The 108,745-nt window shown below is 40.6% G+C and overlaps 3 protein-coding genes across 7 annotated transcripts; 1 reads left to right on the top strand and 2 right to left on the bottom strand.

Moving 5' to 3' along the window:
- Nucleotides 1-3,582: 3,582 nt before the first annotated feature.
- Nucleotides 3,583-57,327, bottom strand: LOC149318468 (arsenite methyltransferase-like). 4 transcript variants are annotated; one of them, XR_016280041.1, is made up of 12 exons: nucleotides 56,959-57,325; nucleotides 55,939-55,970; nucleotides 53,862-53,989; nucleotides 52,221-52,371; nucleotides 50,335-50,471; nucleotides 48,875-48,944; nucleotides 48,186-48,267; nucleotides 45,379-45,510; nucleotides 42,814-42,956; nucleotides 40,411-40,545; nucleotides 12,362-12,592; nucleotides 3,583-5,605 (listed from the first exon to the last, which is right to left on the bottom strand). XR_016280041.1 is itself a non-coding variant. In XM_089509776.1 (11 exons), exons 1-11 carry the CDS (start codon nucleotides 56,999-57,001, stop codon nucleotides 12,494-12,496), a joined length of 1,149 nt encoding a protein of 382 aa, XP_089365902.1. In that variant the 5' UTR covers nucleotides 57,002-57,327; the 3' UTR covers nucleotides 10,852-12,493. The 4 variants fall into 4 exon arrangements, 3 of the variants coding, with proteins under 3 accessions (XP_089365902.1, XP_089365901.1, XP_089365903.1); XM_089509776.1 differs by lacking the exon at nucleotides 3,583-5,605 and having other exon boundaries at nucleotides 10,852-12,589; nucleotides 56,959-57,327; XM_089509775.1 differs by lacking the exon at nucleotides 3,583-5,605 and having other exon boundaries at nucleotides 10,852-12,592.
- Nucleotides 57,328-59,453: 2,126 nt separating this feature from the next.
- LOC149318467 (BLOC-1-related complex subunit 7-like) lies at nucleotides 59,454-74,333 on the bottom strand. The gene is made up of 5 exons (XM_089509774.1): nucleotides 74,151-74,333; nucleotides 71,572-71,634; nucleotides 69,167-69,210; nucleotides 68,617-68,637; nucleotides 59,454-62,861 (listed from the first exon to the last, which is right to left on the bottom strand). The coding sequence occupies exons 1-5, from the start codon at nucleotides 74,298-74,300 to the stop codon at nucleotides 62,810-62,812; spliced, it is 330 nt and encodes a 109-aa protein (XP_089365900.1). The 5' UTR covers nucleotides 74,301-74,333; the 3' UTR covers nucleotides 59,454-62,809.
- A 1,673-nt stretch (nucleotides 74,334-76,006) lies between these two features.
- Nucleotides 76,007-90,967, top strand: LOC149318466 (steroid 17-alpha-hydroxylase/17,20 lyase-like). Of its 2 annotated transcripts, XM_089509773.1 has the most exons (9): nucleotides 76,007-76,500; nucleotides 78,956-79,208; nucleotides 82,357-82,495; nucleotides 83,680-83,909; nucleotides 84,822-84,908; nucleotides 86,382-86,594; nucleotides 87,221-87,390; nucleotides 87,495-87,598; nucleotides 89,525-90,965. In XM_089509773.1, exons 2-9 carry the CDS (start codon nucleotides 78,957-78,959, stop codon nucleotides 89,788-89,790), a joined length of 1,461 nt encoding a protein of 486 aa, XP_089365899.1. In that variant the 5' UTR covers nucleotides 76,007-76,500; nucleotide 78,956; the 3' UTR covers nucleotides 89,791-90,965. The 2 variants fall into 2 exon arrangements, with proteins under 2 accessions (XP_089365899.1, XP_089365898.1); XM_089509772.1 differs by lacking the exon at nucleotides 76,007-76,500 and having other exon boundaries at nucleotides 78,858-79,208; nucleotides 89,525-90,967.
- The last annotated feature ends 17,778 nt before the right edge of the window (nucleotides 90,968-108,745 follow it).

Here is a 108,745-nt window from a genome sequence, read left to right as displayed (position 1 = left end):
AATATGACATCTTTTCAAGCATTTAAACAGGGCTATCATATCACCTCTTAACCTTCTCTTCTCCAGGCTAAACATCCCCAGCTCCCTAAGTCGTTCCTTGTAGGGCATGGTTTCCAGACCTTTCACCATTTTAGTCGCCCTCCTTTGGACACGCTCCAGTTTCTCCACATCCTTCTTAAATTGTGGTGCCCAGAACTGGACACAGTATAGGTGGGGCCTGACCAAAGCAGAACAGAGTGGGACTATTACCTTCCCTTGATCTACACACTATACTTATATTGATGCAGCCTAGAATCACATTGGCCTTTTTAGCACCACATCACACTGTTGACTCATGTTCAACTTGTGGTCTACTAGGACTCCTAGATCTCTAGAGATTCAACAGTCTAGGGCAGTGATGGCAAACCTTTTAGAGACTGCGTGCCCAAACTCAAAGGCGTTCCCACACCAAATGGCACCTGGGGACAAGACTTCCAGGGCACAGACTTCTACCTTCTAGGGCTGGGACTTCCCCAGAGACAGCTGGTGTGTGCCTGTTCCTCCTCCTTCCCACCCTCCTGTGCCTTTAGCTGTCCCCAGGGAGGCAGCTGAAGGCCCAGAGGGCAGGGGGAGAGGAGGAACAGGTGCACATCTGTTCCTACTCCCCCCCCCCCGGTCTCTGCATGTGCCTCAGAAATGGCTTCATGTGCCAGGGACAGCACGGATGGCATAGGTTCACCCCAATGGGTCTAGGGGCAGCTGAAGAAAATGTCTTCTGGCTGACAGTTGCCAACCTATTTGATCTCCTCATGTTTTAAAAATATGTGTGCCCCTCCAAGTCCATGGACTTGAAAATCCGCGGAGGGGCAATCGCTATTAACATTAATCAGATGTGTGCCTGCAGCATCTTTAAAATCAGGTTCATATAGGAAGAAATAATCATTCATGTAGCCTGGACCTAAGTTATATCGAGCTTTATAAGGCACAATTAGTGCTTTGAATTTTGCCCACAAACAGACTGCTAGCCAGTGAAGTTTTTGCAATATGCAACATGCATGCATCTGTCTAACATCTCCAATTGTTTTTTTCTCCTGTTTGGTTTGTAACATCTTGCCTGATGAAGAAGCCCCTAGAGCTTTGAAAGCTTGCAACAAGTATATAGAGAAATTTGGTTGGCCAATAAAGGTATCACTGATGCATTTTTGTTTGGATTTATTAAATGGCCAATACAGCTACCCCAACATGTCCACTGTAGGGTGCATTATGGCAATCCAAGCAGGATGTAAGCAAGGCATGTACCACCAGGTCTGAAATCTCCAGGAAGAGGTGTAACTGCCCCACTTGCTGTAACTATGACTCTGGAGAACAGGGTTTGAGTCCACACTGGGCCATGAAAACCCACTGGGTGACCATGGGGAAGACACAATCTCTCAGCCTCAGAGGATGGCAATGGCAAATCCACTCTGAAGAAACTTGCCAAGAAATTCCTGTGATAGCTTCGCCTTACGACCACCATAAATCAAAATCTACAGTGCTATATAAATAATAATAATAATAATAATAACAATAAAAACTTGAAGACAAACAACACATACAGTGTATAAAAACTGTGTAAACCTGGTAATCCAGGCTCAGGGCTGAGTTTCCCAATACAACAAAGCAAAGAACTTCAAGTTTCAGGGGAAATGTAATCCCATTCAGTACAGGCTGAATCCCATTTCTCTGATCCATGTCTTAAATGACCAGGAGCACCTCTATCTTGTCAGTATTGAGCGTGTCAGTATTAAGGAAGAGAAGATAAATGATTTATTTGACATATATGTATCAAAACATTTTGATAGAAAGTATTTCTAAATGTCTGTATCAAAACAGGACACAAGGTGAGCTACTCCAACAAGTAGAAATTTGGTACATGCATAGTTCAGGACACCTTGTTTATTAGAAAAGTCTAAAAGTGCAACTTTTTTTTGCATGTACACTTGGAGCATAACATATATCCCATGAGAATAGTAAATATAAAGCAAGCAAAACTGTACAAGAACAGTTTACTCTGGGAAATATGTCACCTTTAAATTCTCGAATCGTCTTTGCACGGATTTCCAATAGTAGCCACAGATGTGTATCTCATCTATGCTTACAAAATGCAAAAATGCAATGACATATACTATTCAACTGCAATTTTAGATCTGTCTGATTGCAATTGTGTTGTTTGTTTCAGAGGAATGTGGACTGTCTCATTCCTATTCCAGTTAGGGAGCTGGGGATGTTTAGCCTGGAGAAGAGAAGGTTAAGAGGTGATACGATAGCCCTGTTTAAATATTTGAAAGGATGTCATGTTGAGGAGGGAGCAAGCTTGTTTTCTGCTGCTCCAGAGAACAGGACCCGGAACAATGGATGCAAGCTCCAGGAAAAGAGATTCCACCTGAACATTAGGAGGAACTTCCTGACAGTAAGGGCTGTTGGACAGTGGAATGCACTCCCTCGGAGGGTGATAGAGTCTCCTTCCTTGGAGGTCTTTAAACAGAGGCTAGATGGCCATCTGGCAGGGATGCTTTGATTTGGATTTCCTGCATGGCAGGGGGTTGGACTGGATGGCCCTTGCGGTCTCTTCCAACTCTTATTCTATGATTCTATATATAATTACAAGTCAGCTCTAAATATTTTGGGTAAAATCCAATATTACAGTTATACCTCAGTTAACAAAACAGATGTGTTCCTGGACATTACAGAGATAGAAAGCCAGCCCTCCTTATCTACTGATTTTTTTATCCACTGATTCAAGCATCCACAGCTTGGAAATGCTTTTAAAATATATAAATTTCAGAAAGCAAACTTTGATTTTTCTATTTTATATATTTTCTATGTTATGCTATTGAATGGGACGTGAGCATCCACAGATTTTGTTATCCACTGGGGGTCCTGGAACCAAACCCCCATGGATAACAAGGGCCCACTGTAAAATGGAAACGGTAGAAATCGTTTCCTACTCCATGAGAAAAAAGAGCAGTACAACATATTTCAGTAAACTATTTATTCAGAACTATCAGTATGTGCCTCTCAGATGATACAACTGGATCAAATAAACCTTGCCTTCTTAAAAAATGCATCCAGTTATTACAGTACTTTTTCTTCCACTAGCTGTCACTTTCTTATGATTTCCACTCTGGTGATCAAACATATGGTTGTTGGAAGTAGTTGGTGGAGGAAGCTTGTTTGCATTGTCACTTTTTTGCTGTTCACACATGCTCAGTAAGAGGTTCTGGAAGTAGCTGATGTTTACCTTGCCTGTTGCATGAAGACACATACAGCTACAGTAGAACTCAGGTTTTATTGCACCATTTACTGCGGGCATGCCACTGCAACTTGGCACTGAAAGTCTGTTTCTCAAGCTCTCCTTCACCATACTCCCAGTGCCAGTGCTGATGAAAACAAAAACAAACCTTCCACCTACAGAGTGAAGAAGAAAAGCAACACTGGGCATTTGTAAAAAGGCTTTGTAAAAAGGATCTTTTTTTCTAGAGACTTCCTTAGCTGAGGTATGCCTGCAGTCCTAAACAGATTAGTAGACATATTGAAATAAAAGGCTTAAGTATCACTTAAGTTCCACTGATTTCTGTGAATCTGCTCTAAGAATTACTTAATGTTGGATTAACCCTCAGAAATATCTGTTTTATGGGAAATATCCATAGGATATAGTAGATCACTTTGTTTCCTGCATGTTGTCAAGTATTTTTATTGTCACAATTTTATCTTATAATTTGATTATTTTGACAGCATTGTGTTCCATAAACATTTGAGGACAGAACTGTATTTGTTTAGAGTTGAAAGTTGTTTTCGCCTGCTGCTGTTTTCGCTGGGTATTTTTTCTCCCCAGTTGTCCTCTTGCAGCAGTACAGCTCCCCCTGCTGCTAATATTAGACACCAATAACAGCAATATACATCTAATCAGAGGTCCCACTGAGGGCAAAGGTTCACTCCCACAGAAGCAGATAGTGGATTGCAGTCTAAGCAAAGTACAAACATTTGCAGTCTCTCTCAATCCTTTTCTTTTGACAGCCATGTAAAAATATTCTCCAGTGGTTCATGTGACTTCGGTTTGCCACACATTTCTACTATTTGCATTTCTACCTTGGATTTATGGTATTTATGTTCGATGTTTAGATATTTAAACCCAAGCAGCATCAGGAAGACTTCATTTTTTTCCATCTGATAACATTAAATGGGCAGCATATTTAAAACTTGCATGCCAGCTGTGCCTGTTCCTTGAGAAGCCAGATTTGGCCACGGTGGTACATGCCTTGGTTACATCTTGTTTGGACTACTGTAATGGGCTCTACATGGGGCTGCCTTTGAAAAGTATTCAGAAAAGTCAGCTGGTTCAAAGAGCTGTTGCCAGGCTGTTAACGGGAGCAGATTACAGAGATCATACAATGCCTCTGTTGAAACAGCTTCATTGGCTGCCAGTTTGTTTCTGGGCACAATTCAAGGTGCTGGTAATTACCTACAAAGCCCTACATGGCTCAAGTCCACACTATTTGGCAAACTGTTTCTCCTGGTATGAACCAGCCCAGACTCTGAGATCCTCTGGAGAGGCCCTTCTCTCTGTCCCAACACCATCATGGTTGGTGGCGACGCGAGAGAGGGCCTTCTCAGTGGCTGCCTCTGGACTCTGGAACTCCCTGCCCAGGGAGATAAGAACGGCTCCCTCCTTGATGGCCTTCCGCCGGCAGGTGAAGACCTAACTGTTCACACAAGCATTTAGGGAATTACTATAAGGACAAGCTGGGATGTTGGACCAGTTTAAAAATCCTTTTCAATGTACTTTAAAAAAATATTATTATTATTGTACTGTTTTTTAATGCTGTGAAGCTGCTCTGAGTCCCAGTCCTGTGAAAAGAGAGGGATACAAACAAACAAACATATGAGGTTTAATTTCTTTAGTATGTGTTGAGCACTGGACAGATAGCACTTTCGTAATATGTGCTTTATTTAAAATATACAAGTAGAACATAAGTAGAGGCAAACAGCAGGTACTTCTACAAGGCAATCAGCCTATTCATAGCTCATTCTGAATTTTGGGTGAAGGGGTCCACACAATACATACATACCCACAACTACATCAGTCAACCTGACAAAAGACTGGTCAGGCAAAAGCCACAACTTCTGTTTACAACATGCTCCATACTACATTGTATTCCATAAATTGGACTATCTAGATCCATTTCAATCTGGCTTCAGACCCGACTATGTGACAGAGACAGTTTTGGTCATCTTGGTGGATGACCTAGGTAGGGAACTGGACAGGAGTGTGTCTCTGTTGGTTCTGCTGGACCGCTTGCCAGCTTTCAATACCAGCAACCATCCATCTGGACTCTGTGATGGGACTTGGGGACACTGTTGTGCAGTGGTTCTGGTCTTTCTTGGAGGGGCTAACACAGAAGGTAGTGTTGGGGACTCCTGTTCAACTCCCTGGTTGTTGGTCTGTTGCGTTCCACAGGGTTCAGTTTTGTCCCCCATGTTATTTAACATCTATCTTAAACCGCTGGCAGAGATCATCCAGAACTTTGCAGGTGACACCCAACTCTGTATCTCCTTTCCATCTGATTCCAAGGAAGCTTTCTCTGTACTGAACAAAATGTCTGCTGTCAGTAATGGACTGGATGAGGGCAAACAAATTGAAACTTAATCCAGGCAAGACAGAACTGCTCCTGGTCAGTTGTAAGGCAGATCAGACAATAGAGACTGTGCTGGATGGGGTTACACTCCCCCTGAAATCTCAGGCTTGCAGCTTGGGTATCCCCTCTGAACATGGACACTCAGGTTTCAATAGTGGCTAGGAATGCTAAACTAGTGCGCCAGAAACGTCCATTCCTTGAGACATGAGATCTGGCTACGGTGAGATATATCTTGATTGCATCCCATTTAGACTACTATTATGCACTCTATGTGGGGTGCCTTTGGAAAGAGTTTGGGAATTTCAGTAGGTTCAAAATGGCATAGCTAGAATGCTGAGTTATATGGATCCTATAACTCCCTTGTTAAAACAGCTCCACTGGCTATTGGTTAATTTCTGGGCTTAATTCAAAGTGCTGGTCATGACCTATAAAGCCATATATGACTTAGGTCCAGACTATCGGAGAGACCGTATCTCTCCATATGAACCTGCCAGTCCTAAGATCTTCAGGGGAAGGCTTTTTCTCCATCCTGCCACCATTGCAGGCTCACTTGTTGAGGACACAAGAGAGACCTTCTCGGTGTCTGCTCCCAACCTCTGGAACTCCCTTCCACAGGAGGTTAGGCTGGCCCCCTCCCTGCTTTCCTTTTCCCAGCAAGCAAAAATGTTTTTATTCAGACAGGTTTTTAATACATAATCATAGGGTAGCTTTTAAATGGAGTGTGTGTTGTAGTTATGGTTTGTTTTTGTTTTTTAACATATGTAATTTTATATTATTTTTATTTTGATGTTTTTAATTGTTTAACTTTTATTGTAATGTTTTTAAACATGTTTTTGTGAGCCATCCTGGGTCCCTTTCTGGGAGAAAGACAGCATAAAAATGAAATGAAATAAGTTTACACATTATGACAGGCACTGAAAACTCCTGTAAAAGTGTGGGTATCAAAAGCCACAGACAAATAGTATTAATGATGAAACCCTGTAATATATGGTACCTGTTGCTAAGAAAGAAGAAAAGAAGGTTAAGAGGTGATATGATAGCCCTGTTTAAATATTTGAAGGGATGTCATATTCAGGAGGGATCAAGCTTGTTTTCTGCTGCTCCAGAGAACAGGACCAGGAACAATGGATGCAAGCTTCAGGAAAAGAGATTCCACCTCAACATTAGCAAGAATTTCCTGACAGTAAGGGCTGTTCAACAGTGGAACACGCTCCCTTGGAGTGTGGTGGAATCTCCTTCTTTGGAGGTCTTTAAGCAGAGGCTGGATGACCTGACCATCTGTCGGGTATGCTTTGATTGAGATTTCCTGCATGGCAGGGGGTTGGACTGGATGGACCTTGTGGTCTCGTCCAACTCTACGATTCTATGAAAGTTTACCGGAAATGATTGTATGATAGATGCTGTACAGAATTTTTGTTTTTTAAAGACCAGATCTATACCCAACAATCAGGTTGCTTCATAAAGTCATAGGAGTTCTTAACACAGAGCCATGGTGGGCAGCAGAGTGTAGTTACAGGGTGGGGGCAAAACTGAGGACTCTGCCCTCCAAATTCTGCCCCACCAAATAAAATTTTCCTTTTTAGTTTCCCAAATTTCAGCATCACAGACAGTGAGACACTGACAACCATTCATATCTGAAATTCTGTTTACTGTATTTACACTCCCTTAATAACATTGCCTGCGCCTTTTCTTTCAGTGCCTAGATTGCACTCTTCACCTCAGTTGAAGAAAGATGCTGTGTTGCTAGAAATCTGAGGACTGTGGGAAAATCTCATTGGAGCGCAATGTTATCATTTTGCGCATGCCCTCCATAGCTACAACAGGCGGGTGAGACAGACAGACAGGAAAAAGCAACGTCAAGCTGCCTTTTCCAGCTTGAAGCAGGTTTTTCCAAAACTGAATTGAATCCCCACCAGCCACACCAGCTGCTTACAAGCCAACCCAGATGCACATGGCCTGAACAGGGCAGCATCAAGCTACACAACTGGGTAATTTTTTTTTTTTTTTTTTTGGTTGTCTCCTGACCATCCCTTCACACAAACACACCACCACCGGGCACTGCCTCCTCCCTGGATGCTATTCCATTGGATGGCAGCCTTCTTTTGATTGGGCACACAGTGGCACCTGCAATGCTCCACCAGTACAGGGCATCGGAGCATCCAATCATGCCCCCCCTTCACTCCATGCCACCTCTTGGACTGTCTGGTTTGTGTATGTTGTACTTATATCCACTGGAGGTGTCACACTGTCACTTTGGGCATTGCTGCCCCCATCGCTTGGGTACAGTAGCTCTGTCCTTTTTTAATACACTCTTACATTGTGGCTTTTATATGCACAATTAAGATTAGGGTTAGGACAGATCGCTTCTTTAGAATCGGTCTGACATTGAAGCAGTTATATGTATGGGTGAAGGTGCACATTTTCTGGGAAAAGTTGGAAAAATTCAGATTATTTTTTGCTCCAGTTTTTAGCCCTGGAGCACAGCTTGGGCATGGTTTCTGCCCAATTTTGAGGCGTGCGTCATCTAAACACCCTGCCTTGAAACCAGGCGGAAACTGGTTTATGTGACATATCTGTTTCAGGCCCCTGCGAGGCAGACATTTTGCAGTTTGCTGGACTAGGGCAAGCATGGTAGAGTGAACAGGGCAGAGTTCTTGCCAAAACCTACTCAGCTTCAAAATATTCCAGTCCTGGCTCTACGTAAGAACAAGGTCCATTTTTCTGAGGCACAGAGAGCACAAGAAGCAAAATAGTTTTTACATTTATATGTGGTTTTAAATGCTGCATACATAAATCAAGATCTGAGTGATGAACATTGCAATAGGCTGTAATACGATTACCAGCTTTATTCACCTATCGCTAATAAGCCAATTTAAATTATCATAAAAATGAACCCAGTTTATCCTTGGGCTCATCTGTTTCTTTCTAGTTCAACTCAATTTCCCCCTCCATTGCTTAAACAAATCCCAAACCAAAGAGAGTTCAGCTATGCTGAGCTATAGGAGTTGAACAAGATAAACAAGACCTTTGTTGCACAATGCAACCAGACTGGTTTACTGACTAGTACTTTTTAAGAACTAAACATGTGGCTTGACTAAAATATGCAGCACCTTTGCTGCTTTCTTATCAGAGTTTTTATGAGGCTCTGCAATAAAGCAATTAAAAATTAACCTTGCAGGCTTCAGTTCCAATGGCTTCCTGCTGCATATAAGGCCCCCTGCTCCCAAATTGACATTTCTTTATATTTCTGTCTTCCTAGGGATTTGACATTTAATATTGATAAGGTGGAATCATATAATAGCTTCTAAGCAATATGCCAACCCAGCGGTTTCCACTAGATCAAAACAGTATTTTAAAATTATATGCTAAAAATTACCATAGAAAAGATATGCTGTTTTATTTCCATTACAGAAAAGACTATTAAAGCCTTCATTTGCTTTCTAAAAGCAACAGTTTATATATAGATAAAGATAAAAATTTAGAGCCTAATCTAAAAGACATTTAAAGCATGCTTGTAATTAACCATGTTTGCTATATTTTAAAGAGAAGAAATTGTATCTTCTGTATTCCAGAGCATGGAAGAATATGCCACAAGCAGGGTTTTTTTCAATTTCAGTCAGGCACCATACCTAAGTTAAGAGATCCCTTGCTTGACCAGACTCAAAATCTATCTATTCTAGTTTGTCTGCTGAAGTGCCCAGCCATTTACTGTAGGGGAGTTTGTAAGCATCACTTGATATAGATAGGTGTCCAGAACTTGTCCCAGCACCTCATATTAAGAGATCCTGGGGGGAAATTCTGGTTGTTCCTGGTGTACAACCTCCAGAATCTCCTAATAATCATAGTCACTGGCAATATTGACTGGGGGCTTCTGGAAACTATAGTCCAAAAGAAAAATATAGCATTGATTAATAAACTTATACTTTCTGACTTTGACTAATCTTATTCTAAAGCTAATGGTCACTGTGTTCAGTCCTATCATTAGAATAAAACAGCTGCCTTAGGTGGCTGATTTAGGGTATCATAAAAGGGGTACAAAGTGTAGTTTCATTCTGATTTTGACTACAATCTTCATTTTGATTAATGTCTGGGACAAGGTATAGAAAAACTTTTAACTATTTTAATATTTTCATCACCCACTTTAAAATTATAAATGAAAATCCTCTAACCCCAGAGGATTTTTATTTATAATTTTAAAGTGGGTGATTGTTTTTTGTTTTCTAAGTATGCAACTGTACCCTTCAACTTACTATTTTCTACTAGCAATATGGTGTCATCTACGTATCTTAAATTATACATCACTTGAATTCTTTACACTAAATTCTTTACTCTTTATGACAATAATGTATTACTCAATGAGACATTAATTGACTTCACTGAAGAGCACTGTATATGAAGTTGTATTATGACATTCAATGTTCTGCTTGTAATATTACATTTGTGATGGCACATATATGTTTGCAATCAATCACTAGATAGTACAGTGACAGCGATAAACCTGTATAAGTGAACAACCCTCTGATTTCACAAACCTGAAAGTTATGTTTATATAATAAAGATGTACAGTACCTTCAATGCCAGAAAGGATATAAAAGTTTTCAAACTTCTTGGCCATGCCAACACAACATGCTCTAATAAGAAGAGGAAGTAAAGCAAACACACTGGCATTTAAAAATGGCCTTTTTACACATGCATGCTTTGAAAAGGAAGTCATACCGATGAAACTCTCTGGAAGCCACAACAGGGGTTTTGAAGAACTATAGTAAGATGCCATGTCTTTTTAATGAAAACTGTTTTCACAGGCATCAGGACTTTCATTCTTACTCTAAAGTTCATCTTTGATACCAAAATTAATTAGAGAAAATGCCTCAGCAGGAATGTTTTCAAAGAGATTTTTTCAAAAATAGCAAAGAGAGAAGAATAGACGAAAAGGTCTACTGAGACATCTGCCTTCATCTGTAATCAGTTCTGGCACAATACAGACTCTTTTTGCAATATTTTCCTGTATTCCCTTAAGTGCTGAAGTGAGACCCTAAGCTGTTTGTGAAAAGCAAACAAAACTTGTACTAAAACTTAACATTTGAAAAAATGTACACAAATTGCTTTAATCTGCCACTCAGTTTGACCATATGCCACATGTGCCCTTTCAAATCAGTTCAGGTTAGAAATTAAACGTTTAAAGTATAGTGAAACTGCATTTTATTAGCCTATATACCATGAAGAGTATTTTATTATATTGTGATCAATAATCACTTTTACAGGATTACTAAATAGTCTCAGAGTACACAGTACAACACTGAAATGCAATAGTTTCTTCTAGTAAAATTATTTCTGTTTTCTCCTTTTTAAATCTCAGTTACCGTTACTAACATTTTAACCAAAAGAAACAATCACACAGCTGACATAATCAAAATAATTGCACTTATTTCTAGACAGTACTAGGAGACTGTATGACTGCAGGAAGACTCAATTTCCAAGTGTCTTTAGAACTGTGGAATTCCAAAGGAATGAAGATGAAAATATTGGTCCAAAACACACTGCAAAAATAATTAAATTTGAGACCACTTTAGCTACCCTGGCTCAGTGCTAGGGAATCCTGGGAACTGTAGTTTATTGTGGTACCAGAGCTCTCTGATAGAGAAAGCTAAATGTCTCACAAAACTACAGTTACCAGAATTCCATAGCACTGAGCCAGGGCAGTTAAAACAGTCTCAAACTGGATTATTTCTGCAGTGTGTTTTGGACCAATGACTTCAGGAAGCAAATTCCCTGTATGAGCATAATGATCATTGCCTGGCACATTTGGATGCTTTTGTGCCTACCAGCACTAGCTGCTCTCCCTACCACAATCTGGTTGTTCTTTGTTAGTTATCAGAAGGCATTTAACGTAGAATAACTGTTCTAGGCTCCCTGCATGCAATACCATGCATACCACTATCCTGAGCAAAATTCCACAAGGATGTCTATAAATACCTTGGCTGCACTTCTGGTTCCACAATTTAATGGTGAATTTAAAATATATTATTAACAGTATATTCTTTTCTCTTACACACAGATATATCTGATAAAAGCTCTCACCACTGAATATACCACTCAGAGCTAATGGGGCTACACTCCAACAACATTGGCCTGGTCACAGAATCTTCACCCCTACCCTACAGTTTTTCCTAGCTTGCAACTGCTTTCCTCTTCTAGTATTTAGTTCATACATTTCCCCAAATGCATTATTTTTGTTTGCAGTGCCAGCCATAGTAATTTCACATCATATACAGTAGGTTGAGTGTGAAACAGTCCAAAGTCCTAAGGCTGAAGCTTGCAATGAACTACTGCTACCTGGAGTTGTTTACTAAGCAGTTCCCTAGTTGGCAGTAATAGTGAATAGGGATGTCTTTTTTTATATAATCCCTTCTAAGAAGGATAGGTCTATAGGTGTCATTCACCTAGCCCCAATCAAGAGTACTGCAAGAATCTTGAACAGAGAACAGAACACCCATTTACAGGTTATCTCAGTCAGTGCACCCAGCAACAAAATCATGACATCTCAGAACACTGCAGCCTATCTTTCTGTTGGAAATCTGGCAATTATTTTAAGCAAAAGATTTTAGGCAGAATATGGAATCATGTACCCTTGTTGAACTACAGCTCCCACCAGCTCTACCCAGAAGTTGGGTGTTCCCGTCCAACACATCAACAGCCATGATTCTCACCTTATTCTAAGGCAATAAGCATCACAAAGCATTAATTCCAGTATATTCATTGCTCCTCAGAAACCATAATTCCTCTTTTTGTTTGCTATTGTATCTTTTTCAAATCTGCTTTTCAATATTAAACTGCAAAGATTAGCAGCATCCTTTGGATCCACAGCATCCTGAAGGAGTCTTTGTAGTGACTTTTGTCTCCATCTGCTCCACAAATTTAAATGGGTCCCCAAGCTTCTGCTGTTAAAAAAAGAAAACTGTGTTAATGAGAGAATATGAAAGTGAGATTTATTATACAGCATTACATTAGCCAGAAAGGATATGGAACTAGGAAGAAAAATATGTCTCCAATTATTAGGAAGTTACTTGCAGCTAAAAATCATATAATCATAGAATTATAGAGTTGGAAGAGACCACAAGGCCCATCCAGTCCTACCCCTTGCCATGCAGGAATTCTCGATCAAAGCACACCCAACAGATGGCCATCCAGCCTCTGTTCAAAGACCTCAAAAGAAGGAGACTCCACCACACTCTGAGGGAGTGTGTTCCACTGTCAAACAGCCCTTACTGTCAGGACATTCCTCCTAATGTTGAGGTGGAATATCTTTTGCTGTAGGTTGCATCCATTGTTCCGGGTCCTGTTCTCTGGAACAGCAGAAAAAATGTTTGCTCCCTCCTCAATATGACATCCCTTCAAATATTTAAACAGGGCTATCATATCACATCTCAATCTTCTTTTCTCCAGGCTGAACATACCCAGCTTCCTAAGTCGTTCCTCATAGGGCATGGTTTCCAGACCCTTCACTATTTTAGTCACCCTCCTTTGGACACACTCCAGTTTCTCAACATCCTTTTTGAATTGTGGTGCCTAGAACTGGACACAGATTCCAGGTGGGGCTGACTAAAACAGAATGGAGTGGAACTATTACTTCCCTTGATCTAGACACTAAACTTCTTTTGATGCAGCCTAAAATTGCATTGGCCTTGCTAGCTGCTGCATCGCACTGTTGACTCATGTTCAATTTGTAGGGACTCCTAGATCCCTTTCACACATAGTCTTGTTCAGCCAGGTGTCCCCCATCCTATATCTGTGTATTTCATTTTTCCGCCCTAAGTGCAGTACCTTACATTTCTCCGTGTTGCATTTCATTTTGTTAGCTTTGGCCTAGCTTTCTAGCTTATTCAGGTCATTTTGAATTTTGATTCTGTCCTCTGGGGTATTAGCTACTCCTCCTAATTTGGTGTCATCTGCAAATTTGATAACTATGCCCCCAATACCTTCGTCTAAGTCGTTAATAAAGATGTTGAATAGCACTGGGCCCAGACACAACCCTGTGGGACCCCACTGGTCACTTCTCTCCAGGATATAAAGGAACTATTGTTGAGCACCCTTTGGGTTCAGCTGGCAATTAATTACAACTCCATGTAACAGTTACCTTGTTTAGTCCACATTTTACAAGCTTGTTTGCAAGAATGTCATGGGGAACCTTGTCAAAGGCCTTATACTGAAATTAAGTTATACTGTATGTACAGCATTCCCTTCATCTATCAAGCTGGTAATTTTATCAAAAAAGGAAGCTAAAGGAAGATTCACAGCTCCGGGAATCTACTATTCCGGGGAAACTTGCATGATTTGTAACATCTATATGCCCATTGTTCCTCAGAGAGAGTTTATATTCACATGAAGCCTGCAAAGTAGATTAAACAGAGTCCAGTAAGATTTATAGCCGAGAATAATGTCAGAAGATGAAAGTCCCAGGTCAGATGGCACAGAAGAGAACAACTATGAGTAACATCGTTGTCAATGATGCAACAGGGCTCAAACTGAAAAGAAGACAGGGACACTGTCAAAGAGAAATGCAAAAAGAGTATATCAGTAGCCAAAAAGAAAGAGAAGTCTCAATGGATGACAGATGAAACTCATCAAGCTGGTAATGACAGACAAGAAGCAAAAATAAAAGGTGACAGAAAGAGTCAAAATCTTGAATGCAAATGTTCAACAACTTGTGTGCAGGGATCATCAGTATGTCATCAGTATGATTTCCTTTTCAAAGCATGCATACATACAAAGTTCATTTTTAAATGCCAGTGCATTTGCTTTACTTCCTCTCCTATTAGAGCATGTTGCCTTGGCAAGGCCAAGGAGGTGAATGACACCTATAGACCTATCCTCTAGAAGCCAGAACACTAAAATCATTAGGGGAAGGCTTTATCTCGGTCTCACCACCATCCCAGGCTTCCTTGGTGAGGACATGAGAGAAAGCCTTCTCAGTGGCAGCTCCCATCCTGTGGAACTCCCTTCCAATGGAGGCTAGACTGGTCCCCTCCCTGCTTGCCTTTCGACGGCAGTCTAAAAAGGTTTTATTTAAGCAAGCGTTTAAAACATAAGCATGCCACTGTGATTTTTATATCAAACATGTGTATCTGTCATGCCTTTTAATTTTTGCTATATTTTAAATGTAATTTTATATATATTTAGATAATTTTAACTGTTTTAAATGTTATTGTAATGTTTTTTAAATCTGTGAGCCACCTTGGGTCCCTCTTGGGAGAAAGGCAGCATATAAAATAAATAAATAAATAAATAAATAAGAAGCCAAGATGACTAAACTGAGACCACTGTATTCTGGACATATTATGAGAAGACATCTCATTAGAAAATATAATGATGCTTGATAAAGTAGAAGGCATCAGCAAAAGAAGACTGCATTACATTAAAAGGGTTGTCATAAGTCTCTCATTCATAGGGCCGGCATTAATCAAAGCCAACTTGATAGCAGTTAACAAGAGTTTCTAATCTGGGGATTAATCCATAATAGTCCATAATATAAAATATAATATTAGTCCATAATATTCAGTACTACAGCATATTTATATCCCATACAATCAGTGTAATACTGTTTTGTCTCTTCAAACTTTACTCACTTACTGCATGATTTATTTATTTATTTTATTTTGATAGCCACCATGTATGTAAATGAAATATATTCAAGTAAGAATCTGGACCTGCATCTTCTTTCACTTCCATCCATCCATCACTTTATTTGTATCCCCCCTTTCTGCCAGGCTGGGACTCAAGGTAGCTTACAAAAAGACAGAATAATATTAAGCACATATACAGTGGACCCTTCGTATCCGCTTGTGTTTGGTTCCGCTATGGATACCAAAATCTGTGGATGCTCATTATATACAAGGCTTTGATTTTTGAATATTTTTTAAACATTTTCAAGCCATGGATGGTTGGACTGGATGACCCTCGAGGTCTCTTCCAATTCTATGATTCTGATACTCCATGGATAAGGAATCTGGGGATAAGGAGGGCCGACTGTAACTAAAAAACATACAAAATCAAGAATAAAACAGTATGAAATAACAGAATTAAACCCATTAAAATCTTATTTTAAAAGAGATTAAAAACAATCCATCATCATAAAAGCCATTTTTATTAAAATCAGTTTTGAAAACTTGCTGGAAAAGAAATATCTTAGCCGGTTACTGAAAAGAAGACAATGAATTAACCATCCTGACTTACCTAGGGAGAGAATTCAAAAGTGTGGGAGCAGCCACAGAGAAGGCATTCTCCTGTGTTCCCACCAATTGTGCCTCTGAGGGTGGTGGTACAGAGAAAAGTACCTCCACTGCAGATCTTCATGCTCAAGCAGGCTCATATGGGAATACAGTATATGGTCCTTCAAACAGCATGGACCTGCACTGTATAGTGCTTTATAGATCAAATCTAGCACTTTAAATTGGGCCCAGAAATAAACCAGCAGCCAGTGGAGCTGTTGCAGTAAGGGAACTGTATGCTCCCTGTAACCATCACCTGTCAGTAATCTGGCTACAGATCTTTAGACCAGCTGAAGTTTCCAAACTCTCTTCAAAGGTGGCCTCACACAGAATGTATTACAGTAATCCAATCGGAATGTAACTAAGACATGTGTCACTGTGGCCAAGTCCCAAGAAATGGGTGCAGCTGACACACTACCTTTAACTGTGAAAATGCATTCCTGGCCAATAAAGAAACCTGAGCATCCAGGTCAAGGCTGAATACATATTGCCTGATCTGTGTTACAACTAACCAAGAGCACTTCTCTCTTAAGTGAATTAAGTTTCAACTTGCTTGCCCTCATCCAGTCCATTACAGCTGCCAGGCACTGATTTAGCACAGAAACAGCTTCCCTGGAATTAAGTAAAAAAAGTAATACAGCTGGGTGTCATCAGAATACTGGTGACACCAGATCCCATAAACCTGGACAACCTCTCCCAGTGGCTTCATGTATATGTTAAATACCATGAGGGACAAAACAGAGCCCTGTGAGATCCCACATGTCAATGTCCAAGGAATCAAATAAGAGTCCCCCAGCACCACATTCTGTGTTTTCCCCTTCAGAAAGGAACAGAGCACTATAAAATAGTGTCTCGGGGTCCCATCCCAATAAGGTAACCCAGAAGGATACCATGGTCAATCGTCTAAAATGCCACTGAGAGGTTCAGTAGAACCAACAGGGATACACTCCCCACATCTGATTCATGACATAGGTTACCAACCAAGGCAACTAAGCTGTTTCTATTCCATAACAGGCCTGAAGCCAGATTGAAATGGCTGCATATATAGTGGAACCTTATTATACGCGAGGGATCCGTTCCGGATCCCTCCACGTATAAAAAAATCCGCCTATGCTCGAGCCCCATTGTTTCCAATGGGGCTCGTGCGTGGCGGTGCGGCGGCGCGCGAGGCGCAATGGGTGCGCACGCCCATTCAATTGAATGGGACGCGCCGCCCCTTCCGCCCCGCGCGCGCCGGCGGCTTTGAGCGCCTATGCTCAAAGCCGCCTATAAAAAGGCAGCGTATGCGAAGGCTCCACTGTAATTAGTCTCATCCAGTCTCCTGGAGCTGAGAGGCCACCACACGCTCCAGAACCTTGCCCAAAAATGGGGCATTGGAGACCAGCTGATAATTATCTCATAGAGTGGGGTCCAGAGAGGCATTTTTAAACAAGGGCCTTGTAACTGTCTCCTTTAGGCAGGTTGAGGCCAAATAATATTTTGCTGGACAAAGGCCCATTGCCCATCTAGCCAGTTCTCCTCAGGGCTTTCTGATAAGCCAGGAATAAAAAGATACTTGCATACATGTAAGGCAGCGGTTCTCAGCCTGTGGGTCGTGACCCCAACCCTTTCACAGGGGTCACCTAAGACCATCGGAAAACACATATTTCCGATGGTTACTTAGGATCCAAGATGAAAATTATTTTATGGTTGGGGGTCGCCACAACATGAGGAACTGTGTTAAAGGGTCGTGGCATTAGGAAGGTTGAGAACCACTGATTTAGAACAATGTTCTTCGAATAGATGGCCATTTAATTTAAATGTAGATTCTGTTGAGGGTTTAGTGCTAATAGGTACAATTTTAAGTCTTTGGCACATCATAGGAATATCTATCAATGCAAAAAAAAAAAAAAAATTGCAACCATATTTGACTCCTGGGAGAATTTCAGGATGCTCCTTTGACTGTGGTGAAGACAGCATGGATGATGCTCCATGATGTCTACTGTGATGCGCTTACTGTTCTATGGCACTTAAGGTTGGTATCCAGGATGGAACAGTTAACTGATGATACATGTCAAGAAAAGGCAACTAATGGCTGGTTATTTCAAGTCATTGTTATTTTAGCCTTCCTTCTAGGAAGGGAAGCACGGTTTGTGGGATTTTCGGCCTCGAGTAGCAACTTGTCTTCAGTGGCAGGGTTATTTTGCTCAAGGGAATGAAAATTAGAGATGAGATTTTATTTAACAATTATCAGGACATTCTGACCATCGAAGGAAAAGAAATAAAAAATTTTAAGGACATCCCAAAAAGGATTTTGAAGAAAAGAGAAGAATACAAATTCATTACAACAAAATTGAGCAGGAATAGAATTCTTTACAAATGGAAAAAACTAGAAGGCATTTCAGTAAAATGGAATCAAAAATGGTATAAACTAAATACAGTTTCTAAGGCTAAAGACTTTTGGGGGGAAAATGGACAAGACATAGAAAACCCAAAGAGAAAAAAAGAACAAAACAATAAAAAGGATAATCAACCAAGAAAAGATAGCGAGAAAGGAAACTTGAGAGAAGCAAACAGCCAGGACAAGGAACTCCCCGATGAGACACCGCTTAGTGAAGAAGAGCACTCACTAGACGAATCCCAGGGAAGCAAATTAGAAGAAGAGGGAATCTTAACCGAAGAAGATTTAAAAGACACAGAGGAGAAGGTAATCTAAAGGTAAGAGATGTATTAAGGGAAATGGCAAGAAATATGAACTTAAAGAGTAAAAATCATTGATAGCTGAAATATGAACATTAATATCTTATCTTGGAATGTAAAAGGGTTAAACTCTCCCCAAAAAAGGGGAAAAAATTATCATTATTAAGCTAAATTTAAAAATGATGTAGTATGTCTACAGGAAACCCATATTAGACAAAAACAGATAAGATTACTTAAGAATAAAAAATTTGGAAAAGAATTTATATCAGCTTCTGTTACAAAGAAAAAGGGTATAGTTATCTATACCAAAGATACACTTCAAGCTAAAGAAATTTTCAATGACAGAAATGGGCATTTCCTGGGAATCTAAGTGACAATTCAGAATCAGAAAACCCTCTTGGTAGGGATATATGCACCTCAAGAAAACAAAGGAATTTTTTTTCCAAAAGCTAGAAAGCATATTGCAGGAATATGATTATACAACAACAATAATGATGGGGGATTGGAATGGGGTTATAAACCCAGATTTAGACAGGAAAATCACATCAAAAAAGAAATAAATCAAGGAAAACTTCCACAAACTTTTAAAAATTTAATGAACAACTTTTCAATGATAGAAGTCTGAATATTCTTATATGGCAACGCTAAAGATTATACCTTCTACTCGGAAGTGCATAGATCTTTCTCAAGAATAGATTTCTTTCTAGTGACTAAAAGTATTTGCACTGAGATTGTAAAAATTGACATTTTACCTAAAACCTTATTCGATCACAATCCAGTGGTACTGAAATTAAAGACAAACAGTAAAAGGGAATGGAATTGGTGTTTGGATGATAAACTCCTACAGAACCTGAAATTGTTGGAAAAATCAAAACAGAAGTTAAAACTATATTTTGAAGAAAACTTAAACAAGGGCACAGATAATATAATGGTTTGGGAAGCATGAGAGGCTTTTTCATCCAACAAAATGTAGAGTTAAAAAGAAAATGGAAAGAGAAAACGCAAAAAATTACAAAGGAGATAAGAAAGGAGGAAGAACCGCAAATAAAGACATCTAACTCTAAACTTCAGAAGGAAATTAAATTTCTACAAAAACAACTATCTAATATCCTGAATGAAGAAGTAGAAAGAAAACTGAATATATATAAAAGCATATTCCTTTCAGCATGCAAATAAGATAGGTAAATGGCTGGCACATAAGCTAAAGGAAAAAAAGAGAAAGAAGACTTATAACTAAAATTCAAAATGCGGGACAACCCTTACAGAGCAAGGAAAAATTATGAGATCTTTTCAAAACTTCTATAAGAAACTATACAAGAAAAAAACACCCAACCTAAAGAAATACGAAAGTATATCGATCAAACAAACATTACAAAGATAACTCAAGCACAGAAAGAGATTTTGAACCAACCAATATCTCCTTCAGAAATTATGAAAGCCATTCAAAAAGCAAACTTGGTAAAGCTCCTGGCCCAGACGGCTTTGCCGCAATTTATTATAAAAAAATACAGGAGGAGCTAATACAACCTTTGAAAGATGTCATGAACACTATAAAACAAGGGAGATTCCCTGAGACTTGGAAAGAAGCAATAATAACATTACTACCCAGAGAAGAAAGAGATCCAGAGCAGATGAAAAACTATAGGCCAATATCGTTACTTAACAACGATTTCAAATTGTTTGCCATCATTTTAGCGGAAAGACTAAAAAATATACTAATCTCCATTATCCATAAAGACCAAAAGGGGTTCATCCCAAAAAGACAACTGAAAGACAACATCAGACACATTTTGAATCTAATTGATTACCACGAACAGCATAATGAAAAGTAACTAGCTTTGTTGTTGTTGTTTTTTATATCGAAAAAGCTTTCGATACTGTAAACTGGAATTTAATATTTAAAATCTTAGTTAAAATGGAGATGGGGGAAAAATCTGTAGAATGGGTCAAAACAATTTACACAAATCAAACCTCTCAGATACTTATAAATTATTTAAAGTAAAAAAAATAGATATTCATAAAGGAACGAGACAAGGGTGACCACTGCCACCATTACTTTTCATAATAGCATTTGAAATATTACTACAAAATATAAGAGCGAATACTAAGATCAAAGGTATAAAAATTAAGGGCACTGAATACAAAACCAAAGCTTTTGCAGATGACCTAATGGTGTCTTTATCCAACCCCACCCAGAACAGTTTAGAATTGATGAAAGAGTTAATGGAATTTGGAAGATTATCAGGACTGAAAATAAATAAGGAAAAAACTTCAATACTGGCTAAAAATTTGAGAACAAATGAGATACAAATATTAGAAAGAGTGACAGAAATAAAAGTAAAAAAGAAAGTTAAATATCTGGGCATTATAATTTCCAACAAAAATACTGAATTGTATAATAATAACTATAAACCAACATGGAGCAACATAAAAAAAGACTACAGAACTGGAAGAAGCTAGACCTCTCATTCCTGGGTAAAACTGAAACAGTGAAAATGAATATACTACCAAAGATTTTATTTTTGTTTAATATCATCCCTATAATTAGAAATGATTTGCCATTCAAAAAATGGCAAAAAGACATCACAAATTTTATATGGAACGGGAAAAACCCCAGAATAAAGATGAAGTATTTACAAGATTCCAAAGCCAAAGGAGGTCTGGCTCTTACGGATCTTAAGACATATTACGAAGCATCTTACCTTGTTTGGTTAAAAGAATGGATTTTTCTTTCAGAAATAGATTTGTTGAAGTTAGAGGGTGTGGACTTGCGATTTGGATGCCATGCTTATTTGTTTTATAACAAGCAAAAAGCAAATCAAGATTTTAAGAATTCTTTTGTACGCCATTCATTAATCAGAATTTGGTTTAAACACACAAAAAGCAGTGAGACTCTTCATGGATGGTTCTCTCTGGATCTTCTTGGAACATGAATCTTCCAACATGAATCCATCCTCTCCCACCAGCATTTCCTACTCCTTTCCACCATTTGGCCTACTCTCTTGAATGGATCACATACTATTCTCCTTGCCAAGGCCGACCAAAGAGATTTGCTGAACAACAAATGCCCTCCTCCATTCCCTGGAGTAAATATTTTTTAAAAAATATTTTTATTAAAACATTTTTTAAAAAAACACAATAAAAATCACATTCAAACTTACATATATTGTAGTACAGCGCGCCCGCGCCATACGCAGGCACGCCATACGCGGCTTGAGCATACGTGCTCAAGCCACGGGGCATGCACGGGGCAGAAGGAGTGGCGCGTCCCATTCAATCGAATGGGCGTGCGCGCCCGTTGCGCGGAGCCCCATTGTTTCCAATGGGGCTTGAGCATAGGCGGAATTCACCTTACGCGGAGGGATCCGGAACGGATCCCCGTGTAAGGCGAGGGCCCACTGTACATATAGGAGCATAAAAGAGAAAATAGAAACCATAAAAAAGGGTATAGAAGTGGGGGGGGGGGAGAAAAGAAAGAGAAAGGAAGAGGAAGAGAATAGAAAAAGGGGGGAAAAGAGAGAGGAAGTTAGGTTTGAGAGGAGAAGAGAATTGAAGAACAAACCAAGACATTTAACAACTACATCCACTCGTTACTTCCTATTGTTGACTTTTCTAAATGCAGAACACTGAAGAATGATGGACAACGTCTCAATCGAAGCTGACTTCAAGGAAACTGTCACAAGGTAAGTGTTGTGCAGAACATTTAAGAACCATTGAGGACATCTCAGCAAAAGTGATCTTCAAAGAAGCTACAGTAACACAAGGATTGAAGCTCCAGAATGCAAGAAAACTGGGAATATCTGAGCCCAGCATCTCATCACTCACTACAAGGTGAAGCAAAAGTTTTGGTTCTAAAAATTCTGGAAGCCATTTGCAACCTCACCCTTTTCTTTTCAGGTTCTTAACACATAGCATAATAAATTGTTTTCTTTCCAGCATATCAGGCTCCTGCAAGTGAATGAGGAGAGATCATTGTGAAAGCCCATGAATTCATGTAAACATCTCGATAGAAGTCAATTTCAGAAGAAACTATCACAAGGTAAGTAAAGTGTAGCATGAAATGTGCTGAAATTCAGAACATTTGAGAATGACAGACAACATCTTAACAGAAGTTAACTTCAAGGAAACTCTCACAAAATGAGTGATTTCCAGAAATGAACCCTGTGGATGCAGAATATTTAAAAATGAATGAAAACATCTCAGAGGAAAGCCACAAACTCATGGGCCTACACCTAGAGGAATATGACGACAGCTTGTTTTCATGTATGACATGCATCAGCAAGATGTCTAGAAGAAGAGAGGAGCATCCAAGCTTCAAAAGCATAATAGTGCCTTTTAATAACTCCCTGAGGTATTCTTATTTCTTGATTGTTTTTCTTTCCCTTTCCCTTGTAGTCACTTTTGCTTGAAAGACAGAGGTGAACTCCATCAGCTATCTGTTTTTGCTTTGCAGCATCCATCCAGATCTTCAGAATAATGCAAAGTATAGGATGAAGACATTTCTAAGCAAAGTTGGAGCTGAGGAAGAAAGACTCGGAGAAAATAGCCAGCCAGAAAAAGCAACCACATCATCCCCAACTCAGGCCTCTTAAGTTTCCATCTCGAACAAAGACCACATCTATAACCCACGTCTCATGCTGCTGGGGGAAGGAAGGAAGTCTGTGTCATCTCTGATTACCAGGGCCAGGAAGGAAACCTCAGTAGGATCTCTTCCTCTGGGCTCTTCTCCATGCAATTGCCTACTAACAGTTAACATTCAAGAGCTATGCTCCATCCAATGAGACAAAGTAGCAAATGGGAAAGTTCGTTAACACACAGGTGGGAATTCCTCCCCCAGCCCCTTTTGTTGGATCAATCCCATGTAACAGCAGTGCATGATTTATGAATATGCCACATCTAGCAAACAGGGAAGATGGCAACATGGCAAGGTCAAGTAGACAACAACATCGCATTTACCAAAACACTGCAAGATGTGACTTGGTACGACCTCAAACCATTTGGCGGTGGTGGCTGTTCAGTTTTGGGGAGTTCTCTTTTTTCCTGTGTTAACAGGACTTGGGAAGATATTCAAAGAAACAAAACGTTTCATAGTTGTGGGTATGTTGAAGATGGTAACCACAAACCTATGAAAAAATGACTGGAAAATATTTGCAAGTTCTATGAAAATTTCACACACAAAAATGCATTAGAATGGTTAAGAACAATAACCATCAGCCTAGGTTTGACTGGACTCCATGCCAGTAAAAACGCATTTCCATGTTTCTTCAAAACTGTCTTCCTTCTTATTACTCTGGTGATCTCTTCCATCACAACTCCTTTCCTTTCAATTTACTTCTTCCAAACCAGCTACGAAGCCTAGTTTGTTTGGTGGTTGGCATACCTAAGGAGTTTATCACACGAAGGAGATGGGAGTTTATCCTGTGAATATCCTGGAAAAACCACATAATTACATGTAACGATTTCACACAACGTCACACAAAACCCGCCATTAAAGTGGTCACAAAAAAGCATTAATATGCATCTTTTTTACTTTCAAGATTTCAGTGACAATGCATTTCCGAAATCACTTTATTCACGCAATTGTGTGTGATAATCATTTGTGCAATTACTCGCAATTTCTGCTTCATTTGCAGGATGCTTTAAATGTGCTTTAATCTCTTTCATGTTGAAATCAGCCCCAGTGTGATAAACCTATAAGAGAGGACTCCAATCAAGTGAAGCTTCATGAAACCCTCCTCATGGCTGGTAGATATGAACGGCTGAAGCTATGCACCTATTACAGCCATCAGTTTGGCTGGCTTCATTACAGGAAGGGAACCTTGCTTCCAGAAATATGAGTATTCCTTAATCCCAAAGGCTGTCCAGGTAGTCCTCCAGGTGAGTATTCTCCACTTCACTTCTAGTCCCAGATACTTTCCTTCAATTTTTCTACAAACCAACACCTGTGTATTGATGTTTCTTCACCTCCATCTTGCAGACTTGGGTGACAACAGAAGGACTGAAGCTTAGTATCCAAGAAAGTGATGTACAAGAAGGAATCGTCTGAATGCAGAACATTGAAGAATGACGAACAATGTCTCAACAGAAGCTGACTTCAAGAAAACTGTCACAAGATAAGTGTTGTGCAGAACATTTAAGAATGATTGAGAACATTTCAGCAGGTGTGATCTTCAAAAAAAGTATCACAAGGACTGAAGCTCCAGAATGCAAGAAGGCTGGGAATATCTGAGTACAGCATCCCATCCCTCAGTACAAGGTGAAGCAAAAGTTTCAGTTCTAATATTTTTAGAAGCCATTTCCAACCTCACCCTTTTCTTTTCAGGCACTATAAACATTGTATAATAAATTTTCTTCCAAAATATCAGGCTCCTGCAAGTGAATGAGGAGAGGTCATTGTGAAAGCCCATCAATTCATAGAAGTCAATTTCAGTTTCAAAGGAAGCTATCATAAGGTAAGTGATGTACAAGAATGAAACCTGTGAATGCATAACATTTAAGAATGATGGACAACATCCCAACAGAAGTTAACTTCAAGGAAACTGTCACAAGGTGAGTGGTTTCCAGAAATGAACCCTGTGGATGCAGAACATTTAAAAACATCTCAGAGGAAAGCCACAAACCCACAGACCTACATCTAGAGAAATATGATGACAGCTTGTTTTCATGGATGAAATGCATCAGCAAAATGTCTAGAAGAAAGGACCAACTAAGCCTCAAAAGCACAATAGTGCCTTTGAAGAACTCACTGAGGTATTCTTATACCATTTCCTTCTTGACTGTTTTTCCATCCCTCTCCCTTGCAGTCACTTTTGCTTGAAAGACAGAGGTGAACTCCATCATCTATCCTTTCTTTGCTTTGCAGCATCCAGTCTGATCTTCAGAAGAATGTAGAGGATGAAGACATTCCTAAGTAAACTTGCAACTGAGGAAGAAAGACTCAGAGGAAATAGCCAGTCACATCCTCCTCCTCAACCCAAGCCTCCTAAGTTTCGATCTGAAATGAGGATCACATCTGTAGCCCATTTTTTGTGCTGCTCAAGGAATGAAGGAAGGAGCTCTGGTCAAATCTGAGTCATCTGTGAGCACCAGGGCCAGGAAGAGAAGCTGTGGCAGGATCTCTTCCTCTCGGCCCTTCTCCATGCAATCACCTACAAACAGGTAAGGTTCCAAAGCTCTGCTCCATCCAATGAGACAAAGTATCTGAAGATAAAATCCATTAAAACCCAGGCGAGTATTCTTTCTCCTGACCTGAAGCTCCTTTGGTTGGATCGATCTCTTGCAATAGTCATGCATGATCTATGCCACATCTAGCAAACAGGAAAGATGGCAAGAAGATGGCAAGGTCAAGCAGACAACATTGTGTTTTCCAAAACACCACAAGACGTGACTTTGTATGAGCTCAAGCCATTTGGTGGTGATGGTGGTTCAGTTTTTAGGAATTCGCTTCTTTCCTGTATTGGCAGGACATGGAAAGATATTCTAGGGCACAAAATACTTTCATAGTTGCTGATTTGTTGAAGATGGAACTTCACAAACCTAGGGGAAAATGACTGGGAAATTTTTGCTAGATTTGTGACCATTTCGTAAGAGAAAATGCATCAGAATGACTTAAGAAGAGAACCTATCAGCCTAGTCTTGACTGGTTTGAGTGCCAGTAAAAACACATTTCCAAATTTCCTCTTCCTTCTTACTTAATGCCATTGTAACCTCCACAGCACATCTCCTTTCATTGGAATCACTTCTTCCAAACCAGCTCTGAAGCCTGGTTTGCTTGCGGGTCTTCATAACTTAAGAGTGAATCAAGTGAAGCTTCGTGAAACCGTCCTTATGGCTGATAGATATAAATGGCTGAAGCTATGTTCCTTCAGATGCAGCAGTTGGGTTGACTTTATTAACGGGGGAATCTTAACTCCCAGAAACGTGAGTTTTCTTTAATCCCAAAGGCCATGGCTGTCCATGTAGATTTAGTCCTCTGGGTGAGTATTCTTCATTTCACTTCTGGTCCCAGAGCCCTTCCTCCATTTTTTGTGCAAACCGACAGCTCTGCATTGATGCTTCTTTTCCTCCATCATGCATACTTGGATGACAACAGAAGGACTGAAGCTCCAGTATACAAGAAAGCTGAGAATATGTGGGTGCAGCACCCCATCATGCACAACAAGGTGAAGCAAAAGTTTTAATCCTAAAATTTCTGGAAACCATTTGCAATCTCACCCTTTTCTTTTCAGGTACTATAAACATTGTATAATAAATTGTTTTCATTGCTGTATATCAGTTTCCTGCAGATAGATGAGGAGAGGTCATAGAGAAATCCCATTCATTTATACAAACATCTCAACAGATGTTAACTTCAAAAAACTATGAGACGACAAGTGATGTATAAGAATGAAACCTGTGAATGCAGAACGTTTAAGAATGATGGAGAATATCTCAACACAATTTAGCTTCAAGGAAACTGTCACAAGGTAAGTGATGTCCAGAAATGAACCTTGTAGATGCAGAAAAGGGCTTATTCTTTGAGCCTTAAGGTAAGAAGGAATGCATTTGGCCTGAGCAAGAGTTGACAGGTTGGTGGTCTGTGGTCCTTGCTGAAATGCCCAAGGTAGCATTGACCACCACTTTTGGAGTCGGGAAGGAATTTTCCTCCAGGGCAGATTGGCTGGAGATCCTGGAGGTTTTTCGCCTTCCTCTAGGCATCCAGCAGCATCCACTTGTTAGGATGTTTGAAAAATTAATGTATTTTGTTACTGTCATTATTAACTGCCTTCAAGTCGACATTGATTCAGGGTAACCCCATAGATAAAACAACTCCAAGCCCCTCTATTCTCAACCACTCTGCATACTTTTTCAGCCTTTGAGCTAGCCTCCTTAACTGAGTCTATCCATCTGGTATGTGGTCCACCTCTTTTTCTCTTATCTTCTACCATTCAAAGCATTATTACTTCTTTAGTGAGTCATGCCTTTCCATAATGTGACCAAAATACAACAGCCTTAGTTTTCCCATCCTGGCCTCTAGGGAAAGTTGAGACTTGCTATGTTTCCGTATCCATGCCTTCCTGACCATCTATAGTATCCTCAGCACTCCTATCCACAACAACATCTCAAATGAGCTGATTTTCTTTCTATCAGCTCTCTTCACTGTCCATCTCTCACATCCATAGATGGTGACAGGAAATACAACGGTATGGATGATTCTTACTTTAGTGTTCAGAGTTATAGCTTTGTATTTTATGATCTTGTCTAGTTCTTTAATAGCTGCCATTTCCAGTTCTAGTCTTCTTCCGATTCCTTGACTGCAATCTACGTTCTGATTGTTGATGGATCCAGGCTATGAGAAGTCTTTGCCTTTTTCAATGTCATCATTTTCTAGACTGAATTTATGTAAGACCTCTGTGATCATTACTGTTGTAAAAACTTGCCAAGCTGAACTCAGCAGAGAAAGACAAGCCTCTGAAATAAAATTAATAAAAGATACAGTATACACAAAGAATTTGGGGAATATGAAGCTTACTTTCAAAAGAAAAAATGCTACAAGGTCTTCAGAAATCCAAATAAGAAAACTCTTACCATTTCAAAATGGGGTATAGCAAGATATTGAATATTACTCACTGCAAAATGATACTCCAGTAAGAATTTGCTGATTCCTTTTTATAAAAATCTTGCTTCCTAAAATATCATTAGATAGCAGCACTGTTCACTAAATTTAAAATAAAATTTAGAAGAAACATCAAGCTGTCAAGACAGGATGACTTTTCCTGTATAATGAGGGTGGAGCCAAGAGGATGCCAGCATGTCTTCTATATGGAGAGATGGAATCAGAATCATAGAGTTGGACGAGACCACAAGGGCCATCCAGTCCAACCCCCTGCCATGCAGGAACTCTCAATCAAAGCATCCCTGACAGATGGCCATCCAGCCTCTGCTTAAAGACCTCCAAAGAAGGAGACTCCACCACACTCCAAGGGAGTGTGTTCCACTGTCAGACAGCCCTTACTGTCAGGACATTCCTCCTAATGTTGAGGTGGAATCTCTTTTCCTGCAGCTTGCATCCATTGCTCCGGGTCCTGTTCTCTGGAGCAGCAGAAAACAAGCTTGCTCCCTCCTCAATATGACATCCCTTCAAATATTTAAACAGGACTATCATATCACCTCTTAACCTTCTCTTCTCCAGGCTAAACATCCCCAGCTCCCTAAGTCGTTCCTCATAGGGCATAGTTTCTTGACCCTTTACCATTTTAGTCGCCCTCCTTTGGACACGCTCCAGTTTCTCAATGTCCTTTTTGAATTGTGGTGCCCAGAACTGGACACAATATTCCAGGTGGGGCTTGACCAAAGCAGAATATAGTGGCACTATTACTTCTCTTGATCTAGACACTATACTTTTATTGATGCAGCCTAAAATTGCATTGGCCTTTTTAGCTGCTGCATCACACTGTTGACTCATGTTCAGTTTGTGGTCTACTTGGACGCCCAGATCCCTTTCACACGTAGTCTCGTTCAGCCAGGTGTCCCCCATCCTATATCTGTGTATTTCATTTTTCCACCCTAAGTGCAGTACCTGGAAGGAGGGAGACTCACCATTTTCTTGCAAGGAAGGCCCTTGTCGACATGCCCAGGGTAGCACTGGCTGCCACTTTTGGGGTCGGGAAGGAATTTTCCTCCAGGGCAGATTGGCCAGAGTTCCTGGAGGTTTTTCACCTTCCTCTGGGCATCTGACAGGGGCCACCTGTTCGGCTGTTTGAGAGATTCATAAGAATTAAATGAAACTTACAACTTTTAAAACTTGCCAGACTGAACCTAGCAAATAGACATAATACAAAATTAATAAAAATCAGAACCTTCTCTTTTGTTTCCTCAGTTTTTGTGTTTAAAAATACAGTTGTGGTATTGCTCTTGAGTTTAGTTCAGAGAGAACAACATTGCTCTCCCCTTAGGTGGAACTTCGTGTCACTTTAGAAATCATAGGGCTCTCAGACTATTGTCCCTCTCACTTGCTCTCGCCTGGAAAAAAAGTGTTCAGGAAGAGAGGAATTTGCAGAGGCTTCAGTTCTACCAAAGAAACTAGATTTGACACCGCTTGAATTGTCATGGCTCCATCCTATAAAAATCCTGGGATTTGTTGTGACACCAGCACTCTCTGACAAGAGAAGGCTAAACAGCTCACAAAACTACAAATCCCAAAATTCCATACCAGTGAGCCATGGTAGTTAAAACAGTCTCAAACTGCATTAATTCTGCAGTGTAGATCCAGTGCAGGAGATACATACATTCTAAACTTGAAAGGAATTTTAAGTCCATCACCAAACTACAAATCCCAAGATTTCATAGGGTGTAGCCACAATAGTCAAGCTAATATCAAACTGCAATTGGTGTGCAATATGCATTCACCCACATTCAAAACACTGTTCTCTACAAAGCAAGACACATGCTTGAAAAGTATCCTGTTATGAGTCGTCTTTTCCTATAACATACTCTCCCTATCAATTTTGGGGTTTCAGATACAAAAAACAAACAAACAAACAAACAAACAAACCTGAAAAGACTGCCCAGTTTAAAAGGTCATAGATACCAGCTGGGGAAACAGATAAGAGTTTAGAGAAAAAAACCTTCCAGATCAGATCTGTTCATACAAGAGTCAGGTAGTTGGCTATAGGAAAAACCACAAGGAGGATAATGTGTCCAGCAAAAGCACACTCCTGCTTCTAAACCTAAAAAACAAGGAGATAAAGAAATGAAAATAATGTCTTTTTTAAAAAAGAGGAAGTAAGGGCAGAGGATGGGAGAAGTGAGTCAGAAAAAAGAGTTTTAAAAAAGAAATCCCCACATCAGCATTGTTTGGAGCTCTTCAAGTTTCACAAGTTGCTTCAGGTCCTTGAGATCTGGCTGAGAGCAAACAGTCATCTGTGCCATACAACCAGGGATTGTGGACCAAGGGAATCCAAGAATTAGTAACCACAGGATGGAAAGATACTGAGTGCAAGAGAGCATGAGCTTCTGGCAGGGAAGAATCCTTCTGCCATTGATGCATTTCATTTTTCTGTTTATGGGTGTTGACTTTTTCAAGAAACCATGCCCTCCTCATTGCTCTCCTGGAAGAATTCTGCTCTAGGTCTAGAATTGTCCTCCGTGACCTGTCTCAAGTGAGGGATCCACAAGTATGTTTTCCCCCAAAGTGCCAGGGATGTGGAGCCAATGGCTTCAGGACCACCACAGGTCCACAGCCCATCACTTTCAACAGCACTTATCTAGAACAGTGGTTCTTAATCTGTGGGTTGCGACCCCTTTGGGGGCCGAACAACCCTTTCACAGGGGTCACCTAAGACCATCGGAAAATACACATTTCCGATGGTCTTAGGAACCAAGATGAAAATAATTTTATAGTTGGGGGTCACCACAGGGTCATGGCATTAGGAAGGTTGAGAACCACTGATGTAGTGACTCTCACTTGTCCAAGGAGCCTGCATGAGCTGAAAACTATCCATTAATGCTAGACAAGCAGAGGTCAAGATTACATGTACAGGATCTGCATTAAATGTAGCACCCAAATCATAATGGATCTAAGCTATTTTATCTGCAAAGTGTTTAGCAAATTGTTGACATAGAGCTACCAAGAAATCTAGATTCTGCTGTTATGGGTGAAGGTGTAAAAGGCCATAATATCTTGAAACAGCTCTTGCAGATGCAATTATGGCAGAGAGAAAAAAATACTTTATTGATGCTGGTATTGCTACAGAGTAGACTATCAAGTAAGATTGAGCCCATGTTTAGTCAGATTTGATCCTTTTCTGCCAGTGCTGCTCTAATGGCAACATTTCATTGATGCCAGCTCCCTAGACAACCAGGGAACTGGTTTAGCAATATTCTGTGAAAGGGGGTGCTCAGAAGAGATTATGTTTCAGAGATCAACCAGGGCTTTGACAGAATTGCCTGTCAAAGCAACAAGAAACTCTCCAAGAGCTTTCAGGAATCCATCAGAATCCATAAGCCTCCTCACATAGACCATCTTAATCAGTCCACCACCCCTGCATTTATCTATGCATCCCAGTGAGTCTAAATCTGATCACCTCTAGGTAGTGGTCTATCCATGACCATGGAACTATAAAAAGTCACTTTATATTTTCAAATCTTTACTTCTTTCCTCCCATGGATCTTCTCCCCACTAGCTTATTTGCTTGTCTCTCCATATTCGCTAGGGTTAGGGGCATAAGACCCCCGTGAATATGGAAAAATCGCAAATAACAAAAACACCATGTTTTTACCTGAGAGGACACCTTTCTAGGAATCTCTAGGTCCTCCAGTTCAACTGTGTGGTCAACATCTGACAGACACTGACTATAGAACTGCACTAGAGGAGCTACAAATGCCTAGTAGAGTATTCTCTCTAGGAATCACTAAGTCAGCGGTTCCCAACCTTTGTTGGGCCGCAACCCCCTTTGGGGACAAAAGTCCCACCCGCGGCCTCCCTGATCGGTTGGGAGACCAGGAATATGATCTTCCAAATATGATCTCCGGTGCTCCAGCACCGGCACCTGCGGGGAGAAGGCGAGGGAGGAGGTGGGGGGGATTCCCAACCTGGCAACCCCCAGGTTGGGAACCCCTGCTCTAAGTCTTTTAGTGGAACTTTTAGTTAAAGTTGACCATAGAGTTGGATCTAGATATTCCTAGGGAGAACATATTAATCAAATCCGTGAATAATCAAATCCGCAAATATCATTAATGAGGCCCCCTGAATCTGATTCCCACCAAAAGTGTTGAAGTACAACCCCCATCACCACATGCCAACATATAATAGGAATTACATAGTTCAATATCTCTGGAGGAAATCAAATGGTCCTGACTGCTCACATTAGCTTCACTGATGCTCTTCAAGCAAATGCTTTATATTAACCAGAACTGCTTTCCATTGAGCATCACATTGCTTACAGAAATGTTTTGCTTCTTTCACAATACCATGGGGCAGGGGGAGAGATTACAATTAAAAGGGGTGTTGAAAAGGTGATCTACAACCAAGAAGCTCCTCATTTTCAAACACTCTCTGTGACTGAACTCTTTATCTGCCACTGAACTGTCTGGTCTCCATCAAGATGAAGTCATTTTAGCTTACTGTCTACTATTAATATTTATGCAGACTGTTAACAGCATCAAAATAATCAGCAAATCATGAAATGGCACTACAGAGAAGTAACGGATGTGCAGTAGGTGGTGCTGTTGTATATTTTAGAATTACAGTGTGATATGACTATGACTGGGATCTTCAGTACCATATTAAAGAGAATCATATCAAAGTCACTTTTACAGCCAATTCTATTAAGCTGTGTTGCTTGAGGATTTTGGAGGTTGCAGTCCAATACATATAGAGTGCATTAAGTTGAGGAAGGCAAAAGACAACATACCTTCCTCGCTGCAGGCCTTGTTCTCAAAATCGGATATATAGTTGTACCCGATATAGCAATCTCATTCATTTTAAAAGTCATTCCAGTCAATAACCATCACTGTCTCTGACATTAAATTGTTATGTTAATTATATGTTTTGCAAAACAGTACAGTATTTCCTTTTGTCAGTCCTGACCTGCTATTGTAACTAATTTTATCAGATGGCACTAAGTTCTCTTATTATAAAAGCAGAAGAAAAACTGCATCCTTGCGACTCTTTCACTGTGCCCCTTCCTATCTTTATGAACCATTACCATATTTCCTCTTATGTCTCCTTAGTTTAGGACAAAAAAGGACTCCCAGTATTATATTGTGCCTGCATATTTTCCACTTAGCTCCAAGTAGATGTGTGGAGGGGTTACTAGACAAGCAGCCCTTACTGCCCCCCCCCTCACCTTCAACTACTTCTCCCACTTACTCAGTGGCAGGCAAGATACACAGCATACCTGTACCTAGTTAGTCTCAAAAGTAATACATAATCTCTTTACATAATCAGTAAACAAAGTAGATGTTGGGCATTACTGCTTTAGCAGAAAATTTTGTACCATGGAAAGAAGCACAGAAAGAATAGCGAAAGGTTATTACAACCCCCCCCCCCCAAAAAAAAAGGTTTTAATTACTGAGAATATATAAACAAAGCCCTTTTTAGGAATAAAGTGGAAGACAGACTCTGAAAAAACTTACTGAGCCTTGGCTTCACACCTGCTCTCTAATTCTAGTGAGTAATAATAATAATAACAATATTTATTTATTTATTTTTTTATTTATTTATTTATTTATACCCCACCTCTCCAATGTAGCATTTTAGCATAGGTGACATTACAGCATAAAATAGTTAACATCTTTATTGTAAACACATAATCATAATCATTCTATTACACTTGGGAAAGAAGGAGAATTAAGCCAACTTCATTGCAAACCTCCTCTGGGGCTTATCTTGGACATACCACATATGACCCTGGCTTCTCCTCCCTTTCCTATCATATACCATTACGCACAATGTTATCCTTTCTAGGACACACAGCTGTTTGCTTTCATCGGACAAATCCAGAGTAAGGAATACATGTCTTGTAGATAGACCAGTTTCAAAACAGGGTCATGGCTGAAGGGTTAAGATCAAGATCTAGTTAAGCTTGATACATGTGTACAGAGAAGGCCCTTGAGAACCAAAAGTGTTTAGGCATCTTTAAAATTTGCTATTATACCATACTACAAAGTCCCTCTTTTTCATGCAGTCATTTTAATTCTCTCTGCAGATATACTAATTTCTTCAGTGGCTTTACATATTAGCACAAAGCTTACTCCCATATCATGAACAGACTATGTATATGATCATTTCAAAGATAAAATAATTTCACATACCTCAGATTCTAAAGAATGACTGAGAAAACTTCCAAATCTCTGTTATTGTAATTATGGGCCATTAAGTCAGATTTGATTTATGGTGATCCTGTCAATGAGACACCTCCAAGAGTCCCAGTCATCAGCCACATTCAGGTCTTGCAAACACAGGGCCGTAGCCTCCTTGATTGAGTCAATACATCTTCCTCTTTTCCTACAGCTCTCTGCTATACCAAGTTTTATCAGCTTTTCCAGTATTTTGTATCATCTCATGATCTGTCCAAGGTACAATGGCTTCAGTTTAATCATGTTTGCTTCTCGTAATAATTTGGGCTTAATTTACATGAAAGGTAAAGGTTAATGTTTCTCCTTTGAGAAGATTGTTAAGTCATGTCCAACTGTAGCCAAGAGCCAGGGTTGTCAAAGACTACTCTGGGGGTCATGTGGCCAGCATGACTGCACAAAATGTTGTTACCTTCCCACCGCAGTGGTACTTATTTGACTTGCTTTCGAACTGCTAGGTTGGCAGAAGCTGGGACTAGTGATGGGAGCTCACTCCATCATGCAGCACTTGAGCCTCAAACTGCAGACTTCCCTGATAAGATGTCTCGGGAAGTATGTTGTCTCCCTGGGGCAAAGATCCATGATGTGACAGAGAAGCTGACAACACTTGTCAAGCCTATTGACCATTACCTCTTCCTTTTGGTCCAAGTGGGAACCAATGATACTGAAAGGTACGGCCTTCAGAATATCAGAAGGGATTATGAGGCTCTCGGTAGGAAGCTGAAAGAGATGGATGCACAGGTTGTGATCTCGTCTCTTCTGCCAGCTGAAGGGCATGTTCCAGGAAAGGGGAGGAAAATAGCGGATGTAAACAACTGACTCTGCAGATGGTGCTGCTGAGAACGATTTGGATTCTTGGATGATGGGCTGCGGTTCTATGAGGGGGGATTTCTGGCAAGGGATGGGTTGCATCCCAACAGTCTCAAGAATTTGATCAGGAGGGCTTTAAACTGAATTATGTGGGGGAGGGAGACAGTATTCTGGAAGACAAAAGGGCTGGAGAAAATAGTCAAACTGTTAAAGAGGGAACAAGGCAAACAGTGCAAGGACCCAACAGTGGGAGGCAAAAAAAAAACTTGCACAGAGAGCATGTCTTAGATGTCTCTACACTAATGCACAGAGCATGGGAAATAAGCAAGATAATAATAACAACAACAATAATAATTTATTTATAGCCCGCCTAATCACAAGGAATCTGGGCGGTTACAGCAATAAAAATTGAATACAATAAAATAAAATACAAAAAATAAAATAAAATAAAAGAGAGTGACCTGAGTTACAGAATTCACAGTTAGGCCTGATGGAATTGGGCCTGTCTTTTTCACCAGGTTTCAGCATCACTGAAACCTGGTGGGATGAGTCTCATAATTGGAATGTAGGAATAGAGGGGTATAACCTTTTTAAGAGAAATAGGCCAAACAGGAAAGGAGGAGGAATAGCATTATATGTCAGGGATATTTACACCAGTGAAGAGATGCAGGACATCGATCCTGGAAGCCAAGTGAAGAGCATCTGGATAAAAATTAAAGGGGAGGGAAACAAGAGGGATGTATTGTGGGAGTCTACTACAGATCCCCAAGTCAGATGGAGAAACTAGATGATGTCTTTCTAGAACAGATGACCTCACAATCAAAAAGGAGAGATGTAATAGTGATGGGTGACTTCAACTAGGAGCCCTGGTGGCGCAGTGGTTAAATGCCTGTACTGCAGCCACTCACTCAAAACCATAAGGTTACGAGTTCAATACCAGCAAAAGGGCTCAAGCTTGACTCAGACTTGCATCCTTCCAAGGTTGCTAAAATGAGTACCCAGATTGTTGGGGACAATTAGTTTACACTTTGTAAACCACTTAGGGAGTGCTTAAGTGCACTGATAAGCAGTATAGAAATGTACTTGCTACTGCTAACTACTGCTGATATTTACTGGAATTCAAACTCAGCCAAATCCTCAAGGTCTAGCAAATTCCTCACTTGCCTTGAAGACAGTTTCATTGTCCAAAAGGTGGAAGAGGCAACAAGGGGGTCAGCTATTTTAGATCTGATGTTAACCAACAGGGATGACTTGGTTAATGGGGTGCAAGTGGTGGGATCCTTAGGTGGGAGTGACCATGTTCTCCTGGAGTTTGTTATACAGTGGAAAGGAGAAGCAAAGCATAGTCAGACACACATTCTAGACTTTAGGAGACCTGATTTCAGTAAACTTAGGGAAGTACTGGGGGAGATTCTGTGTTCAGGCATACTAAAGGAGAAAGGAGTTGAGGACGGATGGGAGTTTCTCAAAAGGAAGATACTGAAGGCACAACTTAAAACAGTTCCAATGAGGAAGAAAAATGGGAGGTGTCTCAAGAAACCATATGGATGACTAAGGAATTTTCAACTGATCTAAGTTTTAATCAGAACATGTATAAGAAACGGAAAAGGGGGGAAATCACCAAAAAAGAATTCAATCAAATAGTGAGTACATGTAGGAGTAAAGTCAGAAAAGCTAAAAAGCAGAATGAACTCAGGCTTGCTAGAGAGGTTAAGAATAATAAAAAGGGCTTTTAGGAGTATGTCCACAGCAAAAGGAAGAAGAAGGCAATGGTAGGGCCACTACATGGAAAGATGGCAAAATGCTAACAGGGGACAAAGAAAGGCAGAATTATTCAACACATTATTTGCCTCAATGGTCTTAGAAAAGGAAAAGGGTGCTCAACCTGAGGAAAATGGAGCAGAAGACAGCATAGGGGAAATTCAGCACAGAATAAGTAAAGAGATAGTACAGGAATACCTGGTAACATAAATGAATATAAATCTCCAAGACCTGATGAACTACATCCAAGAGTTTTAAAATAACTGGCAAATGTAATATCAATAGTCTTTGAGAATTCCTGGAGAACAGGAGTAGACTGGAAGAGGGCAAATGTTGTCCCCATCTTCAAAAAGATAACATCAGGTGCAGGAACGCCTTTGAGTCTGGGCATTCAGTCACTAAAATGTTCTTCATCATTGCCCTAGACTGCTGAATCTCTAGGGATCTAGGAGTCCTAGGAGACCAAAAATTGGACATGAGTCAACAGTGTGATGCGGTAGCTAAAAAGGCCAATGCAATGCTAGGCTGCATCAATATAAGTATAGTGTCTAGATCAAGGGAGGTAAAAGTGCCACTCTATTCTGTTTTGGTCAGGCCTCACCTGCGATACTGTGTTCAGTTCTCGGGAACAAAATTCCAAAAGAATGTTAACAAGCTGGAGTGTGTCCAGAGGAGGGCGACCAAATGATGAAGGGCCTGGAAACCATGCCCTATGAGGTGAGACTTAGGGAGCTGGGTATGGTTAGTCTGGAGAAGAGAAGATTAACAGGTGATATGATAGCCCTGTTTAAGTATTTGAAGGGTTTCATATTGAGGAGGGAGCTCCAGAGACTAGACCATGGAACAATGGATGCAAGCTACAGGAAAAGAGATTCCAGCTCAACATTAGGAGGAACTTCCTGATAGTAAGGGCTGTTTGACAGTAGAACACACTTCCTCGGACCCATCTCTAGGACAATTTTATTTGTCTGTTTGGCAGTCCATAGTATTCTTCTGCAGTACCACATTTCAAATGAGTTGATTTTCATCCTGCTAGCTTTCTTCGCTATCCAACTTTCACAGCCAAATATAGAAACTGAAGATACTATAGCATGGATGTTTTGTGCTGGTCTATGACCATAATAAAGATGAACTGAACTAAAGTGAGCATGGATGATTCTGATTTAGGTATTCAATAACATATCTTTCAATGTAAGGAACATATCTAATTAATTCATAGCTGCTTTTACAAGTCTTAGGCTTCTTCTGATTTCTTGATTACATTCACCATTTTAATTCATAACTAAGCCAAGGTGAAGAAAATCTTGAACAATTTCAATGTCTTCCCTTCCCACTTTAAAATTATGTAGATAATACTGGCTCATTATTTTTGTTTTCATAATATTCAGCTGTAACCATGCCTTTTGCATTTTCTTCCTTAATTTTAATCAATAGTCATTCCATGCCTTTGCCATTTTCTGCTAGTAATACCATGTCATTAGCACATGTTAAATTGTTTGTTATTTTCCCCAACTTTCATACTTCCTTACTTTCAGTCAAATCTTACTTTTGGGATTACAATGAAACACTTGTGGGTTGTTTTTTTTTTGTGCTCTCCCACATCCTGATTCACAGTCATTTTCATACTCAGAGCTGAAATACTCAAAAATGTCACAGGGTATGAGAACATAAACTCTTACCGGTACTTACCTTTTCTCATGCATAAAAATGGATCAGACCTCAAAAATTATTTTGTAGTCACAGTCCTTGTTGTTGTTGTTATTTCTTACCCACCTCTCCCCATGGATTAAGGCAGGGAACAACAACAATTAACAAGCTAACAACATCAGTTAAAACGCCACCACGCCATTTAAAAGGACCAACAAGGTGTAAGCATATTAAAACAATCCATATCTAAAATTCATCATTTAAAATTCACAATTTAAAAATCATCTGGATAAGTCTGCCAGAAGAGACTAGCCTTTAATGCTCTTTTAAATTCAGACAACGTATTCAGCTACCCAATCTCTTCCAGCAGGTCATTCTATAGTCTATAGGTGGCTGAAGAAAAAGTCCTCTGGCTGACAGTTCCCAAGCTACTCCTGGCTGGCTGGACTAAGTGTCTGCCAGAGGACCCGAGTGTACAGGGTGGGTTATATGGGAAGAGGCAATCCTGTAGGTAACCTGGACTGAAACCATGTAGGGCTTTAAAGATAATAACCAACATTTTTTACCTTGCCCAGGAACTAACTGGCAGCCAGCAGAGTGATTTTAATATTGCTATAATGTGATCACTTCTGGGTGTCCCAGTAATCAGCTAACTTGAGCCTAGTTCTCAGAAGATAGGGTAAACCTGTGGGATGGCTTTGCCACTTTTAGACTGGAGATGACTCTGTAGGATGTCTCTGTCACTTCATGTTGTAGTGACTGATGTATTTGAATGCTCCTCTTATACAAAAGAAATCTCTCTACACAACCTCAGATGGTCAGATTCAAGACTTGCTACAAACCTTCTCCCTGACATCTACAGTGGATGCATGTGTGTTACTTGAATTTTTTCAAGGGACAGAGGTGTTTTTAGTAGAGAAAAGGCATTTACTAAGCAAAACAGCCCAGACACAAATTTATCAGGCCTTGGCATGAACAGATTTCCCCCTCCAATCCCTGAGTTCTAAATTGGAGGGGTGCTTCTCAGGTTTTTTCAAAGTCATGAGCTTTAAAACTCACATAATGCACTCCCTTCATCCTATAAAGCTACCAGAAGCTGAGCCCATCAGCTTGCCTGCCATAGTTAAGAGAGCTGAATTTGTTGGTCATAGCTTTACTTTTCTTGCTCGCAATTATAGAGTATTATACAGTATTATAGAGTACTACTGCTGAACGATGCCCACATTCCTTTGTGGTTAATGAGCAGGTGGGAAGGGAGTTGAAGCTGTGCCAGGAGATTCAAGATCAGTATCATGAGCAGGCATGGAGTGAAAGCAGAAGGAGGGTCATTCATGAGAAAAGGAGGAAGGAGAGTGTTTTGGTTTTGTGATGAGTAAGAATGTAGCCAACTACAATTTTGAAATGATGTAAGTTTTAACTGGGCTTTTCTAAAGATGGCTCTTTTGTCCTGACAATATACGTCTGTGGTGAATGTGTATAGTTTCTGAATAAAAAAAATTACTGGTTTTGCAACTGAACGTTTTGACTTCTGAACTCAATTGTTCTTGTATTTGACAAAAGCACTGTAAAATTACAGCTGCCAACTTCAGAATGACCAGAACTTGGAGTGGTATTTTTTTTTTTTTACAACTTCCAATGGATGTGTTGCTTAGGGTAACTCTTCCAAGATCCAAGCATAGTTTTAGATACATAGACTCTTGTAAAGTCTGGTTGGAGATACAGTAATGTTCTTAGTGTTGCTAAAGAATGTAACAAACCTCTTGTTTCCCAAGATGACAGCCTTCTAGGATAGGTTGTGTCTTCCCTTTAGGATGGATCAAGAACTTTGTAGAAAATCTGGAGTTCTGCAGAATACTTGCTGTCTCCTCATCTACATCCACCACTTCTCCTTGCTTGAGTAAGGAGAAAGAAAGGCAATGCAGAAAAGAAGTGATTAGCTTGCCATGATGAGGTCAGTTGGATATGAATAGAATAGAGAGGGATCTAATTGTGTTCTTTTTTCTCCCTACAACCCCCTCTCACACCAGCCCGATCTCTTGTGAAGCTTTGTGGCAAATGATACCTTCCTGATATTTTGGAATCTAACTTCCATCAGCCCCAGCTAACATTACTAGTAATAAAGAAGCATGTTAAGTGAAATCCAAAAGATCTGGAAGGCACCAAGTTGGGGAAGGTTACTCTACTGCAAGGGTGGGGATCCTCGGGATCTGGAGCTGAATCCAGGCTTTCACAGCATTCTCCAAATAGCTATATTCCTTTCCCCACTAAAAACACTACATGGTGTATTCCCAGCTTTTATATGGCTTTTTACCCTGTTGTAGAGATTTGAAATGACTCTCACAGGGTACAATTACTGAAAGTAAGAGCTTTAAGCTAAAACATACTGGTATTTTGGGTCCCATCCTTTTGCCCTTGACAATTCCTGCCACTGGACTGTGGTCCCTGCTAAAATTTAATTCAGCTCTTGTGCTAGAGCAGTGTCCTTTTTACTTCTTAAAATACTGACCTGGGTCCAGTTCACATATTTCAGTACCTGAATGTTATTTTTCCAGTAACCTTTTGGGATATGTGATTTAGACTGAGAAAAGACGGCAGGGAGGAATAATTAGATATTCCTGTATCAGCTCTACTTCTGCACTATTCCAGTGATGCACCTCTTACAGCTGTTTTTATATGAACAAACAAAGGAGACTTCCAACATAATATGGAATTTGCCCCTGGATAATAAGACTTGCACTAATGATGCAGAGCACATGATAACATACTAGGACTATATATATCACAAATTGTGCCACAGGCTGTTATCCGACCTAGCCATACTAAGGCCCTTATCACATGACGGGTTTTGCAACTCCAATCCGAAGCCACTCCAGGTCCAACCATGTGAATTGGCGTTATAACGTGATAGATTATCACACGTGATTGCTTTCTATGGGGAATCGTTCCAAGGATGATCCTAAGTGAATCCTAGGTCAGTCTGGAATTCGGTGAATTCGGTAACAAGCAAATTCACAAAAATTGTTTACAAGCTCACTTCGATTCCAATCTGAATTTCCCTGGTGTGGAAGACCACTTTGCTTCCTCCTCCTCCTCCTCCTCCTCCTTCTTTACCCCAATCTTGCCCCCACTGGCCCCCTGAGCCCTGGTGCTTCCTCCTCCTCCTCCTTCATCCCGATCTCGCTCCCACTGGCCCCCTGCACCCTGGTGCTTCCTCCTCCTCCTTCACCCAGATCTCACCCTCACTGGCCCCTGCACCCTGGTGCTTCCTCCTCCTCCTCCTCCTCCTCCTTCACCCTGATCTCGCCCCCCCCCACTGCCCCCTGGTGCTTCCTCCTCCTCCTTCACCCCAATCTCGCCCCCACTGGCCCCCTGGTGCTTCCTCCTCTTCCTTCATCACCCTGCCCTCGCCCCCACTGGCCCCCTGGTGCTTCCTCCTCCTCCTTCACTTCAGTCTCGCCCCCACTGGCCCCCTGGTGCTTCCTCCTCCTCCTTCACCCCGATCTTTCCCCCACTGGCCACCTGCGCCTTGGTGCTTCCTCCTCCTCCTCCTTCACCCCGATCTCACCCTCATTGGCCCACTGTGCCCTGGTGCTTCCTCCTCCTCCTCCTTCACCCCGATCTCGCCCCCACTGGCCCCCTGTTTCATGGTGCTAGGGAGGGGCCAAGTGGAGGTAGCAGGGAAGGATGACAGCGTTCAGAGCCCAACTGAGCATGCGCAAGGCTGCCAATTCAAATAATTGAATCAGTCTAGTGTGGTAATTTATTTTGCGCTCTCTCTGCTTTGCCTCAGGAATGACCACAATTTCGCTCTTCACGTGACATAATTAATCACGTGAATTGCCTTGGATTCGAATTGACTCTGCTTCCCTTTCCCTTCAGAATGGCTTTGGATTGGAGTTCCAATTTCACATGTGATAAGAGCCTAAGTAAAAACAGACACCTGAAAGATGCAGTTTTAATAGAATGAGACAGATTTGACATTATAAAAATTAAAGCCATTACTGTGATTCCTCACCACCACCACACTAAAGCAGAAATGCCCACCACCAGTTTAGAAATCAAATGAATATAATTATACCCAAAGGATGGAATGCTTGCTTTATTCAGATTCAGTTCCGTTGATATTCATTAGAAAAGAGCCCTAGCTCCCAGGCCTGTACCTTGAATCTGTGGTTGACATCAAATTCTAGTTCCTTTTCATGTCCAGTGATTCCTCCTTTGTAAATGACCTTGCACTGCTGGGCTGTGCTATCCTTGGGGATCTTGAAAAGGCGGAAAGTAGCAGAAACAAACTGGCAATCACCTATAATCAGAGCATAGGGGCTTGCATCATAACTAAAGTCAGAGATAAGACAGTACAATTCTCATATTAGCTGTGGGCAATGGAGGTACCAAGGAGGAAAACAAGGCAGGCAGTTTCTAGGATGTCTCATCAAATACAGCACTGATTTGTGTTTTATTCCTTAATAAGTAGTATTCAGTTGTTAATGGGGGTGGGGAGGGTGGTAATTGAGAAACCCCAATCATTTTTGTTCACGTTTAATCTATCATGGCTAGCTGAATTCTTGTTAGCAAATCTGGCCTGGCTTCTTTAAAACAGGCTGCTGCCACACTGCAGAATTAATGGAATTTGACATTGCTTTAATTGCCATGGCTCAATGCTACTGAATCCTAGGATTTGTAGTTTGAGCTCTGACAGAAAGCTAAATATCTCACAAAATTTCCATAATATTCCATAGCATATGCAATTCTATAGCACTGAGCCATGACAGTTTAAGTGTGTCAAACTGTATTAATTCTGCAGTGTAGATGCAGCCCAAGTTATAGACTAACTTATGACTGTAAGAAAATGTAATTATAATACCATGTTAGATGCATTACTCCTCTGCCTTCTAGGGATGCAATACTTTAGCAACAAGAAAAATGTCAAGTTATATTGCTTCCCACCTGCCAGAATCCAATGTTTTAAAGGGTAGTTTGATCTTCTAGATGAAGGGGGACTACAGACGTTTGTATAACATCATAAGCTTTCCAACCTGGTCCTGTCTTGGGCAAAAATTGCCATTATCTCTGCTCAACATACAATGTTCCATTGCACTGAATGCAACATAATCCCTAAGAAATGACCTTATTTGTGACCACAGTTGCCTGAAGCTCATTCAGACTAGATTAGCTTGTGTGAATTATTCTTCAGGCAGAAAGCAGGAGACTGAATTTAACTACATGATATGTCCCTGAAAAAGAACACTGTGAAGCCTGCAGATAAAGAGAAGATATAATGCCATTAACGCAATAAAGTTTTAATTTTCAGGAAGAAATATTTGTATCTTAGGCATCTGGAAGTGCCTGACAAGAAACCAAGTGTCCTCTTCACTTTTAAGACCTCTTGTTTGAGCATTATTCAAACAAAGCAAACACTGCTTAAGTCCAAGCTGATCTACAAGCAGCCACTCTCATGGGGGGAGTGAAAGAGTGATGCTTTCCCAAATCCTGCTTACCTTAAAACAGTTATTAGTCATGTAGGGGGAAATCATGCATGAATCATACAAACACTTGCCAATTTATTTATTAATTAATTTATTTTTGGAATTTATAGCCATTTTGAGGGTATGCATTTTCATTAGGAAACTGGTGTAAGGAGAAAGTTGTAGCACAGCCCCACACCCCTTACAACATGATTTAAATTGCCTGTTAGTATAGTGTGTGTGTATATATAAAGGTCTGCTGCAAAGTCCATACAAGTTCCCCAAAAGTCATAGAGAAAAGACAGACATCACGCGGTGCTTCAGGTGTTGCTGGATTTCAGTCTCCTTCAATATGAGTCATCCTAAACAATGCTGAAGTATCACAGGAGTTCAGTCTAGCAACTCCTGGAAGGCCACAATTTTCCATCCTATCACAGCGTTAAATGCTAGACTAATGGTCATCAAAGCCTCTGGAAGCTGAACTCTGAATGCAGAAAAAAAATCCTCTTCCCCTGCCCTCCAGATAAATTAATAGACAATTCAGTGCAGCAAACCAACACTTACTCAGCTGCTATACACTCTCATCCACCATGTACCAGACATATATGCATGAGTTTTAAATATTCCAAAGACATAAATGCTGCCAGCCTAGGATGGTTTATGCCATGAGAATGATACCCTAGGCCAGGGGTTCTCAACCTGTGCTACGAGGAGCCCTTAGGGCTCCGCGTGCCCTTCCCAGGTGCTCTGTGGTTGCTCCAGGAAAATGGAAGAAATAAAAATCGAATGAAATTAAAGAATAAGAAAATATTCTTATATATACTCCTAAAAACCATTAACGTGTAGGACATAGGGTAGGCCTCTTAGGAGCTCTGCCATAGAAATAATAAAGAAATAATAATAAAATGTTTATTTTTATCCTGCTTTTTTATTATGAGACAATCAAAGCGGTTCACAACACATTAAAATATCCACATTCAACATTATGTCCCAAATTCTCCCCCTTAAAACAGGATTAAACATGACACAATTAAAATTGGAGATTAAAATATCTGTTAATAACACAATAAAAATATAACGAGGACAGAGCGGTGAGCTAATATATGATGTGAGGGGCAATCATTCTGTGGCCGGACACTTTTATTCAGGAAAGGCCTGCCGGAACTATCTAAACTGGCAATTTGGTCTTTGCATGTCAAAAAGGCTGGGAACCCTTGCCCTAGGTTGAAAGGGAAGGTGCATGATAAGCAGTATTCTTACCTACAACACTTTCCAGCTCCTTATTGGCAAGGGTTATCCGGGAGGCAGTCACCAACCGAGGTGTCTGGAATCCAACTTCCTTGGCAATTTTGTAGAGATTCTTCCACCATAAGGCTCCTGCTAGACATTCACCTAAAGATAGCACAGAGAAAAAGTCAATAAAGTGGACATTTCCAAGTAAGCATGGAAAAGCACATATCTCAGAAGACAGACTAAAAGGGTGATAATTTTGTAGTTCTCCAGATTATGTTGAACTGTGACTCTCACCCTAGTAATCATGGCCATTGCTGCAGAATGCTGGGAGCATCTGGAAGACTGCATGATTTTCATCCGTGACACAGAAGGATGAGAGAGTCAAATCAACCTCCATCGCTTTGGCTTCCTAAGGAGTCCATGTGGCTTACAAATGAGAAGGAATTTATAGCCCTTTTGTAGTTTTATCTGACTCAATAGCTTTAGAAAAATGGAAGGCTTCCAAATATAGGTAGAAAATTTTTTAGTGTCAAACTGTGAAACAGGCTCACAATATTCTCCTACTGAGGGCCATAAAATACCTGGAAGGAACCATGACATTAAATTCTAGGGGCAGATAGGATCATGAGACAATGTTTCCCTATACATGGGTTTCAGGAAGGAATCGGAGATAACCTGCTCCACAGTCTAAATCAGTGGTCCCCAAACTGTGCCCTTTAAGGACCTTATCACACAGGGATCTATGTGTTTCCATCCCGAAAATGGTTAAAGTGTTGGCATCCCGGAAAAGCAAGCAAATTCGCTAATGATTATCACACACAGAGCACAACAACTGGTTAAAAGCACATTACATATGCAAGAAAGTGGGTAGAAAGCGAATTTGGGTTTCAGACAGATGAGGACAAATCCCATTAATAGCTTGGAAATATCTTTTTTGCACATGCTCAAAACTGTAATTTCCACAAATGCACACACACACATGCTCGAGAGAGAAGGGAAACCAGGGAGGAAAATAATCGTTGCCCCAGAAGCTGTTTCAGAGGAAGAAAGGCTGAGGTTTCCCATTGCAAACTCCCATAAAACCACATAGAAACACCCATACACACACACACTAGAAAGAAAGAAGAGGTGGTTGGTCCATAAACCTGCCTGATTTCAGTGAGGGCTGAAACTACCAGATGCCCTCCTTTTCCAGGACATATCCTCCATTTCTCCCTCCTGTACAGGAGGAATTCTAAAACATCCTCTCTGCCTTCTCTCACCAACTGTTCCCTTAGAGACTGCAGGAGGAGGAGACCACCCGTGTGAGGGAAAGAGGTGTGTGTCCCTTTAAGAACAAGGCTGTCTCCCTCTCCTTGGCACAGCAAAGGAACCATGGGAAATTTGGGAACAGGGAGAATCCAGCAGATGATTTTCAGACTGCTGCAATTACGCAAAGGAAGTGAATTCGTAAATGAACTGGAAATGAAAACCTGGTATTTTACTGAAAATGCCTATTCCCTCATTCACCTCATTTTCTGTTTGGATTCTAACTGGTTTGTACACAGCGTCATCTGAAAAGCAATTGCAAAATTGTCCCTAATGCCCTGGAGGACCCTGCATTGTAACTAGTTTAACCTTCCAATTTTCCCCATGTCTGCCTTACTTTATAGAACCCTTTCCTGTATTGTTATGTATTATTTATATGTATTATGCTATTATTTCATGGGCAGGTTTACTTTTATCTATTTTATTGTTTGTATGTACAGTGCTGTGTAAATCTACAATGCTATATAAATAAAGCATCATCATCATCATCATCATCATCATCATCATAATGTCATAAGGTCCTATGAGATTTTGGACTTCAGCTCCCAGAAGCCTCAGCCATGTTGGCCAATAGTCTGGGATTCTGAGAGCTAAAACCCCAAATCCCTTAAAGAGCACAGTTTGAGGACCACTGGTCTAAATCCAGTGGAGGATGAGTAGTGTAATACACAGACCATGGCATACAGCAACAGGGAGCATGTATCCAATTGCCTACAAGGATCTCATCCATGAAAGAGATTATGGACTGGGACCAATGGTGTATCTAACACAATGTATCTAACATTGGAATAACGGGGCACAGTCTGCTCTACCTTGCTCTGTGCCCAGTTTTAAGCCCTGTGGCTTAATACTGGTAGCCTCTATTTGTCTCACAAGTGTGTGCACTGAGTCCACAACCGCCTCTGTGATGGTGAAGACAGCCGGAAGGCAGATTTTGCTACGTGAAGTGCCATTGATATAGGCAACTACTGCCTAGGATTCAAGGCTGTACAGAAGAAGGGAGAGGCTAGAGCCAACCCTTCAACCCACAGGAGCAAGACTGTAACAAGGAGAGGTTACAGCCAACCCTGCCTAGAAGGAGCTGCACAGCAAAAATATGCTGCTGCTGGAGAATATTTTTGGGATTTCCCCAGCACACATCCTTAGAAAAAGAGCCAAGGCAGAGGGTGTCTTCCAATAACTCCAAACAGCCTTGTACTCTGTATGTGCCCTGGTGCATAAATGCTGAGGACAAAGAATGAGGTCCAAACCACAAGTTGAATGGGAGCCGCCTGGCACTGCCTGTCCCCAGACTCCAGATGGTAAAGCTCTACCCCTGTCTGGAGTGCTGGGTCCCCCTCCCCCCACTCCTAGGAAACTTTAGTTAGAAGATGTCAGGGAATGAGTTCAAAAAGTTTGAGTAACACATTACCTTGTGGGAAAATGTCAATGACAAGGCCCAAAATGGTATGCTTGATTAGAAAATGCAATATTGTCTTTGGATTCTCAACCCTATAAAGAGATTGGTGGAATATGGATTCACTCACCCCACAAGACTCTATGTTTTCTGATATCCTCTGGCAGGTCACAGCTGGCGTACACATCACTGAAATACATCTCCCCACCTGCCTGCAAAAGAATTATCAACAGCAAGTAATAAATAACTTAAAAGTCACCACAATCTAATGGGCACAACAGGGTACAATAGAGGGGAAAGAGGGACTGCAGTATTATTAAAGTCAAGGAAATGGCTTAGCCAAGACTGCACTGCAAACCCTTAACACTGTTCATTGCCTGTTAAATCCCAACGGATGTGTTGTGTCTCCAAAGCGAAGCCACTCATCCAGATACACTAATTAGTCAAGGTCTTTGGAAAGAACCCAGGCCTTTTGATTGTAGAAAAGTCAACCATACTCCTCTCTATATAAGAGCAGCTGAGAATCAGAGAATATTGTAGCCAACATTCCAGATGTGAAACAAAAACTTTTCAAAGCTACCTCCAAGCTGTGATTATTCTGTTAAGCTCCCTGAGCAGTGATCTTTCCAGGATAAGATCTTCATAGAAACCTATGTTGCAATGCTTGAAATTGATTGTCATTTTCCCCATTTGGACTGTGCTTACTGACAGTGCTATTTCCAGAAGAAAAATTTTCTTCTCTTATGACTCAGTTCTTTTCTTCCTCCTACCATAATTTTTCTAAGATATGCATGTTTTATATAAACAAATTACACTTACCTTTAACATCTGATAAGCCTCACGGAGAACAGCTGGTTTATCGGGAGAGAGATTAACCACACAATTGGCTCTAAACAGAAGAGGGAGGAATCTCATTTAGATACTTTGGAAAGGAAAGCAATGGGTAAAACATCATGGTGATATGCATGAAATAAAGGGATGTAAGAACAAAACAATGTAGAACCTGAGGTTTCCCACAGCAATAAGAGAGAGACTTCCAGGCACTGCTCTGTTCTGCCTGATCTCTTCACACTTACCATAAGCCACATGGTAAATAAGTATGGATGCATTTAAATAAATAAAATTCAGATGTTCTGGACATGTTTAAAGCATCATGTAGAAAAGCTTCCATACCCTCCAAGTCGGGGGGGGGGGCATGGCAGAGGGGACACATAGTCCTCCAGATATTGTTAGGCTACAGTTCTCATCAGCCCTAGCCAGCATAATCATTGGCGAGCAACAATGGAAGATGCAGTCTAACATTATTTGGACAGCCACACGTTATCCTTTTGCTTTAAATATTACTAAATCAGCATTTTTAAATGTAGAATGATCTTCCTGTTGTAGTTTAATAATTTGCCTCCAAAAGGCCAATGTGAACACTGACAAACATCCGTATCCCAAATCTGTTTTAAGCAGAATGGAAGGGCAGCTGGAGTGGTGATGGTGTTATTTGCGGGAGAGAATCAGTGTCAGGGAGGAAGTAGTCCTTAATATCCTCAGGCTGCCAGGTCTCCCCTGCAAATCCTATAAATATGTACACACACAAACTCCATTTTTGCACAGAGATTCTGGTCTTAGATCTCACTAAAGAAGTGACAACCCAAGAAAAAGGGAGGGGGATCTGAAGGAAAGAATCAGTTAACACATAAAAAGGTAATCAATCCTTCCTTGTGCCCATAAAATCACACCTGAAATCTCTCCCACCCCAGGATAAACACTACCCAGCATTTGCTTTACAGTGTGCAGACTCAGAAACTCCATCCAAAAACAAGAAACTTACCGTATATACTCGTGTATAAGTCAACCTCATGTATAAGTCGAGGTCAACTTAGGAGGAGGGAGCCCGGCTGGAGAGAAGGCTGCTGGAAGAACGTGTGCCCTTCCCAGTGTCACCCCAGCTGGGCTTTTTCTTGTGGAGGGAGCCCGATTAGGGAGAGGCTTGGTCGGAGGACCCCACTGCCCCTTTTATATGTCTACCCCAGGATTTGGGGGACCATTTGGGGGCAAAAATTTCTTGACTTATAGTCGAGTATACACGGTAGTTCCTAGTTATTCATTTACAGCTTACTGCAGCCTGAGGTTTGAGCCAAAAAGATATTTAGGAACTATGGAAATCTGCAAAATATGTAGTGCAGCAACACAGCATCTAACATTACAATCAGCATTTCAGAGAAAATACTCAGTATCAAGCCTCAATATCTGGCCTTGCAGAAGAAGAAGCTAGAAGAAGTACCTACATTACAATGTCATAGCTTTCACCCTTCAGGCCTATTTCATCTAGTTTTTCCATGTAGCCATGAATAAAGTTTACATTGGGCTTCTTGTAGCCAAATTTATTCATGTGGTAATTAATGTGTTTCTTTGCTACTTCAACCTGAGGAAGGGAAACAAAACAAGCATGGAATCAGAATACTAATTAAATACTCTCCAGTACTTATGAGGATACCTGGTGCTTTTTCTTCCCCTTTGCAAAAGCTGTAATCCTCCTTCATTTCTATTAATCTGTAACATTTTAAATCTATATGTGCACCTATTCAAGAGTTTAACATTTCATATTTCTTGCTCCAACAATAAGTGTTCATTTTAGTTGTTCGATTACAGATGGGTTTCGTTGCCTAATAACTTTCAGGCACTGTTATTTGAATTTAATGATTTAAATTTTTTAACAGAATGCACTCATGAACTTTAGCACATATGCTAACATTCAGTAGTTCAGTTATATCAGCTGTATGCTTATTAGAACTTTCAGATTATTGCTTTGCAAGACAATAATAAATAATATCATTTCAGTAAAGGAAAAACATATGTGTGCTGAAAAGGCACACAGCAATGATATATGTTATGTTTTCATATACTGAAACAACACACAGGCAACAAGTTACTTGTTTCACAGATAAAAGAAATATAGGATGGACACTGCAACAGAGAAAGAAACAAAGAAGGAGGCTACCTAGACCTGACATGTTGAAACAGGAGTAGTATGGAAAATACTGTGCATGCCATAAGGACAGAGAGAAGTCAATAGATATGACCAGGCATCAACAATGCCACTTGCCAGCTCACTAGGAATTAGCATCATTTACTCCTAGGTGAAAAAAAACAGTAAGAAAGCAATTTAAGTAGCCAAAAAACAACACAACACAAAACAAAACAAAAGGATAAGAATTCTACACTTATCTGAAGGAGCGAGCTAGATCTAGGTCTCCAAGTTATACAAGGAATTAAGGGTGAGTCCTTCTCTCATTAAAAAGAAGTTTCAGAGGAGGGACAGAAAAGTAGAAGAAATGTCTGCTGCTTCTGTCCTTCTCCAAAGCCTTCTGCAAAACCCTGCCTCTTTCTCTAGTTCTCTGTGCTTGCCCGAAAGGTGAAGAATGAGACAAAGGCCTCATACAGACAGGCCAAAATAAAGCTGCTTCGGGTCACTTTGGAGGTATGCTGTTTAAATGATGCATGTGTCCGAAGAGTACAGAAGCTGCGCCAAAGTTGCGCTCCAGTCCTTAGGACTGGATCATGGCTTTGACTCAGCTTCCGGACTCTTAGTATGCATGCATCATTTAAGCAGCATACCTCCAAAGTGACCTGAAGCAGCTTTATTTTGGCCTGTCTGTATGGGGCCAGTGACTTTTCAGATCTGCAGAAACTTTTAGAGAAGGGCCAATACAGCAAGCATTCTTCCCTGTTCCGTGTCCTTCTACAAAGCTTTCTAGAAATCAAGAGTTTTGCCACTCTCTTCAGCCCTCTAATATACAGAGTTGAGGGGAAATTTTAAAAGGTTTAAAATAGCAGGAGAAATGTCTCATGTTTCTGTTTTTTCAAAAGGTTTGTATGGCCTCTTCCTACTTTCCTCTATATTAGCTAGAAGAAGCTGCAGAAAACAGTGGATAAGGACAGAAATAACAGGCATTTATCCCTCTTTTTCTTGTTCTCTAAATTTCCCACAAACCAGAAAGGTTGCTTTATTCTTGTGTCCTTGAGCAATTAGAGGCTTGGGACAAAGGTGGGAATTTTTATTCTATTGTGGAGTAAATCAGTACTTCTTGACCCTTGGTGATGTCTTATTTACTATTTACTGGCATAGATAAAATTTCATTCTTGAAAGAAATTGTAAATAACAGCCTCTTACTTGGCCTTCAGTCATGTCTACTCCAGTGATATGTCCATTTTCTCCAACCAGCTGACTGAGCATATAACAGTCTCTGCCACTTCCACTCCCCAAATCCAATACCCAGCAGTCTGCTATACATTCTGGGACTACCAGGCCACAGCCATAATACCTGAGGGTGAAAACGTAAGCCAGTGTAGAAAAGAAACATATTTTTGATAAGAGAGAAATGAGATGGCATGATGTACAAGTGGCAAAATGTGCCAATCCATATCCGAAACATTTCAGAAGTTGTGTATAACTGTTACACTTGTTACTCCCCAATACTCTCCTGTACAGTTTGCTTTTGAAGTCTATTCAATTACATTTTATGGCTAAAGTCATCATAATGTTGCATGTTCAAATAAATCAGGAAAAGACTCATAATAAAGGACAAGAAAATAACAATAAATATAGGTTACCCACGTCAGTCAGATCAGTCTATTACACTTGTAGTGTAACCGTGCAATCTTATTTATCTGTTTGTTAATCTTCTACTCAGAAATAAAGCCCAAAGGGAACCCTGGTGGCACAGTGGTTAAATGCCAGTACTGCAGCCACAAGGTTGTGTGTTCGATCCCAGAGGCTCCAACATTGATTCAACCTTTCATTCTTTCCTAGGTTGGTAAAATGAGTAGATAGCTTGTTGGGGGCAATTAGCTCACAGACTGTAAACACTTAGAGAGTGCTGAGTTCACTGATAAACAGTATAGAAATGTATATGCTATTGCTGTTGATTTCCACAGAGCGTCCTGTTAGGTAAGAAGACACAGGATTGCAGTATACACTAAAACAGTGTATACCTACATGTTTAATACCACTGAGCTTAATCAGTGTAATTCCTAGGGAAGTAGGTGCAGCTTACAGTCCTAAAAACTTGTATTAAGAAATAAACCCTACTGGGTACAGTGGAACTTACATCTAACTAAGCATGCATAAGACTACAACCCCTTCCCTGAACTTGGTATCTTGTACAGCAGGTTGCCAAACAATATTTGACAATGCCAGCCCTATATTATAACAAAGAAAGTCCCTAATCACTCCCCTCTGGTGCATCATACAACATAAAACCATAGCTTTTCAACCAGTCAGACATCCTTTTGGCATATGGGCAAATCTTTGCATTTTTGTATCTTAACTAAAGCGTCACCTCACAATTCACCACGGCCTCTATTGCAGCTGTGCTTTTAATTGCTTTTGTATGTCTTTTCAGCAGTTACCTTTGACCAACCAATCAGTTATCTACCCTTGACTAATTAAAGTAGTTTGATATTTTTCAACAGACATATATGATAGCTTTTACTGATTAAATTGCAACGTTCTACTATTGGTGGTAGTGAATGTAATATGTAATGTTTACTTCCACTTTGTTATAATAGTACTGTAGAATAAATATGATTATGATAATGTTCTCATTGTTTATAATATGTCTGCCCCAAGCCAAAATGTTCGTGTTGATTAATCAGCTTCTTAAAAATTTTATTTCATTTTAATAGAAGTGATGGTGTCAAGAGTTCTCCTTAAATAAGAGAAGATTTAAAAAAAATGGATCTCTCTGCTTCGCTATATTCATGACATGGCAGTTTTTTTAAAGAACTAGTGTGAACAAAGTCAATACTGTACTTGGCTGAAACCTCTTCATGAACACATTGTAGTGCGTTTCTGACAAATGCAGGTAAGGGCCTTGTCACAGTAAGGCAAGCATTGGTTTTTAGATCCTCTGTTTTCTTCAGCTCTTTGCCGTAGTAGTCCTAAAAAAGGAACAACAGAAATACCCAACATAAGCAACTAATTTGTGATTAATAATGGTTGCTGAAAAGATTTGTTGTTCTTGTATGCCTTCAAGTCATTTCTGACTTATGGTGACCCAAGTGGTTTCTTACTTATTATAATTGCCAACCTGTCTATCTCCATATAATCATATATCTTGCTTAGCTGTTCATCACATGATGGAATTTCAACATTCTTCCACTTTGAGATATATAAGATTCTGGCAGCACAAACCATATAAAAAAACAATTTACTATATTGCCTTTCAATTTGTCCATCCTCTAACAATATTCATGAATATCAAACTAGTGAGGGTGACTGTCGGGGATGCTTTGATTTTGAGTTCCTGCATGGCAGAGGGTTGGACTGGATGGCCCTTGGGGTCTCTTCCAACTCTATGATTCTGTGACTATCTGTAACCCTAAGGCAAATGTATAATAGTGTTTTCTGGGGCTAAGTGTGTCATGCCCAGTATCACCCAGTGGGTTTCCATGGCCGAGCAGGGAAATGATCCCTGCTTACTAGGCTCAAAACACCACTAAACTGTACTTCATGGCTCCTACATTTCAAAAGCTGGGAAGGCAAAGGGGAGACTCAAATATAATTAGTACTGGCACACTGATACCAAATTACAAGTATGAAATTATTTTTAAAACTTTAGCAATAACTGCTTGATCTGTTTTGCTAAGGAAAAATGGCTTGATTAATGTTGCTGCTACACTCCATCCAGGCTTCCTCCTCCTTTATATAATCAGTGCCATTGTGTAACCAGGGTTTGCTGGGTACTTTTAATAAGGAGAAATGATGGCTAACAACATCTTCTACTTCATCCTCGGGCTTTCCTGTCCTAAGTTTTGCAGCAGTCTTCACAACAGCTGGGGTAGGCTGAATAAAAGGACTAGATTTTCCTAGCAACAATGCACTGATGTAAAATGTACAGTAAAGTATTTTGGGATGGAGTGGTCCTGAATGAACTATGAATACCTATTAGCTTCATAAAATCCCTACTTCTGGTAGAGATGAGAACTGCTGGAGCTCATTAGGTGATATCGCTCAACCCAGCTCCCAGCATTACTGGCCTAGTGGGATAAGCATTTCTGGTCTACAGGGATAAGCACTCATCATTATGATGACCTTCTCCAATGCAAAATTTACCATTGCACCTTTGTACAAAGTGCATTTGGCAACATGTTTTCCACAAGAAGGCACTGGACTTTATCACACCTGAGGAATTTCTCTTAATTTCAAATGAAAAGAAAGTGGGGCCAGAACACATTTATGTGAATTCGCTAGTTCAGTGAATTTACATGAATTCGAATTGCGTTCAAACTGACTTCCCATTGCCCGAAAATAGCTTGCCATTGCCCGAACTTTCATGTGATCACCTCTCACGCAATAACGTGAAAACCCATGATTGCGCTCGGACTGACTTCCTATTGCCCAAATTTGCATGTGGTAGTCTATCACGCAATAACGTGCCATTGGATTATACTCCCAATTTCCCTTGTCTGATAACATCCACTGTCACCATGCCATGCAGAGTAAACAGGAATGCATGACAACAGAAATGTGAGGAAAGGAGAAAAGTATTCATTCGTTCATTCATTTCATTTAATTTCTATGCCACATTTCTCCCAAAAAGGGACCAAAGGTGGCTCACAGATAAAACTGTTTTTAAAAATGTTACAATAAGAATTTAGAAACAAAATCATCTAGCTAAAAATAGTACAAAAGTGACATTAACATAAAAAAGCCAAATAGGAAGGTGCTCCTTTGGGTTTCAGTAAGCAAGACACCAAAGAGTTTGGCCAAGACAGAAACTAAGCGAGCAAAAATGGAGCATCTATGGATGTATATAGGCAGTAGTGTGAACAGATACCATTAAGTCTCTAGGCATCTCCTAAAGATTTCATTTTTCCTATGATCTCACCTGCACCTCCCTGTATATCCTCTCCTCGGCCACTGCAAGGAAAGGAAAGAAGTCAACATTTGGTAAGAATGCCTTATCCAATAGTATGGTAGGCAGTCGCCACCAGGCTGAAATCTACCCTTGAAAAAGACGCCCGCATGGTGACCAGGTGCCCCCGCTTTTCCAGGATATCTCCTACATTTCAGCTTCTGTCCAGGAGGAATTTCAAAATGCCCTCCATTTTCAGCATGACTATGATGCATGAGAATGCAAAGAGATCTGGTAGCACCTTTGAGACTAACAGGAAATAATAAGTTGGCAGCATTAGACTTCAGTCTACTTCCTCATATGCATTTAGTGGAGTGGAAATGCATTTGAGGAAGTAGACTTACATCTATGAAAGCTACCAACTTCTTTCTTACAGTTACCCTCAAAGGTGCTACAAGTTCTTTCCATTTTGATTTTACAGACTAACACAGCTATATCGTTGAATTCAAGAAGCATGAAATCTACATTTATATGAGTGGTTTTGAACTGATGCTGCTAAGAGTGCTCTAAGCTTGTATCTTGGTCATGCCTTCCATTTTGTGGTGCCTTGTTCTCCTTTGCAGTGAGGACATCAGGTTATCCTGTCCAGGATGATATCCATCATGTCCTCCATTTTAAGCATGATGAAGAAGCATGAAGTGATATTGCTAAGAGTGTTTTTAGCTTTTACCTGGTCATGTCCTCCATTTTCCAGGAGGAAAGCCATAACGTCCTCCATTTTGAGCATGACTAAGAAGCATGAATTTATATTTCTATGAATGTTTTTAGCTTTTATCTGGTCGTGTCCTCCATTTTCCTTGAATGCCCTCCATTTTGTGGTGCACTGGCCTCCTCTGCAGTGAGGACATCAGGTCACCCTGTCCAGGAGGAAGCGCATAATGTCCTCCATTTTGAGTATGACTAAGAAGCATGAATTGATATTCTATGAGTTTTTAGCTTTTCCCTCCATTTTGTGGTCCCTCGCCCTCCTTTGCAGTGAGGACATTGACTCACCCTGTCTAGGAGGAAAATCATAATGGCCTCCATTTTTGAGCATGACTAAGAAGCATGAATTGATATTTCTAAGAGTGTTTTAAGCTTTTATGTGGCCATGTCCTCCATTTTGCAGTGAGGACATCTTTTCACCCTATCCAGGAGGATATCCGTTCCTCGTGTCCTCCATTTCTGAGCATGACTAAGAAGCATGAATGGATATTTCTAGGAATGGTTTTAGCTTTTATCTGGCCATGCCCTTCAATCATTTTGCAGCGCTTTGTCCTCCTTGGCAGTGAGGGCGTCTGGCCACCCTGCGCCCAAGAAGAGCCCTTCCTCGATGGGAGCCTGTCGTCGTCGCCCTCCTGCCCTGTCCCCTCCCTTTGGAGGACGGCCCTTCTGAAGGAAAGGCGCCGAAAAGCCTCCCTCTTACTCGAAGCCCCGCTTCCAGTCGCTGCCTGGTTCTTGAGGGAAAGCCCTGGGGGAAAAACCCAGGCCTTCTCGGTCGGACTGAACCCCGGGAAAGAGAAGGAGGAGGAGGAGGCCTCCTCGTCGTTCCTAGTCGAGGCCCGCCTCCTCCTCCAGGACCAGGAAGGAAATGGCCGGGCCGGGTTTCTGAGGGGAAAGGGCACTTGGCAGACATACAAATGGGGCCCTGGATGGGTTTTCCCTCAGCTGTGGGCCTTCGCAGTCTGAAGACACACACACACGCCTCCTTCAAGGGTAGATGCCTTCACCCCTCAGGAGGGCCTTCGAGGAAAATGGAGGACATGGCCAAATAAAAGCTAAAAACACTCATATAAATATAAATTCATGCTTCTAATTCCTGCTCAAAATGGAGAAAAATTACCAAATCATGGCTCAAACAAATTGGGACATTATCAAAATCAAAGCTCAAAACGCTCATAAATTCATGCTTCTGAGTCATGATCAAGTTTGAGGAAAATTGAGGATATGACCAAATAAAAGTTAAAAACGCTTTTATAAATTAAATGCATTCTTCTAAGTTGTGCTCAAAATGGAGGACATTTTGGAATTCCTCCTGGAAAGTTGAAGTGGAGGACATGTCCTGGAAAAGGAGGACCCTTGGTCACCCTGCCTCCTCCAGCCCAACTTCCACAGCTCTAATGACTCTTTCCAAGGATTTAAGGATGCTACTTAAAGTCACCAGACCCCATCAGGTCATTTTAGCAGGGTCAGCCCTGGTTAGTACTTGGATGTGAGACCACCAATGAATACCAGCTGCTCTAGGCTGTATTTCAGAAGGAGGAACTGGCAAAACCACCTTTAATGCTGCTTGACTCCACTTTAACTGTCATTCTGGAATCTGTAGTTTTGTGACATATTTAGCTTTTCGTCAGAGAGCTCTGGTGCCCCCTTGTTGTTGTTGTTGTTGTTGTTGTGTGCCTTCCAGTCATTTCCAATTGATGGCAACCCTATGGCAAACCTATCAATAATTCTGCAGCCTCTGAGTTGCCTAAGAAAATCCTATGAAATTCAAAGCTGACAGGCAACTTGAAGGCACATGTACAAACACAGACACACACTAGTTCCGAGGATCCCATTTCCAACAGCAGGAAGGTTAGGAGGGCAAAATCATAACAATTCATTCCCACATTGTTTTCAAATTGCTTTGAAAGGTATTCTGCCTTTGAGCCTTGAGGTACTGTAGTACAGTCATCCCTCCATATTTGCGGCTTTGATATTTGCGGATTTGATTATTCACGGATATCATTAATATGTTCTCTTTAGAACTGTCTAGGTCCTCCAGTGCAACTCTGTGGTCAACTGTAACTAAGTGCCATTCTATGGTCAGTGTATGTTGGACATTGACCACAGAGTTGCACTGGAGGACCTAGAGATTCCTAGAGAGGTGTCCTCTCAGGTAAAAACATGGTGTTTTTGTTATTTGTGGTTTTTCCATATTCACAGGGGTCTTGTTCCCCTAACCCTAGCAAATATGGAGGCACAACTGTAAGACCATCATGACTAAAGTCAAGAAAAGACCATACTAGGCAGTGAATCCTCAAGAATCCTTTCTTCATTCCAGAAAAACTAAAAACCCTCTCCATCCACCAAAAGCAATAAAATTGTAGGCCAATACAGAATAATAACTGTTCTTTCAGCAGTTAATGACTGATTATATTCTAACCACTTACTTCTTTTTAGTTGAGACTGATGCAAATCAATGTCCAGTTGGGAATAGCTCAGCTGACAATGCTCAGCTGGCATAACTGAACTTAGTATCAAGTTATGTGTATCCAATATGTAGTTGTGTGTATTGAAAGACCAATGATTAACTATAGAGATCTTCAGTCTGATTAACTTTATTTCTGCTTAGAATAAGCCGGTTAGAGACAGCAGTTGGCCAAATTAGTACAGACCTACACACTTCTTAAAATAAAAATAGTGGTTTTTGAAACCACTCCCTGATATGGTTTATATGACAGATCACATGCGTCTCACAAAAAATCATGTATATCATGTGCATAATAAAAATACAGATCTGAGAACACTATATTAATTCTAAAACAAGATTTAGTTTATTTTCTGTTCTCATATAAACTTTGTGTAAAAATAGAATTGTCAGGAACTGAACACAATAAAATGTTGCAATGTATGTACTGTGAAAGCCAGCCATCTCCACAATAGTCCATTGAATTTTCGCTCAAGGAGAGAAAAGGTCATGAGAAAGGGAGACTTGTCTTGAAATCTGAGCTAGATAACAACACTGAAAGAATACAGCGTTGTTATACTGCTAGTGTGGAATAGAAATAAAAACCTGTTTCTTCTTCTCTGTCAAAAATAATAATAATATGACAAGCATGTCATAGACTCATAGAATTGGAAGGGACCATATGAGCCACTTTACATTCTCTCTTCCCCTCCTTAGATAGATAGATTTTCCTGCATGCAAATCCTGCTTTCTCTCATTATTTAATTCACAGGGCAATAACTTTGCAAATTGGTAAACAAACCATATGATTCAGGACACTCCCTCTTTTGGGAAGTTGTCTCAAGACTCACACACAAAGATGTTCTCCTGCCCTGTTGGGTTCCCCCATCTTCCTACTCTCTCAGCTTTCTTTGGAAAGATGGTGAGATAAAGTTTTCTTTTTACCTGAACTATTCATTAGCTAGGCTAGGATACTGAGTCTATGCTTATGTAGATTCAAGCCATTAGTAAACTTTTATTTAAACTGCAAGATACTGTTGTTTTTGAGTCAATGCAGGATCTCTAGTCTACTGGCTGTAAAACGTTTTTGGCTACATAAGCAAAGGGCCCCACAGAAACAGCAGGAATAATTTTTACTATGCAAAACATAAAATGTAATCATTATATTTCAGTAGTATCTCAGTACCTCAACTTCTTGCAGTTCATAATTTTAGGCTGCATCAATAAAAGTATAGTGTCTAGATCAAGAGAAGTAATAGTGCCACTGTATTCTGCTCTGGTCAGGCCCCACCTGGAATATTGTGTCCAGTTCTGGGCACCATAATTCAAAAAGGACATTGAGAAACTGGAGCGTGTCCAGAGGAGGGTGACTTAAATGGTGAAAGGTCTGGAAACCTTGCCCTATGAGGAATGACTCAGGGAGCTGGGGATGTTTAGCCTGGAGAAGAGAAGGTTAAGAGGTGATATGATAGCCCTGTTTAAATATTTGAAAGGATGTCATATTGAGGAGGGAGCAAGCTTGTTTTCTGCTGCTCCAGAGAACAGGACCCGGAACAATGGATGCAAGCTACAGGAAAAGAGATTCCACCTCAACATTAGGAAGAACTTCCTGACTGTAAGGGCTGTTTGACAGTGGAACACACTCCCTCGGAGTGTAGTGGAATCTCCTTCCTTGGAGGTCTTTAAGCAGAGGCTAGATGGCCATCTGCTGGGGATGCTTTGATTTGGATTTCCTGCATGACAGGAGGTTGGACTGGATGGCCCGTGCGGTCTCTTCCAACTCTATGATTCTATGATAAACAAATCACAAGACCCACTTCTGTGAGCAGTGTGGAAATGATATTGACAATAAACAACATTGTCAATGAAGAATAAATGCAGTTATATTTTAAATACATATAATAGGAGCAAATCTGCTTTTAAATTGCCTCATTACAGAGTGTAGAAATAAGATATCTTCAAGACTTCTCCAAGTGTATATCTAAATTGATTCCTGGATCTGCAGAGCATTACATAATGAAGCAAAGGCTGCTTAATCAAGAACCATAGCAATAATGAACGTGTAGGAATGTAGTTCAAGGCGAACACTGACAACAGATGCACAGCCTTAAGGGAGTACATTCTAGACCTTTTTCTGCAGAAATGAGTGTACACACTCTGGAGTTGTTCCAGCATTGCTCAAATATTGTACTGAGAACAGTGAAAAAAGAATTAAAAGCACTCTCCTATGCATTTTCATTTAAAATTAATTCTTATATTTGATGAGCTTTACATAGCAGTGAGTATACACAGGATTTCTGGAAATTTTACCCCAAATTAAGAAATTGCCAGCACTATTTACAAAGAACTATGCAAACGTTTTTGCAAACTGTTTCAAGTGTCTTGATTTCCACTCAGCATTCTCTACTTTCATTAACTAAGCTAAAGTTGAGGGGATGGAGGGGGAGCATCCAGTCCTTGAAAATATGTCTGTTTCTTTAGGTAGCTAAATATAAAGTCAAATGCTCATCATGAAGGATGCAAAATTCAACTCTTCAGTTCTGTAACAGATTTCCAAAGAAAGCATATAAGAATATCAAGTCGAAGACTTTCATGGCCGGCATCCATAGTTCTTTGTGGGTTTTTCGGGCTATGAAGCCATGTTTTAGAAGAGTTTATTCCTGACATTTCGCAAGCATCTGTGGCTGACATCTTCTAAGATGCCAGCCACAGATGCTGGCAAAACGTCAGGAATAAACTCTTCTAGAACATGGCCACATAGCCCGAAAAATCCACAAAAAAACATATAAGAATACTTAGGAAGAAGTCATTACTGATGTACTGTGCTTATTGGACCTATTAACCAGGCAAGAAGTAGATTTATAATCCACACAAAAATCATAGGTTCTGGTGGAAATCTTGTACAGATCAGCTCTTTACTCACACTACCGTACTCAGGATCAAATTTTCTGTATACCATTTTATAGCTAAATTAGAGGGGACATATTCCAAGGCTAATCCTGTACATCAGTGCTACAAAGCGGTGATTGGCAGACCAGTGTGCTGCAAGTTTCAAGGACATAAAAACAATTGTAGTCAATGGGCACAATATGGTACCAATCCCTGGTACACTGGGGAAATAATGCTTTTAATCTCCCACATCAAGTATCTTAAGGAGAAGTACCATATATGATGACAGCTGTGCTTACACACATCAGCAACAGACAGGAAAGCAATATCATGCAGCAATTTCAAGAAATTTCTAATGCTCTTCTTGATAAAGGAAAAGCTTTACACCATAAATTTGTTTTGAGTTTTTATATCATTTGAAATAGGAAAACCTTCTCCCTTTAAAACACTCAAAATCAAAACAAGATGCATTTGATTTGTCAACTGTAGAGGTATAAAATCATCATGGAAATTAATCCTGCTATGCCTCAGAAGTTTAAAGAGAAAATAACATGGACACAGATAATTAAACTCTATAATTAATGAAATACCTATACTTTTACAAAGTGTATACCTGCTATTAAATAACTAATGGCCACCCCTATGCCCAGGTTGTACACAGAACTGTACTTCCCAACTGCAGCTGCTTCTTGGACTAGGGCAGTCACAAAATGTTGTTGCTGAAGATGGAAGGGGAAAGGGTTCTGCAAGACGTGCTTTGTTTCAATAGTTTCTAGCTGATCTTTAATACCATACAACATTGTCTCTTCACTTCAGAAGGTGACTCAGTTGATCACGCAGATTTGAAGACTGTTCAACACTGAAGAGGAAAAAGAAGACTTCAAAAAATTGTCACGGACTTTGGATATATTAAACAATTATTATCAATGAACCAGTCTAAATCTGATTCTACGTCTCTGTGTATGAGCTGGCAAATGTATATGTTGTATATACAAAGACAGAGAACAGATATATCATTTTAAAATCATTTCTAACATAGAATACCACACTGACTAAATGAAAGGTTCTTGCAGCATTTTAAAATGCTGTATAATACATTTTAAAAAGATATAAAAATAACAAAGAAATGTGTGCAAAACTAATTTGCCACCAGGATGTAGGTCTATAACAAGCCCCACCAACTAGCCAGGTGGGGAAAAAATCACAATCCATTAGAAACATAACCAGGGAATAATTCCCAATTAACTTCTAAATAACAAAGCTAGGATTGAACTGCACATATATCTGGCAGAAAGTGAACAAGTCAAAGTAAGCCATAAGATATTATGATTTCTACTAAAAACAATAACAATTATTCTCCACTGGCAGAATGAATCTGATCTTCAGTGATCCAAATGTCACTTAAGAAAGGAACCATTACAGTGAGATCCCATGCATCTTATTATTATTTATTTCATTTCGTTTCGTTTCTGTGTTGCCTTTCTCCAGAAAGGGACCCAAGGCGGCTCACAGATAAAATCATTTAAAAGGTTTTACAGTAATTTTTTTAAAAAAAACCAATTAAAATCAACTAGCTAAAAACAGTATAAAATGAACTAAAACATATAAAAGCTAAAAAAACCTCATCTAAAGCATACACCCCATAAAAAATATATACACAATTATATATTAAAAGCTTGTTCAAATAAAAACGTCATTGCTTCCTGGCAAAAGGAAAGTGGGGGCAGCCTACTCTCCCATGGAGGGGCATTCCAGAGGCTTGGAGCAGCCACTGAGAAAGCTCTTTCTTGCATCCTCACCAAGCAAGTCTGTGATGGTGGTGGGACATAGATGTTTATCACACTATACCCTTAAAGTGCCACAATTCCAGTTTGACTCCTCTAGCTGCCTCCTGTTGCATTCTGGGATTGGCAGTTTTAAGGAGGGGTATTTAGAATTCTCAGGCAGAGATCTTAGGACTTTGGCAGGGTCATATGTGGAGATATGGTCTTTCACATAGTCTCGACCTAAGAGTACTTGTACCTGCACTTAGTAGTAAGTCCCAGTGCACTGAATGCCATTTGCTCACTTACCAGTATGTGTGCTTTTGTACTCTCATACCTAGAGACCATGAGGGCAGGGGAAAGGAATTTTAGTGGGAAACAGCAAAACAGTGCAGCGTGTAGCCTCCTTTGCCAGCACAGAGGGCATTTACACTGTAGAAATAATGCAGTTTGTCACCACTTTGGCCCCATTCCCACTGGGCTATAAAGCAAATCATGAATCGGATTATAGGAACATTGTTCCCATTTGAACTCGCGTTTGATCCTAGTTTAAGGAAAATCATTCCCATTTGAATTTGAATTCAATCCTACTTTGATTGATTTCTCTAGCGAAAACCTGAGTCAGCGGTGGATAACCCGGGTTATCCTGACACCACTTTTAATAATAATAATAATAATAATAATAATAATAATAATTATTATTATTATTATTATTATTATTATTATTATTATTATTTATATCCTGTCTGTTCCATTTTGAGAATCGACGCGGGTAACAGAAAAGTTGATTTTAAAAAATCCAACAATAAAAACAACAAGCCCCACAAGACCCCAGCCCAACCCTCCCTCCCAAGTATAAAATTAAACAATAAAACATTGTTAAAAATACATAACAATATGATAAAGTTACTAGACAAACCACAAATAAGAAAAATAAGAAAAGGAGGGGGATTCAATTGGTTCTGGACATTGGGGAAGGCCTGCCAGAAGAGAAAGGTTTTTGTTGCCTTTTTGAAAGCCTTAAGCGAGAATAATTGACGAATCTCTTCCAGCAGGTCATTCCACGTTTTTGGAGTGGTGACAGAGAAGGACCTCCGGGAGGTCACCACCAGTCTGGTCTTTCTAGACTGTAAAAGGTTTTTCCTGGAGGATCGGACTGTTCGGGAAGGATTGTATGGGAGGAGGCGTTCCTCCAAGTAGACTGAACCCAGGCCATGTAGGGCTTTATAGGTGATAACTGTGTACTGTGCTCGGAAGCTAATAGGCAGCCAATGTAATGATTTTAAAATAGGTGTAATATGGTCGAACTTGGATTTTCCGGGGACCAGTCTGGCTGCCATGTTTTGTATCAATTGGAATTTCTGGATATGGCACAAAGGTTGCCCCACGTAGAGCGCATTGCAGTAATCATGACGAGAGGTTACTAGAGCATGTACAACCATTTCTAGGTCCCATTGCTCCAGGTAGGGGCGCAACTGGCGTATCAGCCGAAGCTGATAACAGGCACTCCTGGCTGTTGCATCAATCTGAGAAGACTGCTGAAGCGACGAATCCAGGAGCACCCCCAAGCTGTGGACGCAGTCTTTCAGGGCAAGTGTGACCCCATCTAGAACTGGCGAACTTATCTCCATACCCGGATTGGGGTTACGTATCACGAGCACCTCCGTTTTATTTGGATTCAGCTTAAGTCTATTTTCCCTCATCCAATCCATTACCGACTTCAGGCAGTCATTCGGGGAGGGGGGGGGGAGATGCCCTCCTTGGTCACTGAAACAGTCCGAGAAATAGAGAAATAAATTTAGGTTTCATCAGCGTACTGATAACACCCCTTGGAGCCCGTTTGGCCAAAGGAAGGGACCGAGGAGGAGTGGGCAAGTATACACCTCCTCCTCCCTGCAGGGCTTCGTTAGACCTGAGGTGTCCTTCGGAGGACACCTCAGGACTACCGAAGCCCTGAGGAGAGGAGCAGGGGCCGCGCACCTGTTGCTCCTGCACCTCACGGGCCCTTACTGGTCCCTAGCTGTCTCTGAGAGACAGCGGGGGGCCAAGGAAGGGCAGGAGAAGCAGGCACGCGCCTATCACTCCCTCTCCCAATCCCTCCCCCACTTCTAGCTGTCTCTCAGACAGCAGGAGGTTGGGAAAGCCCCGCCCCCAGAGGGTGGAATCTCCGCCCCCGGCACGTGGCTCCGCCCCGGAGGGTGGAAGCTCTGCCCCTGGCACGCAGCCCCGTGCCTCTAAAACCTTTGGGGTTTGTTCTTCAGATACCCTATCTTGTTTTATCAACTTCTCTCTTGGTAGCAAGTTATAAGTGCTGCTGGTGATGTTCCCTTCTTCATGACTAGTGTTGTGGTCTTCCCCTTTCCTGCTGGGGATCTCAACATGCAATAGTCCTGCACTAACATTGACCCCTAGTCTTGTATTTTGCCTACTGGGCTCCTGCAAATGAGACCCTTGGTTGGCAACCAAGCTGCAGCAGGCTTTTTGGTCTCCTAAAACTGTAACTTTTGCTATATTATCAAGGGATGTGGCAACCTGCGTTTTCCCACTGCTTTCTGATATGCACGGATGCAACCTTTTTGCTGTGTACCTTGTAGGTAAATCTGCCTCTCATTTCTGTCTCACTCTTGGAACCTAGGGCTCCTCTTTTCAGAGCCATCCTCTTCTTCCTCCTCTCTTCCTCCTCTTCTTTTTTATCTTCTTTCTCCTATTCTCCTTCTCCTCCTTTCTCATCCCCCCTTTCTCCTCTTCCTCTTCTGTTGTTGTGTGCCTTCAACTCCTTTCAAACTTATGGCGACCCTGCAGAGTTTCCCTTGCAAGTTTCTTTAAGGAGAGGTTGCCTTTACCTTCCTCTGAGAGGCTGAGAGAGTGTGACGTGCCCAAGGTCTCCCAGCATGGCCAGTCTATCTTCTCAAATGTTCTAGCCGCCAAGCCAGCCCCCTCTTCTTCCCCGCTTCTTCTTCTTTTTCCTCCTCCTCCTCCTCCTCTTATCCTCTTCTTCCTTTTCTGTTGTTGTTGTTATTGTGTGCTTTCAACTCCTTTCTGACTTATGACAACCCTGCATAGTTCCCTTGGCATTGGCGGGTTACAAACCGCCATTAAAGTACGGACTCAGTCCGTACTAGGGTTAGGAAGGTGCGGTGCTTCCGCACCCTCCTAATCCTAGTACGGACAGAGTCCGTACAAAATGGCGGCCCCCCTTCCACATGGGGGCCTCCATGATGATGTCACGACCGCGCCACCTCTACACGGGGCGGCGCGGACGTGACGTCGTCGGTCCGCGCCAGGGCGCCTAGGGCGCCCTTTCCGCGGACCAGGAAGGAGCTCCATTTCGGAGCTCCTTCATGGTTTGCGGCGGCGCTTTGCTTCGCTGAGCGCAGCCTTCAGACGGCTGCGCCCAGCGAAGCAATGGAGAAAGGGGCCAAGCGGCCCCTTTCTCCTTCTCCCTGCCACCGCGGGGTGTCCTTGGGGCTTGAAGCCCCAAGGACACCCCTTTTCAGGCTGCGGGGAAGCGGCGTTTTGCTGCTTCCCCGCAGCCTGAAAAGCGGCGGATCAGGGCCTCAGCGGCTGCCGCTCTGCACACTGAGGCCCTGATACACAGGGGGAAGGGGCGGGTGCAGACCGCCCCAAATGGGCGGTCTATAACCCACCATAGTTTCTTCAGGCAGGGGGGAGGGTTGCCTTTACTTTCTCCTGAGAGGCTGAGAGAGTGTGTCTTGCCCAAGGTCTCCCAGTGGGTTTGCATGGCCAGTCTGTCTCCTCCAATTCTCTAGCCACCAAGCCAGCCCCCTCTTCTCCCCCCTTCTTCTTCCTTCTCCTCTTCTTCTTCCCCTCTTCCAATCACAATGACACCTAGACGCCCAAGCGCTCAGGCGCTTCAGTGATCCATTGACTGCTAAAAAACACACAAAACCCCAGAAAAACAGGTTTGAAAGACGCAAATGGGGACAGGGAACAAAAATAGCCCATGTCAAAATGCATTGAAGCAACTGACGTCACTGTGACTTCTAATTGCCTAAACGCTTGATTGACAGCTTAAAAAAGAGAAAAACTGGTTCCAGACAGGCAATGGGAACAGGGAACAAAAAAGTCAGTGTCAAAACAAAATAAAGAAATATCAACGGGAACGAGAACATGGGTCAAGAAAAACCAAGTCCGTTTGCTCCCTTTTGTAATGGGAACGATGGATGTGATTCGAATACGACTCAGGAACTTGATCCGAGCCAGACTCGCAGCAAGATTCGTCGCTTTATAGCCCAGTGGGAATGGGGCCTTTAAGTGCTGTAGCTTCATCCAATGTATTTGTAGTTTTACAAGGTCTTTTGCCTTCTCTACCAAAGAGTGCAGGTACCTTGCAAAACTACAAATCCCAAGATTCTGTACAATGGCACCGTGGCAATTAAAGTGGTGTTAAACTCCAATGTTTCTACAGTGTAGATGAACCCATAATTTTAATTTGAATTTTTTTTAAAAAAAACTCTGATTGTCTCTTTTCACATATTTTATTAACTATACAGCAAGGAATATTTTTAAAATACCAACATTTATCACTATTGTTTAACATTTATTTGGCCCCATTAGTGTTCTCAGCATGGTACAGATATGACACAATCCCAGTACAGGAGTGGGAATTGTACTGGACTGTGACTCACAGCCAATCTAGTCTATTGTGAGGAACATTGGGCACTGCAGTTCAACCACATCTGGAAGTTGCACAATTCCTGCCTCTTTCCTATTACTCTTATGTCAAACTATATTAGGGAGATGAGAATGTTTGGTAAAAGTACCGTAGCAACAAGAAGGGGAAATGTAAAAACTAGTCTGTCACTCAAAAGAAAAGCAGAGGAGACTCACTTTTTTTGAATAGCTTCTTGCCTAGAAGAAAGATTAGGGAGAAAAACATTACAAAGATATCAGCTAAAGGATGCTTAAGAACACAAAACAAACTAAAGGCCAGATGAAAGGCTGATTTACAAACTCAGGGAACTACAGAGGTCAAAGGCAGAACAGATTGCTTGATGTTCCTGTTGTGATATCTCAAATTGAACTGACAATCTTAGGTTAGTATGGATGATGCAATGAAGTCTGAGAAATACTTCTGAAGAGGCAAGTTTAAAGGTTGCATTTCTAACAAACTCTTTTATGCTGCCCATCAGACCTTCAAAGTATGACATAAGATTATGCAGTAATCTTATCATAGCAATTAATAATACAGGGTGTTCTAGAATGCTATTAGTAGAAGAAACAATTTTAATACTCTTGGGTTCAGTTTCAGCTTTGTTTTGCAGGGTTTTTCTGCCTGAGATGTAAAGTGATCCATGCAATGTAGGGACCGCAGAAGACACAACTCTATACCCAGAGAGACCAGACCTTCAAACAGAGAATACACAATGTGTATACTTACTGATACTGTAGATGAGTAGTTATAATGGCCATTTTCCTTAAACTCTGCAAAGAACAATATATGAAATGTAATTTTGTACTGTAAATCTATCAGTACAATAATTACACAGTACATTGTAAATTAATCAGAAATTGTCACATATTAGATTCTTCTAGCCTAAGGTGACAGTTGTAATTAGGTATCCCAAGCCTTTTATATTTATGTTTTAATACAAAAGGGGACTTGGGATTTTCCCAAGATAGTAATACAGACTGGCATATAGAGTGAAATTCAGAGTTTTCTTCAACTGGGAGAATTGTCCCTGGAATAGATCTCTGCTCGTGGGATGCTCCTACTAGTGAATGGAGCAGGGGTCATTTCCACCAGTCTTTTCCTTTCTCCTCCAGGCCTTTATGTGCCTTTGGGCCCGTAGAGACAGGCCAAAATAAAGCTGCTTTGGGTCACTTTGGAGGTATGCTGTTTAAATGATGCATGCGTCCTAAGAGGCCAGAAGCCAAGCTAATGCCACGATCCAGTCCTAAGGACTGGACCACAGCTTTGGCAGAGCTTCTGGCCTCTTAGGACACATGCAACATTTAAATGGCACACCTCCAAAATGACCCAAAGCAGCTTTATTTTGGCCTGTCTGTATGGGCCCTTTAAAATCTTATTCAGAGGGTTGGAGGCACCCTGGGAAATGGAGAGGTAGCTACAGTGGAATCCATCAAAAATGCTTTCATTCACATTCCACCAGCAAGATCCTCTACTGGTTTCTAATCCCACCCATGAATGGTAGCATCCCTTCTTTTTACAGAAACCTAGTTCAGAATCCTAGTCATTGTATGTAACTTGCATAATTCAGGTAATAACTTTGTCAGGAAAGACTTAGCACTTTCAGGACATGGGGCAAACAGAACTGGGAATGTACAGACAGCATAGTATTTAATGCTTGTGTGTTCAAATTCCAAATTCCCTAGGCCTGTCTCAGGAGAAAGATAGGAAATAAATAAATAAATAAATAAATAAATAAATAAATAAATAAATACACTTAGAAAATAAGAGGCTTGGCCTGGGGAACATAAAGCCTTGAAAACACCTTTCTGCAACCCAGCACACCATCTATTATCAACTGCATACTGGAATTTATCACCAAACACTGTATGAATTCAGGAAAAAATGTGATCACAGAGGCATATACTTGATACTCCTGGGTCATTCTGAATGAATGAGAGATCAGTTTCCCACTTAGAACAGGAAGCTGAACACAAAGTAGCTTACTTTCCAGTTTGTAAGTTGGTACTGTCGATGTTGCTAAAACATTTGATTAATCATTGAAATCGCAGTATTAATGAACAAAACTGAAAGTAAAAGATTGGCTGATTATTTAGCATTACCACAGAAATATACAGAAACAAAACAGCCATTTTCTCTAACACTGATCAAGTTATATCTCAGAGTGGTCCCTCCAAAGAAAAACCATGAAAGCACTGGGAATGTTCTCAGTAGCAGATAGCCACAATGGCTAGGATGCATATTTGTTGTGTTCTCCTTTAAGCTTGACCATGAAAATCAATGCCAAGGCTTCTGTGATGAATACACACTCTGTTTATTTTACAGTTTAAAAAAATTATTCCACCTTTCTCGTGATCTGGGATCCAAGACAGATCACAATGTAAGTTAAAACAAAATAAAGTTAAGCCCATGGTAATAAAGTCAAAAATTAAACAATCATGTTCAGAAACATTAACTGAGAACTGTTTAAAAAGGCAGTTAAAGGATAATAATGACGATGATGCTAAAAACACAGCACACCCCAATTAAATTATGTTCTGAGATGGACAGTTAAGAGTCAAAGGACTGGGTAAACAGAAAGGTCTTTCCCTGCAAGCAAAAAGAGAGAAGAGAGGAGGCCATCCTAGCTTCTCACAAAATGGAATTCAACACCTTGGGAGTAGCCACAAAAAGGCTCTCTGCTGTGTTCTCATCAAACATGCCTCTAATGGTGGTTCAACCAAAAGAAAATCCTGTCTCAAGCATCTTAAAATGCAAGCAGGCTCATATTGGGAGATGTGGTCTTGCAAGTCTGTGCCCAGTGTACTGGCGACACCTGACCTCTAAACTCTGGATAGCCTCCCCAGGGGTTTCATGTGGATGTTAAATTGCATGTGGGTCAAAAGTGAATGCCAGGAGACACTGTAGGCCAATGTTCATGGGGTCAGACAGGAATTCCCCAGAATACTAACACAGCCTCTTTGAAAACTGCAAAAGCAAACAGTGTTTCAAAACTGAGCCAAAATCTATTAAAAATGAAATCAAAACATCAAAATTGCATTTCTTGTAGTCCACAGAGAACTAAGCAATAAGCACTACCAGGAAAAGCACCCATTTATGTAATGTAAATCATTTATTTATAAAACATTCCTTACATCTTCCGAGTGCAGGATGGCATCCTCTTGCATCACCATGTTCCTGGCTGCCTGTCCTAAGAACTTAAAGAAAGCAAAGTCACAGTAAAGGATACAAGTTTCATGTTCTGAAAAGCTAGGGACATACAGTAGTACCCCATTATTTTCAAAGGTGCAATCCTGCTCAAAACTGGCTTCAGTGGGATTTAAACAGCTGAGATGAAAGCATTGCAGGCTTAACAAACTGAGTTTCAATCCAAGAATAATAAATCACTTGGTTCCATAAATTGCTTCCATAAGTAGTGTCTATGTGGAAGAAAAATACACTTTACAAATTATGAGATCAGTTCTGAAGATCAAATGAGCAGACAAGTGCAACATGACTATATTGATGATGACGACATAAGGGTATATGGCAATTTACAAAGTAACATAAACAAAACAAACAGACAAACACCAAACATTGGACATCTGCCTTCTAAGTTTCATCTGAGGAAGGAGACAAGATTAGCAAATCAATACAGAGACAGTAGGGAAGTGATGAGAGCAAGTGTGGTACAGTGGTTTGAGTGTTGGACTAAGACACTGGAGACCATGATTCAAGCCCTTGCTTGGCCATGGAAACCCACTGAGTGACCCTGGTCAAGTCACACTCTCTCAGCCTCAGAAGAAGGCAAAGGTAAAACCCCTTGGAATAAATCTTGCAGAGAAAACCCCATGATAAGCTTGGCTTAGGGTTTGCCTTAAGTCTGAAAAGACTTGAAGGCATACAACAAGGAAAACGATAAAATATCAAGGAATGAAACTGAGCACATGCTTTTACATGCGCTTCAGCTTTGTATAGCACAGGATGCTTTAGATTAGAATATATTGCATTAAAAGCACAAAGAGTCCCAAATTCATGATGATTTCTTCTTAACCTCTAAAATATAATGTCAGGGAGCAAACATTCATTCACCCTCTGACAATAAGAGCATATATAAGTGAAGACTCTGCCCACCGTTATTCTATTACTGTAGTATTGTTTTTAGATTTTATTGTCTGTAATTTTAATGGATAGAATTGTTTAATCCTTTTTAAGGGGTTTGTGGAAATTGTATATATTGTATTTTTTTTAATATGTTTATTAATGTTTTTAAACAAAAAAAAACAAATAAAATTCATAACAATCATACATGAAGTAAAAGAGTACAATAATCTTATAGAAATTCCAACTTATATTACTCCCCACTTCACTTCCTCCCACCTATCATACCCGTTCCCCTTCCCTCCCCCGTCTCTTCCATTCAAACTTCATTCACTACTTCCCTATCATCAGAACCCTTATATTCAAAACCTGTTACTCTAATTATCTAAAATGAAATACTAAACTCGATTTATCAGACCTTTACAATTGTATTACGGTATCAATCTTCAAAAAGTAGTCACATAGGCAATCTTATATTCTTCACCCTAATCTCATCATTCTAATTAATTTCGAAGCTCGTAACTTGGAGTCATTACAATTCAACATTATTAGGATATATATTGTATTTTTTAAAGGTTTTATGCCGCGTTGATTGTGGTAACAAAAAGCGGGATATAAATTAAAGGTTTATTATTTATTATTTTTATTTATTGTGCATTTTACATATCCGGTGTGTATGTGTACGCCATTGGTGTGCTGCTTTTTAATGCTTTAACGTTTTTAATTGGTTATCTAAATGGTTTCACCTGTTCTGTGCTTTTAGGTGTCATGTTTTAATCCTAGTATTATTTTTAAAAAATTGGTAATTAATGTTTTAGTTTTATCCTTTTTAAATTACTGTAAATTATAAATTGTATATAATATATTGTAAATTATATTACTTATTAATTATAAATTATACATAATATAATATAATTACATAATATATTTCTAAGCCACCTTAGAGTCCCTGCGCTGGCAGGAAGGAGAGTATATTAATAATAATAATAATAATAATAATAATAATAAATTATATCAAATAATAAATTATATTATTGTTTGTTAATTATCAATTGTATGATATATATATATATATATATATACACACACACACTTATATACTGTAAATTTTAAATTATTGTAAGCCACCTTGAATCCCATTTTGGGAGGAAGGCGGCTTACATTAACTTAACATTTACAATATATAACTGTATCTATTATACTATTTATTATTAATAAATAATATAATTTATTGTTTAATAAATTTGCAATCTATGATTTAATAAACGTAATTATTTGATTTATATTCCGCCTTGAATCCCATTTTGGGAGAAAGGCGGCTTACAATAACTTAAAATTTACAATATATAATTGTATATATTACACAATTTATAACTACTAAATAATAATATTATTTATTATTTAATACTTTTATAATTTATTATTTAATACATTTCTCCCATTTTGGGAGAAAGGCGGGGTATAAATCTAATCAAATAAACAAATCAAGGTTGCCTTACTCCCCACTCCTTTCCTCCCTCTTTATGCCGCAACTGACATGGAAACTACAAATCCCACCATGCACTGCGCCACTCCGCTCGCGCTTGAGCCGTGCCCTGACGCAATGCTCTCTGGTCCTCGTAGTCCTACCCACCTCGGCGCTGCGGGAGCCCTTCAGCACCTGTTTGGTGAGGGCGATGACGTCTGTGCCGCAGCTGGTCACCTTCTCGGTCAGTAGGCCTTTCACCGAGTGGCCAAACCGCGCCTGAACGTCCACCGCGTTCCCTGCTGCGGCAGACGCCATTTTGTTTGCAGTGCCCGCCTCTCTCTCTCTCTCTCTCTCTTTCCCGCTCGTCGCGAAACGGCAAGCGAAAGGGGACAGAAGAGAAAGGAAACCAAAGTGGAACTGCCTTAAGGCCTGGGGAAGCTAATTACTTCATTTGGAGCATTTGGCCATAGGAAGGCTGCATCCACACTGCAGAAAGAATCCAGTTAGACCCTCACTTTAATTGCCAAGGGACCATGCTATGGAATTCTGGGAATGGTAGTTTGTTGTGGCACCAGGGCATGGACCCATGGTGCGCCCTGGTAGCAGCATTCCCAGAATTCCATAGCATGGACCCATGGCGCGCCCTGGTAGCATAATAAACTACCATTCCCAGAATTCCATAGCACGGACCCATGGAAGTTAAAGTGGGGTCAAATTGGATTCTTTCTGCAGTGTGGTGCAGCCCAAAGTTAGATGTGCAGTAAACCCACAGGTAGGGTTGCCATAATTGTCCACTATTACCAGGGACAAAATGGAGGACAATTTTGAGACCAAACTGTAGGACAACTGCAGGACAAAACTCAGCCCAAAATATAGGACATTTAAAGTCCTCCCTTTTTCTTAAATGTCCTACATTTTGGGCTGAGTTTTGTCCTGCATTTGCCCTACAGTTTGGTCTTGAATTTGTTCCACATTTTGTCCCTGGTAATAGTGGACGGTATATTTTTTCCAATGACGTTTGCGTCAGGGAGAGATAACGCAACATTATTCCAAACACAAAGTCGACAAAACTCGTTCCTTTTTACTTTCGGGAAGTTCTCAAAAGTAAAAAGGAGTGTGTTTTGTCGTCTGTGTGTTCAGATTAATGTTGCGTTATTTCTCAGACGCCAACGCATCTTAAAAACAACCCACGAAAGCGGGTGCTTTGCGGATTTTAAAATCCTGTTTCTGCATGGGATTTAGCCAGTTTGCTTCCCTGTGATAAAGTCCTTAATCCAGACAAGACCTAGGTGCTGCTGGTCAATCACAAAGCAGATTAGGGAATCAGATTCATCTTGTGCTAGATGGGGTTACGTCCCTCCTGAAGACACAGCTCTGCTGCTTTGGTATGTGCCTAGAGGCTCAGATTTCGGTGGTGGCTAAGAGGGAACGGGGACAAGGCATGATAGAAATAAGTATAATCATAATACTAGTTTAACAATGGTTCTTGATGGTAGGTCAGAGAGCAAGCCCTGTAAGGCTGACCTTACTGTTTGGCTTTGCACATGTGTAGAGTGGTCCTTGAAAAAACCTCATTTAGCCAAACTTACACATTTGCTCATGTGCATAGCCATTACATTTTGTATTTTAAAATGATGCATCAACTGCTGATAGAAAGGAAGAAAGAAATTGGCAGCATGAGCTTTCGCAATGCATCTTTAGACCAATGCATCTTTAGACCAATGCATCTTTAGTCTCCAAAAGCTCATGCTGCCAACTTCTTTCTTTCAGTTAGTCTCAAAGGTGCTACAAGATCCCTCTACAACTGATTCTACAGACTAACACGGTTCTATCTTCAAATTCTGTTGATAGAAAGGCACTGATAGGCCCGTTACAGACGGGCATAAAAGTTCGTGCTCAGCACGTACTAGGGTTAGGAAGAGCTGTCTCTTCCTCACGGCCCCCAACCCTAGTACGCGCGGAGTGTGTAAGAGATGGTGCTGCCCGTCCACATGGGGCTGCCATCTTTACGTAGCCCGGATATGACGCCGCGAGTGCACGACTAGCGCCTCACGGCATGACATCCGGGGCCCAGGAAGGAGCGCGATTTTTGCGCTCCTTCTTTGCAGCATCCGGGAACCACGCCGTTTGGCTGCTGCGGTTCCCGGACACTGCAACCGGTGGCGGCAGCAGACCACCGCTTTTCAGTGGTCTGTAACCCGCCATAGGAAGGCACTTTTGGTAGGCACTGAAAGAACACAAACATTGCTTATCTTAAAGGGTCTGAACTGTACCTGGAGAATCTAGTCTTTATTAGCTCATGGCCCCAAATCTTCTCTGATCAGTAAACCATCGAAGAACCATGTAAATTATACTGGTCAATGACCGAATAAATTTTATTACTATTACTAACCAAGTAAAGATTGCACTTCATGGAAAGCATAGGTGAAGATTCTATGGATCATCTAGTTAAGAATCTCTTGTTGACCAGCCACCTCCTCTTTTCAACATGCAGTGCATCCTCCAGCACTTTCTGGTATGAGAGTAAACACCTTAGGAGGCCCTCTCCTGTACTGGGCTGTTGCTGGGAAGTAGAGGAGCTCCTTGCTCTCAACTGCATTTATAACCAAGTTGGAGGGTGAATGACTTGGTACATTGTGTTTTCAGGAACAGTTGTTGTGTACACAACATCCAGGAAATAGTGGATGGATCTACTGTAAGTCCTAGGATGATCTTCCACATTGCCTACTTTCCAAGAAACTGCTGACTGGCCCCAAAGTCCCTACCCCCATCTTTATGTGCTCAAGGAACAGCCTTGTAGGGCAACACACCTTTTAACATTTATGGCTGGCTTAGAGTCTTTCAGATATTGACATGCATCTTTGCACAAACATCATTTAGTGACGTAATGCTGAGAAATGCTAACCAGCTAAAACTAGCAATGATATCAGCATCTGGCAGAGAAGTATTGAACAAAGCAGGCCTTATAGAGAATGGCATCATTTTCAACATAAAATGCTAGAATCCAAAAGGGAGAGAGAGTGTGTGAGTGCTTATAGAAGGGCTGTAAATTGTTGTGTGCTTTCAAGGTGACTCCAACTTAAGGCAACTCTATCAAAGCATTTTCTTGGCAAGGTTTATTCAGAGGAGGTTTGCCATTGCCTTCCTCTGAGACTGAAAGAGAATGATTTGCTCAAAGCCACCTAGTGGGGTTTTGTGGATGAGCAGTGATTTGAACCTTGGTCTCTCAAAATTGCAATCCAGTACTTCAGCCACTGTATGTTAGCTCTAGATATTGCTGAATTTCCATACATCACCACTGGCTGTGTTGGGCTTCTGGCTAAGGGTGATGACAAATACAATCTCCAAAAACATCCAGAAGCTACATGTTCACCTCACCTCACCTTCTATCCAGATTCTATGCATATTTTCTTAGACATCAATTTCAGATTTCAGTGGGACTTACTTTCAGTTAATGATGTAAGCCGCCCCGATTGCCTGAGTGCAGATGGGGTGGGATATAAATAAATTTTATCATTATTATTATTATTAAGTACTCCTAGGCAGCAACTGCCTGGAATCACCTCATCTAATGTCATTCTGCAGAGACTTCTCATTAAGGGTAAATCATTATTTGCACACACTCAGGCCACTCAGTATGAACAGTGACAGCAAATGTTCTCTGCAGGAATGGCAGCTGTGCAAATCAGCCATCATAACACATATGTTAAATGTGTTCTGCTAGGATGGAGATACCCAGGTTCAGAATTCTGACTAAGCTGTTCAGTACTTTGGACAGCTTCTTTAAAGTCTGGAATAAAATAGGAGCCAGCATGGTGTAGTGGTTTGAGTGTTGGACTACAATGCTGAAGATCAGGGTTCAAATTCCTGCTTGGCCATGAAGATCTACTGGGTGGCCTTGGACAAGTCACACTCCCAGCCTCAGAGGAAGGCAAAGGCAAACCCCCTCTGAACAAACCTTGCCAAGAAAACCCTGTGAGAGGTTCACCTTAGGGCCCCCATAAGTCAGAAATGACTTTAAAATACACAACAGCAGCATATTTACTCCACCCCTGAAATGGAAGCAACTGGGCACTACTGTATACCTGCCAGAATAATCCAGCCAATACACTAACTGACCGTGCTGCCTGTTGTGGATTCTGGGAATTGTAGTCAAAGAAGGAACTTTTCCAAGGTAGCTACCTTCACTTGGGAAGGGACTTCACTGATTCCACCTGGAGAAAGGAAAAGTGAAATGAGTGAAAAGGAAGCAGTGATGGCTGAGCCTCCATCACTTGGGTGGTTCTGATGCCAATCTGATGTCACCTTGGTAAACAGAGAGTAGGGGACTTCATAGTAGGAAGGGGACTACCAAAGGTCCCAAGGAACTTGATACTAGTCCTGCCTGTTTTCCTTTCCTCCCTGTGCTGAAGCTTGATAAAACAGAACAATTGCCAATGCTTGTAACATGTGAGAAAAAATTCATCTGGAGAAAAGACAGCATCTTCAAAGTCTCTGGTTTTCCCATCCTGGCTTGAATCAGCATTCATTCTTACAGTCCTTGATTTACAGTGCTATCCAAGAGCAGATAACAAGGGCCTCGTTTAGGGTGAAAAAGTGAATTGTAAACTTTAGTACAAGCAAACGGATAGCCTTTAACCCAATGTTTCCCAAAGGGATGCTCATCTTTGATTATTTCTTTGGCTCAGGATTGCTAAAGGCTGTTGAGGTTTGACAAAAGGCAAGGCTGAGTTTGGGCAGCAGATTACACTTATCTCCTAGCAATTAATTAGCAAGGCAAGAAAGAAACCCAAGGCAAGGTGACGTCAATACTAGCCCCTATAAGAACCCAAAGATTGGCTGTTGCAGGACAATTGCTTTCTATGACTTCTTGTTCTTGGTGCTCAGATCAAGCTTCAGGTCAACAGAGAAACAATGATGGTTCTCTTCATTCTCTTTTTTCTGATGCTGGCATTGCTGTCCTTCCCTAGAATGTCCAAGGTGAAGCTGAAATGCAAGCGCAACTACCCCAAGAGCCTTCCCTCCTTGCCACTCATTGGGAGCCTGTTACATTTTGTGGGAGACACCAAGCCTCACCTTCTATTCTGCAGACTGCAGCAGAAGTATGGCAGCCTCTACTCTCTCTATATGGGCTCTGACTATGTGGTGGTGGTGAACAACTATCTCCATGCCAAAGAAGTTCTGCTTAAGAAAGGGAAGATCTTTGCTGGAAGGCCTCGGACGGTAAGCAAAATATGAGTATCCAATCTTTTGTTGATCTATGCCAGTGGAAGAGAAAATGTCATTCCCCCATCAGCTGATTCAAATGAACTCCAAACAGTATGACCAATGTTCAGCATTGATGGGAATTGGAGAGACATTTATGAGACTACATGCCTCATGTGAAATGGCTGGCACTAGGTACTGTGTACCTTGACTTGGATAGCTGTGGGGAATGACATTTGCTACCCTAGCTCTGGAAGCAAAATGCCATGGTATGACCCCCTGAATGATATTATAAACATATAAAATTGTCATATATATATTGAGAGAAATCCTTGATACTTCTCACTTGGTACTTTCTAGTACTGGCAGCAGCTCCTTAATATCCTGCCATGAATTGAAATCTTTTGAATGTCAATATTAATGAATGAACAACTTAAGCATGGGAATCATCTCTTTCACCACTGAACCTTTTTGCTAATTTCTTAAGGTTATTGCCCATGAACCTCTCTTTGCATGTAACACAACAGCAACAGTACTAGCAGTCTACATAGAGGAAGAGATATGTGGCCAAGAGGAGTCAGATTTTGTGAGGCAATTTCTTTGGAAGGGATTATGACATGTTTATGACTATTTTCTGTCCTACATAAATATTTCCCTTATCTTGCAAGGAAGAAAGGTGTCACTTACTTTGATAGCCTCCCTAGACGATACATGTCATTAATTAAACATGAGTTTTTACTTAACAAGGAGCATATAGTTTATTGACCAAATATATTGTCCAATAAATATTAACATTTCATCTAAATATATAATTTGTCATTTCTACAAGATGCAGTGCTGTCTACATATCTTTAATATAATCTACATAATCTACATATTGTTAATATAATGAGCTTGGACAAAATGGAAATCTGTATATTATATTTTCCTAATCGTTTATTATGGTTTTGATAATAGGATGTTACTCAGATTGGAATAAACATAGCTAGAAAATCTAGTGGAAAGAAGTATTCTTACATTGTGAGTTACCAAGGCAAGGTTTACAGTAGAATTCACCGTGCTGGCCAGTATTAAAATGTATGTTTTGATTATGTCTTCCAGGGATACATTAGAAATTGCTGGTATCGTTGTTTAGAAACAACTTTTTTATTTATAATATTTAAAATATTTCCCACTCTGCATATACATTCCTCTCCAGCACACACATAGCATTTTTCTATGTATTTTCTGCAAATACCACTCAGCCTTCAGTTCTAGAAGCAAGACATGCAGGGTGCTCCCACATGGAACTCCTAGCAACACTAACAATCAAAAGGGACTTGCTATTATTCAATATTACCCTCATAGAAACATAGAATCATAGAGTTGGAAAAGACTGCAAGGGCCATCCAGTCCAACCCCATTCTGCCATGCAGGAAATCTCAATCAAAGCATCCCAGACAGATGGCCATCCAGCCTCTGCTTAAAGACCTCCAAGGAAGGAGACTCCACTACACTCCGAGGAAGGAGTGTGTTCCACTGTCGAACAGCCCTTACTGTCAGGAAGTTCCTCCTAATGTTGAGGTGGAATCTCTTCTCCTGTAGCTTGCATCCATTGCTCCGGGTCCTGTTCTCTGGAGCAGCAGAAAACAAGCTTGCTCCCTCCTCAATATGACATCCCTTCAAATATTTAAACAGGGCTATCGTATCACCTCTTAACCTTCTTTTCTCCAGGCTAAACATCCCCAGCTCCCTAAGTCGTTCCTCATAGGACATGATTTCCAGACCCTTCACCATTTTAGTCTCCCTCCTTTGGACACGCTCCAGTTTCTCAATGTCCTTTTTGAATTGTGGTGCCCAGAACTGGACACAATATTCCATGGGGCCTGACCAAAGCAGAATATAGTGGCACTATTACTTCCCTTGATCTAGACACTATAATTTTATTGATGCAGCCTAAAATTGCATTGGCCTTTTTAGCTGCCGCATCACACTGTTGACTCATGTTCAACTTGTGGTCTACTTGGACTCCCAGATCCCTTTCACATGTAGTTTCATTCAGCCAGATGTCCTCCATCCTATATCTGTGCATTTCATTTTTCCTCCCTAAGTGCAATACCTTACATTTCTCCATGTTGAAATTCATTTTGTTAGCTTTGGCCCAGCTGTCTAATCTATTAAGATCATTTTGAATTTTGATCCTGTCCTCTGGGGTATTAGCTACTGCTCCTACTTGGGTGTCATCTACAAATTTGATAAGTATGCCCCCAGTTCTGTCATCCAAGTCATTGATAAAGATGTTGAATAGCACTGGGCCCAGGACAGACCCCTGTGAGACCCCACTGGTCACTTATCTCCATGATGAAAAGGAGCTATTGTTGAGCACCCTTTAGGTTTGGCCGGTCAACCAATTACAAATCCATGTAACAGCTACCTTGTCTAGCCCACATTTTACAAGCTTGTTTGCAAGAAATTATTTAATTGTAAGGAAAAATATGGGCACAACTCTGGGAAAACATAGGCAGGCTACACATAAAAGATGACAAAATCTAGACCCACGTAAAGTTAAAACCTCTTCTGGAAGCACCTATAATATAGTTCCTATATCCTTTTTGCATATTTTTCTTCCTCAGTGAAATATTACCTGGCAGGATTAAATGATTCCCTCATTTTTCATCTAGAAACAGATCGCCCTGGGCCCTAACCTTCCTTATCCTCTAAAGTGGAAGGACCTGCCTTCCCTGTAGCAAAGCAGTTCTTACAGACAAATTCTATGAAGTGTAATTTTTTTAATGCACATGTCTATTCCCAGCATCACTTGGGCTTCATATTTATCTATAATTCAATGCATATTCAACCAATTATTAAAATGGATATAGTGGAAATATATAGTATAAATTAGAATCAGGACTTAGAAATAAACAGCACCTTCCTTCCATGTATGGACTGACTTTATCAGAGAAAACTAGTTTGTGTGTATTAGGAAATAACAAGGAAGATTGTGAAAGATTTTAAAATTAATCAAATGCAGCAATATGTTTTCTGAGAAAGTACTATACATGTGCTATGTGTTTTTCCCTCCTGAAACAACGTGGTAGACTAACTCAGTCCATCATCACTAACTGTAGAAGGAGAATAAAATGTTCATAAACACTTCCTCTTGCTTCTCTCATCCCTTTGATTCAAGGTAACCACAGACTTGCTAACAAGGAATGGAAAAGACATCGCCTTTGCATCTTACAGCCCATTTTGGAAATATCAGCGCAAATTAGCGCACTCTGCACTTTGCATGTTTGGGGAGGGCTCTCTAGCCCTGGAAAAGATAAGTAAGTGATCCAGTTGAAGTGTTGGGATGCTTCCAAAGGAATGCCAGAAAAGTGAGTCAGGGAAAGAAGAGCTTAGTTCAAGCCAGCGATTCTCAATTTCTGGTCCTCCAGATGTTTTTGACTTCATCTTCCAGATTCCCTGATCATTGGCCTGGCTGGCAAAGGCTTCTGGGTGCTGAAGTCCAAAACAGCTGGAGGATCAAAGGTTGAGAACCTCTGGCTTAAGCACTTGGCTTAACTTGCAATAAAAAGCAAACAAGAGCTGTTCAACAGTGGAACACGCTGCCTTGGAGAGTAGTGGAGTCTGCTTCTTTGAAGGTTTTTAAACAGAGGATGGATGGCCATCTGTTGCGAGTGCTTTGACTGTGTCTTTCTGCATGGCAGGGAGTTGGACTGAGTGGTCCTTGAGGTCTCTTCCAATTCTATGATTCTATTAGGACTGGTAATTTAGTTTAAAAATCTCAAAATTTTAAAAATGTACATCACGAGCAATGAAATAGGCATTATGTGGTACACTTAACAAGGAGATGTCACTTGAAAACAAGTGACTTAGTAACTAATAATTTACTACATAGGCCTTTTTAATCCCATAATATGACTTCAAAAGATAATCACATTATTGTGCTTTGAGGATAAAAATTGAGAAGTCCCATTGACGTTGTCCATGGGGAAGAGAGGAGGTTCCCCATAATTATCACTATTATTTCAGATGATATGTACTATCAAGACTGTATCTGGATTTTATCATACTGATGTTTAGGCAGAGGAATTGGCGTAATAACAGATATTACCGTATACAGTAATATATAGTTTTAAAATATTTTTAAATGTCTTGTTTCTGGAGCCATTATAAATACTGTTTGTTCGGGGTTTTTTAAACATTTATATTCTGCCTTTACACCAGTTAACTCATTACTCTCCTCCTCACTTTATCTGCTCAACATGTATGTGACCACACTACCAAACTGGTTAGGAACTGTAGTCCGAAATAGTAACTTTTCCAAGCTCTCCCTACAGAGGCAGTAGTCATGAACCACTGTTTACCAGTTTAAAGATTACAGGAGTAAATTGTTTATTTCAGATATGAACACACACACACACACACATCCATTCCTGGCCTAACATTTTTCTGAAGTATTCATAGTTTGTTCTTGTGTCTTTTCTTTTGTGCTTCCCCCCCATAGTCTGTCAAGAAGCATCTTCTTTGTGTGAAACTCTGAGTGCTGCCCTGGATTCATCTCTAGACATGTCACCAGAACTGACACGTGCTGTGACTAATGTGGTTTGCTCTCTTTGCTTTAACTCATCTTATCAGCGTGGAGACCCTGAGTTTGAAGCCATGCTAAAATATAGCCAAGGCATTGTGGACACTGTGGCCAAACAAGGCATGGTGGATATCTTTCCTTGGCTTCAGGTAAGAGCTTTAGTGAGAAAAATTCAACAAAAGAAAATATATTCCATTCATCATGTATAGCTTCCAGAGGTAGGAAGGAGTCCTCTGTGGGGAAAGTTGATAGCCACAGCCCACAAATAATTTAATAAATCTACCTTGATATGTTAGAGATCTCGTGTATAAAGTGACAAAGGCAGTTTGGTTTGTGAGTGATCACCCAGTTTCCCCCTTTTCAGTAAAATAAGTAGAGAAGGGATAAATAATCTTTTAGCTAAGGCATATTCCATGCTAAGGGGGGGGGGGGGAGCCTTAAGTTATTTGAGTTATAATAATATTAGATTTTGATTGAACATGAGAAGGAACTTATTGATGGTAAGAACAGTTCCACAATGGAACTAATTACCTAGAGAGGTGGTGGGTCTCTTTCTCTCAATGTCTTCAAAGACAGGCTGGACAGCTACCTGCTGGGGATTCTCTAGCTTGGGTTCCTGTGTATGGAGTGGAAATTTGGATTTGATTGCCTCTTGGGCCCCTTCCAACTCTATGATTCTATTATTCATTGTTTCTTAGCAGAGAAAGTAATTGTTACCTGTTTAAACAATTAAATTGTTATCTGTTTAATGCAAGTATTTTATATTTGCATGTGTGTGCATATTCCTGCACAGAATATACTTTTTGGATTGAAAGTCAGAGAGATCAATAAGGCTTTCCTGAAAGAGAAATCCTCCATAGTTGTATGAGATTTGGAGGCAAGAGCAGGATGTAAGAAATCTTTAATAGGAAGCAGAAACTTTTGTATCAGAAAACCAGCAGGTGACTGAATTGGCTCCTACCTAAATCTCAATGGCAGCAAGGATTAGCATGAGGATTGTGAGGTTTGAATTTGTATCAAAAGACATTGGCATTGGCATTAAGCTTTTAATTCCCCCCCAGTTCTTTCCCAATAAAGAATTAACTTTGCTGAGGAAGTGTGTGGAAATGAGAGATCAGCTTCTACACCAGAAGTTTGAAAAACATAAAGTAAGTATCTCTGCTAAGGAAATGCAGAGCAACAAATGTACACATATATTTTAGATCGTATACCTTTGGTAGGATCCACTGTTTGTTGCTTTATATATGTGTGTGTGAGAGCCAGTGTGGTGTAGTGTTGGACTATGACTCTGGAGAACAGAGCTTGATTCCCTGCTCAGCTGTGGAAACCCACTTGTGACCTTGGGTGAGTCACATACTCAGCCTCAGAAAACCCAGTGACATATCTCCATAAGTTGGAAACAACGTGAAGGCACACAACAACAACAAGATACACACACAGACACAGACACAGACTCACACAGAGGGAGGGAAGGAAAGGGAAGGGATAATAAAATATAAAACTATATGATACAATGTAATATGAAGCAAATTGATAGATACATGTAACCAAAAAAGACAAGATTATAAAACAAATTAAAGTCTGAAAGTTTTGGAAAACAAGAACATTTTTAACTGTGATTTAAAACTAATGAGGGAAGGAACAGTCTGCAAATGTTCAGGAAAGCAATTCCAAGAGTAAGGATTACTGAATAAAAAAAGTATGAAACAGCCAAGGAAGACGAAACCTTTGGTTGGGTAAGAAGCCTTGAGTTCCTTGAACACAGATCTCAAGGACGCTGGTTAAAAAAAGGGGTTGAAAGTGGGGGGAGTTAGTAGTGTGTAGGACTTTGAACAAGAAGCTTTTACTGAATCATATAGAAGGAGAGAGTAACCAACAAAAAGATATCAAAAGTGAGGCAACATGATCATAATAATGAGCCAAAAAGAAAGAAAGAAAGAAAGAAAGAAAGAAAGAAAGAAAGAAAGATAAATAATCTCACCAGCAGAATCTGGAAAGGAAACCAGAGGACTAAGGTGAGATCATAGAAAACCAGTCAAAAGATTACAATAATCAAGGCAGGAAATAACCAAAACATGAACCAAGGGCTTAGCAGAGGAAGCAGTCACAGTTAACAAATAAACAAGTTACAATTAACAAATTACTTGTCATGTTTGATAACTAAGGCATAACTAAGTTACATTGTAGTTATGTAGGAAGAGAGAGCTTCACTTCTTTTGCAGAAAAACTATTTGTGATTTATTAACTTTTATTACAAAGGAATGTATGTGGCTTCAATGCTTAGGTGTGTTTGGGCTACAGGCCAATGCCTTGTTGCATTCTGATATTTTTGCCATGCCACAACTGGACTTGTATCCTGTCCTTTCTCCAATATAGGATAAGATGGATTCTGGTGACAGGCTTCCTAAATAGATGGGGAGGAGGAGGGAGGGGCATTTCACTGCACATCTTCTTACTGGCTTTAGCACTCTATATGCCCCACATCCTAATGAGATAAGAAAGTGTATCTAAAATGCTTCCATTTCTACTCACTGCTCCACCATAGCAGCTCAGTCCATCTTGTAGCTCTTCTGATGTGCCTCAATCCTAACTCACAGGTTCTTTCACTTTCTCCTTTCAAGGAAGAGTTCAGCAATGATTCTGTCAGTGACCTGATAGATGCACTTCTGAGAGCCAAATTGAACATGGAGAATAACAACAGCCATATATTGTCTGGGCAGGGGCTGACAGATGACTACCTGCTCATGACGGTGGCTGACATCTTTGGAGCAGGTGTGGAAACCACCACTACTGTGCTGAAATGGACTGTCCTCTATCTTCTGCACTATCCAGAGGTATCAGCTCCTTCTGTCCTTCCTGGGCTCTTGGGAAGGCAGAGGTCCACAGTAGGTTAAGTGTAATTGAGACATCTATTATTATTTATTTATTATCTGAATTATTAATGTCACCTGTTTTAGTGAATGAACAGACAGAGGAGACACAGAAACTACAGTTGGCCTTCCTTATCCACGGATTCAAGCATCCACAGCTTGAAAATATTTTTTAAAAGTATAAATTCCAAATAGCAAACCTTGATTTTCCATTTTATATAAGGTACATCATTTTGCTCTGCCAATATATTTAATGGGATTTGGGCATCTAGGGATTTTGTTATCCATAGGGGATCCTGGAACCAAACCCCAGCAGTTAACAAGGTCCTATTGTATGTTGTATCAGTGTAGCTTCTCACAAATATTCAGAGCAAAGAGGTATCTCCTATATCCACTATTTTGAATGCTTTCTGCCTTCCATTATTGTTAAACGTATTGTGACAATAATTTTCTTTCCTGTGTTGGAAACCCTAACTAGGTTAAGAGAAAGAGTTGAAGTTAAAGAAATGGGTGAGAACAGGCAGCTGTATTGATAAGCACTACCCCAGTGCTATCACTGTTGATTAGTCCAATTCCTTCTCCCTTTCCAGGTACAGCAAAAGATCCAAGGGGAACTAGATCAGAAACTTGGCTTTAACAGGCATCCCTTACTCAAAGACCGGCAACATTTGCCTTACTTGGAGGCTACTATCAGTGAAGTTCTGCGTATCCGGCCTGTCTCTCCACTTCTTATCCCACATGAGGCCTTGCAAGATACAAGGTGAGGCCCATTGCCATCAATGATTTGCACTATATAGTCAATGGGAGGGGAGATTGTCAGGACCACAGTAATAGAAAGTACTGATGGGTTTTGTCATTCTGCAGCATTGGTGAATATGACATCCCAAAGGGAGCTCAAGTTGTGATCAACCTGTGGTCCATTCACCATGATGAAAAAGAGTGGGAGAAGCCAGAAGAATTCAGTCCGGGTGAGCATGCTAAACCTGCTCCCTGCTGGTCTCTTGCTGAGTTTCTCCATTTCTGTTTCTCCTTTCTTCTACAGCCCTTGGATCCTGCTGTGTGGGGACGTCTGCTTCTATCTCACCACTGCCTATACTAAATGTAGTCTGAAGTTTCAATTCAGACAGTGCCACCAACTGTGAGGATTCCTCTCAGGCAGTCCCACCAATGTGGGGATCTTTACACCCACCAAATGTGAAGACTTCACAATGTTCTCTGCAAACACTCAGTAATCTCCACCTCTGGTACACATAAGGACTTCTGCCTGTCCCCATGTGTGAAACCAGCTGTGGAGTCAGTCTGAATGCCCTCAAGGTTCATATGAGGATTTATACTACCTTTATCCCCTAAAGGACACCACTCTTCCACCTTTAGTGCTGCCACCACACAGACACCTTGTCTGAAACCAAGATCTCAGGATAATAGCGTTTTTGGAGGCCAAAAAGTAATAAAAACAAAAACAACTCTTTATTTACAGCAGTTAAACATAAAACAGAAGATTATTTATGTATAACATTTATATGTGTAAAAAAAAAACATGCAGGGGTAAGCTGTGTTGACCATTTAGTAAATTCAAACAAAAATCCACCAAACAATGATACCTTTACTGGACAACCGAAATGCACAATATACTTGTTGCAAGTGGAGCTTTGAAAGCTTGCAACAAGTATATTGTGCATTTCAGTTGGCCAATATTTATATATGTAAATATATTTATTTGTACATAATATTTAAAATACCCCACTTTCCCTCTCAAGCTACCAATCACTCAAGCTACCAATGGAACTCCTTTCTCTACTAGTCTAACTCAAAACCCTCTCAAACTCTTTTCCTTCCTGCACTCTTCTCAAACCCCAGGCTAAAACTAACTCCATTCAAACTCTGTCATTCACTTACTTTCCTATTTAAATCTCCTCAAACATTTCCCCAATCAGCATCCACTTGAACACTCCATTCTTTCCCCCTCCCAACAGCTACTTACCTCATATTCACACAATAAATGAAGCAATACTTTTATATAAAAACCCACGATATCACATACTTCTCCCAACAGTTCAATTTCCTGCTCAGGAACATCTCACACTATCAAGAGTTTTTTTCCTCCCTGTCAAGTGCCACTCCTAAATTTATTTGCACTCTTTCCGCAAGCTTTAAAATAAGCTTTCACCAACTGGGTGTCTTCCACATGTGTGGCACTAAATGCCCTACCATCTGCAGCAACAAATCTGTGCTAGCTTGGAAAAATAGGATCTGTAGCCCCATATATCTGGAATTTGCCTTTTGCTCATGATCGTAATTATTCCTACTACTATTACTTATCCTCCTTTTACAACTGCTACTACGATTTCTATGATTTTGTTCCACTTTCCCACAAAAAGGACCCAAAGTCACTGAAAACAGAAAAAAAACCATTTCATTATAATAAAGTATGTAGTGCCAATTAATTTCAAAACATAACAAATTAAACACTGCATTTCAATAATGAAAAATTTTATGTCAATCAAAATTAATTCCAAAAGGCAGTATCAGTCATTAAAACATTATATCAACTGGGATTGTTCATCATTTGTTCATCAAAAATGCTAAGTGCAGAAAGTAGCAACCAGATTTCTTTCAGCTCTCAGTTGATGTTTTTTTTTCCTCCATATACCAACATTTGTCACTGGGATGCAGTTCTTAAAGGCCACAATAGCTGGGTGAATTGATGTTCACCTTCTTTGTCTCTGCTCCAAATGTGCCTGCTTTCTCTCTCTTTCCTCTCCCTTTGTTTCAGTTCTGAATAACTATGAAATACTGTTGGAGGCTTATACCCTGTGTGTCATTTTCTTCTGCAATTGTACATTACAGAGTCTGACAAGTTTCCTAGGTTGATGTATATCCCCTTTTGTGCACAGATCGTTTCTTGGATGAGGATGGGAACCGAATCTACACACCCTCACCCAGTTACCTCCCCTTTGGCGCTGGTGTTCGGGTTTGCTTAGGGGAAGCACTGGCCAAGATGGAGCTCTTCCTCTTTATGGCCTGGATCTTGCAAAGATTCACTCTGAGTGTCCCTGAAGGCCAGACACTGCCTGACCCAGAAGGCAAATTTGGAGTTGTGCTCCAAGTACCAAAGTTCAAGGTGAAGGCTTCATTGAGGAAAGCTTGGGAAAAAAAGTAATAGATCATTTATGTGATTTGGTTTCAAGAAGCTGCCCTAAACAAAGAAAAAGCAATTGGGTGACTGTTCATTCGAACCAGTAAAGGTTTACTAGGGATGTCTGTACATAGGAGTCTGTGAGGAAGGAAAGATGACTACCTAGTATAAGAGACAAAGGCTATTTTTTCATAAAGTGCAGTAGACTCATAGGATCAATTATTTTAGATCCTTTTTTGAAAATCAACATGAAATGAAATTGGGGGAGGAGATCTTCTTGAAATGCCCTTATAAAGTATGTTAGTCCTGCACCTCAAGAAACAAGTAAACATACACATTACACAGAAAAATATAACTATAATGCCACCTATTATATTACTTGAAATGAGTTCATTGTTATGCTTTCATTATGTGTGTATGTGCCTTCATGTCGCCTGTTGACTTACGGCAACCCCATGAATTTCATAGGGTTTTGTTGGGAAACGAATACTTAGCAATGGTTTTGCCAATTCCTTCCTTTGAAATATAGCCTATATTCCCCCTAACCAAGCCTGACCCTGCTTAGCTTCAAAGGTCAGATGGGATCTGTTGCCTTCATAGTATTTAGGCCTCTGTGCCCTCATTACCCCTCAAGTAATTTTTCTGGGCTACAACTTCCAGAACTCCCCATGCACTATGGCCAGATCTATGGTCCAAAAAAGAAACATTTCCAAGTTAGCTGAAGGAAGCTGACACAACTCATGGCATCTTATGTCAACAGTCAAGACATCTGTTAAGATCCTGAGTGCCTATTTTTGCCCAGTAGAGCTGGAGGAAAATGGAGGACGCTGTTTATTTTTTCACAATGTGTCGGCAAGACAGAGCTTTCAGTTTTCATTATATTAACAAGTCCATGTGAGATCTTTTGATTCTGTTGGTTTATGCTGTTTTAATCTCAACATTTGTGTTTTTAATTATGTATTATTTTATTGTAATTATATGTGTTTTGTAAGCTTCCTGAGTCCCAGATTGAGAGAAAGGCGAGATATAAATAAAGTGGTGGTGGTAATGATGATGATAGTCTATCTTATCATCACCTGAACACCCCCAGCGATGATAAAGATGATGATGATGATGATGATGATAATTCATTTTATCATTACCTGTACAACCACAGCAGAGCATAGTGCAGTTGATACTTAAGACTATTCTTTTCATTTATGTATATTTTCTGTTCTTTGTGTATAAAAATATTAAAATAAAGTTTTTTCAATTTTAGCAAGATCCTGCAATTTTTTTAAAAAAATACATTTTACAAAACTAATTTAAAGCATTATTTTTAGTTTATCCTGCACTGCAAAATGCTTGCATAGAAGAAAGGTAGGCAGGAAAGTGGTCTGGAGGGGAAAAAAAATCTTACCAATCTAAGAATTCACAGCTGAAGAAAATGTTCCTCATTGCATTCCTTTACAAGAAAGTCCTATGGAGTTCAGTAGGATATAACCATAATATCACCTGTTATCCAAATAATCATATATAAGATTCTGCTAGCATAATTAAACTAATATGAATAAGGAAATTGAAAAGTTTGGGGATTTCAAATGCAGGAATTTGCTTGGGGTTCACCATAATCTGATGCACTTTTACTTCAAAGTAAATCCTACTGCAATAATAATAATAATAATAATAATAATAATAATAATAATAATATGATTTATTTATATTCTGCCTTTTCCTTGTGGAATCAAGGCAGATTACAAGTAAAGGCTACATTGATGCTTGGTCCCAGGTTAAGTGCCTTTAGGACTTCAACCACAATCTTGGACTGTTGATTCTTCAGTTTACTCCTTTTTCCACTATACTGACAGTGCTGCCTACATCACTGCATGCATACTGTAATACAGAGTGTTATCACAACTTTTTTAAAACCATGATTTTATGATCTATAGGCATTCTAGATTCTGGCCAGACTCAGCTATTTATGTCACCTTTTGCTGAGGTAAAGAGCTTGACCATTTGTTCTGGCCATAAAAGCACAAAGTACAAGGTGCATGTCTGCAATAAAGCTAGGTTTTCCCCCTTCTATACTCTTAATATTTAACTAAATAATGAGGTAGCTGAAGAACAGACTGCATTGATAGAGAACCTATTAAATAAAAAGGACAGGAGTTTAAACAAATCTGGAATGTTCCAATCTCCACTAGTTTTCTGCACCCCACTTGTTTTCTACTTACAAATAAGGCTAACATTAGCTGACTAAATCTATCCTAAAATCAAACTCAGTTCATTCACAAAACTGGCCAATCCCTGGAGAATGGATTATTGTATGCTTTTTTGCATGTGATGGAGACCATTCCTCTTTGTTGAATTTGTTGTTGTTGTTTGTCTTCAAGTCGCTTCCAATCAGTTCACCTTAGGATCATCATAAGTTGAAAATAACTTGAAGGCACGCAGCAAACAACAACAACAACAACAACAAGCACTACAACTAAATAGACCATGTTTTTGGTTAAGGTTGCCATCTGGTGGAAAGCAGGGAATGTTTGCAATCCCCCAACCCATCATTTTTCACTTTTTGCCACATCTGTTTGCAGCTGCTGTGGATTAATTATTATTACTTTTAATTAAACTGCTTCTTTACTGCATAATTGCAGCCAATCAGGAATCATGCAGTGAGCATAATAATATCACAGTGAAATGTATCCAGTCAAATTTGGCTCTGTAGTGGCATCACTGAAGGCAAACAAAGCCCTCATGAAGCCTTCAATCTGAAGGAGGAAAAGAAGAGGGAACACAGACCTGATAGTCAGGCAGCCAAATCTCTATTTCCCACCTTGTCCATGCTGCTCATAAGGTTTACTTGCCATTTGGAATCTCATGGCAATAACATGACAACAACATCCTCTTTCCTCTTGTAGTTCTCCTGATGGGCAGCTACAGAACTAGCTGGAGCAGAACATAGATAAGGATCCACTACTGACTGCACATCCCAGAGAAAAGAATGCATTTTGGATGGATGATATCCACAGTTAATGAACATCCGAACACAGATGTCATCCATCTGCACTGCACATGCATTGACAGAACATGTAGTCACATTGTCTCCCAGTCAGCCCACTATGGAGAACTTGGCTGGGATTGCCGAGCATCGGTTTGGTTGATTCAGGAAATTACTGAGAAGCTCACTAGGGGGCACCAGGCTCACACTTATTTAACAACTGTTCTGTACAGAGGTAAATTTCCAAAGGTTAGTTTGTTAAAGCAAAAATAACAGAATTCTGAGGAACTGACTCACAAATTATATCACCCATTTATTGAGGCTGTGCTGCTAACAGTACTGTGTAGTATTCAGCAGGTTCTCAGATGCCAATGTAAGTTTCTTAGTAGACATTGTATAAATGACTACAAGGAAAGCAAACAAAACAGCCTTTGTCAAAACAGGACACTATCCAGTTACATCTGAAGCATGAGTAAACAAATGTACATTGTTACCCTAAATCTGTGGGGCTAGTAGAGCCTCCACTGTCAGCAACACTCTTCTGAAGCTGAGAGCATGTGGCTTGCCCAAGTGGGGATTCAAACTTTGCTCTTCTAGGGTCCTAGCCCAACATTCAAATCACAACACTATGCTGGTGCAATCTCACACCATCTTAAAAGCAATACAAACATTTACAGTTCAAATGATGAATGGTATTATATGCAATATTTATTTCTGTGACATGAGAGATGCGTCATTACTTTAAAAAAAAAAAAAGGCCACATGCTCAAATTATCTGTAATTAGTTTGGGGAACACTCCACTTTGCTATGCGAGAGAGAGCAACAGGATTTGCAGGATCCAGCACCAGTAGTCACTGACAGAGCCCCTAGGCATGTGAAACTATATGAACTTTTATTGGAGGGAACATAAAAACCACACACATGCAGGTAACTCATTCAAACAAACAACACAGAGAACTAACCAAATGGAGGAGCAAAATGGTATGGCAGGTTTAGAGGCTTGCAAGAGGGGGTGCAATTACCTATTTTGAAGGAAGAATTCACAGAAAGCTGGACAGTAGAAAGACTCAAGGCATGACACTTGAGTGAACAGCTTCAGGAGGAAGGTGGAGCAGAAAAAGGAACTCATACCGAAGCCTGAGGACAACAGTCAAAGTGCAAGAGAGGGAGAGTTGACTGCAGCAACTATCTCAAACAGGTTTCATTTTGGGGGCAATATTTATCCTTTAATCCATGAAAGTTCTGTGGGAAACCAAAAGTTTAATTACCTCTGATGGAACCTGAGAAGGTTTCTAAAATGAAGAGTTTGTTTAGGTACATGGGAAATGAGAAGATTTCATCGATGATGCTTCATGGACTTTACAACACCTAGACAAAATCCAGATTCCCTAAAAATGTGAGTGAGGGCAAAGGATGTTTAGGAACATATAAAAGATAAAAGGGATTTTTGGTCTTTTGATCTGGAAGAACCCATCTTTTGCCTGTTGGTTTCTGTCAGAAATGCAGAATTGGGGGAGGTGTCAGTGCTCATTCTTGCAAGCTTCCTCCTCCCTCTGTTTTTCTGCATGGCTGTTGTTATGTGCCATTCATACCACATCCATTCATACTGGCACTTTAATGTTGTATCAAACTGAATTTGGATTGATAACTTTGTCAGGGGATGCTCGGAGCATTACAACATGTACACACACGCACACATAAATGTTGGTAGGAAAGACTCTATGCAAATGTGAGAATAAAGGCATTGAGGAAGTGGCATGTTTTTACTGCATAAAAAATTGATTTAAAAGTTTACAGGCTATTAAGTAGTAGGCTGTGGGCACAGAGCAAACCTGAGATCAAATAATTTATCCAGATGGGTTCATTTCTTTTGTGAGGTGACACCAGTTTAAACCAAGAGAAAATGAAAGGACACTAAATATGTTCCAACACTACATTTTAGCATGCTTTGTCTAAGTTTTCAAAACAGTACATGGTACCTAATGGTCTTTCCCCCCCTGCTTTCCAAAGAAGTATTGGAGCATATCTTGGGAAATGAAACTTTTTTTGTTTTGTTTTGCCTTCTCTATTCCCTAAGACATGATGCGGGTATGATGATATTTAGATAACTCTAGTAACTAACTAGTTCCCAAGTGGTTTACTCTTATGAGCAGTGTAATTTCTGAAGCAGGGGGCTTGGCCACAACTCTGAGAGACTGTGCTTTCTAGTTAGAGAGCCAGTGGGACATCTGTCAATACCCAGCGTCTGCACCAGTTCAATTTACAGAGATTCTATTACACTGAGATTAGAACAAGGACAGAGGACTAGTCTAAGCCTGTTATACTTCTGTTTACCACATGGTTTTCATTTACTACGTGCTCTCTGGAACACTCCAGGAAAAAACAACAGACCCAAGCCAATTTTTTCTCCAATGAAATTTACGTACATTACAATCAGGCAACATGTGTGTCTTCAACTAAAGTAAATGGTACATACCTCATGGAAACACACTTGTCAGATGAACCAGGGTCTGGGGCAGGGTCCTAAGAACACCTTGTAGGAACACCAACATGTAAAAAAGTGTGTTATGAGCATAGGACCATAGTGTACTGAAACAAAATCATTATGACATTTCAGTTAACTGTATCCAGGTGTCAGACATGACATTTGTAAGAAAAAGAAGAATAGTCATCTCCTATATTATTCTCTCCTGTGTTAAGAGTTGGATTCATGTTGCATGTAATAAAACTATCTCTTTGTTTCTCTTTCATATACACACAGAGGTATATTTTTATGACTGGTGTTCCAAGTTGATTTCAGCAATTCCATGTTTTTCCCCCTTCCCTCATCCCACCAGACTGAAACACATTAATATATCAAAGCTAGTAGGGACAAAGAAAGAATAGAGATATAGTTTAAAAGATTGCTCTCATGGTACCCCCAACTTGGATGCATCTTGATGTCCATCAAGTCAAAATGCTTTAGTATTTCTACTTATTGTGAGTGGGTCAGTGTACTTGTGCATGGTGGTTGATGGCACTCCCTCCTAGCAGGAGTAGTTAGACAAAATAAAAACATGGATCTTCTTTCTATGATTTATTGAGCATGATGGTCAAATCCATCACAATAAGGAACATCACTCTGGCTCAGCTTTACCCCAACAAGCCAGAGAAAACAATGACATGTGGGATGTAGGCCATGTGTAGCATTCCACATCCCAACATCACCTTAGCAGGTGACCACCCCCCTACTCTAGAACATAGCATGAGTATCTCTGAGTTGTCAGGGAAGAGAAACACCAGAGTGTCAGCTGCTGCTAGGTTTGGACAGCAGATTTGAAGAAACAATCGAACCGTGAAGACTTATTGTGATTGGTGAATTGGGTAGTGCTTCGTGTTGTTTTCATTTCTGTGTGCTGATAAGCTGACTGTGACTTATGGAGAACCTGTCCTAGAGTTTTCTTGGCAAGATTTCTTCAGAGGAGGCCTGCCATTGCCTTCTTTTGAGGCTGAGAGAGTGTGACTTTTCTAAGGTCACACAGTGCATTCCTATGGCTCAGTGGGGACTTAAACCCTGATGTCCTGGGGTCCTCAAACCACAACACTAGGTTGGCTCTCAGGAGTATGCTTCATTAGCATGTAAAGACAGCAGAACAAAAGAAACAGTTTCATTTTGAGCATGAAAACCAGATAATATTGCATATATGCATCAACATCCTAGATCTCTTCCATGGTTTTTTTAAAAAAATAAAACCCATTCATTCAGTGCAATCTTATACCATTTTAAAAGCAATACAAACATTTACATTTCAAATGATGAATGGTATTATATGCAATATTTATTTTTGTGTCATGAGAGATGCATCATTAATAATAAAAAGAGATGTCAGAAATACCACAATGGAACTTGCTGTGTTCCATTTTGTAAGCACTTAATACTAAGGATAATCCTAGACAAGGTTTTGTCACTTAGACCAGGAATTTAAAAAGCTGGCCAATAATGACTCTGATGAAACAAATGATGGCACAAATATTTTGTAAAATCTTAGCTTGCACTCACACAGACTGATAATGTTTTTACTGGACAAACCTGCCATATCTTCCGTCTGAAGTAACCTAAGCCCCACCATTCATCTGCCTGTTCCTTTTCCTTATTGAAGGGATTGTGGGTGTAAATGCTCCTCTCAAAAGCAATTCCCACCCATCCCAAGTTCATCCCTATTAGGAAGTCCTTTAACGGCTTCCAATGTTCTGTTCATATGAGATTTTTGCACATGTACAGCCTTCTGATGGGGATCTCTCTCTTTTTCTGTCCCTTCTTCTGTTTTACAAGTTAATATTTCTCTATCTGGCAGCAAAGTCTCTGAACATTCCTTGTCTGCAGGTGGTCTTTTTCTGTATTTGGATTCAGCCATATGGTTATTAAGAGTAATTGTGGCTGCCTTCATGTGAGCATTTGGCCTTTCATCTGCATCCCATTTTTTTTTTACAAGAGCACACTGGGTTTCATAGTAATGTCCAGAAAGAGCAAGCAAGCTGTTAAAAAAATACACTTCAAATTGAAAAACAAACAAGCTTCCTACAAATGAAGAAAGCTTATTTTAACTCCCTCTCAACATGGAAGATGGGAATAGCTCTGAGGAGAATAGTACCCTCTCCTGGGTCTCTTCTGCAAGGACATGGCGGTAGGACAGGAAACAGTCCAACTGAAGCAGGAAGTGATGCATGCTAATCTATATGTTCAAAGTTCAAAGTCTATCAAGCTGTATTATATGGTCCAGAAATAAGTCATGGTGGACTAGCTTTTTAAAAACCACCCCATCACTTGCAATATTTTTATAAAATAAACTATGGATCAAACATACAGTATCTTCATACAACACCAGTGAGGAAAGGTAGAACAAAGTTACAGAAGAGAAAAACAGCTGATGGGAAATTAGTTTAAACAGAATTAGGGGAATAAAATACTTTGCAGTCACCACAAGATGGAGATTCTCACCACTTCTGTTCTAAAATGTTGCATTCCTCAACCAGTTATACCACTGATGTGTGCCACAAACAGACAGAATAAAAATGTTTTTTATGGTTTTTGAGGCTTTGTGGCCATGTTCTAGAAGAGTTTATTCCTGTTTTGCCAGCATCTGTGGCTTGGCATCTTCTCTGAAGGTGCCAGCCACAGATGCTGGCAAAGTGTCAGGAATAAACTCTTCTAGAATATGGCCACATAGCCCCCCAAAACCCCACAAAAAGCTATGGATGCTGGCCATGAAAGGTTTCGACTTCAGAATAAAAATGAATTGCAAGCAGACTGATCCTGTACACAATATTTTCTTTGAGCCTATAAAGTTGAGTAAAGGAAGTGTTGTTGTTTGCCTTCAAGTCATTTCCGACTTATGGCGACCCTATCACAGAGTTAACTAAAAGAAGATGCTCTTATAAAGTAAATTCCAACATCCATCATTGATTATTGGGAACAACCAAAATGTCACAAAATAATGGGCATGCTTGTGCTTTTGTCAGAACTTTTTGCCAGGATGGATATTAAATAACTGAAGCCCTTCCAGCATGTGCTGTCTGGGACAACCACATTACTCTGGCTGGTATGGCTTCCAGTGAGTTTTATATTATCATTAATATTCTCTAAACACACTCTCACAATTTTATACAATCTCCACTTAGGCAGTTCCTCTTCTTCATACCCAACCATTGTTTTTATGATAAAGTTGTCTTGCTTCTGTTCTAAATACAGAAGCTTTTCAATGTAGAGCCAACACTCTTGATGGAAGAGGCTCAGTCCCACAGGACATGGCTGAACCTGTGACATCTACCTCACCATGAAGATCCGGGGGGGTGTGGGCAGATTGCCACTGGGCATTCCTCTTCATTTCTCCACAGCCAGTCCCTTCTGTAAGAGATGGAGCTGTGTGTGCCACATGCCCTATTGGGCAACCCATGTTCTGCATGCTCTGATCCCTCGGGTGTGGTAGATTACTATGTCTCGCCTCCAGAGGCTGGAAAAACTATTTTGGGGGGAGCTTATCCCCATGAATCCCACAGCCAGTATGGCTACAGACTATGGTAACTGGGGAACTCTGAGAGCTGCAGTCCAAAAATATTATTTTCCCACACTCTGCTTATCACTAGTCCTTAAGTATTGCTTCTGTACATTGAAATGGGGTATGGGTGTGAGTGGGATGCTTTCAGTCTCACTCACTTGGGATTGCCACCTTGAATCCCATTTTGGGAAAGGTGGGATACAAATCCCCTAAATAAAATGCTTTCCTTTGCCTCGGGCAGCAAAACATTTTAAAGCTACCCTGGCAAGGCAGCAGAGCCAAACTCTCAATTTCTTTCTAGCTTCTGTGTCTGTTTTCTTTTCATCTGTTGTCAAAAAATATCACCTACAACCCCCCTAATAAACCTAGCCCTGGCCTTATTCCTGACCTATTTAGTTGGACCCCTGATAGGTTTAATATCAAAGACCTGGGATGTCTCTTTGGCCTATGATTTAATGACCTTGGATGTCTCCTTAGCTGGTAAACACTCCCTCTGAAATCTTGCGAATGGAATGTTGATCTGCCAGACTCAGTCGTGAGGATCCTGCTGAATCACTTGGATCAGTATTTATATCCCCGACAGCTGCCTCTCAGCTTCAATTCCCATATTCTCACCTAAGGGCTCCATCCTAAAGTCCCAGTTTTTGAAGCTCAGATTTAGCTGTCTACAAGGAGTACAGAGGCATGGTAAACACATCAGGAGGGCACTAGGTGGGAGAAATAAAATTGGATGGAGGTTTTCTACACCTATCAATCAGATGCAATTTTCCAAGAGATAGCTGTATTAAGCTGTTTCAGTGAAAAACCCAAATAATCTTGTGACACCTTTAAGACTAAGAAGATTTTAACATAAACTTTCATGGATTACAGTCCATTTCCACTGAACAAAGCTCAGGAAAGACCAAGGATTTCCACCCTCATATGCCCACATGGATAAGAAAAAAGCCATTGCTCCCAAATTCACTAGAATAAAAAGAGATTGCGTGCCATAGAAGAATTTGCCATGGTTATTCAGAGCCGCCATATCTTCCAAATGGCTTGTAAAATCAATGGAATGCTATTGCTGTTTGAACATTTATCGGGCTTTTGTAATACTGCTTAAATAAATTGTATCTTTACATTTTCTAATTTTGTTCTTCATTGGCGGGATACAAACGGGCAGGGGAAGACGTCTTGGAGGTGTATTCTGCTGAATACGGAGCCTCCAGACCGCCCGCCCCAGGGGCGTGGCTCAGGAGATGGGGCTTCCACATGGGGGGCAGTGAAGACGCCTCACCTGGGGCCGTTTCTGACCCACAGTTTCCAAACCGCCACCTCGGAGGACGCTGCAAAGAGAGAGGCAGCTTCCTCACGGGCGGCCAAAAACGGGGCTTTTTTTCCTTTGCCGGCTGGCGGATGCGCAGCTGCGCAGCTGCAGCGCTAAGCAGCTGCGGCAGAAAGCCTATGGGCACATTTAAAGTGCCCAAGCCCCTTTAAAACTTTTTCCCCCGCTCAACAATGGTGGTCTCCTGCCAGCTGGTGATCAGCTGGTGTTGGCATCCTTGTCCGCTTGCACGTTGGTAGTGTCACCAGCATCATGGATGCCTCCTCTCCTTTGGTCCCCGCGCTCCTGCTGAATCTGCAATGCAGAGCCACAGCTGTCGCCGCTGCCACCGCTGTCCCCCTGCCATCCCCCATCACCTCTCTTGTACATATGTAAATATTTACAGTTTTAGCGGTTTTTATTGTTAGGTGAAAATGGCACAGGAATGTGTGTAGGGGCTCACTTTAAAGTCCAAACTTTCCAAGCAGCGCATGCCTACATGTTGCTCTAGGGTCAGGGTTAGGGTTAGGGTTAGGGTTAGGAGTCTTAAAATGCGCTGCAGCTGTGCTGCAGCTTCCACACCTGCATGGCAGCTGACGCTGCAATTAAAGCCTGACTGCAAACTGCGCATATTCCAGGACCCTGACTCATTATGCGACACAGCAGACACGGAGCTTTTAAATGGGCAACTTAAATTTGCGGTGTAGCAATTCTGACGTACCGGTGCAGCAGCTTACAGACAGAGCTGCGCAGCTGCGCATCAAACGGAAAAGAAGCGGAGAAAAGCAGCACCTTTTTAATGCCACCTCTTCCCGCTTGGGGCGTGCGGGGGGCGTGTTCATGGCGGCATTCAGGTAAGGCCCGTCTGAAGGCTCTACCTTCATGACGTCATGAATACACCCCTTTTTGCCCGTCTGTATCCCGCCATTGTAAAAGGCAGGATAGTGTTTAAAGGGGACATGCACTACTTACCTTACAGTGTTTGTACTGCCTCAGTTAATACTCCTTCAGTGTGTTAAATTTTAGGCTCATGTGAGAACCACCTGGACTGGCTTCCCATGTTAAAAGTATAGCACAATGTGTAATTGTACTGGGCAAGGAGCATGTCCCAAAATAGGTATCCTTTCCCTGTGTTTGCTGCATAAGTTTGTACCAGCACCTGGAGACATTGCTACTTTGAGCAGACTGGAACCTACCTGTTTGAAAACGAACACGTCAGAGTGTGTGTGTTTGTGTGTGTGCACATTTGAGAATGTGGAGTGGCCCTGCTCCACTATGTATGTGGGGAACATCATTGGCATATGGGTCCCATAAGATTACTCACAAGAGAATGAGGCCATTAATCTGGAAAAGGTACTCTATCTTACATTTCAGGAAGGTGCTTCTACACAGCTGCGTAATATTTTCCGTCACCACCTTCTCACAGCTGTCCTCCACATCATATCCCACAGTCTTCCAGAGGGCCCTGGAGCAGCTGGAGGAAGCAGTGGCAAATCAGGAAAAGCTGGCTACCCCATTTTGCACAAGAGGAAGTCCATAACCATAACTGGATATCATAGAACACTGGCTTCATTTAGGGCTGGACATTTTACAGTATTGCTGTATGCTTGCGTCAGAGCATTCTGAGGTTAGAATGCCCTGACATAGCGGAGCTGCTGCTCATTCTTAAGCAAAAGTCCTTTCTCTTTCCCATTGTTCACCATTATTATTCCTTTCTAGTAAAATATATATTGCAAGCTTTTCAACATTAAGCATTTCAACACCATCATAAGACTGACACATTTGCTGAGGGCTATGGTTTTGATTTTAGGTCAGTTTTACTGCTCTCTTGTTTTTTGGTTGTTGTTTTTTTTTTGCAGTTATTTTATTATGTATTACTTTTTTGGAATGACTGATGTTATTACTACTTTGCATACTATACTGTTATCTTTGAAGGAAGAGTAATTTAAAATAGTTTTTAAAAAACAAATATTATTAGGGAAACAGAACAGATAGTTGTTTTGAGCTTGGACTACATGAAATATCATTGTGCCCATCTGGGCCAGGCTGTTCTATAAGCATATCAAATTCTAGACTTCTGTGACACTGCAGAAATAAAGCAGTTTGACACCACTTTAACTTCCATGACTCAAAGCTATGGAATCCGGGAATGTGTAGTTTGTTGTGGCACCAGAGCTCTTTGACAGGGAAGGCTAAGTATCTTACCAAACTACAAATCCCAGAATTCCATAGTATTGAGTCAGTTGAAGTGGTATCAAACTGCTTTATTTCTGCAATATGCCAACAGACCAAACCATTTGGCTAGTTTCCTATCTTTGAAAGGGTTTTCTCTAGTAAGGGCCAGGGTAGGATTTGGTAGGCCTTACCTAATATGGTGTATGTATTGTATTATTTGGTGCTAATATTGATAGGTATCTTACCCAACCTGGCCCTTACTAGAGAAAAATGTCTAAAAGACATATTCAGAAAATTTGAAAGTGACAAAGATTAGAAAGATTGGAAAGCGACAAAGCAGGCAGGCCCATCAAAATACTCTTTCCAATTTGACAGTGGCTATAGCTAAAGGAGCAGGTGCAAAGATTCACTGAATGGATAGCGGCTTGTCTTCCCCGGAAGGCCTTATCCTCACATCCTGATATTTCTGCTCTCTGTAACAGGTGGTTCTGACAATATTAGTTATAACCGTTTAAAGGACCCTTGCCAATGACAACTGAACATTCCTTCTCTGAATCTTTTCAAACTCTTGATCACAACAGCCTTTTGCAACATGGAGTAATGCCATCCAATTACACGATCTTAAATTTCCCATCTGGTGGGTTTATTTTCGTTTGTACTGTCCTCATGTTTCCTATATTGAGAGGGAAAGAGGCCACCAGTTCCCTTTATATGGTTTGACTTGTTTCATGCTCTCCACATTTTGAGCTTTGGGGGTTCATTTTGAAAATCTTTATCATGTTTAATATAGTCCCTGTAACTCAAGCCAAAGGCTAAACAGACAAGCAAAAACCCAGAGATTTCCACAGCACTAACTCTTCCTGCAAAAAGCATATGGCGAGCTAGGTAGAAGGCAATATAATAAACACAATTCCACAAAATAATATGAGAGTTAAAGAGTAAGTGAATTACAAACTATAAACTTAATCCAGGGGAGAATAAAATTTTCTCAAATCAACCCAAACCAACTAGTAGGCCAATGAAAAACTGAGAGGCCACTTATAGAGTAAGGGAATCCAAATGTTCCTAAGTATATACTACTTGAGTCCAGTCAAACACTGCATGTTCCAGCAGCTGACTATCATTCCAGAAATGGTGTTCATATTGTCAATATGGAACACTAGACTGCGTACTGGCTCTAAAAGTGGATTCTTCCCAGCAGCAGGAAATGTTTGCTGCCTAGATTTAATCACCAGCTTTACACATGGGATAAGTGCTCCCCAAATGTCCCCCAATTATCCTTTGTAGACACACATATGTGCAAGAAAAAAGGGGAGTGCAAAGGAGGCTTACTGCGGAACATGAAAAACCCAAAAACATACATTCAACCTAAATAAAGGAGAAATTGAAATAGTTAAAGAGTTCCCCTATCTTGGATCAAACATTGATCAGAATGGAGATTGCAGTCAAGAAAGAAGACGACTAAGAATGGGAAGGGCAGCCATGAAAGAACTAGAAAAGATGTTAAAGTGTAAAGATATACAACTGAACACTAATGTCAGATTCATCCAAGGCATTCTATTCCCCACCATCATGTACAAATGTGAGAGCTAGACAGTGAAGAAAGCCAGTAAAAAGAAAATCAACTCATTTGAGATGTGGTGCAGGAGAAGAGTGCTGAGAATACTGTGGACAGCCCAAAAGACAAACAAATGGGTCTTTGAACAGATCAAGCCTGAAATCTCCCGGAAAACCAAGATAATAAAACTGAGGCAGTCGTACTTTGGCCACATCGTAACAAGGCATGACTCAATGAGAAAAAACAATAACGCTATGAAAGATAGAAGGCAGTAGAAAGAGAGGAAAACCACATGCTAGATGGCTAGACTCAATTAGGGAGGTCACAGGCATGAGTCTGCAAGACCTGAGCAAAGCAGTGGACGATATGGGGTCTTGGAGATGTTTTATAAAGTCACCATAAGTCGGAGTTGATTCAAGGGCAGCTAACAACAGCAACAACACACACGAGCCCAAAGAGACCTTCACAGCCAGATCCTTGCTTCTATATGTGATAGTTTTTCTCTCTCATAATATTAGATTGTGGGGAAAGGCAATGAAACTGAACACTGGGAGATTCAGAACAGGTAAAAGAAGTACTTTGTTAATTGGTTCATAATTAAACTGTGGAATATACCACAACAAGGTTTAGTGAGGACTGCCAACTTGGATTGCTTTAAAAGAGAACTGGATACATTCATGGTGGATGGTGCCATCAACAGCAACTAGTCAGGATGACTATATGTAACCTCTACTTATCAGAAAGAATATGCCTTTGTGTATTAGCTACTGGACAGCATGAGAGAGAAAGTGTGGTTTATTTCCTGCTGCTGGGCTTCCCATAGGCATTTGGGCTACATAGCCTTTGATTTGATCCAACCTGGATCTTCCTATGTTCTTATCACATTCCTGCTTCAGTCTTCTCTAGTCTCAGATATAACGAAATGACTTTTGAGCAGCTATACGTGGTTCATTTGGTCAAAATGTTCTAACAGTCTGTACAAATAAGAAACACTCAGGAGAGTAAGAGGACTGGTTTTCCAACGTTGTTCTGATGAGGTTCACCCAAGTCAATTTTTAGGCAATTTAACTTAAAATAAACATCAGTGGGCTGTGCTGTTGTTGTTTTTAAAAGTTTACCATGCACCTGCAGAGACCACCATGCTGGTCAGCAGAAGCTTTGGCTCCCCCACTTCCTTATTAAGGGCAAAATGTGAAGAAGAGAAATGAGGACATTCTTTCACAGCCTCTGTCCTTTTACTTTTTCAATGAGTAGTGATGACATATTGATTAACATGACTTGGGTGTATTCCTTTGGAGCAACGTTTTGCTGAAGGGGATTGAGACTGAAACCAGCTCTGTGGAGGCTAGATGTTTTGCTCTGTGGACAGAATAGGATCTTCTATGCTGAGTGGATTTGACAATGCTCTGCTATAACTCTTCCTGAAAAAGTTGGATGCTATCTTGAAGACGAATGAAAGGAAAGTTTATGTCATTATTTATATGCTTCTTCTTAAGAGGACACAAGATCCTCAGCTGTCTTTAGAACAAACATAATTCCTTATAGTGTGAGAGAGGGAGAGGAACAGGCAGACAATATACTCCAACTGTCTCTAGGAATGAGAATTCAGTTTCTGTAATCCGGAGCAGCTACAAAGCACATAATGGGGAGGAAGGAGTAGGACAATCACTCTGCCTTTCCTCTCATGAACTCAATGTGACAGCTTAAAGCCATGGTGAGCAAAAGCTTTACAAGACATGCTACATCTGCCTCGCAAGCAAGTGCTTAATGTTTTGGAGACACTGAAGTCCCCCTTTAGCAATCATCCAATTTATTAGTGCAGAGAGAACCCACCCAAATCTATGAGCAATGCTTGTTGATTTCAAATGGAATCCCTGTTCATTATTGTTTCTTTAGAAAAAATAGCCTTCACCCATGCTGAGTCTTGAGATGCTTCAGGCTCCTGGGTAATTACACCAAGTTACACAACAAACCCAGGGGATACAGTAAGCAACAGCAGAGGAAGATGATTATGTTCTTGCCGCAGACACAAGAGAATAATACTGAAATACCTGCGGGCCCTTCAAGCTGGGAATAGGGCCAGATGAACTGGAAAAGCATGCATCCTCGGAACACAGCTGTTCTTCAATTCCAAACAAATCCAGAAAGGAATACTTTCTCATATTCCAAATGTAGTGATGACAGTCTGGCTTTGAGGGAGATGCACCTCCAGTTATGTGTGCAAGGTATACAGTCCCTAGAGCTAAGGAAATTGGGGCCTTTTAGCTAAGCTTGATGAGCTTCCTTAATTTCCTATGGCTTTCATAAAGTGGCAGCCATTTGTATTGACATCTGAGTCTCCATAAAACATTTGGTTGACAAAACATTTTTCCAAGTCAATATTTCTTCCTACAGACTAAACCAGGAAATACCTTGCTATCACAGTAGACAGTGCAATGAAAAAAATAATTTTGTTTGTGGTGGCTGTAAAAAAAGAGCAAATTCCATGCTAGGGATTCTTAAGAAAGGTACAAAATGAAGTGTTCATTTCACATATTTATTGTGAACTTTGTTTTTGTTGTTTGGCTTCAAGTTGTTTCCAATTATGGTTAATTTATGGCAACTCTAAGGTAACCTATCACAGGATTTTCTTGACAAGATTCTTCTAAGGGGGTTTGCCACTGCCATCCTCTGAGGCTGAGAGAGTGTGACTTGCCCAAGGTTACCCTGTGGGTTTACAGGACCAAGCTGGGATTCAAATCCTGGTCTTCAGAGTCATAGTCCAACACCCAAACCACTATACCATGCTGGCTCTTATTATGAAGTTACCTTTGGAATATTACAGAGTTTTACAGTCCTTTTTCAGAAGAGGTGGTATAGAATCAGAAAAGCTAAATCAGCTGACACATTTTGGTTTATAAAGCACTACATAAAGTAACCAGATTTATAAATATGATGTATAGTAGAAAGAAAATGAAGAGTAAAACATTTATTCTTTCACAGTGCCAGAAGCCAATGGGAATGATTGCCCAGAGATTCAAGACAGACTAGGGAGCATATTTAGCATGACACAGAACTGTTATATGGAGCTTGCTGCTACAGCAAGTGGTAAAGATGGCAAATGTAGTAGGTTTGAAAAGAGCCACGACTGTTTGCCATGGTAGTTATATGGAATTCCCACAGTAAGGAATATGTCACTGAACTCCAGGTGCTGAGCTTCATTTTTTAGTACAGTGGACCCTTCCAATCCATGGGGATTTAGTTCTGTCTCCCCCACACACACCGAGTTGCGCCCCATATTAAAATCTGTGGGTGGTCAAATCATCCACTGGGTTGCCAGCCTGCCAATAAGAAGGGTCCATTGTATCAGTGTCAGGAGTCTTACTGAAAGTCTAGGCACCATGAAGATCAAGCCCTACATCTTGCTTTCCAAAGCAGGTTACAAATTACCAAGAACCACTTCTGCCTTATTGTTTGGCAGATTTACCACCAAGTGTATATTTGGTTAATGAACCAATCTGAGCCTCCTTGCCCATTGTACCTGTACAATGGCCACACATGTGAGTTTGTTACATTCTCACTTCATATTTTCAGATGCTTACTACAGTGTACTCTGCAGATAGATCCTGACATCAGAGGGGTCCTCACAGGTCATGAAGAAAAGCCCATGTCTCTTCCTTGAGCAAAGTGCAAAAGCAGGCACTCATGGTGCCATGTTATTTCACAGAATAGTTAATTCTGTGGTGCCTCCGTTTCTCCACTTAGCCTTCCTCACTTTAAAATAAATGTGGGGGAGGGGAAGATGTGGATGTAGATATGGGAAGCACAGGCTTCTTGATCTAATGGCCTGGAACAATACCTTTGTGCAAACACAGCACTCCACTCCCAGAAAAGGAAACGATTCTATTATGCTGTTGGTTGCATCAGGCCTAACATGCATGCATAGGTTTAGAAGAAGTATACAGCAGAATTAGGCCTGACTAGAGTAGACCTATCAATGGGATTTACCCATGCGTTGATCCACCATTTATCAATGGATTGAGTAAGTCTACTGTAGTTGGGACTAACCAACAGGATGCTAGCCATGGAGTGCGGTTTCTTTCAGGTTTATCTACATGTGGAACTGAGCTCAGTCTCACATAGTACAAATTTTATTCTGCACCATGTGCCTCTCTCAAGCCACAAAATGAGGGAGTATAGTTGAGATACTTAAGTGGGAGCAGAAGTATTCAAACTGGTAGCAGCAGTGTCCAGCCCTATGTGGATGCTATTTCTCTTCAGTTGAATAGATTATCTTTGTAAGTAAGAGTATTTAGGCTCCCAGGAGTTGTCTTCTTGATTGCTGTAACCTCAAAGCTGTAATGGAGTTCAAACCTCATTTTAGGTAGTTTTGGTGATAATATAATCAGTGTAGTATATTTCAGAGGATGTATTTGGTTTTAAATACTTCTTCAGCCATGGTGCTCACTGAGTAATCTTGGGCTGGTCCCTCTCACCCAACATAACCTATCTCACATGGTTCTTAGGAAGAGGGATTGTGTGGCCAACAATGATGATGTGCACCACTATAAACATCTTGGAGGAAAAGCAGAAGAAAATCAGTAATTATTTTAAAAGGAAACACCACTAATCACACTCAAAAATTTCCTGCCCTTCTCCTGTACTCTGAAATGTACTGATGGAATGAGGCCACTTTGTTTTGTTTCACATACGACTGGCAGTAGTTTTCAGCAAGTGATGGGAAAAGTGTGGTCTGTGAGGCAAATGCTGCCCCCAAAGTCATTTCTGCAGCCCCAAAGAGACCCCCAATGTATGGACAATTGTTTTTAACCAAAATGCCTCCCATGCCTTCTATGGGACAGAAGGGAGCAATTTTATCATTCCCCCCCCCTGTGCTGTTATAGGCGCAGGGAGTTTTTTCCTCCCTCCAAACCAGAAGTAACTTCTGTTT

Source organism: Sceloporus occidentalis, unplaced genomic scaffold (genome assembly GCF_023333645.1).
Source record: "Sceloporus occidentalis isolate IW3139 unplaced genomic scaffold, rSceOcc1.0.p SCAF_2, whole genome shotgun sequence".
In the NCBI taxonomy this organism is placed as follows: domain Eukaryota; kingdom Metazoa; phylum Chordata; class Lepidosauria; order Squamata; family Phrynosomatidae; genus Sceloporus; species Sceloporus occidentalis.
This window is presented reverse-complemented; position numbering and strand designations above follow the sequence as displayed.

What these genes read in the sequence shown, in the direction of transcription:
- LOC149318468 (XM_089509775.1), bottom strand. Translation starts at nt 57,001, where the DNA reads ATGCTCAAAAATGGAGGCCATTATGATTTTCCTCCTAGACAGG. An exon ending in GGATATACAGGGAGGTGCAG is followed by an intron (nt 53,990 to 55,938) that starts GTGAGATCATAG and finishes TTCCTTTTTTAG; the next exon opens with GACTACTACGGCAAAGAGCT. An exon ending in GAAAGCTATGACATTGTAAT is followed by an intron (nt 48,945 to 50,334) that starts GTAGGTACTTCT and finishes TCTTCTGTTTAG; the next exon opens with AGCCAATTGTGTGGTTAATC.
- LOC149318467 (XM_089509774.1), bottom strand. Translation starts at nt 74,300, where the DNA reads ATGGCGTCTGCCGCAGCAGGGAACGCGGTGGACGTTCAGGCGCGGTTT. An exon ending in CCATCCTGCACTCGGAAGAT is followed by an intron (nt 69,211 to 71,571) that starts GTAAGGAATGTT and finishes TGTTCTTTGCAG; the next exon opens with AGTTTAAGGAAAATGGCCAT. An exon ending in ACTACTCATCTACAGTATCA is followed by an intron (nt 68,638 to 69,166) that starts GTAAGTATACAC and finishes TCTTTCTTCTAG; the next exon opens with GCAAGAAGCTATTCAAAAAA.
- LOC149318466 (XM_089509772.1), top strand. Translation starts at nt 78,900, where the DNA reads ATGATGGTTCTCTTCATTCTCTTTTTTCTGATGCTGGCATTGCTGTCC. An exon ending in TTGCTGGAAGGCCTCGGACG is followed by an intron (nt 79,209 to 82,356) that starts GTAAGCAAAATA and finishes CTTTGATTCAAG; the next exon opens with GTAACCACAGACTTGCTAAC. An exon ending in TCTAGCCCTGGAAAAGATAA is followed by an intron (nt 82,496 to 83,679) that starts GTAAGTGATCCA and finishes TCCCCCCCATAG; the next exon opens with TCTGTCAAGAAGCATCTTCT.